Source organism: Acanthochromis polyacanthus, chromosome 8 (genome assembly GCF_021347895.1).
Source record: "Acanthochromis polyacanthus isolate Apoly-LR-REF ecotype Palm Island chromosome 8, KAUST_Apoly_ChrSc, whole genome shotgun sequence".
NCBI lineage: Eukaryota > Metazoa > Chordata > Actinopteri > Pomacentridae > Acanthochromis > Acanthochromis polyacanthus.
Genome location: NC_067120.1, coordinates 8791294 through 8898039, shown reverse-complemented (window position 1 = coordinate 8898039; position 106746 = coordinate 8791294). Strand labels below are relative to the sequence as shown.

The 106746-nt window shown below is 41.1% G+C and overlaps 3 protein-coding genes and 2 long non-coding RNA genes across 13 annotated transcripts; 4 read left to right on the top strand and 1 right to left on the bottom strand.

Moving 5' to 3' along the window:
• Nucleotides 1–1799: 1799 nt before the first annotated feature.
• On the top strand, nucleotides 1800–21520 carry sema3e (sema domain, immunoglobulin domain (Ig), short basic domain, secreted, (semaphorin) 3E). Of its 2 annotated transcripts, none has more exons than XM_022191970.2 (17): nucleotides 1800–3025; nucleotides 11147–11307; nucleotides 11599–11658; nucleotides 11976–12095; nucleotides 13948–14041; nucleotides 14308–14424; nucleotides 14860–15002; nucleotides 15092–15206; nucleotides 15812–15881; nucleotides 15956–16100; nucleotides 16441–16666; nucleotides 16883–16974; nucleotides 17398–17439; nucleotides 17670–17836; nucleotides 18169–18236; nucleotides 18533–18666; nucleotides 19444–21520. In XM_022191970.2, the coding sequence occupies exons 1-17, from the start codon at nucleotides 2893–2895 to the stop codon at nucleotides 19942–19944; spliced, it is 2388 nt and encodes a 795-aa protein (XP_022047662.2). In that variant the 5' UTR covers nucleotides 1800–2892; the 3' UTR covers nucleotides 19945–21520. The 2 variants fall into 2 exon arrangements, with proteins under 2 accessions (XP_022047662.2, XP_022047660.2); XM_022191968.2 differs by having other exon boundaries at nucleotides 1802–3025; nucleotides 18166–18236.
• Nucleotides 21521–32950: 11430 nt separating this feature from the next.
• LOC110949721 (mucin-5AC-like) lies at nucleotides 32951–61753 on the top strand. 2 transcript variants are annotated; one of them, XM_051952788.1, is made up of 13 exons: nucleotides 32951–33128; nucleotides 34621–35740; nucleotides 36248–37066; nucleotides 38774–39595; nucleotides 39713–40627; nucleotides 40839–41765; nucleotides 42003–43001; nucleotides 43318–44154; nucleotides 44406–45593; nucleotides 45894–46946; nucleotides 47424–48419; nucleotides 60370–61314; nucleotides 61630–61753. In XM_051952788.1, exons 2-13 carry the CDS (start codon nucleotides 34877–34879, stop codon nucleotides 61720–61722), a joined length of 10458 nt encoding a protein of 3485 aa, XP_051808748.1. In that variant the 5' UTR covers nucleotides 32951–33128; nucleotides 34621–34876; the 3' UTR covers nucleotides 61723–61753. The 2 variants fall into 2 exon arrangements, with proteins under 2 accessions (XP_051808748.1, XP_051808749.1); XM_051952789.1 differs by lacking the exon at nucleotides 32951–33128 and adding an exon at nucleotides 33135–33257.
• Nucleotides 61754–61793: 40 nt separating this feature from the next.
• Nucleotides 61794–94103, top strand: LOC110949756 (protein piccolo-like). Of its 7 annotated transcripts, none has more exons than XM_051952782.1 (25): nucleotides 61794–68508; nucleotides 68995–70562; nucleotides 70766–71031; nucleotides 71385–72213; nucleotides 72661–73711; nucleotides 75533–75601; nucleotides 75943–75969; nucleotides 77555–77643; nucleotides 77735–77810; nucleotides 77912–78037; nucleotides 79383–79491; nucleotides 79715–79782; nucleotides 79884–80122; nucleotides 81605–81652; nucleotides 81743–81873; nucleotides 82818–82844; nucleotides 83274–83367; nucleotides 84126–84197; nucleotides 84658–84952; nucleotides 85265–85459; nucleotides 87409–87550; nucleotides 87677–87735; nucleotides 88484–88621; nucleotides 88741–88886; nucleotides 90719–94103. In XM_051952782.1, the coding sequence occupies exons 1-25, from the start codon at nucleotides 61794–61796 to the stop codon at nucleotides 90860–90862; spliced, it is 12723 nt and encodes a 4240-aa protein (XP_051808742.1). In that variant the 3' UTR covers nucleotides 90863–94103. The 7 variants fall into 7 exon arrangements, with proteins under 7 accessions (XP_051808742.1, XP_051808743.1, XP_051808741.1 ...); XM_051952783.1 differs by having other exon boundaries at nucleotides 79881–80122; nucleotides 81608–81652; XM_051952781.1 differs by having other exon boundaries at nucleotides 79881–80122.
• A 2911-nt stretch (nucleotides 94104–97014) lies between these two features.
• On the top strand, nucleotides 97015–98022 carry LOC127535251 (uncharacterized). Its single transcript, XR_007944072.1, has 2 exons — nucleotides 97015–97412; nucleotides 97569–98022. It is a non-coding gene; the product is annotated as an uncharacterized LOC127535251 (long non-coding RNA).
• A 138-nt stretch (nucleotides 98023–98160) lies between these two features.
• On the bottom strand, nucleotides 98161–99536 carry LOC127535250 (uncharacterized). Its single transcript, XR_007944071.1, has 3 exons — nucleotides 99406–99536; nucleotides 98569–98677; nucleotides 98161–98409 (listed from the first exon to the last, which is right to left on the bottom strand). It is a non-coding gene; the product is annotated as an uncharacterized LOC127535250 (long non-coding RNA).
• Between the last annotated feature and the right edge of the window lie 7210 nt (nucleotides 99537–106746).

The window sequence follows — 106746 nt, the reverse complement described above, 5'->3', positions numbered from 1 at the left end:
ACACAAATCAAGAAAAGGGGAAGTAAGCGGAAACAGACCGAAGGAGGAGAGTTTAAAAAAGGAGCGGGGAGGAGAGCAATAGAGCTGTTATTGTTTCTGGTCTGAGGCATATTTCTGACTGATTACTGCTATTAGATGGGGTGAAGGAATTAGAGACCCATTTAGTCACTGTGGGGCCAATGTGGGCGAGGGAATGCGGTGCCCACTGGTCTGTGTGCATTAGCGTCTTTAAATGCTATTAATCTAGAGGTAGCGGCTTAAAACATCGGAAATGAAAATCTTCCGGAGGAGCTTTCATCAGGATGCTACAGCTAAAATATGCTCTTACATTAGTGGCTGCGTTTGGACTGATGAAACCGTGTGTCACAGTCAGTCTGATAGCGTCAGCTCCTGGGGAGTTGACGTTGAACAGTTGTCTCACTCTGAACAACAGATGAGAGTCTATAATTGCACCAGGCGATGGAATAACAGAGATAGTGTACGTTACGAGACCTCCACATACACACAATATCCTTCTGTTCTGGCAGGGAACAGGTGCAACGTGGGAGTTGAAGTCATCAGATCCCAGGGTGGTGCAGGGGCTAGAGGGTGGGGTGGGGTGGGGTGGGGGGTGCAGCTGCTACAGCCTAATGCAGTCACTTCCAAATCCATACCACTGTATGTGTCCTAAATTATCGGCTTGCTATTTGTTGATGGGAACACATTCATACCATGCATCACTCTTGCTGAATCATTCTTCTGCATAACTCCCCTTTTTTAATTTTCATTCTATTCATTCAGCAACATTTGTTTGCTTTGTGTTTGGTGCAGTTTTGTTTTTGCTGTTAATCAATGCGGAGATTTCAATTATGAATGAAGATTGCCACTGGGAAATGTTCTCATTAAATCCTTGCTTTGCAAATTAATACAGCATCCCACAATTTGAACCAGACTCAGATGTGAAGACAATAAAAGACAACTTTTTTTTTTCTTTTTTACTCTGCAGACTGATGGAATGTTTCTGCGTTCAGCACAGATCGGCATGACTTAATGTTGGTGTCAACACAGGCCATAAGAAAGAGACAGAGATAGAGAAAACCAGATGTATGAGCTTTATGGGAGGCAGAAGTCGCTCGGCTCCAGTAAATGGACGTCGGTGGGACTTTCTTGTGAGTCACGCTGTGCACATTCTTTTTTCTTGTGTGTTTAAATGTGTGTTTGCTAATCAGGATCAGAAAACTGTGGCCCTTGAGACAAGACAGAAGGCTACATGGACAAAAGAAGAACCTGCATACCAATGAGTTCAACATTAATATTTTACACAACACTGACAATACCTGAATACCTGTAGCTAGAAACACAAACACAAACACTGCAGGGAGCAGAAACAGATACTCACTCATTTCGAAAGAATACAGTAGCAGTCAAACAGAAAGAAAAACAGAAAAGAGAAGAGACACAGTCTGATAAATCAAAGTGTGCTTTTAGGACACACAGACAAACTAATAACTAGGTTTTAGAGAACTGACAAATGTGAGAGATGGGTAGGAGGATAAACAGAGAGAGGGATTAGAAGAGCAGGGAGAAGAAAACCTCAATGAAAGAAATCTTGTGCATGGAAATCCATGGTAACAGTGATAATGACTATCCACATGGAAACAAGCACAAAGAGGGACATAATTGAAAATGAAAGAAGTGCCAGTTAACCTTGGATGAGGTCCACATTAATGCAGCGGGAGCGGGAGTAAAAGGAGGTAGCAGAGGAGGAGAGCAAGGGGAGAGGAGAAGCTGGGGGTGGTCTGTGGAGTGACATGAGAGGCAGTATTTCTTTAGAGGAGGGGAAAGTCTTACAGCCTGCCTGGGAGACACAGCACACTTAATCCAGCTGCCTGGGAGGGAGAAAGAGATCTCAAGACAGTCTAGAAGAAGGAGCAGGCAATTTTCAGCCTTTTTAACTTATACACACTCCCTACATTACCAAACACACACACACACATACACAGGCTTCTACTCTCTCACACCACACCTTGGCAGGTGGCCTCTGCCCAGATCAGTAGCTGCGGTAGAAAACCATCCCGACTGACTGACAGAGGTTTGAGCTGAGGTTTGGATCCTCCCTGACTGTTGGAGCGTGAGCAGAGTTGGGAGCTTCACTTTCTTCCCCAGTGCAGAGGGAGCGCACGCCAGACACGAGGCTCACCACTCCTCCCCTCTTCCACTCTGCCTTCGCCTGGGCTCTCGTCCAGAGAATGACTGGCTTCAGTGGACCCAAGAGGAGGAACATAGACTGAAGATACAGTACAGCAGCTTCAGCTTCAGCTCTGCCTGCCTGCCTGCCTGAATGCCTTCCTGCCTGCTGGGACAGAGTCATGCTTTGAGGTTTTACAAATTAACACCTCCAACACCTTTGTGGGATTCATAGATCAGATTTATTATTTTTTTACTTTTTTACTTTTTTTGGCTCATCAGATCAAAAAGAGTAAATCTAAGCTGTGCATACAGACAGACGGACTGACATATGGACACAGAGCAGTGAGCACTGCGGCGTGAATGTAGCAACTGGACTTCTCTTCTCCCTGGTAACTAAGACCAAACAAGGATAATAGCCAAAGCCCTATCCTGTCCACTGAGGTAGTGGGTGGATGCAGCTTTCAGCAGACTGCTATAGGGGAAAGCAGAGACTGTATAGAGGCTGCAGGGATACATTTAGTTGAGCCACATTGTGGTGATCATTAGAAAATGGACTGTCACCTCCAAGGAGACTCTTGTTGGATTGTTATACCGAAGACTCTCTCCTGTTGAACGCTGTTTGCAAGACATTATCGAGCCTGTGGACTTTTCTTTTGCTTTTTTCACAGAAATTGTTGCACATGCTGAGTGGACTTAGATGGTTTCTTACTAGATGAATGTAAAATGTGTGCCTCAATGATGGTGGCTGAACGCGTAAGGACTGTGCATCTGTCACTGATGCTGCTGTATCTTGTTCTGCTGGGCATGCCTCACGCTGCTCACAGCATCTACCCACGGATACGGCTCTCCCACAAAGGTAAGAAATACCTAGCGTGTGTGTCTTCTGATTTACTTTGGCAGCAGATAGTTACGCTGCACAAATTCAAATGCTCTGTTATGCTCCATGAATATAAAGGGAAGCACACTGACCAGAATAAGTCAGTGCAGTACCAGCTGAAACTAGCTTTCTCTTCATTGCAGAATTAGAATGAAACAGGTGTAACAGGAGATATTTTTTCCACACTTTAACAGGCCTTTCTTCTCAAATAATGCCAGAAATCACTGCTAGATTATTGTTGGTACCAACACTATCAGCTAATTTAACAGTCAGAAGATGTTATTTTGATTAATTCATTTAACGTTTGTAGTTTACAACATATATCTCTGCAATAGATAAGTACACAATACATGCCCAAAGATGCACCAACACAGATAATGTACTCTAAGATAAAGTGAAGTCAGAGCAAAAGAAGCCGCAACTATCATTATCATGTGATGAGATGGTCATTGAAGATTTATGTTTTAGCCTGGGAGAAAAAGTCGATATGCAGTGTCGGGGCCTAGGGGAATAACTTCTGATCTGACTTTGTGAAGTACACGTTTTTTTTGTTGCTTTTTTTCACCCCCTGTTGATGCTCAAGGAGCCTCCGTGCAGTTTGTTTTGGTGCCACAGCCATGGTGGTTGAAAATTCACAATGTGGCTTTCTCTCATGCCATAGTGGCGGAGCGATGGACTAGTTTTTTTCTCTCTCTTTCTGTGGCATGGGAATATTTCTGAGAGAGAGAGAAAAAGTGTTTGTATGTGTGTGATTGTTTACGTGTGCGTGGGAGTATGTGTGTGATATGGATGTGCATGCGCTGGTATGTGGACTGATTGTTGTGTATCTCATGGACAATAATGAGGGTTTTATCTTTGCAGATAAAACTCTTGAGTAAACATCGATTTTTTTTTCTCCACAGTTTCTTTGATCTCTATAGCAACAGAAGGTGATGATTCCACATAAGCCTGTTAGTCATGGTTGAAAATAGGTGTGGAATTTGGATGGTCAATAACTCATAAATATGTGTGCGGGGTCTGTTATGCGTTATGTTGTCAAGTCTAGTTCATCAGTGGGAGGGTTTGCTGTTCTATAATATTGTATGCCTTATGTCTTCCTTTTTTGCATTGTGGATATTGTCACTAATAGCTAAATAAATGCAGTAAAATATAGTTCTTCAATGACAAATACTGAAAATGGCTAAAGAAATAAAAGATAAATTGGGAGGGAAAAGATTTGAAGAAAAGATTCGAACTTTCAGCTACAGTTGTACAAATTTTACATATCAAAAAAAGTGAGCAGGTCATGGCTGATATGCTTAGTCATAAATGCACACATAAAAGAATCAGCTTTGATCGTGACTTTCCAACTCATTACCTGCCTGAGGGGTGAGCAACTCCACTGATTGACATCCACCTCTCTCTCTCTATCTCTCTTTCTTCTCTGATACATGTTCTGGCTAGCTCAGAGCACTATGAAAAGGCTGGATTTGAATCCTATCATTATGGAATGAAAAACATCTAAGTCCTAATATATGCCTCATGGGCTCTGCCAGTGATTTTTGCACACACCCTTCGGTTCACACCAACTCATGCATATACATACGCACAGAGCCACATGCACAGGCGGAATAGTGTGAATTCTTCACATGCCAGTAATTTGGAAGAGGTTCCGTGAGATGGAGAAGGATGTGGTTTTTACTGTTCACCATTAGGGCTATGAAAATATTACTATGACATCTGGTATCAAAGCTGGAAGGAAAATCTAGATTCTCTTTAAATGAAAGATTATGAAAGAATGGTAATGTGAAGGAAAAGTAGCCAATATCATTACTGAAATATTTTTAACCCACTTCTGGTCAGATACAGAGTGTGGGATCAATAAAAAGCTCAATCAGATCAGCTTTCTTGTGGTTTCTGGGAGCAAATTCCTCTGGGTACATTATCATGTGTCTCAAGGATGACCTTACTGTTCTACTGTATGGATGTCTGTGCGCTTTGATGTTAGCCACACTTTGCACATGTTGTGAAAGTATTTTTAACTACTCCTTTTCATCTATTCCTCATGTTCGTGTCTAGACTTCTGCGACAGTGAAAATTTCTTCCAAATGTATTGAATTCACTTTCATCCCAGTCATCCTTTCATTTGCTTACACTCCTGGTTAACCCTGAGCAGTTGCCTAAATCACATGGAGTATTGAGTTACACGCACTGACTCTGTGCTCTCTTTAGAAAGAATTGACCCTAATCTTTGCTGCACAAGACCTTAAACACAGGCTGAAGACATTAATGCCTCTCAAATGCTTGGACTTTTAGTTAATTCAACTCTCTAAATCCTGGGATATTATGTATAAAAAGTTTATCTGCAGGGAGACACACTTACTATAGAATGGAAACAATAACATAGTTTTGTTTTATAACATTTTAACCTCTGGACATGGATCCATGTGATTTGGATTTGCACCATTCAAGACTCTTGGCAGCAGCTTATTTTGGATCTCCAGGCCTGTGGAGTGAAATGAGCTCTTCCTTTCGGACAACCATTAATTTTGTTGCTAATGAAGCTGTTGCACAGCAAGTCTGTGTCAGAATGTGGACAGGCGGCAGGTAGGTGGCCAGGCTTAGACTTATTTTGCTGGCTCTACAGTACCGTCATCATGCTTGGCTTAAGCTGCAGAGAGTGTGATACAGCAGTTTTCAGTGATGACCTAATTAGACCAAAGTCACTTCCAAAAACTCTTCCCTTCTCAAGTTTAACATGCTGGATAATTCAGTTAGTCGTGTGCAGTTTCGAGTTTGTTGTGAAGGGGAATTTATGATGGGCATAATGGATACTTGGCCAGAAGAGCTCTAGCAACACTCTAGAACATGATGCCGAAATCATCATGTTCTAAGAAAAAAAAGGGACAAAATAGCAACAAACAAAAACAAACGAAGCTCTGTCTGGATCTAAGAATTGAGGTACTGTTGTTTCTTTTTGCAGTAGAAGAAGGATACAAAATACTGTAAATTCACATTAGTAATCACATTATCTTTGTATTATTAAACATGTCTGAGTTCTGTAAAAGTGTGAAAGCAGCTATGGATAAATAAAAATAGGCATTTTTAAATATTCTTAAGTTGACCGGACATTCCCTCAGCAGATCTGCCAGGAACATTTTTCATCAAAAGTCGTAATCATTAAGCAATATAAATATTTTTCTTCACCAGGTCTGTGAAGGTGAACGAAGTGATCCGGTGAGGTAAAGCTGTTCTGGCAGCTTTCACATCATACTGTACATGTTCGCTTATATAAATAAACACATGCAGATTCTCTATTTTAGCCCAACATTCACCTCATGGAAAACTTAAACAAAATACAGTTAAGGCACTGGAGAGCTGAGTTTTGTCTAATATACTACATGTGTGTGTGAGTCATATTCTCTTCTAAATGAGAGTTTAGTTTTGTAAAAACATTCGCTGAGAAATGCTAATAGTTCTTTGGACATTTCTTGTCCTCACCACTTAGATATAACAGTGATATTTAAGCAGTAGGAGCTGAGAGACATGCATGTGTGAACATAGGGATTACTCAGGTAGCAATTACTGATGTATGAAACCCCCCTTTGAACTGTAATTTTAGACCTTCCTCGCCAGACAAGAAAAAGCTCTTTCTATGTATTTTACAACCTTTAAATGATGAGGCTGGAGGTGACTTTCTTCTGAGGTTAAGATGGGAAATACCAGTTTGACTTAAAGTTGTGTCTGCTTGAAAATGAAATGAAGCGGGGGAATTTTAATTCCTTAATTTTTTTCCTACTTCAATCTAAAGCAGTTAGTGAGGACTTCCATTAACTTTCTTCCATCTACAAGTGAAGAGACCTATAATTAACATTTACCACTTTGGATCATGGCCATAGGGTGGTAGTACTGTTAAATCAAACCAGTGGAAAGTGGAGGGTATAGTGGTGTTTACATAAATCACACCTTTCAGGTCAGCAAAAGAAAAAGACATCATTTTTCAACCTCCTCCTCTCCCTTCAACACTCACCTTTCTTGCATTCTCATTTGGCCTGTGTACATCCCAACGTCATTTTCTCGCCCATTGTGTTGTATGTGTGCTCTCCAGTTCATTAATGAGATGTCCAGAGGGGAAGGCAGCTGGTGAAACTCTAATATCCTTTCTGACCTTTTCCCGGATGAAGCGACCAGGGAGAGGCGATGAGTTAAATTTGTAATGTGAAAGGAGAGTGGACGAAGATTGTTTGAGTCTTTAGAGACTAAGCTGCAATGATATTAGGGGAGGAAGAAAGGGAGGATGAGGGATGACAAGAGTGTCAAGACAGAATTGCCAGGAGGTCATTGTTTTTGTATGCTGGCGTGTAAAAGAGAGCAAATGGAGGTGAGGGTCTTCCTTTATTTGACTTTGCTAACTTGTGGGGGAGAGAGAAGAAACACTGAGAAGATCTATTCAGGCAAGATCTTGTTTGAAGTTGATTTAATGTGTTCTGCTGCTAAAAATACGTGAGATATTTAATGTAAATGGATCATGATGGAAATCTGCTTTTAATTTATGAGGCTGCAGCTTTACGTTGAAGTACGGTAGGAGAGTCACGTAATTCATTTTGGCTCTGAAGCAGTATAGTTTGGAACAGATGGGGATATACTTTAATTAAATGTCACTCAAATACAACACACTCATAATTCAGGAAGCATATTAGAAGATGACATATGTACTGTATGTGAATACCTGCATTGTTTGAATAAGAACGGTCAGTTTTCAGATATTCCCTGGATTAAAAACATTGTTCAGGGCACCGTTACACTCCGTCATTAAAACACAGAAGCACACTTTCCTCTCTCATCTCATCCTCCTCGGACACTCCATGTGGCTTTCATTTTGCAGTGTGACATCACCCCCCCTCACACAAGGGGATGTATACCGATAATGGCATAACACCCCAGTTCTCCTGCTCCTGTCCCTACCCCCACAGTCTCGCTCAGGCCTCGAAGGCACACAGAAGAAAACAGAATCCCCGCTCATTTTCGTACCCTTTAACTCCAGCTCACCCCGATAATTCTCCTCATTTCTGTCCCTGGACAAGCTCCATTAGTCAGAAAGTATAAGCTTGTTTCACTGGAAATATGGGACTGCCTACCACAAGTTTAATTTCTGTCATAAAACGTGTGCTTAGCGCTGGCAGTAGATCAAATTATGTCAGCAAATTTCATTTGTGTTTTCATCTGTCTTGTGGAATGCTTTAATGCATTTACCTTGGTTTATTTGACTAAACTTGAAATGTCGCTAAAGGACCTATAAAACCAAAATAGGTATGCTGCTGCACACACAGAGACGCATATTGTGCTCCCCAGTGCGGCAAAACAGTGTTTCCATACATGGATAAAGACGAGATCACAAAGTTTATTTTGATTTCACATCACCAAATCTTCTCAGGCATCTCTCAGCGCTTCTCAGCAAGCCGATGAAAGTGTCTGTCTTGAGGAAGTCCTTTTCTCTGTGTTTTTCATTTGAAGTGGGATCACAGTAGGGGCCATGTGTCTCCCTGGCTCAGTTGGTGACAGAGAAACACCCTCCTCCTCCTCCTCCTTAGCTTTGGCCTAAGGAGCCCTCGCTGGCTGCAGATGGTGTGTGAGAGAGAGGGGTAAGGGGAAATGTGGAAATCCCCTCTTTCCGTTATCCAGCCTGAGCAGTGACTGGCGCGCATAATGACAGAGAAGAAACCTTTAAATCACTGGTATGAAGCTCAATCTCTCAGTGTGTCATTGTAATCAGGAGATTCACCAATTGTATTTTAGCAACTTTAATTACCTGTAATAATTATAATCAACCCATTTTGTTTTTTATAAGTGAGTATAGTTTGTAGTCACCTGGATTTGTGAGTGTCTTTCTTTCTTTCTTTCTTTCTTTCTTTCTTTCTTTCTTTCTTTCTTTCTTTCTTTCTTTCTTTCTTTCTTTCTTTCTTTCTTTCTTTCTTTCCCTAATTGACTTTACTCAAACTAGCATTGCATGGAAACATTCCACTTCCTAGCTGAATGACACAAAATTCTACATATGCAAACAAATTTGCCCAAAACATGATGTGCATTTGTGCATGTGTATGTGTGTGACAGAGTAAATCTCCCGCAGGTCTACGTTTTTATGTGCATGTGTCTAAAGGAATCACCTGCCACTCATCTTTATTGGCGAAGACAAGTGAAAACTTGATGGAAAAATGGGTTTGACTCATGCACCATTTGCTCCATCACTTTAAATAGCCATCTAAGTCTGTCATTTAAATAAGTGGTTGCAAATTTGACTTCACATGAAGAAGGGGCTGATTGTTTGAAAGCTAATGTTAGAGGACTGTCCTTGATCCAAGTCCGGCTCAACTCAGAGGGAACTAGGAAATAGAGACATCTCTGTGTGGGAGAAACAGAGGAATCGAAAGAGCTCCGAGTGTGTGTGTGTGTGTGTGTGTGTGTGTGTGTGTGTGTGTGTGTGTGTGTGTGTGTGTGTGTGTGTGTGTGTGTGTGTGTGTGTGTGTGTGTGTGTGTGTGGATTAGATAATTACAGGAAGCATGTCTGGGCTCTGACAGAACACCGCTGCCACATCCCCTCTGTCTCTGCCACCTAACCACCCAAGATCTAATGCTACTCAAACAAACAGTCGCTTGTCTCCAACATGGAAATCTTAATAGCAACAAAGTATACACAGTCACCCACTCCTCTGTGGATACCTAATCCCATTTTAAACAAATAAAATGTTCCACGAGGAGTGGACTGCTGTTGCTATGAGTGATCTACAAAAATAGGATAAATACTTTCTCCCTCTATCTTGGAGATCAAGTATCAGTAAAAATATTCAGATGCTCGTACAGATGCTAGAATAACAAATCATACGATCACCCCCTGCAACCCCAGCATGTTGAGGCACCTCAGCACTATGAAAGGTAGCTGAAAGTTTGGTTTCGCTGTATAGTCATGTGATGATTCTTGTCTTCATTCAAAAGAAGTTTGAGGAATAGTAAGTCCATAGATGTTCATAAAAGTATGACAAATGGAACCTGGTGCCGCATTAGTGCCATGGATTTTATCACAGACCCTGGCTTGTCAGTTTGAATCTACCCGAGGTCTCTGAAACACGGCTAACACACACCAGATCCCCCCTTTCTTCTTTTACAAGGGCCCCCTTTTCAACCTGATCTTGTGTTAATGAAAGGGTTTTTAGGCCAGTGCAACCCTGAGGAAGTGCACACCTCTGGAGGTTTGGGACTTAGTTCAAAATCCTTCACCTTCAACCTCTGAAGGAGCTTACAGAGAGCAGGTATGGAGGAGCAGCTTGTCAAGTTCAATCAGGTAGATACAACTGGGTGTGCATGTGCATGGGTGGTATGTGCATGCAAACTATCTACGCCTGCTTGATCTGTGGTTATTCTGATGAGCGTGTGTTTATATTTAATGACATGTCTGTCAGGGTGTCTTGCTTCCTTTACAAAGTGGGATTTCAAATCACCTAAAGCAAGACTGACAGGGAGTGGCGGCTTCTAAACTGATAAAGACACTGGTTCCGTTTCCTTTCTGATAAAAGTGCTTCCTCCCAGCAAAAGAGACCATATGAGAGAGACTGTGAAAATCCAAGCCCCTCCCATTAATTACAACATCTTTCCCACAACTCTCCCTGAGTGTTATTATTTTCATGGCTGAGTTGTGTTAAGGGTTAGAAGTCGTCTTTACAGAAGCTTACTGAGGCCTGTGAGGTTTGCTTTGAGCTCAGTGTGCACTCATTTACTTAATGTGGACTTTTAGCGATGAAAAGCACATTTGAATCATGGCATAGCAGGCTTAGGTGTCACGTGGAAGCGAGAGATGAGATGGAAAGCTAGTCCTGACGTTGCTGTCTGACATTCTCTTGGGGCAATTACGAATCAAAAACACATGTGCTGTGCCCTTGGCCACTGCAGCAGTTGGGACGGGTTACCAGAAGCCTCTTGAGAGAGAGCGCTTGGTCAAATTTGATTTTGCAGCACAGGCATACAAACAAGATAGGAATCCACATGTAAAATATATCTCTCTATCTCCAGGTTTCTCTTGTAACTCTAATCCTTTTGTCTCATTCTATCTGTGTGTTTTTGTATATTCAGAACTTTGGCAGCTCAACAGGACTTGGGTGTTCCAGGGACATGGAGCGTCTCTTCAACCTCAGACCATGCTGCTGGATGAGAGCCACGAGAGGCTTTATGTCGGTGCCAAGAATACTCTTTTCTCCCTCAGCCTGGACCGGGTTAACACACACCACAGAGAGGTAGGCCTGGTTTCACCTCCGTCTGCCTGTCATGAAGTGACACATGTGAACTCGTAGACTCACGGGGCTAAAGGTTAACCAAACTGGATGTCTGTGTGCCTGCTTTTGTAGGTCTGTGTTCAGGATACAATTATGCTGCATGAATTATTTAACGAGAAATTTAAAAGCTTCTACGACTGATTGTGATATAACTGGTACTATCAGACACTTAACAGAAAAAGACAATGGAGATAATGCTTATTTCACCAATTTTTTCGAATTATTTATTTGGGCAACTGTGCTTTCTTTCAGATCCAGTGGGCCAGTACAGAATCTCAAGTAGAGGAGTGTATGATGAAAGGGAGGGAAAAGGTGAGATATTGCTGAAAATATGGCTGCATACGAGTAAGCACAACTACCCAGCTGATAGCTGTGTATTAATCTGACATTATATACAGTGCAGTAATGGTAGATTCGGTCAGCAGTATGAATGGATTTACATACTTCACCAGGTGTGTTAACCTTTGTTTAACCCGGAGTATTGGTGTTATTGATGATGCACTAAGTCCCTGGCATTTTTCCATTACACCATTTTTCACTGTGTGACCGTAATCCTCCCCCACATCCCCCGACTCACCCACCCTACTTTACCTGCACCCTGCCTCAACCCCCTATATCTCTTCCAACAGCCGGAGTGTGCAAACTACATCAAGGTCTTGCAGCAGCACAACCAGACCCATTTGCTGGTTTGTGGAACAGGAGCTTTTAACCCGGTCTGTGCCCTGGTCGGAGTGGGACACACGGGGCAGGTGAGTCCCATGATAGGGTTTGATTAAAAGAACCAAACATTTCAAAAGGCTCATTTTGAGATCTTTCAAAGTCAAGCAGCACTGTGACCTTTTTGATCCTTTCATCTATTCTGGATACTTCTAATGATGCCACTGCTGATTTTTTGAGCTTGAACAAGAAGATTACAATTTGTTTTTCACTGCAGTGAAGAGGCAGTAAAACAGACAGTTATTCAAGTATTCTGCACTCCCTTCTCTTAAGATGGACAAAGATAGAACCTTCTTCACACTGTTTTGATAATATTTCAGCCAGGAGCTCCCAGAACTCTTAGTACTGCTTGGACTGCCGAGCTGTTAAACTTTGCACACGCTCCTCTCGGCAGATTTATCCACCTAGCAACAAGGACTGATGTGAGGTTGAGATAGAAAAGACACAGAGCAAGAGTTCTATTTTATTCTGAGGGAGAGAGAATGATTTGGCACAAGGTTACAATATATATTAGAGAAATTTGGCACCGCTACTGTCCAGGTAAACAGGAGAACAGGCCAGGTACAACTTTCTCCTTGAAGGAAGAGATTTGAGTTCAGGGAAGACAAACATCCCGTCTCATTAAGGGGTCAATTCAAATGTCTGTATGTCAGCCTGACCTTGAGTGGGATTTGGGTACACAGTAGAGCCTGGCAATGCATAATAGAGCGCCGGCATGTGTCAATGTGAGCATGTTTGGATACAGTATGACACATATCTCCCAGATGTCAAACAGTTAACAGTGAAATGATGGTGTGTGTGTGTATATGCGTGTCTGAGATGTATTTAGACAGAGAAAGGGAGAAAGGTTTCCATCCTGCATTCCAACACTGGTCCACCAGGTCGGCTGGGCCAGTCGCAGCTTTCAAACAGGAACCACACTCAGCCATCACTCACACCACTGGAATGCTCATAGTTGAGCTAAACTGGATCAGATATGGCTGATTTATGTCAGTACAGACAACCTCTCCGCGAAATTGCCTCACACAAATCTCATATGAGGTATATGAGATTACATTTAGCCTACAGTCCCCATTAAGCCTGAGCTGAATAATATTTACATTGCAATAAACTGTGATAAAATATATTATTGCTATTCATCACGAGCCAATGACTAATGAATCAAGTATTAATGAACAAGTGGCCCAGAAGTTTCAATAAAAACACTTCATATTTCAGAGAACTGCTCATAAACTACGATTGATTCAGTCTGTTTTAACTATTTTCCATTTAGTTTTGACAGATCGCTTTATGTGATGAATGAGTTTAACCCAGAAACCGACTTCTGTTACAGTCATACATAGGCCGGTAATCACAGCACAGCAGGGCTCTCTGGCTACCCATAAATCAATACAATACATGACATGCCCTCTGAGCTGCCTGAACTGCCAGTGACTGTCAAGACCACTGTGGTGGCGCAGAACATATGAGTTGTAGTTCTACTGGGAGTTCAAGCCTGTGAAGGTGAGTGTCTGTGGGTCTCTGTGAGCATGTGTGTTTCTACCACCTGCTGTGGAGGGCTGCCACATCAGAAGTCTGCATCGCAGTAGAAGTGGTGATCTCACTGTGATATAGGAGCAGAGCGAAGCTGGTTATACACCAGACAGCAGTCCTTCATTTGGTCATCCATCACTCCTCGTCTCATCTATCTTCCTTCTCCTTCTCATCCATCACTTTCTGATCTTTCCTCTCTCTCTAATTTATTTCTATTACTTTCTCCACACATCACCTCCTGGGGTTTGTCTGGATGTTGTTAACAGGTAGAGCTGCTCATTGTCTTTGTGGCATTTAAGTTCATGTGTATGTGAATGCAAATAACAGTGCTTGTATGTGTGTTGTCCTCAGGACAGGCTGTTTACTCTTGAAGAAGAGAGTGTTATGAACGGCAGGGGACGCTGCCCGTATGACCCCAACAGCCCCTGCACATCTACACTCTCCAGTAAGACATTGGTCACTCTAAAACTCCTCACCTCACCATCAGCTTGGGCTATAGCATAATTGTGAGACTTCTAAGTATGTTTTCATGTCACATGGATGACATACCGTACAGTAAAATTTCTTGGTTTGTCATTCTGTTGACCTCAAACATGCCAGTCAATACTGCCATCTTGTGGTCTTTTTCCCTGTCTGCCCAGTAAAAGGAATTGTTGCTTGGATGATTTATGTGTCGTTATTACACAGTTTGTGTGTTTACTTGTGCATTAGGAGGAGAGCTCTACATCGGCCTGTATACCGACTACTGGGAGAATGATGGTGCTTTGTGCCGACTTAACAACCAGACCTACACACGGACTGAAAGAAACGACAGGCAGCAGCTCAATGGTTGGTGTCCATTACAGGAAAACAATCACATCTCACTATAAACAGAAGGTTGTGTTTACAGATAGAGTACACCTGATATAGTACACCTGATAACAAATGTAAACATTTAAGATTGCCGCCAAAAATATGCCAAAATAATGTGACAGTTCAGAAATGAAATGCTACTTCAATGAAATGTAAAGATGTATTGTCTAAATGCTTTGTTTGCATGGTTTGCCATAACTTGGTTCATGACTGCTAATCAAGAAGGTAAATGATGTGGGTGTTAAGATGTAGCACTGGTCAAGATTTAGATAAATTAGGCCTTTGGTGGGACATCAGTATTACCTGTATTTAAGATATTCCTCCAATTAAAAACATGAAATGAGAATGTTTTCTTGTTTTTTGACTTCATGTGACACCCTCCACATTTTGTATGCAAAATCCTTCCTACAGAACCTAAATTTGTGGGCTCAGCAGTTATTCCTGACAACGACGACAGAGATGATGACAAAGTTTACTTCTTCTTCACTGAGCGAGAGATGGATGCTGAGGGGATAAACAAGGCTGTCTACGCCCGCGTTGGCCGAGTCTGTGCGGTGAGAATGCTAATACCGCAGTAACTTTTCTGGCCAAAGTGAAAGTACTGACCATGCAGTCACAATATATATCTGCCTTCATCTGTCAGAATGACCAGGGAGGACAGAGGATGCTGGTGAATAGATGGAGCTCCTTCCTCAAAACTCGTCTCATCTGCTCAGTGGCTGGACCAAATGGCATTGATACACACTTTGATGATCTTGGTAGGGCTACAACAGTATTTATTGAATGCCATCTTACATAACGATGATGATAATGAACTATTTTTAGTAATGCACACATCTTGATCTATGTCACTAGGTTTTCAAAAGTCACACTGATATTTGGATTTGGATGTTTGTTACTCTGCGTGTACAGTCTGCATTGGTAACAAATATTTAACAAACATTTAAATTGAATTTGAGCATCCACTTTATAAAGCAAGAAAGAAACTGTGATCTTTCCAAAATCCAGAAAGTTTTTTTTTACCACTTATCACTGTTCTGAAGAATTCTCAAAGGCTCTAAAAGTGTTCTGCATGCACAAACATTTATGTTTTCAGAAATGTTAGGCATAATCTGAACATTGTAACTACAAAGCCCCCTTTACCAAATGCGATTGCACTTAATCACAAACTTTCAACCAAAGCATATCTGTTAAGCTGCACTTAGGCACAGTGAAGCTTAGAGCTAAATGTCAGTGTGCTAACATCCTCAAAGTGACAAAGCAAACATGCTGATGTTGTCACGACTTTTCAGCAGAAACAAAAATGTCAAAATCATCTATGCTTTAAAAAAAATCTGACTAAATTCTGCATTTTGTGTTTCAGAGGATGTGTTTGTGCTCAACAGCAAGGATGAGAAAAACCCAGAAATATTTGGCCTTTTTAGCACAACAAGGTGAGCGGTGGATGATATCAGCATTTCATTACTGAGTTTTCTTTTCAAATCCCTAATGGAGTCTTGTTTTGCAGTGCGGTGTTTAAAGGCTATGCAGTGTGTGTCTATCACATGGATGACATCAGAGCAGCCTTTAACGGTCCGTTTGCCTACCGAGAGAGACCTGAGCATCACTGGACGCCTCACGAGGACAGAGTCCCCTACCCTCGACCTGGATCTGTGAGTCTGAAATTCTTCATAAATAATGTTTATGAGATTTCATTACCAGATTGCTCATCATTATATATTCACAGCCCTCTCCACTCCATCTAACTTGTTCCCACGACAGATGTCCTTTGAAAGCAGCAATGTTGAAAGAATATAGGGCAGCCATGGTGAATGTCATCACTGTTGTAACTACCTTAGCAAGTCGTACAGAGACAGTCTGAGGCTGACTAATAGATGTCAGGTTTTTTCTACCCTGCACACACAGTGCTGATGCAGTTAATAGTCTTCTTTTGTCTCCGTGTTATCTCCTCCTTTTACTCTCCTCATTATTATCATACTATCTCTGTTACAGTGTGCCAGTAAAGTGAACAGCGGTGGCTTCTCCAGCTCAAAGGAGTTCCCTGATGAGGTTCTGCGGTTTGTTCGTTCTCATCCTGTGATGTATCGCCCGGTCCTTCCACAGCATCACAGGCCTGTCCTGCTGCAGACCGAGCCGGGCAGAAGAAAGCTGACCCAGATTGCAGTAGATAGAGTCCAAGCCCAGGATGGACACTACCATGTTCTCTACATCGGCACTGGTATGCACACCAACTTGTGCTTAAACCAGAATGCAATGCTTCATTCTTTACAAAAATATGCATGTTACTATATTCATGTATCATACTGGTGAAACACTAAGACAACTTTTGTCCATCGACCTAAAACTGTGGTCGTGAAAGCAGAATAATTACATGCCATCACCAATAAAACTTTTCTGTGAGCAACAATATAATATTACTGTCTTCTTCTCTTAGATGACTCAGTGGTGTTGAAAGTTATCACCATCTACAACAAAGACACAGACACTATGGAGGAGGTGCTGCTGGAAGAGCTGCAAGTATTCAAGGTACTCTATTTTTAGCTACAGAATGTGAATGCAAAGATGGCTTTGAATTGAAGTGATTTCTGCATTTTACTGCATAAATATCATCGTGCAATACTGCTGCAGTCACACCACAAGATGGAATATTTCAAAAACACTTCATGCTGATTTGCGTCCTTATTTTCATCAAGGGGGCACAAGTGTGATTGTGCAGCCAGTCTGCTGAGAGATCTTCAGACTGATTTGAATATATCAGTTCTACTTGGATCAGTTAGACTTTCAAAAGCCTGCAAGCAGTAGCAGCTGCCGCTTTAATTCAGACCTGATTTGAGCTGGATAGAAGCATGGCAGTGGCAAAGAACTTAATGTTAGCTTTTTTTCTTTCAGCATATGACTGATGCCGGATTCTATTTTATTGCTGAAAAATAATGTATTTCCTATTTGCAGTTACCAGCACCAATAAGAGAGATCATAATATCCCCTAAAAGGGTAAGAGAAAAACTGTATTACACATTTTTTCCCTGCAATTCTGTTGTTTAGCCACAAGATGATAACATTGCGACACTTTGCATTACACTGACATATATCTCAGATGCACTGTAGCCTACTTGTGGTTAGGCAACTGAGTTGGATGGGGAAAAGACAGAATGGAGATGTAAAATGTGATTCCAATTAAACCGTCTTGATACCAGCGTTCTACATTTCTGGTGGTTCAACAGCAACAGCTCTATGTGGGGTCAGAAGTGGGCGTGGCTCAAGTCAAACTGCATCAGTGTGACCTCTATGGTTCCGAATGTGCAGATTGTTGTCTGGCTCGAGACCCCTACTGTGCCTGGGATGGTCTCACCTGCTCTAGATACTACCCTGCTGGAGTCTACACCAAGAGGTAACAGCCCACACACACACTTCAAAACAGGATCCATCCTTCTTGTTTCCTGTAGATGTTTGTTTGTGATATCAGCTGTTCACACCTTTAGTGGTAGATCTCCTTGCCTTGAAAGTCATGATGCTCTGAGACTGGTTTACCAAGCCATTATCACATGCACTGAGAGTCATGTCAGCCAGGTGTTACGTAATGCCTATCAGTATGCACCTGATCGCCCCTTTCCTTCCCACTTTCTGCCACTTTCACTTTCTTTTCCTCCTTCCTTCCTTTCAACCCTCTCCTGCACTTTCATTCCATGTATAAAAATGACTCCCTCTCTCCCCTTTTAGCAGGCGATTCAGGCGGCAGGATGTTCGCCATGGCAACGCCGTACAGCTGTGCAATGGGCTGCAAATTGATGGTTAGTGTATAAATGACTGTGGGATGTGTGTGTTTGCGTGTGTGTGTAAATGGAACCTTGTGTATATTTACTGCTATCTCAACATTTTGGTAGACAGTCAGGCATACAAAGAATCATGAAAAACACACGAACTCTTCATGTGTACATTGCAGTTAGAGGTTAGTGTTCCTGTACTGTAGCAGAAAAACAGACCATGATGCATCACTGCAGTTCATTGTCATCTTTCTTCCTTCGCTATTTTTTATGACGTGTGTGTGTGTGTGTGTGTGTGTGTGTGTGTGTGTGTGTGTGTACAGATGAACAATGGCAGCGAGCTGAAGAGAGGCTGGTGTACAGTGTGGAAAGCAACAGCACTTTACTGGAATGTGTCCCTCGATCACTTCAAGCCAAAGTCCTCTGGTTCATACAGAAAGGAGGGGAGAAACATGAGGTGGGTTTAATGTGCCTGTACATGTCATAAAATATAACAAACACAGATGTGAAAATATACATCCCGGGCAGTGAATTGTAGCAGAGTGGTGTGAAGTGTTGAAACTGTAAAGGTCAGTTTTCTTATTTTTACTACTATACTTACTCCTGCTGCGTTCTCCTCTTCCAATAACATATTTTTCCTGTCTAGACATACAGACAGTTTTAATTTGTCTTCAAGCTCAGATTTCTACTGCCACCTCAGGCGCAGTTATGTAATTTCATCTCAAGCAACAAGTTTTTACATTTACATAAACTGCAAGGTTTGCAGCTTCTACTGAGTGACTGGGGAGTTGTTTCTGGGAACAGACGTTATTGCTGGTTATTTAAATGCATTGTCTTTTTTCGCATTGAGCACTGAAAACACATTTCCATTCTGCCAAACTGTTCTGGGGTGGCAAAAGAAACCTCAGCACTATATATGTAAAAACCTGGATAACCTATTCAAATGTATCAGAACCAAATTCAGTGTTTTATATCTTATGCATGTGTATATTCAATCATGCAGTGTTTGCTGCAGTAAACAAAAACACAGAATGGTTATATACCTCACTGAACCTTGAATACAGAAGTTTTTGTATTGAGTGAGCCAAATAAAGTACTGCTCTGTCTTAATTTATCCTTGTAGTTGTGGGAGAAAAACAAATGCAGCTACAGTTCCACAGATGCCTGAATTTCTAGACTTAAATAATGACTGCACTACTGGCTTAAAAAAAATCCTTTTTTTCCCTTTATGTAGGTTCGAGGTGATGAGCGGGTTATCATGACCTCCCACGGGCTGCTGTTCCTACGTGTGAGAAGCTCAGATGCTGGTGTGTATGTGTGCCAAACCGTGGAACACGGATATGTGCACACATTGTTGCGAATCCGGCTGCACGTGCTCAAAGGGGAGAGGGTGGAGTCAGCGATGCATGCGGCTAATGACGGGGAGGGAGAAAAAGCCACAGCTCCGTGCCACTCCTCAATTGGCTCCCTGCCGGGCCCCAGCATCAGCCCCAGATCTCTGCTGCCATCCTTGGTCTCTGGCCCCCATTCCAGGCTGTGGTACAAGGAGTTCCTCCAGCTGATTGGCTACGGGGATGCTCAGAGGGTGGAAGAGTACTGCGAGAGAGTGTGGTGCTCTGATAAGAAACGCAAAAAGACCAAAAGGAAGTATGTTCCTTTGGGTGGTGAGAAGAGAGGAAAAGGGAGGGGAGAGGAGAACTCCCACAGAGCTCCGAGGCACACCTTGGACACCTGAGGGGAACAGAGACTGACTGTACATACTCCACGCACACACATACAGTCTAAAGGTCAGACTCACTCAGTGTTTGCACCATGTAAAAGGTTTTCACTTTGCTTTCGACAAGAGCAGTAATAGAAAAAAAACAACAGTAGCAGGCTGCCTCGCTATTGTAGCAACATTTACCACTCAGTACTTTAACTGTGCCATTTCCACTTGTTTTAAACCCGCATTTTACCTTTTTTTTTGGGTGTGGTGTAAACTTACTATTTGGTGCAGACACTGGGTAAACAATAAAAATGTCCGTGTCAACACAGAGCAGAGACCCTGGGGGCAGATGGAGGACAGATTAACCGATGTTGCCTCTGCTTTGAAGAGACAGACCATAACGTATATCAGCTCCTGTGGACTGACCCAGCCCAACCCAGCTGTCAATCAAAACGCACACCGAGACTGCTTCGCTAAAATCTCTGCTTCACCCCTTGTTCAATGGCAAAATATGACAAACTCTTCTTATGAGAGAAAATGACAATGTTAAAGCTAGTCGCCTTCTGATCTCTTATTGGTACTACAGTAACTTATTTTCTTGGTTTCTACTTTGAGTTGTCTAGTTGTTTCGATGTCCTAAACTGGAAAATATGCTGTTGTTGGTTCTGTACAGTAAAAAAATGCTTGGAGCACCATGATACTGCTAATTCAATTGGATGGCGAACGTGGCTGTGGGGTGTGTGGTTCCAGTGACCTCAGTGCAAGACTTTGCAACACCACTGTATGGATATTTGAGGCATGTTCTAATTATAATTATGCCCTCAATGGAAATAAATACTATTTAAGCATTTGTTAAACCTGTTACAGTAGATGAAAGTGATCCCATCGGTGGATATTATTGTTACTGTAAGTGTCTACATTTACACCTACAATTGTGATCAAATGTACCAACAGTATTGTGTGTATTGTATATTGTATTTATCTAAAATTCAAGGTGGTCTTTGTGTGCACATCTGGTAACTATAACTGTGTATTCAAAAAAGCGATCCTTCTCTGCTGGAGGCTCCCATTTCCCTCTTTCACTCCCTATTCCTTCGTCATCTTTCGGCCCCCTTTTTGTTTGTATGCAGTGATGTTGCAGATGGGATTCATAATTACCACCACAAACAGCAATGTAGAGCACCACGTTTCCCTTAGAAGGAAAAACGATAAATAAACGTTAGGGGGACCATCCAAGCATGTCATTACTGAAACAGATGAGTCAGTCTTATGAATATTCATTTAATCCTGAGATGACAGAAAACAATCTGATTTTTACAGTGAGATGCACTGTAGTGGTTGTGCTAATTACTCTGGAGAATCGTGTCTTTTTTTCATGCTGCGTGTTATTTATTTTTGAATTATGTCACTTGATCGATTCCAGCCCTTTGTCTACGTATGGTATTCATAATGTGGGGAAAAAAACAACAACCACTTGGTCCTCGTCATAGCCCTTTATTGTCACTCATCATTCTCCTTGAATGTTCTTCATCTAAGACTCAGAATGGAAATGTTGTGTCTGCTATACCCCTTATAAATACTTGCCATTAAAAAAAGATGGACCATCCTTCCTCAGTGTCACTTCTGTGGTTTAGCCATCAATAATGACAAAGTATACTCTGAACACGTGCAACAATACACACACACACACACACACACACACACACACACACACACACACACACACACACACACACACACACACTCACACACACATTTTCTGCTTCATAACTATGACTCTACTCTTTACTTTCAGTTACCCATATATGGCATTTGCATATATAAACATGTAGCAATGTAACATACACCATTTAGCTATTTATTAATATACAATATTTCTCAATGTTTAAAGGTTTTCTCATTAAAACATATTTGAGATTGTTACAACAGCAGTTTTCTATATTCTACTTTACATTATCTGTAAATTCACCTGCTTCCACTGCTTTACTGCCTGACAAACACACTAATAAACATTTAAATCTTTCACTTCAACATTTTAGTAGTTCATAATCTGCGTATAGATTATCACAGTCTCCTAAATAATAAATTGAGAGAAAGTGTTACTGGAAAAAACAAACATCTAAAACAACCAGTAACACATGTTTTTTTTTCTCACAGTATCCTGCTCACTGGGACACCATGCTCATTCAAATTCTGTCTAGGTCTACCTGAGTCAGAGGGGTGCTGAAGGCATTTGAGAATAGAATTCATGCTGCTGATTTATTCCACATGGCTACCATAGCAACAGTCTGTGAACCTGTTCAGCTCCCCTCCTCATCAAAGCTCCCCTCTTTTCTTTCTGTCAAGTTTGAACACCTTTACTCTGGTCCTAGGGCCCCTCTAGCCAGCCATCCCTGTGGTCACTCATACATCATTCCCTAATGTATGAGGCGGCTTCTCTAAGTTATGCTCAAAGGTGTCTCCTTTTTATCTGGGACTGAAACTGCTGTTTGCCACTTCTGCACTGCACTGAGCTTTTCTGAGATCATCTCAGCAACTCTGGGAACAGATGCAGAAGAAGAGTTTGAATCTGAAACTGCTCATATATACATATATATTTTTTCAGTCCTATACTTCAAGGTTCAAGAGTTTAATTTAATGAAATGTTCTAAATCTTCTCATAGAGTTGTGAGGGAATCAAAGGGTCAAAGGCCAAAGCAGTAAACAGATTGTTGTTGTGCCTTTGTGAAGATTACAGTGCTCATTCTTTTTCAGCAATTTGAAGCCTCTCCCATTTCCCTGGAGTCTTTTTTGTCTCCACACAGTGCTATTTCCATTAGGAGCCAGTGCACCAGAACACTTTATTACAAGTGAAAATGTCATAGAGGGGAGTCGAGGTTATGAGGCCTGCAAAATGAACAAACCGTAAATGGCCCAGTACAGCCAGTAACACAATATACATCTTGTCAGTGGGTGCAGCATACTGCATACTACATGTATGTACAAAAACCTGTTTTTACAACTTCTGATTATATTTGCTTTAATGGCATTGTCTGTGTAAATAAGAATGAAAAACCAATACTTCTGCACAGATCTTGCTCTCACTCTCACTCATATGCAAAGTTGAAATTCATCCCCCAGAGCAAATTATTTCACGTATTCATACCATACGCTGCATCATAAATTCATAAACCATATCTATGAGAAGAAACAGAGACCACAACAAGCTAGTTTATATTCTACATCCCGCTCTTCAGGTTTAATTTGCTGTAGCTGCTCCTTACAATACGCAGGTGTGCTTTTAAATTTTACATTAAATGCACCTTGTTGAATTTCCTCATTTTATCGTCATTTTTTTTTTAGTATTTGCCCATGTGTCTGGACAGATAAGCCTTCATTTTTTATCCTTAAATGTTCCCGACACATAAAGCTGTGACAAGAAGGTTAACCATCAAATACAAGCTCTCCACGTTGATAAGTGAAATGATAAGAAAAGGGGAAGTACTATCGGTTGAGGCATAGATACTAGCTTGTGCTGCATATCTGCAGAGAACAAAGGGGACAATTAGTAAAAAAAAACGGACATCATATACACAGAGACGTAAACAAAACACACAACGTGAATCTGAAATAATAAAGACATCAAAACACTGTACACACACAGCAGTGTGTCAATATGTACCGTGCGTTATCTCACTGGCACAGCTGTCACAGAGGTACAGTATTTTCCCTCCGCAGCCAGCACATCAAATAACCAGCGCTGGGAGAGGTTGGACTGACCCCTACGAAATTATAGGCAAACGTCTGTTTATTCATCGGTTGTTTGTGATCTTTGTTTTTGTCCTACATGTGGCAACACTGGAGCAAGATAATGAAAAAAAAACTCATTCCATTCATTCATTCAGCATGATTCACAGGGATGCACGTGAATGTGCTTCTCTATGATTCCTCGGAGGACGCTGTGTGCGTAAAAGATGCCTACCACCTGTCATCCGGTGATGTTTCCCACAGCTCCCATACCTCACAAGGCACAAGAGGCTTTTAGAGGACAGCAAGACGAGCGAGAAAGATGGGAGGTGTAGAGGTGTAGATCATTTGGGTTTTTCCTGCTACTTATAACCGAGGGAAAGCAGAGAAGACAGAAAAGGCGTGTGAGAGAGAAAGTGTGAAGCGAATGAAGCAGTGAAAAGAAAAAAGAGAGAGAGCAGAAGAACCAGGGAGGTGTGTGGGGCTTGGAGAATTTGTTTCTCCTGGGGCAAACAAACTTTGTATTGCTGCCTGATCTGGCAAACCCAATTGTAAGACTGCTAAGAGAAACACCGAGAAAAACATAGATCCATGTTAGCTGTTGATCACAAATATTCATTATCATATTTCCAAGTTTGCTCAGTGCTCAGTACATTATGTTCAGTCAATGTGACGCCCATGCCATGAGTGTGTGTACATGCTTGTGACGCAGTGAGTGCCGTGTCATTAATCTCTGTGTAATCACTACATTTGTGTCCCTGTGGGGGTTGCTCTCTCTTCTCTAATCCATCTCTTTATCCCTGCATCTTTCTCATTACATCACTCTGACCTTTGCACTCTTGTCAGCGCCAGCAGCTGGCCGAGGCTGTTAAACAACAAACAGCACACACAGTCAAGCAACACTTTCCATATCAGTTGTGCACGCTGAGGGAAATCAGAGCCTCGGAAAGACTAGAAATATACACGAAAGCACATACGATACTGCCGTTTCACTCGCGGACCACAAAGGCTTGACTATAAATACGGGGATATAAAAGATGAATGCATCGAGCTCTACTTTCAGACCTGCAGTGCGGGAGCAAGAATTCCTCTGTAGTGATTGATGGAAATCCCACATGAGTTTTGTGGTTAAAGAAGTGCATTAATTCAAGGTTGTGTATTTGGCAAAGTGACCATATACTGTAGTCAACCTGGATGTTTGCCTTTTCCACTGGAACAGTGTTGACTGAGTTGCCCTGTTCATCTAATTTATTGCTCTCTCTTTGTCCATCTTTATGCAGGAATAAACTGGACTCCACTTAATGTTTCCATTTGAACAAAGTGGAAACAATGCACACTGTATTGTTACTGTCTGTCCCCAACAAGGAAATTCCTCATGAACTGAGAATAGATACAGTAAGAATTCCATATAAACGTATTCATCTGCTTTGAACTGCAATCCTTTCTTCAAATGACAAATAGCTCAGTCACAGGGAATCAAATGTAACCAACTGTGATATTTCGATGAAGATAAAAGCAAATCTTCCCCCAACTGCACAGAAGAGATAAGAGACGAGGAAAACAAAGCAGAGGAACATGTTTTACCCCACCGAATCAGCCACGGGCTCCAGACGGAAAACTGACAGAGAGACACCGCTTAAGGCATTAAGGTACCAACCGATGTTACAACTGCAGACAGAATTACATTCACAGAAAAAATAAGGATTTATGTGAGGGATCTAATTAAAAGTCTTAAGCAGATTGTTCACCCTTTGTGACATTTTCAGAAGCATTCTTCAAAGCGACTTGTAGTACACTAATGCTTTCTAAGTGAATAAATTAGATTTGTCTCAAATGTAGTACATCGCTGATTAACTCTCAACTTTACGTTAACAGCTTCGAAATTTCAGATATTACTTTGAGAAAGGTGTGCATGGGTTCTACATAACACCCATCCAACTGTAGACACTGCATTCAACACAGCAAGCTAGTGAATAGTTGTGCTGCCAGTTAAGAAGAGACAAGCAGTGGAAATGTGTACATTACATCAACCCTGGCTTTATTAGATTCATATAGAATAGTGGACACCAACACTACCTCATGGACTGATTGGTTGAACTTCCAGCTTGAAGTTACCTAATCACATTTCTGAGCCGGGTATAAATTATTGTAGCTGCTATCATTAAATATGCATGAAATGTTTCAAAGTATACATGAATAATGCTCTAAAAACACGCAGGGGCGCGCCACGTGTTGTTGATCTACGCCTGAGAATTACCTTTGTTACTCAGAATTTACACTAACACTTGAATGGGAGCTGCGTAAACTTGAAAAATGATTCACAAAATGGACTGTTCAAACATTTTATGAGGCAGTTTCTCGGTGACTACATCAGGCACCAATAACGCAGCAATGTGTGTGCATTATAGCAGCAGGCAGCTGGGAGCCTGTGGTTGCTGGTGAATATTTGATGAGAGAATGGATCCTCTCCCTGGGCAGGTTGAGCACAGTGTGCATACTCAATCGCACACAGGAGCACATACAGACACACTCATGCAGATGTACGCACACACACACACACACACACACACACACACACACACACACACACACACACACACACACACACACACACACACAAGCACACACATACACAAACACACCAGGTGGTACAGTTTCTTTTTGCTCTTCAACAGTCTTACACCAAGCAGGTGCCAGTGAAGGTGATATTAGAGCACACTGCATAACTCCCTGATGAAAACCACACCAGAAAGTGATGCCTCTCATTCCTTATACTCACCATCTTATAAATCATTGGGAGGCACACTCATGCACACATGCAAGGTCATCTTCTCTCTTTTTCTCTTGGAGCATTCAAGTGGCAAGCGACGAATACAAAAGACTTGTAGAAATCGAGCAATTACAGGCGCACTTTTCCATTCATTCGCATTAAACATCCCCCTCTATTTGTGGCATTGCGCACTTAGAGATCTATTACAGTATTTTTTTGATGTTTTGTCACATTATCCCTTTTCACGGGTTTGTTTGATTCATTTTTGGATGTGGAACTGCAGTGCAGAGTTTTCAAATTATGATGCACTCATAGCTTAGCATCAAACACATCTTTAAAATGAGCAGCAAAAATCAGACCGCATGTTGGTTTTGGAACACCTTGTTTTTATACTGTGCTGAGACTCTAAATGTCACCACAGAATAAGCACAGAGTAGAGCGGAAATGTAAAAGTACGTCTGATTTGTAATTGTTTGTAGGTGCAATGCGCTCTCCTGTAAACCTTTCGTAAAAATGCTTTTGGATTTGGATTTTGGGTTTCTTTGAGAGAAAAATATGCGCTCAGGCTCCCTGCTTGCAAAGTAAACAGTGTCTCCCTCTGACACTGTACACTGGCAAGGACGGAGTCTTCATGTAGTCTAAAACCCCATCTTCTTTTACACCTCTTCAATTATATACTGCCTGCTGTCTGGACCGCGATCACGGAACTGCTACAAACATTCTGATGTCTGCGTATCAACAACATTGTGTATTGGTTTGTTGATTGGTAGGGAGAATACATTTTGCATGATTCAGGTTTGTTATCACAGAAGTTTGTCTACTTTGCTGTTATGAGGGAGCATCACTGAACACAACGCATATGTACACCCTTTCCGTCACCTTCTAATATTAGAGATTGCTAATGACAACAAAATGTGTGTGATACAAGAAACACAGCAACAATTTTTTTATTTAAGGAATTTGCTAGTTCCAATAAAGGCTTAGACTAGCGTCAAAGCAGATGCAGCACTGTCTAATTAGTTTAGCAGAGGAAGTATAATTAAGCCTGCTTTTTGCCTTTCGTCCTGCTAATTTCACCCACCTTCATGATCTTTATCAATTTACTGCACTTATTTCCAATCAGAATAGCTGTATTTCTTTTATCCTGCATATCCTAATTTTCATTCTCCCCTGTCCTTTTCCTCCTTTGCCAGTCTGACTCTGATCAGCAGTGATTTCCTGCTCACTGATTTGTACGATTTGAGGGCATGAACTGTGCTCTCCTCAGAATTCTCCCATGACATGGCAGAGGAGGGAGGGGCTGGCGGGGAAAAGCGAGATAAGAATAGGAGGAGCTGCGATAAGGCAGTGCTGATGTCTTGTCGACGCTGTTTCTTTAAGAGTATTTTTAGTATGGGAGATAGCAATGGTCACTCATCGGGGGAAAAAAAGGACTGGGTGGCTTCAGAGGCTTGTGCAGTGTTCTGCCATGACGCTGGGTGAGGAGGGGGGAAGCACGAACCATTCTGTGGTAGCTCTACCTGCTTATCATGTGCATTAACGCAGTCGAGTTAGTTGTCAGATTGTTGTTTATAATGTGTGACACGTCGAGCCAATGAAAAGCCAGGTGTGCAGGAGGGGAAGAAAGAACATGATAAATGATCTGCAACATCATTTTTCTTGTCCACTCTTGGAGCAAATCACTCAGACAATATACAGTAAGGTAATACATTCTGGTAATTAAGGTGGTACAAACTCTAATGAGTCACGGTTGATCACATTACACAAATTACACCTCATCTTGGACGCCACACCTGAAAGCCAATTTATCAGCTGTTAATTTTTCTGTGAGTCATATTTGTGCATTCCACCGGTGTTTTGGCTCCATCCAGAGAGTAGCATTGCGAGTCCATATTTTCCCCTCCTCGGGGCAGATATGTAAATTTAATGACGCTGGCAAAGTGTGTGTGCTCAGGTTACTGTATAGATTACATGGTGACCCTGCAGAATCCTCAGGCACACAGACCTAGAGACCTAGAGAGGACAGCAACACACCTCCATGCAGGTTACTGCTTCGCACCAATCCGGCTCTGCTCCAGAAGAAACCATGCCGGGGAAAAACTGCTTCGCCTTCCTCAAGGGTCAACGTCGGAGGTGTGTGCTTTTGGCAAACTTTCACAAAAAAATAGTTGGAAAATGACAATTGTAAGTCAGGGATTGGCTTTTTTTTGTTTCTGTGGAAGTTGCAGTCTCATGCATGAGAATTACAGCTGAGGGGGTTAGAAATTGCTCGGCAGCACTGTGCTCCAGTGTGCCAGCTTAATTAAAATGAGAGTGAGATAAGTATTGCTTCTCGGCTCAGTTTGTTTGAGTTTGTTTGTGTATGACCGAGCTGCATAGAGAAACAGGGAGAGCAAGAGGGAGTCAGATGGAGGTGTGACTGTCGGGATCGGAATCAACTGTGGGGAGAAGAATACAAATGCTGCACAAATGTGATGTCTTTCTAATGTTGTATGCCTGAGTGAGCAGAAAAGCAGTATTACAGGAATGAGAACTGCAGAGATGTGTGGTTGACTGTCTAACAGGAAACACCCTTATGTCTATGCTAGAGCTAAAAAAAAATCAGGGATAAAACACATATAGTGTATTATTATATAGGAATAGTTGATCGTGTTGAGTTGGGTTTATCCTAGGACAGTAAGGCGGTTGATGGTTTGTGCTGCTGCCAGTTAGCAAACAGATTGTGGGTTCAAACCAGTGCGAGTTTCCTCCAACTGCCAAGAGACTTTTAAGATTGACTGCACTGTAGACTCGACTATGACTCAAGCATGTAGGTGTGAATGTATTTATGTGCCCTGTGATAGACTGCTGACCTGTGTACCTTGCAACTCTCCCTATGGGCTTCAATCAGGATACGTTTCTCCCAGTAGAGATCAGCTTACAGTTTAAGCTGCACAGTGTGAACTTTAATTTGCGTTTCATTTAAATGTAAGCCAGACGCACATAAGTCTTTATAGACAAGAATTAAGACCCACAGTTCAGCAGGTAGCATTCTTTGTTATTCAACATTAATATTCATGAAATGCTAGCCCTATTTTTTTTCTGGATATTGAGACTTGGTGCAGGACTATATATGTTTCTTGGAAAAATCATGTGACTTGAAGGGAGAAGTGTGAAAAAAATATAAATTCATTTAGGCTTTTTTGCCTCTATTAGGACAGAGGTGTGTGAAATCTCTGTCACTTCTTCAGGTTTGTGCTTGAATGGAATGAAATTTTATGTATATTTTTAAAAAGGGCTTTGAAAGGAGTTCTCAGTCCCTTATGCGAATTTACTCTTCACACATGTGGTGAAGCCAGACAAAGGAACCCGCAGGCAAAACATGTTTTAATATGCACACTTTTCAAACTGCTCCCCACGAGCAGCTTGAAATCTTTTCACTCCTCAATACGCACGAGAGCACAAAACTCATTTTGAGGTTCGCTTGTATACAAATGAGTTAAAGTATGTGATGCTTCAACTGTGTGAGCGTAGAATTTAAGGCTGGTATGCCTGTAGCAGGGAATACGTGGGAGAGGAAGAAAAAAAAGGATGGTGACAGAGGAGGTTGTGGTTTTTCTATATAAACTGACAAGCAGGGACAGATCAAAAGAAAAAAAGAAAAAAACATGATGGTACCACATCTGGTGATTGCCGGCTGTCTTAAAATCTTACATAATAGTATTGACTGACAAACACAACTCCCATGTGGTTCAGGATGTAAACAGAAAAACATTGATGGTAAATAGCAAGCCAAACAATCACAGTCACACGTTCTTCTCAGGATGGACAGTCCTCTTCGCGATCACCCACGACAACTTAGTGAAGTCGTGACACGTGAGGGCATTAGTCTATATTGTCGCAGGTTCTGTTCTCATGCTACACAAAAACAGGAAGAGGATAATCACTTATTATGCAAACCGAAAAGATTTCTAAGTAGCAGATTGTGAGGACGAAGTAGATATAAGCAGTCTGAGATTACTTAATGGATTTCCGGCCCATGTGAGAGTCCACAGCGAAGTTACAGCCTATACGCGCAGATGGAGATTGTGCTGAGGAAGATTTGCTGTGTGTGTATGTGTATGTGTGTGTGCATGTGTGTGTGTGTGTGTGTGTGTCTGCTTCGAAGCCAAATCTGGCACTTTCTGAAGAGAGATAGCGAGTCTGCTGCTCACACATCACGCATGACGTAACTCTTCCACACGCCCACACAACACTTGCTCTCTGTCCAACCCACACATCTCACTCACGCTCACCACATACTGAATAGGAACTGATCTACTGTATGCTGTGTGTAAAATTGCATGTGAGCGTGAGGACGTGACTGATGAAAAAGGATAGACAAAATCCTTCCCTGAATTTTCTTTTTAATGGGAGAATGGACTATTCATTTTGTGGTGCATTCTCCTCGACTGTATTCTGTAGAGCAGTTCACCAGGAAGAAAAAAACAATATTTTAATACCTCAAAGGTGTAATTTTCTGCATTTATAGGGTGAGATATTTTGAATGCAATCTTAAATTCTCTCAAGATGCCTTTCAAGGATCATGGTATACATCTGGCTTGAAGTGGAAGAAAAAAGGAAAAAAAAAACAGCACGTTTTATCACTGTGACAGCAGCACAGGATAAGATTACCCACAGTGTCTTTTCACATCACATCTGCTCTGTAAAATAAACTCTTGTGGGAGAAATGCCAAAATAAGGTCTGTGCAAGAAGAAGAAAGAGGTTACAGAGATTGGAGACCTGCTTTGTGCCTGTGGGTGCTCACAAAACTGAAACGGAACTGGCAACCTTTAATTCAGGTCCAGAGAAAAATACTGAGATGTGTTTTAAGGAAAGGCATGTGGTGCAAAATGCATTTTTGTTAAGCTAAATGCAATGCTTCTACAGATCAAAACATTTTTTTAAGCTAAATAAAACGTATTATCTGTGGAAAGTGTATAGCTTAGATGTTTGCTTTTCAAATACACCGATTGAAGTTCCAAACTAGAAGCTGTGTGGGGGTTATATATTGTGAAGCATGTCTGGAAGCAAGTTTATATGGATGGTGCTAAATTCAGAGAAAATGAGGAATACGAAAAGTCATCTTTGGTCATTTTGGGATTAGAAATTAGGTCAATATATAATTGAGTAACTTTTGAAGTCCATAGAATATATCTTGCATACATTTTTGTTAAAAGTAAAAAAAATAATGTTTTTTTATGTTCATTATGATCAGGTCTTCACAAATTCCATAATTATTTATTATGGAAAGAATCACTTATTAATAAAAAATGACCAGATATCACTAAAATGTCAACTAAATAACCATGTGAATTCAGTAACAACTACCTTCTAATTAGCTGAACCAAAATAAAAAAGCATGTTCTTTTTATTAAGTTGAGATAACCATGACAGATATTTCCTTTTTGGCAATATGTTAAATTTTATATGGAAAATAACAAATTGTATCTGCGTCCGAGAAGTAACTTTCAACTAAGTTACCCACTTGTAAAATGAACAGAAACAGATTTCTGCAATTTGCCATGACCACATCCCACCCGTCTTTAGGAAACTGAGTGGGTTCTTGACATTACAAAACCACCCCTCAAGGAAGTGTGTTAATTCCAGATCACATGACCTGCTCCACATGATGTCATTTCCTCCTGAAGAAAAGACTGGAAAGACTCCAAGGCTTTCTGAGTTATTTAATATAAAGTAGTGTGGGAGTCTAGTGTGGATTTATGGCATGTCAACAGGGCTACTACAGTTTCTTTATAAATAAATTTCAATTTCAATTTCACTCAATTGCATATATAATATTTAGAAGAATCCTTCCTTAAAAATACCATGTGGTGTTTGGTTTTAGGCGGTCATGTTGATTTTAGGCCTGAAAACAACAAAAATGTCAACTATGATACCTGTCAACTATGTCACAAAAAGTCCCACTCTTATATAGTTGTGTCATTCTGTGCGCTGGGACTCAGACAGGGCTGGATCATGTTAGACAAAAAACAAGAATTGTATTTTTCATTGAATCAGATGGACAAATGTCTGGTAAAGAGAATGGAGACACGTGGCCAGCTCACTTCCTCAGTGATGTCCTGGCATGCCACTGAGCACACACGTGGATACATGCATCTGGCCTCAATTGGGGGAGTAAACTACATGAAAAGACGAGATTCAAAAGTCTAACACCAATCTACACATGCATTAATGTACATCCATTTTTATATTATAAATCAGGAGAAGCACGTGTACAATATATTTGTCAGTAAAATAGTGTGAAATGAGATTCAGAGTGGCTTGGAAGCGTCTGAGGCCACTCAGAGCTATGATCATATTATCCCCTCTCCGCTCCTCATGATCACCACGGTGACATTTAAATATGTCAGCGGCCACCGAGAAGATGTGCGGCGGCATCACGCGTGAGGGTAAATCTTCAGGTCCTCGGCGCCGATCACACGTGACTCCGGGGGAAATAAATCGCCTGTCCCCTTTAATTTCAATTTCCGTGCGTGATATATATTGTGATCACCTGTCAGAGGCTGCGCCTGCGCACTGGAGCGGGAGGCGGAGTGGATGCTGATCGCTCTCTATCTGCTGCCCTGTGCCCTCCATCCCTCGGCGATCAGACAGACAGACACGGACTTAGGGGAGGGGGGAAATCCGCGCAGGTTTTTGGGGGAGGATGGGGACACAACCCGGCTGCTGACGAAGGTACAGTCTCTCTCACTGTCACCGGAATAAGGCGCCTCGGTGTTTGACATTGTGACCGTGGAGGGTGAAGGATGCTCGGCTGCGGGATGGGAGGAGATGAGCTGGGGGACACGGAGCGGATAACAGATGGTATTTCGGGAAATTACAACGATGACAGGGCTTTTGCTGGGTTGCTTCACCATTTTGGGCTGGCTTAGAATATTTTTTAATCTCGAATATTATACAAGTTTATTCCAAAAAATCTGCACAGGCGCCTGGTCAAGGGCACAGAAATAGGTGATAATGTGCTTTTTGGAATGTTTCTCTTTTCCTACACTCACCCTTAGAGCTGTGATCACCTTTACGCAGAGCAGCGTGTTGTTCGGTTTCGATTGGTCGTGCGTTCTGCATGCTTTTTCCATTTGGCTACGATAAAAACGCTGTGTGGCTCCACCGCCTTATGGGTGAAGCATCGCTGCTCGTGGGCAGAGCATAGTAAACGTTAAATCCGGCTTGTAAACGCCTATTAACAGACACACTTGCTCATCACAGACCTGTACTGCCCTTGACGGTGCTTTAGTACAAAGAAAAGAAGAAAGTATTCACTTCCCATGCATTATTTGACGGGCCCCTACCCGGATGTGCCTGCAGTTTCTCCAGAGAGAGCGCTAGATTTTCCTCTGTTTACTCGCCTTGCTGCTGTAAAAACACGTCCTGCATGAGATTTGTCACCGCGCCACAATCGGTGCCATTTGGCTCAAGACGGGAGAATTCTCTCACTGTTGTGGAAAAACGACCATCGGAAGGTGTGAGTCCACCTTTGAGTGATCGGTTGAATGGCTTTTCTAGCAGCTGTCCGCCTCCTGTGTTGCACATTGGTGTGATTCTCAGGCTGTTTCTCGATGAAAGGGATCTCTGAGATTTGTGGGCTGTGATCAGCAGAGCGGCTCTGACCCTGTCCGTGGTCCTGAAAGCAACAGTGGCTGCGGAGTAAATCAAAGTGAGGCTGAATCCTTAATGGATCTCTGTGTAGAGGCGACGACTGCGAAGCAAATGATGATGGTTTCATCCTGGATTAAAGTGAATTTTATTTATCAAGCACTAGTGTGTCACACCGGCAATTTCTTCACATGTACAGTGTATTCAAATGTAAATTCCTCTGCTGAAAAGAGGTGTTATTTACAGATTCAGATGCACGGCTCTACATGAGACCGCACTGATGGACTCCTAAGTTGAGTTAAAGGAGATAACTTGATTACAATATGCATAGCGGGGATCAAAAAACACACCCTGGAGAGTGAATAATGGATGGGTGATATATTTCCCCCGCATCCCTTTTTCCTATATCCATCACGCTTAAGTGTGCTATATTTATTTTGTTTATCAAGCAGGCTTAGACAGTATTGTATGTGTATGTGGTTCAGAAATTCTCACGCTCGCTTTCATTATCCCTCCCTCGTGTCTCACACTTTCTCTTTCTCACTCTCTCTCTCTCTGTTTGTCATGTATTTAGGAAGTCTGATGTAGATGCTGAGCCAGAGGAGAGCCCAGGGAGCAGCAGCAGCAGCAGCAGCAGTGGGGCTGTAGATGCCCTCTCCACAGGCCCGGCCCCAGCCCCCTCTCAGGCCTCTGCAGGGGAGCCAGGACAAAGAGGAGACAGCTCCTGCTCTGACTCCGACAGTCCTGTAGATTCCAGCTCCTGCGAGGAGGAGGGCGAGGAGGAAGAGGAGGAGGAGGAGGAGGAGGAGGAAGAGGAAGAAGACCCAGCAATGTTCTCCTCAAAATTCCTCAGTGGGGCCAACCCCCTCAATGCTGTGTCCTCTGCTGTGAATAAGTTTGGTTTATTTGGAGATGAGGGCGAGGGGAATAAAAAGCCACCACCCCAGCAGGGGGTGAAACCAGCTAGAGAACAGCAGCCAGGAGTAAGCCCTGGCAAAGACCCTCAGCAAAATCAGGGCCCCCCAAAACCAGGCCAGGGCACCCCTATGCAAAAGAGCCAGACTGTTCCTAAGCAAGGATCACCGCAGCTGCAGGGGAATGGACAGACTGGACCTTCAAACAAACCCGCTGGGCAACAAGCTGCTTCGAATCCGGGGACACAGCCTGCAGCCCAGCTTAAAGGAGAGCCCCCAAAAAACCAACCTAAGGGCCCACAGCAGCAAGGTTCACCTAAGCCGGAAGCAAAACAACAGGTTCCATCTAAGAGTGGAGCACAACCAGAATCTCCGAAGGCATCATCACAGCAACAGGTTCCACCTAAGACAAAGATGCAACAACAAGGCCCTGCTAAGACTGGTGCACAGCAGCAGCAACCGGCAAAAACTGAGGTGCAAAGGTCTACAAAGGTTGGGACTGAAATGGGGCAGCAACAGCAGGGGTCACCAAAACCTGGACAGCAGAAAGGCGGCAGGACTACACCCCAGCAGCAAGGCACGAAGGGCCCTGGCACCCCTGGGTCTTCATCACCGGCAACAAACAGATCTCAGCCTAAAGCAGGAGCTAAGTCTCTCTGTCCAGTGTGCAACACAACAGAACTTAATGTGCATACCAAGGATCCACCAAACTATAAAAACTGTACACAGTGTAAAACTGAAGTCTGCAGCTTGTGTGGATTCAGCCCGCCAGACTCTGATGTAAGTAGCCTCAGTTTTTGCTTTTGCATAGTTTCTTTCGCATTTCCACATGATTTTCCTATGATCAACCAAGTGTGTATTTAATTCATGTTTGCAACATGTATAGTAAAGAATATACTGTTAGTTATTTGAATTCCTGCTCAGTGCAGACAGATTATTTCAGTCTTACCTTGTGAGAATTACTTCAACATGAGGCATTCTTGCATTTCGGATTCAAATTGACTGCACCACACAGTGCAATCGTTGCATAAATGTTTGAAAACTTTCTCAGGTTGTCGTTAATATCATATTAGCAATGATTTAAATGACATCAGTATGGCTAAAATAGTGTGGTTGCCATTAACAATTATTAAATTTTACAAGTTCTAAAAATGATTCGTGGTGCACCTTATCTAATTTTAGAAACTACATATAGATCATTTTCTTGCATATTTGTGCATTATGTGCACACTTTGCCTATGTGCATCTATCTTTGTCACAGTGCATGTGTCTGTATTTTCTACATAGGGACGGGAGTGGCTTTGTCTTACCTGCCAAATAAAGAGAGCTCAAGGAACTTCGGAACCACCGGGACCTCCCATGAAAAAGCCCACATCAAATCAGACACCGTCTCCCGCTGCACCTGTCAAAAAAGAAACGTCAGCGCCAGGTTCACCTCAGAGATTGCAATCTACATCAACAAAAGTGCCAGCCAAGGGTGAAGCTGCTAAAGGACCTGAAAGTCAAAAACAAGCCAGCCCAGCAACTGTTCAGAAAATGACACCTGAGACCCAGAAAGCATTAGGGTCTCCAAAACCTTCTGGTCAACCTGGACGCAAGCAAAGCAGTGCCACCCCAGCTCCCCAGCAGGAGTCGGGAGGTTTATTTGGCTTCGGTGGTGCTAAAACTGAAGCTGCAAAGCCCGAAGAGTCAGTGACTGGGAAGATGTTTGGTTTTGGTTCCTCTATTTTCAGCTCTGCATCGACTTTGATAGCTTCAGCTGTTCAGGATGAGCCTAAAACCACACCTCCGGTTTCTCCTAAAATGCAGCCTGCAAAAGACACCAAACCAACTTCTGCTCCAAAGTCAGAGCAAGATAAGAAACAGCAGCAACCTCAGCAGGCAAAGGCTCAACCAGCAGGGCAGGGGAAAGTGGAAAAATCAGAGACTCCAAAGGCAGCAGCAGCCCCCCAGGGCATTCCTAAAGCAGACAAGTCCACTTGTCCAATCTGCAAGATGGTGCTCAACGTGGGCTCAAAGGATCCTCCCAACTACAACAGCTGCACTGACTGCAAAAGCACTGTCTGTAATCAATGTGGATTTAACCCCATGCCAAACGTTAAAGAGGTAAGACGTGGAATTTATTGAATGAACTCAAGAATGAATGAATGAGGATTTAAAGAAAAGGGAGTAGAAACATTTGGGGAATTTAATTCTCTAAAAGTTAAACGCATCACTATATAATTTAATAGTCTTGGGCTTAAATTGCTTTTCTTTTTTGGATGACTTTTGTAGAAACTGTTCTGAGTTGTTACATTACTGCCTCGTGTCTCAAAAGTGTTTAATACTTAAAGACAGAACTGTAGCATGCTCTTGGTACTTTTAAATGACGTTCTTAAAGAACCAGCCCCTGCTAGGAAAACTCCTGTGAAAGCTGTTCAATTCCTTTTTGATGTTCAGAGGTTGCTTAAGTAATCTCTTTATTTGGAAAGCTGTCCTCAAATGGTAGAATTTGTATACATGAATGAATGGATGACATGGCAGCAATCATTTTCAGATTATAGAGTTGAAGTCCAATTTATAAGAGGCATGTTTAATTATTATCGTTGCCATCAAACTGTATTAAATACGATAGAAAGTAAATTAGGACAGACATATAGAAAGTGAATCCAGATCTAAGTTGTCTTTGTATTTCTGTGAAGTTCTGTCATAATGTCCAAACCTCTGACAGCAAGTCACAACAAAAAGTAAATGTGTCAGACCCCACAGGCTTGGGCTTACACTCATACAAAGCAGTTTGAAACACCTGTGGTGTCTCTCCTTTTCCCTTTATTCATACAGCTCTTCAGAGTAAAAAAAACAAAAAAAAAACACTATTACTTTTTTGCAATAACATCGCCTCTACTGCCATCCCACATACAGAATTTGTAGAGAATTGCTCCATGATGCTTTAAAAACTGTTGATTAACTCATATGTTGACATTGTATTAGACACTGTTGCTGGACATTAGTCAAAGACTCACAAGCTTTAAAAGCTCGATGCAGCATCACAGACATACACACCTTGTGGGTATTGTCTTGTAGGGAATACCAAATACATGGCAAATGAACCTGGCTACCTGATGCACAAAAGACTTGACACGTGACTCTGTAATTCAATACACAGTTAGTATCTACTTTGCCAAGAAGAGTTCAAGGCTACTTAGTCACGTGATACTACTTAAACTAATGCTTAAAACAGTGGACAAAAAAACTGAATGAAAAGAACTTTATGTGAATTTTGGAAGCACATGGAAATGGGAGTGTTTTAACATATATAGTCTAAACAGCTGAAATACTGTCATTATTGTCACTCGGCTTTCCATTTTTGACTTAAACAAGTAGAGAGTGTTTGCTTTTTCATAAGCATACTTTTGCACTGTTAGGAAAATATTAGTTGGTTAAAAAAAAACTTGAATGTGTTTAGTTAAATACCAAAATCTTCGGTATTTTTTTCTAAATAGATGTGGTAAATACAAGCTATCAACAATAGTTTTGCTGGTTGATGTGTTTCTCACATCATGCAGCTGACGAAAATTACATGTGCATTATCAGTTGCAATTGTTGAAGCAACCTAGTCCCGTCTTTATCTAAAACGTTGCAGCCCCCTACAGAGTTTGCCCACAGCATCCCATCATTCATAATGTGTGCGTGGGTGTTTTTATGTTCAGAATGTGACACCTAATTTCCTAGCTTCTCTAATTTGCATTTTCTTTTTTTTCTTTTTGTTGTCATTTTCTAAAATTCAAAGTAGTACTTGTTTAATTTATTTTTGTGTTTTGTTTTTTTTTACAGGGAAATGAGTGGCTTTGCTTAAACTGCCAGGTGAAACGAGCTGCTGCAGGAATTGAACCTCAGAGAGACCCATCTTCAGTTAATTCATTTAAGAAGACGCCTCCAGCACAGCCTGCACCCCAAAAGACTTCTTCACCAGGGTCTCCTCAGAAAAAGGGATCAACACCAGCAGCACAACCAGCCAAGGCTGAAGCACCGGACAGTCATAAACAGGGCAGCCCAGCTCCAGGTCAGACAAAACCTCAGGAGAGCCAGAAGACAGGTCCTCAACAGCCAGTCCATAAAAGTCAAACTGCACAGAAGCAGGGAAATGCCACTGCACCACCACAGCGGGAGTCGGGAGGCTTCTTTGGTTTTGGTGGAGGTAAAACTCAGCCCGAAGCTGCAAAGCCTGCAGAGTCAGTGACTGGGAAAATGTTTGGATTTGGATCCTCCATCTTCAGCTCTGCATCCACTTTGATGACTTCAGCTGTTCAAGATGAGTCAAAAATTACACCACCTGTTTCTCCCAAGATGTCTCCAGCAAAAGACCCCAAATCTCAAACTCTCAAGAAACAAGAACAGGAGAAGAAACCGGAGCAACCGCAGCAAGCAAAGGGTTCACCATCAGTACAACCAAAAGCAGACAAACCTCAATCAGAACCTCTAAAGAAAGCATCAGCTTCGCCAGTTGTTTCCAAGGCAGGCCAGTCTACCTGTCCTCTCTGTAAACTGGAACTCAACGTGGGCTCTAAAGATCCTCCCAACTACAACACCTGTACTGAGTGCAAAAACACTGTCTGTAACCAATGTGGATTTAACCCCATGCCAAATGTTAAGGAGGTAAGACAACAGAGAATTATAGATCACAGAATAAATGATCTGAACAGTGATTGTGACATTAAGTCTTATTCATTTTTTTTACTAAATTTTACTTGTTTTCCTTTTGCTCTCTTATAGGTGAAGGAGTGGCTATGTCTCAACTGTCAGATGCAGAGAGCACTAGGAGCATCTGAACCTCCAGGAACTCCCATGATGAAACTACAGGCTTCACCAAATAAAGTCAGTGCACCTACCAGTGCACCAAAGAAGGACACTCCCCCATTGGACACCCCTCCAAAGAAAGACATTCCAGCGCCTGCTGAGTCTAAAGTAAAGGAGGGCTCTCCATCAGGCTCTCCTGTCAGGAAACCACAAAAACAAGCAGAACAGTCAGCAAAGACTGAAGCTGTGAAGGGACCTGAAAGTCAGAAACAGGTCAGCCCAACACCTGGTCAGAAAACTCCACAGCAAGGCCAGAAGATGGGTCCTCAGAAACCACCAGACCAGGCCAAACCAAATCAAACTGGAGTTAAAAAGAGTAGCATTACATCGACTACACAAGAGGAATCTGGGGGGTTCTTTGGATTTGGTGGTCCCAAACCTCAACCTGATGCTGCCAAACCTGCTGAATCTATAGGTGGAAAAATGTTTGGCTTTGGTTCCTCAATCTTCAGTTCTGCATCCACTTTAATAAACTCAGCTGTCCAAGATGAATCCAAAACGACACCACCAGTTTCTCCCAAGATGCCTGCTGCAAAGGCAAGCAAATCACCTCCTGTTCAGAAACCTGAGCAGGAAAAGAAACCAGAACAAGTTCAACAGCCCAAGACCTCTCCATTGCCACAAGCCAAAGTAGAAAAAGGCCCATCAGAGCCCAAAAAGGATGCAGCAGCTTCACCAGTTGTTCCTAAGGCAGGGCAATCTACCTGTCCGCTCTGTAAGGTCCAGCTCAACTTTGGCTCCAAGGAACCTCCAAACTACAATAAATGTACTGAATGCCAGAACACTGTCTGCAACCAATGTGGATTCAATCCAATGCCAAATGTGTCAGAGGTAATAATAGCAAAAATGACATAATTTTCCAGTTTACTTTGAAAATACAGTAAAATAGTAATTTATAAAGGGTAAAAGTAACATTTGAAACTCCATATTTGGACAGGAATACACTGTGAACTGCATATTTTTATCCTGCATGCTACTGCAATTATTTCATCCAGGTATTGAAAATGTTCTTATTTTAATTTATCATATTGTCTTTTTTCAGGTTAAAGAATGGTTATGCCTGAACTGTCAAATGCAGAGAGCGCTTAGTGCATCTGAACTCACGGGACCTCCTATGAAACCGAACACTGGAGCTAACAAAATCGCTCCTTCTGCTGTACAGCAGAAAATCACAGCTCCAAACCAAGTGGAAAAGAAGGGGAGTTCCACACCAGGTTCTCCTCAGAAGACACCGCCTGCAGCAGCAGCAGCAGCAGCAACACCTGCAACTAAGGTTGCACCTGCTGCTAAAGGTCCAGACACTGAAACAAAAACTAGTCCAGCTCCTGGTAGGAAAACTCCTGTGGATATCCTGGGGGCACCAGGTTCTCAGAAACTTTCTGACCAGACAAGTGAAAATGCACTGAAACCGACGAAGGCTGACACAGACAAACAGCCAGAGTCAGGAATGAAATCTGTATTGACAGGTCCTAAAGCAGGCCCTGATGCTTCAAAAACAACAGAATCAGTCAGTGGAAAGGTGTTTGGCTTTGGGTCCTCCATTTTCAGCTCAGCATCCAACCTGATATCATCTGCTGTCCAGGATGAATCACGGATGACACCTCCGGGCTCCCGTAAGATGTCTGCACCAGCGCAGGTCTCTCCCAAAATGTCTGCTGTGCCCAAGATTTCTCCAAAAAGCACACCAACGGTTTCTCCAAAAATGTCGCCCAAAAGACTTGCTCAGAAGCCAGAGCAGGAGAAGAAACTAGATGAGTCAAAACAGGTCAAAGAGGACAAAGCTCCAGCACCGTCACCAAAAGCAGCAACAGTCTCACAAACGGCTCCTGCTGCAGGTCAGACTACCTGTCCGCTGTGTAAAGTTGAGCTTAACATCGGCTCCAAGCAACCTCCCAACTACAACACCTGCACTGAGTGTAAGGCTGTTGTCTGTAACCAGTGCGGATTTAACCCCATGCCCATAGGAGAGGTAAGTACAAAAATTCGACAAATGTATGATAGAATAAATTGCTTTTCTTCTGCGCTCCATTTAGTTCCACATACTGAAAAAGTTATGACTCTTTATTGAGCAGTAATCTGTGATCTTTTTTTCTATAACCCAATTGCCTTGTAGTGGAGTTTTGAGGATCCTTTCATAAGCTCTTCTGAATTAGTGCAATTTCACATTTTAATGCAACCCATAACCACGTGTCTACTGTGGTTTCAGGTGAAAGAATGGCTATGTCTTGACTGTCAGATGAAAAGAGCAGTTGGAGCTGCTGAGTCCCTTGGACCTCCCACACTGAAGCCCCAAACCTCACCCAATAAAGTTCCTTCACCTGCTGGAGTCCAGTTACAGGATTCTCCCAAACCAACTTCTCCTCAAAAGAAACCCAGTCCAGACCTTGCAGTACAAAAGAAAGAGACTTCAGAACCAGTTTCTCCACAGAGAAAACAATCAACAGCTTCAGCGGGGTCAGGCAAATCTGAACCTGCTCCTGCACCACTGAAGCAGGCCAGCCCAGCGTCTGATCGTAAAATGTCACAAGAAAAACAGATAACAGCTCCAGAGAAACTGCCAGATCAAGCAAGCCAAGCTGGGCGTAAGCAGAGTAATGCCAGTACAGGATCACAACAAGAGACAGGAGGGTTCTTTGGCTTTGGTGGTCCTAAACCTCAACCTGACGCTGCAAAGCCGGCAGACTCGGTGACTGGAAAAATGTTTGGCTTTGGCTCTTCCATTTTCAGCTCTGCATCCACTTTGATAACCTCAGCTGTTCAGGACCAGCCGAAGACCACGCCGCCAGTTTCTCCCAAGATGTCTCCTGCAAAGGACCCCAAATCTCCTGCTGTCAAGAAACCAGAAGAAGACAAGAAACCAGAGCAACCTCAGCAAGCAAAGGGTCCAACATCAGTACAGCCAAAAGCAGGTGAGATCAAGTCTCCTGCTCTCCAGAAGTCGGAGCAGCAGAAGAAAGCAGAGCCAACCCAGCCAACCAAGACACCTCCACCGGTACAAGCCAAAGTGGACAAAGCCCCATCAGAACCTCCAAAGCCTTCAGCAGTTTCGCAAGAAGCTGTCAAACCAGACCAGTCTACCTGTCCACTCTGCAAGGTCAAGCTCAACATAGGTTCCAAGGATCTACCAAACTACAACACATGCACTGAATGCAAGAACACTGTCTGCAACCAGTGTGGATTTAACCCGATGCCAAATGAAACGGGGGTAAGTTCAGAGGAAATATAAATAAATAAATAAATAAATTACTGCATTCTCAATGTACTATTGATAGATTGTATAGATTTACATCACACTTGCTTTTTTGAAAATGTCTCTTGTTGGCTTTTTATTGAATTCAAAATATGTGTCTTTGTTGTTTTCTAGGAATATTAAATAATGAAACACTATATACACTATATGTTTATATGTATAAAAGCTTTGGGAATAAAAATGAAAAAGAGCGTAGTAATTAGTTGAATAAATTAAAAATGACATTATTCACAGATCATCTAACAGTTTATAATTTCTCTTTCTCTTTTAGGCGAAGGAGTGGTTGTGTCTCACTTGCCAGATGCAGCGGGCTCTTGGAGCAGCACAGCCACCAGAAGTCACTTCTGTCAATGCTCAGACACCTGCAAAACCCCAAAAGAAAGACATTAGCAGCCCAGCTGAACCTGAAAAGAAACAATCATCAACACCGCAGTCACCTCAGAGGAAACTCTCTGTAACAGCGCAGCCTGCTAAATCTGATGCTACTGACAAGCCGGAGGTTCAGAAAAAGGCCAGCCCAGTTCCTTCTCAGAAAATACCACAAGAGCCCCAGAAAACAACAGGTCCTAGCAAATCACCAGAGCAGCCAAGACAAGCTGAACGTAAGCATAGCAGTGCCACAGCAACGACACAGAAAGAGTCAGGAGGCTTCTTTGGTTTTGGCGGTGGTAAAGCTCAGCCCGAAGCTGAAAAGCCGGCAGAGTCCGTGACTGGAAAAATGTTTGGCTTTGGTTCTTCCATTTTCAGTTCTGCATCAACTTTGATTACCTCCACTGTTCAGGACCAGCCTAAAACCACTCCACCAGTTTCTCCTAAGTTGTCCCCTGCAAAAGAGATTAAATCCCCTGCTGCTCAGGAGAAGAAGAAGCCAGAACAACCCCAGCAGACCAAGGCATCTCCACAGGTGCAGGCCAAGGTAGAAAAAGCTCCATCAGAGCCTCCAAAGGCTGCAGGAGTCACTCTGAAACCAGGCCAGTCCAGCTGTACGCTCTGTAAGGCTGAGCTCAACATGGGGTCCAAGGATCCGCCTAACTACAATATGTGCACTGAATGCAAGAACACCGTCTGTAACCAGTGTGGATTTAATACGATGCCAAATGAGTCAGAGGTAAATAAGAATTACTCAAGATGTAAACATTAATGAAATGTATTTCACTGTTTTTAATATTTGCACTTCTCTGCTGTTTAACTTAAAACATACAAAGTGTATTGTGTCAGTTTAAAAGTGGATAGTGTAGTGTACTTTGAATGGAAACACACACATACTGGTGTTTGTTGTGCTGTGGTATGCCTTCATGTTATTTAGTTTTCAATGTTTTATAAGCACACTAACTCAATGCAATATCGTTTTCCTTTCAGACGAAGGAGTGGTTGTGTCTGACTTGTCAGATGCAAAGGGCCCTCAAAGCAGCAGAATCAGTACAGCCTCCACTGATGAAACCTCAAGCATCACCCAACAAAGTGCCTGCACCTGCCCAAAAAGATGCCACTGCACAAAAAGCCGAAGTTAAAGACAAAACTCAGAAGGACAGTCCAGCACCAGGCGCACCACAAAAGAAAACAGACACAACACAACCATTAACCACCACCACACCACCGGCAAAAGGCCCTCCAGCTCCTGCTTCAGCCACAACAAAAGAGGAGAAACCCAGTGAGCCTCCTGCCAAGGAGGTTCCAACCAGCACTGCACCTCCAAGCAAAGAGACTGGGACTAAAGTTTCAGATCCAAGTGCACCACTGCCTGCTCAAGCTCTTCCTGTCATCACTGATATTGAAACTTCAATTGAAAAGAAAAAGGATCTCACTCAACCAAATGTTTCTCAAACTAAAGCAGTACCACAAAAGACCGAGGACAAAGCTGAAACAGTTCAGAAAACAGCTGTTAAATCATCTGATGAAGTACAGCCCCAACAAGCCAAAGAGCCACAGCTAGTTGAAACATCACTTGCCAAAACTGGTCCACCAGCAACACAGCCAGAAAAACAAGAATCAGGAAGTTTCTTTAGCTTTGGTAGTCCTAAATCTCAGCGTTCCGCTTCAATAACAACTGAAGCGGTGACTGGGAAGATGATGGGATTTGGTTCATCAATCTTCAGCTCAGCCTCAAATTTGATAACATCTGCAGTTCAGGATGAGTCTCGCACACCACCAAGGTCTCGCAAAATGTCTGCCCCACCAGTCTCTGACAGAAAGTCAGAACTGCAGATTTCTCCAAAGCCCAGCCCCCCTGCTTCTCCAAAGGTAACTACAGCAAAGGAGGTCAAGCCACAAACTGCTCAGAAACCAGAAGTGGAAAAAATCCCGGACCAAACTCAGGAGGCTAAGGCTGCTCCATCAGGACTGACTAAAGTGGACAAAGCTCCAGTAGAGCCTGCAGAAACAGAAGGTTCCCAAGCTGCTCCAAAAGTGGGTCAATCTACTTGTCCACTCTGTAAGGTGGAACTTAACATGGACTTCAAAAATCCTCCAAACTACAACACTTGCACTGAGTGCAAAACCACTGTCTGCAGCAAGTGTGGATTTAGTCCCATGCCAAATGTAACAGAGGTAATTAAATGACAAATAAATACATAAATGTTCCGTGTTTAGTTTTTAGGCCAAAATACAATGTTGTAAATTAATTAGATTTTTACTAACAGGTTTATTTTGTAAGCATTTTATTTGTAATGATAGAAAATTAGTTTATTTGTATTTTTTCTTCTTGTAGCCTTTTAATTAATTGGAAGACTGGTAATTTCCTCCAGTTATTCAAAGTACTTAATTAGATCAGCTGATTGAAATACGGTTATGAGAGGTTATAATTAATGACTCTTGACCCACTCACTTGTTCTTGTTTCTGATTTTCAGGCAAAGGAATGGCTGTGTCTCAACTGCCAGATGCAGAGAGCACTTGGAGCTTCTGAACCTCCAGGCCTCCCCATGATAAAACCACAGCCTTCGCCAAGCAAAGAGGTTCCTGTCACCACAGAGAAGAAAGAAACCCCAGTGTCTGCTACTCAGGAAGACATTCCTAAACCAAGTGCACCCAAAACTGCGCTTGCTGAAATTGCCACAGCCAAAGAAACTGACGCCACGAAAGTTACTGCACCAACAAATAAAGTTACTCCAGCAGCTGCTCCATTGCCTGATAAAACAGTTCCATCCACTATCACAAAGACTGATGTTTCTCCGGCTCCACAGAAACCTTCTGCAGAGAAGCCCAAACAGCCTGGAGCACCCCAGCAACAGACTCCAAAAGTTCAGACTACTTCCAAGCCTGCCGCTCCACCACAACCAGACACTGGAAAACCACCCACACAGCAGCCTCCAAAAGCTGGGACATCTCCTGCTAAAACTGCACCACCACCAGCTCAGCCTGCAAAACAGGAGTCAGGAGGCTTCTTTGGTTTCGGTGCTCCTAAAACACCACCTACTGCAGCAAAGTCTGCAGAGTCAGTGACAGGAAAGGTGTTTGGCTTTGGGTCATCGTTCTTAAGCTCTGCATCCACATTAATAACTTCAGCTGTCCAGGATGAATCGAAAACACCACCAACTCCTCGTAAGATGTCCACAGCCAGCGTCTCTCCTAAAACTACACCTCCAGCCTCTCCTAAAACAGTACCTCCAAAGGACACCAAGTCGCCTGCCGTCCAGAAAACTGAAGAGAAGAAACCAGAGAAACCACAGCAGGCTAAGACTCCTTCGACAGTACAAGCCAAAGTGGACAAAGCTCCATCAGAGCTGCCCAAGGCACCAGCCGACACCCAAGGTGCTTCAAAGGCAGATCAGTCCACCTGTCCGCTGTGTAAAGTCGAACTCAACCTGGGTTCCAAGGATCTACCCAACTATAACACCTGCACGGAATGCAAAACTACTGTCTGCAACCAGTGTGGCTTTAATCCAATGCCAAATGTGTCAGAGGTAAATTATTGGGCCCACAGATGTTACTTTTGCTTTAAGTTGACTGCTTTTAATTGAATTTCTGCATTTATTTAGTTATAAGTTTAAATGAGCATTTTACAGATTGAATATTGTTGATCATTTTGAAAAAAAATGTGTTATTATAATTATCAAATGCATTTAACCTGCTTCTAAAGCAAACTTTTGTCTCTTTACACAATGATAAGTCTTTCTCATCAATTATAAAATTTTCTGTCTTTTTTTTTTTTTTTTTTTTTACGATAGCCTGGATTATTATAGATACAAAATCATAATCTGTGAATATAGCATGTGATACTAAGATGCTTGAAGTGGCTGCATAACCTCTGAATTCTGCAATATTATTGTTGAAATCATTCTGAAATTGTCCTGCAAAGTAATTTCTTCTTCATTTGTTTGTTAAAACACTGCAATGTTTTATTCAGGAATGATTTATGCATTCCATTGCTCTTGTTTCAGGTAAAGGAATGGCTTTGTCTGAACTGCCAAATGCAGAGAGCCCTAGGAGCATCTGAACCCACTGGGCCTGCTGTAGTGAAACCACAGCCCTCGCCAAGCAAGGTTTCTGCGCCTCAGAAGGAGACGCCGGTATTAGTCCAGAAGGAAAAGCCTACAGAACATACAGAAGTGCAAAAAGAGGCCACTCAAACAACACTACCCAAGAAAGAAGCCCCCAAAGCTGAGGCTCCAGTGCCAACTGTGGTCCAAAAGACAGACAAACCACAGCAAGGCATTGTGCAAAAGACACAAGAGATTTTAGGGACTCAACAAAGACAAGCCCAGGACAAGGCTGGCCAGCAGATACCGGTAGGAAAACCTCCACAAACTACAAAACCAGAAGTAAAACCAGAAGCTGGCAAGATTGCACAACAGCCCCCTAAATCTGCGACCCCTCCTGCAAAATCTGCACCACCACCAGCTCAGCCTACCAAACAGGAGTCAGGAGGCTTCTTTGGCTTTGGTGCTCCTAAAACACCACCTACTGCTGTAAAGTCTGCAGAGTCAGTGACAGGAAAGATGTTTGGCTTTGGATCATCTTTCTTAAGCTCTGCATCCACTTTGATAACCTCCGCTGTCCAGGATGAATCTAAAACTACTCCCCCAACTCCCCGTAAGATGTCCACGACAACCACACCTAAAACTACGCCTCCAGTTTCTCCCAAGATGGCCCCTGCAAAGGATACCAAACCACCTGCCACACAGAAATCAGAGCCACCTCAGCCGGCCAAGCCTATTCCAGCAGCGCAGGTCAAAGCAGAGAAAGCTCCACCTGAGCCTCCAAAACCCACGGAGGTCACCAAGGTTGCCCCTAAAGCAAGTCTGTCCACCTGTCCACTGTGTAAGGTCGAACTTAATGTGGGCTCCAAGGATCCTCCCAATTACAACACCTGTACTGAATGCAAGAACACCGTCTGCAATCTTTGTGGATTTAACCCCATGCCTCATACAGGAGCGGTAAGTGCAATAAATGACATTTTTCTGAAAGTTTAGTCCTGAAATTTCTCTGTTGTGATTTTCTGCTGAAAGTCTGCCATTTTGTAAATTAAGCTGGCTTGTGTTCAACTGACAAGAGCAATTATTATGACTGCTGTTATTTGTCCACCAGTTATCAGTATTCAGTTCAGGCAGCCAAACATGAGTAGAGGCTCTTCACAACGACAGGGTAGCGGGACACTTCATTGTTATGCACGTGTTTCAGCATCATCCAGAATTAAGTTTTGGGAGATTGACATTGTATTACATCTAAAGCAAAAGTAGCAAAACACATAAAACAGACACTGTCATCAGATACACAACACAGATAGCATATTAAACAAATCATCTCAATAATACAAATAGAGATATAATGGACTGAAGATATAAATATTATGGAATTAAGTACAGTGACCTGGTAATGCGCCTAGAAAAAAAACCCTCCTTTTTAAGGACTTTGGGTCTTCTCAGATGCTTCTCACTGTTTTTGTTTAGCACTAATGTCATCTTCATTTTGAGAAATGTGAACATGTTCAGTGACAGTACTGCTGGCATCTGTCAAAAGTAATATTGTATGTTCTGTAATATAAGAGCTCTCTCTGTTTGCCCTTGCCATGTGGGCCTCTGAATGACAGTAGTATTCAAGATCGGGAATTTTTATGTTAGTTCTTATGCACTCAAAAGCACTAACTTACATGGTTAAATAAAAGTTAAATAAATAGCTAAATATAATTTCATTTTTTAGTAAGTTACTACACTTGTTTTTACACTTGTTGTTTGTTGGTATTTTTTGTGCAGTCGAGCGCACCGTGTTTTGGGTTTGAGTGTGGAAACTGCACAATCAATTTTTTATGCTTTTTTGTCTTTTTACTCTGTGGAATATTTTTATGCTGTGTAAAGGGAGAAAAACTAGCAGGCTGACTGTCACAAAGCCCTTTATTCCTACTGAAAATAGAACACACAGGAGGCTGAATTCTGCTCAGTTGTTTGATTTTCTTGAAAAGGAATGTGAATTACAAGTGCGGTGGAATACTAGATGAAGGTGCCACACCAGATAAAATACAAGGACAGCCTCATTAAGTTGGTTTTCAGACTTTGAACAGTTGTCTGCATGCATTTCATTTAATCTATGTTAATCTTCGAATTAATGACATGCTTTGAGAGATCTCAAATGTAAAACCATATCAAAACACAGGCTGTGTGGCGACTGACTGTTGTGGCTATCTCTCCACTGGCGAGGGCAGAGTTATGACATAACGCCCATGAGAACAGTGCATCAGCAGACCAGCAGCAGTGGAAACGTATTAAAGTGATTGAGGGTTGTGCAACAGCATTAGTGAGATGGGATCTGCTGCCATGGGAGACCAGGGACTGGGGAATCTCCATCCCCGTGAGAGATTTGAGATGGCAAAGCCCTATGATATGCCAATAAGTAGAGGTGAAACGGATTAAGTCCAACACAACACGGTGCAGAACATTAGAACAACAGACATTTCCTTTCCGGCCATCTGCCGTCTCAGATCAGCGGCTGAATGCAATTCAACAATTTCCCCTTCATTTTATGGGGGTGGCAATAACACATATGTGTACCTGCACTGTAATCTACACACACATGCAGGCTATGGTTGAATAGCCTACAGTATATTAGGTGCAATAATGCTTCCTTCTCCACATCACTCTGTGTGTTTTTTTTTTGTTTGCTTGTTTGTTTGTTGTCTTTTTGCAATCTCCTGTGGGTTTTGCTCAACAGGTAATTCCTTACAGTAAAAAAAAAAAGTCTTGTCAACACCTAAATATGTAACAGATACATTTGAAGGAAATAATGTGATTTAGTTTCTGGCTGTATTTTTAGCTAACAGTTGTTTGTATTGGAACAATGCTCTTGTAGACTGCCAGTAAGCAACAAACTAATCTCTGCAGAGACTGTGAGCATTATTTTTCTCCTTTCTTTATTTCTGCCTTTAGTTTAATGTCCCAGAAATAGATTACCAAACGCTCAGTGCACATGGCACATTAATAAGGAAAAAAATGACACTGACAGAGATGTGCCACTTATGTAATTGACACTTCTTGCATTTTTGTTGACACCAGAGATGGGAAAGAGCTTAAGGGTAGAAGAGGTCGGATGGGGGAAGGGATAAGCATAAATGGTTACCACTGTGGGTACAACATAGATTCATTGCTCTTAATTGGTGAGGAAAACAGGAATAGCCTGGCCTCAGCTCAGCTGGATTGGATGTGCCGTCATACTCACTGATGTCCTATGACCTGCTTTATCCAAGGAGGCTGAGGCTTTTTCAGGAGGATGACAGAAATGCCTCCTTTTAAAATATGAAAAGGACTTGTAAGGTTTATAAGAAAAGGAAGTGGCTTTGGGCAAAGTGAGTGCTAGCTGCAAGTATATCCATTTTTCCCTTTGCCTGTTCTGCTTCAGCTGATGCCATCAAAAGCCTGGGAGTGACTGTTGTCTGATAAGTAGGGCACACGTGTGTCATGCTTTGCCAGCTAAAGCTTTGTGTGTGACAGACAAGACAGTATGAATGATAATTCCTCAGCAATTTTTATGTTAGCAGGTGGCTATATCCTGGGATAAAAATATCTTTTTGTTTGCTTTTCTGGTACAAAGCCCTCACATTATCATTATTATTATTTATCTTGTCTGTACTATTTCAGATCACAACATAAAAATGGCAAGTCTAAGCTTTAATTTGAGTAGATTTACATCAATATAGTATGAGCTGTATGGGAGATGCAGCCCTTCAGTGCATAGTTCCCAAATTCTAAAGGTTTAAGGTGGCTACTTAACATTTCAGGATATTTCTCAGGCAACTGTGCATACACAGTGAAAGGTGCTATTTAGGTTGAGGTAGAGTTGTCTGTCAATATTTGGTGTAAAGGTGTGACAGTAGAAGTAAAGGAGAAAATAATGAGAGTGAAAAAGAGAAGCATCAAATGAAGTTAATTCTACAAAATCAGCCACTGACCAAAGTCTAAAAGCACAGGTGCTCATAGGAGAACTACAAAATGGTAACTGACCTGGAAAACCAGAAATTATTTGTGTGGTAAAAAAAAAAAAATAAAAAATCATGATTGCACAGCAGGTCAAGAGTGCGCTCCTGGATTGGGGCAAAAATGGTGTTTTTGCTAACAATCAAGAGACTTCAGGAGAAGAACCACAGGGTAGTCTCCACTAAAACTTTGAGTTGTGGAACAGATTTTATAAACTGATGAAACAGAAAAAACTTACTGAAACAATGTTGAGAGAGAAAGTACAGACCAAATGCACACTGCCTCATCCGTCAAACATTGTGGTGTTTCTGTTATGGCTTGGGCATGTATGGCTACCATTTAAACTGATGATCTCACTGCTAATGGAAGCAACATGATTAATGTGGTGGTTCACATGAGCATTCAGATTCAGCCAAACACATTATAACCCAATGGGCAACATCCAATCATTCAGTAGGATGAAGCTCTCAAAGAGCTTTTCAGGGTGCAGACGTGGAATATCTTTCACCGGTCTCAGTCACCTGATCTCAGTCTTACTGAGTAGACAGTCTACTTGCTGAGCACCAAATAAAAGACATAGAAACTGCACAACAAGCATGAGTTTAATGTGGCTGCACTGACGGCCTAGGAAAGCAGCACTAGGCATGAAACAAAGTAAGCATGACGTCTATGAGTCAAAGTCTTCAGGCAATCGTTGAGTGCAAAGGATGTTTTATGTGAAAGTAAATATGACATTTGTCTTTCTTTTTTTTAATTTGATGAATGTCAGTCCAGTTACTTTAACCCCCCCCTCCCCAAAAAAACCTTTATTTTTAAAGGTCTGAAAAATAATTGTATATAAATCAGAAACTTTCTTTGGCGACATTTAAACGACTAGATCAGATGTCTGCAGTTTCAGTACAATATGACCCCAAATTGAGTTAAATGTCTTCTCATGTCTTACATATATTCATGTTATAGAAACTGAGCACAGAATTATTGCAAATCTTTACATGAAGAATCTCCTGGAACTGCAGTGTCTATAGCACGTCTGGCCTTTTGGACCTGTGTTGTTTGCAATGTTATATATTAAAAAGATTTAATTTTAAAAAACAAAAAGACATGAATATCCCCTGGTAAAATTACAAATAATAAGATTCTGAGAAATAAAATAGGGGATGCATTACCTCTGATATACAGGCCCAACAGAGAGTCTGTATAGATTCTCTATCATTGTATGTGTTGCAGTAGAGGGCAACTGGACTTCATTTTAATTCGTAAAGAAGATGCCTCCTTTGTTGTAACTGACTGATGGGACGTTCTAGGTATTTATTATAACCCTAAACTGTCGTAACTCAAGACTCAACAAAGACTCAAGCCTTTCATGACTCAGGATGGGAAGTTTTGAGTGTTTTCTATGGAAAACAATGGATATATTTCAAACAAATGACACATATTTAGCTGTTGCTGTGTGGCTTTAAGAACTCCAGATTCTATGAGTGACATTTCTGGAGCTGCAAAGTGAACAACCTCGGCCTCAATGGCCACTTTGTCACCTGACAAACATAATCAAAACATCAAAGAGGCTGAACTTGCTTTACAAATTCTTAGCTGCAGCTCTACTTAACTTTATGCAACAGAAATGAGGCACACTAATAAACTAAGTTGACTGATAAGCAAATTGTATTGTGGATGGGAACATTTGTTTTGTATATGAGGGAAAAGATAAAAGAAATTGGCAGATCAGTTTTACAAATCAGTTGTTCATTTCATTTGTATGTCCGTATCAGTGTAATTGTGTTTACTAATAAAAAACACCGCTAATCTGACGTCAGTTACTTCTAGGTGCCAACATGTCTAAGACATTTTTCAGTTCAGACATGATGCTTCTCTTGTAAATTCAAGAAACGTGGAATAAAAAAATCTATGTACAAGATTTTTTCAGCTGTAGACCAGACAACCTTTGGTCCCATAATAAGAAGGAGACACCCCCTGGTGCACCTAGTGATAGTGTTAAAAATAGTCACACTGAGGAGAGACTGAGCACAGCCTACCTGCTGCATCTCTGCTCTTTTATGCCAGTTTCTGTGAGAGCACATTGAGGCTAACCATGCTGGAACTGAGTAGACTTCTCCTTGATGCTGCTTTGAGACATTCTTAAATCAGTGCTACATCAGGGTCAACATTAAAATCTGTCTTCATATTTGTTCTTTGCCAGTGCTCTTGCATATTTTAATGCAGAATATTGTATTCCTTTATTTCCTTTTGACCGAATGGAGTGTGTTTGATGTTTCACATCACGTTTCTATGGGTGTCAACTTCAAACTGAAATGATTTCTCTGGAAAGGAGTTGCTATTTTAAAACACGTTGTGATTTTCTGTCAGATAAAAAGGGAGAGGACCTCCCTCAAGAGGTTTGATTCTGTTATTGAACCGCCTAGTCTCTCGCTTTCTTTCTCACAAATAAGTGTATTTGTGAGAAAGTGTATTTAAGTGTATTTGCCTTCTATTTATTGCCACGCCCTCACCCTAGCTGCTCTATGCCAGTCTTCAACCTACTGCATCCTGCAGTCAAGGAGAAGTTTGCTGATGCACCACTTGTTAGACTGGAAAAAGCATGGGGTGTATTTCCTTGTCTTTAGAATGAAGCACTCGGCTTATTACAGATTAGTAGGTCAACATTTTCTATTATCAGAGGGCTTGATTCATGAGGAGTCCTGCTCTGTGGGGGATGCTGAAAGCCAAGTATATTAGCAGGCAACTGCTTGTGCCAAAGGCATCTGCCAGAAAATCGATATGAACCTTACCAGCTCAGTAGCAACAGCAGGAGAGCACTGAAGAGAGGCTGAGAAAAAGTAATGTAGTCCACAGTCCAAGGGCGATCCAGCAATCTTAAAATGTAAATTTCAGCACTACTTGGCTACCTGGTGACAGCTGTCTCATAAGAAGATATGGGATTGTATTTGCATTACGGGAATGATTCATTTGTGTGGAAATGTAAGAGTGGCAGCTCTTTTCTGTTTGGCGCAGTTTGATAGGAGTTTGGACATGAAGGTGTTTATGTTGGATTTGCAATGTCTTTGATGATCCACACTCGTCATATCCAGCACTGATAGTTATCCGAGCCAGGGAGGTTATGTTTTCCCAAATGTTTGTCTTTTAGCAGGATTACACAAAAATTACAGAGCCAACTTTCATGAAACTTGGTGGAGAGTTGGAGCGTGAGCAAAGCAAGAAGGCATTTAATTTGAGTGCGGATCTGGTTTGGCTTGTGGAAATGCATATCAAAGAAGAGTGGACTGTTGGCTTCAGTAGAGCTCTCTGAGTGTCCTTGTAGTATCAATATTTATTCCCCTTGTCAGTGATAAAGCAAGAAATGTGCCAAATGTATATTTAGGATTTGAATACCAGTAAGCACATTTCAGTAATAAAAAAATAGTAGGTAAAAACGTAAAGTTTGAAGGTAAACTCTGGCTGATGTGGGTTCTCTTCTCAAGGAGTTGCATAAAGGCAGAGTATTTCTTCGCTTTGTAAATGTGAACTTGGCAGTTCTTTATAAAGCTGAGAATCGAGCTTAAAGCAGCACACCTGAGTGTCAAACTTTTCTGACGCTGTCATTGTGAAGGTCTGGTAATCCAGCTCACAGCAGGGTAATCGTGTGGAGCAGCCTCTCCCACAGCTCTCTGCTAGGAGCTCCTGCTCTTTACTCATAAAACAGATTTAATTAGACAAAAGGATGATGGCGACTTTCCAAACCCCGTGGCTCTGATACATGGCTCTGAGACTGCATGGCTGTGAGGCAGTGACTGGCACTAGAGGGGGAGGTGATGGGATTAGGTCTTTTTTTGTTGACTGAGAGTTTTTTTTTCTTTATTTGGTGTGTTTTTCACTTTGTTTTTAATGGCTGTCTGATTTAGAATTAGCATGTTAAGCGAGTTGTCAGATGCAAAGTTGACGCAGTGATGGTGTATACATGTTTAGTTCTGCTGATTTGTTTTGGCTTGTAATAACAGATGCAAACGTGCAACTCACAGTTTTTCTGTCCATCTGTTCTTCACTTTAGTTGACAAAGGTCAGTGATCATGCTAAGACTTGGACCTGTGCAGCACGATCACCTGGAGAGTTTCAGTGCCATATTTAGATTGAAAATTACAGTTGACCATCATACAGCTTCTTAGCAGCTTGTGTAATGTTAATATGTATTAATTCAAGTGTGCAATTACCGTCAGAGCATGAAAATAAATGTAGTTTAAGCATACAGTGCAACTTACTAAACAGAGGCTGACAATTATTTTATTGCGCGTTAACACAGTTTTTAAAAGAAAAAATTTATTATTGTGAAAGGCTGTTGCTTACTGGCTCTAAATACACATACGGAAATCTATGGGTCACAGGAGGGCTGGATGTTGATCAGTACTTGGGATGGGCTTCATCATGTCTCACCCAAACTAACAGTGGAGGGAGGTTTTGGCAGACTTGTTGGATGCCGGGTGTGGTTAGATAAACTAAAGCAAGATAAGCTAAGAAATGCTGCAGCCAAGTAGTTAGCTATAGACTGTATTGTGGAAGATGTGGGTCTGAGAAACGTTCTTAGGATTGCAATGAATGGCGGCACATATGAGCCTCAACCTGCATCACTAGCGGGCGACCCATCCACCGGGGCTATAGTCCCTGACACATAGACTGTTTATGCTGCTCCTTGATGAAAGAAAATGCTTCTACTGGTACCTGTTCACAAAAAATAAGAATGCAGATGTATAAATGTTAACTTGCTGTCCCTGGGAAGGTTCCTGTTTTAATGTTATGAGCGTTGCTGTGGACTCTGAGGGTAACTTGTGTTTCTATAACAAACCAGATACAATGTTAATGCCCTTGCAGTGGCAAATAGCTTTGATTTACATAAATGTTTAGGTTGAGTTGAACCAGAAATATTTTAACTGCTACTGTGTAAAAGGAAGACAGCTGTTAAAAAGCACTTTGTTTAAAGTGTTTGTAAACCAGATGTTACTGCATTTTTGTTCAATTTGCAGTCCTTTCGAAAATAAAAGTGTGGAATACACTACTTTTAAATTCATTATTTAATTGTATGTATAGCAATGCAATTAATTACAGTAAAAAAAATTAATCATTGCCCAGCACTAGCTAAATGTGTACATATCTAGCTACTATAGCTTTATTTATTTACATATCAGTCTCTGAAGGAGTTGTGAAATGGATCTGATTTTAAATCACACTGCACACTCAAAATTGAATTAGTTAACTGTCATTTTGTGTTTTTGTCTACTGTCTCGGATTATAGGTGTGATACCTCAAAATATTAATATACAAAGAGCAAATAGACTTTTAAATATCCTGTCCTTGAAAATGGAAATCCTATACAAGTATAATTTAATTCATTTTCATACCTATAAAGATAGCATCAGTGTGTATGAGCTGCCTCCGATAAGACCAATGTGCTGGGTCTAAAAGACTATCAGACAAGCAGGGAAAGCCGGAGTTTGTGATTGCTAATTTATCATCTGAATGGCCTTAGTGGTTACATGATTTCGCTGATTAACATTCGTAGGCAACAGGAGCATGTTCCTTGTTAGCTGTGATTACATCCTGCCTGTGTGCCAGAGAAGAAGATGGGGAAGCAGAAATAATATGACGTGTAGCAGTTGTATTGTTGACAAATGTTTATAGAGAAATACTGGAGATAAAAATGTTTTCATTACCCTCAGTAAGAAGGAATGTTTAATGTGTATCCGTATAAGTTAGTGTTTGTATAACTTCAGAGGTAACCGTTACTGAGGCTGATCTTGCATCAGCTCACATGAAATTGAGGTTTAAATCATTTCCTGGTTTACAAAATTATCAGCATCATGCACTGTGCTGATGAGGGATTGTTTGCTGCTGTTGCGAACAAATAGGATTATCAGACTCCTGCCTAAACCACAACTGACTGAACAAAAGCATCTCAGCATCAATATCAGTTTCCCCCTAAGTCAGGCAATGTTTTCAATTTAGTTATGCTTTATTCATCATAGACTGTATATATTGTCTCATTACTTGTAATTGTATTTGCCATTAATATTTCTCAGTCATTGAAATCATTTTCTTTACAGCAGTGCAGCTAATCATGCTTTCCTTGCAGTGTTACTGCTGCCCAGTATTTCTGTGTAGAATATGCGCAGCTATACTTTCAGTCCTGCTCTATTTGCAGTAAATTTATGCTATCATTCTTTTACTACCAAATGTTAAATCTCTGTGAAGAAATTAGGCTGTTGGGAATTTGAAGCAATAGTTACTTTCAGGATGAAATATTGAATTTTAAATTCAAGATGATTTTTTTTTTCTGTTTTGACCAGACGTTTTTTAAATGTTGCCTTTTGCTGTCTCTTTCTATTTAGGAGTATGATGTGAACTAGTCTTAGCAGTGTGATATTATCCGATTGTTTATGAGAAAAAAGATAAAAGGTCCAGCACAGCTGGAATGTAAGAGCAGGCCTAAGCCTGGCTACGACAGAAGGCAGATTACATCACTTACAAAAACTAAACTCTGTGAACCATGTTATTCGTTTTTGTTTCTGTGTCCTGCAAAAATGGTAATATAGAAGACAAAATATGTGTATTCACACACCCAGATACTTCTCCTGTTTCTGAAGTGTTTCAATATTGGAGTTCACATGTGACCATTGCGTTTCCATAATTATGAGCAACCAAATATGTCTTCTTGATTCTGATACATTATCTCATGGATAAAGCAATTAACACTTCCCTGTGTTTCACAGGATATGTGTGTGCTCTAATCTCCCCCTCTGTCCTGTATCAGAGCAGCTCTCCCTGGTTCTGCAGAGGCAGGCGCATTGCTGTGATTTGGTCTGCTAGGTTGCTCGTACAGACACACTGCTTTATCTATTGACAGCCTATGCCTTCCTCTTCTCTCCTTAACTGTCCATTAATGGAGCTTAGATGTGATAAGAAATGTCTTCAGTGGATTAAATTTTAAAGTAATAGCATTCCTCGTAAAATGTGATTAGCACTTTTGCAAGGTAAGAATTTTTATTCCGGTTTTGGAAATGATGCCAGGTCTAATGTAATAGCAGTGAGCATGTTAATAATAGGGACCACATGCTGTATTGAAAACCGTATTTATGACAAATATTTATGTGTGAAAGGTTCGGATGTTCAGCACATCCTGTGCGCTAAAGATTGAATTTATATTACTTTGACTGCTGTGGTATTACTCAGCATAAGAAACTGTGTCGTTTTCTTCGAGGTTGTGGTCTGTAACAAATCAGTGGTGTCTTTAGTAGAAAATGTGACAACTGTTGTTGCTGTTATCCATCGCAAGACATGGCAGCATCTCGTTTCCTTACTGGCAAATATGACATTATGCAGTTAGTGCTTTTTTTCTTCTTTAAGTAATATTTTATTTTTTTATTTTTATTTTTTTAAAAGTAGTCCAAGGACATTGTTTTAATGTATATGGATTAAAGAATATTTAAAACACAAGCCTGAGTAAACAGAGAGCAACACAAAGATACACACATCATGGCTATCAGGACACGACAGTTTAGACAGTAATGTGCACCAAATATTGACTGAGTTCTCAATAGACTGAGATGATTCACCCTGATTGATTTCAGAGCAGAACCATACAAATTACCTGAGAAACATAATCATTGTGAATGACCGTGCTGATTATCAGCATGTCATAGTGAGTTTGAAATAGCTGAATTATTCATTGTAGGTAAAATCTGCATTAGAGGACTGAAAGGAAGTTAGGGGACACCAAAAACTACAGTTGACACAGGCTGTCCTCAGAATCATTTAGTTAATGCAACAGTGCTTCAAAGCATAGGATACCAGGGCTTCTTCTGAACTGAGTGTCATGTCAACAGATATATTAAACCTATTATAATCATTTACTTTTTAAAAAGGGGATTAGGGTAGTCAGTTGTGTCTAGCATGGCTGAGCATTGACTTCATACTGTATCATGTCAAAAAAATACTCCTGTGGTTAAAAAGTGGAAAAAATATTAAAATATTTAATAACAATTTATTAAGTTTGCTGCCTCTGAATTAAGCTCTGTGGTGCATTTACCCTATTACTGACTGACCAACACTTGCACATGTGCTTTCTTTTAATAGGTTTTAATAGGTGTAAATTCACTGAGAGCTGACATCAAAGATATTACGGTTCATGGCAAATACATTGTGCTGTTGGGTTCACCTGCATAGTCTTAGTTGTTTTTTTAATTTTGGAAGAATTTCAGATAGGAACAAAAAATCTGTAGGAAGAGCTAATCTCGTTGTCTAAACACACAGAAACAGTATAGTTAGGTCAGCAGTACCAAAAAACTACTGTGTGAGGAGGTTTTATGGTGAAAATAACATCAACAAATAGCATTGCACTCAATTTACTGATAGTGAAAAGCATCAGTCTTCAAAAACCACAGCTGCCCTTGTAATGCATATAAATAAGACTGTATGTTAGTAGTTAGCTGATAGCCAAGGCGCTGATAAAGAACGCCACTGATGTGTGCATGAATAAAGCTGCTGAAGCATTCATGCATTCCGTGTTCTCTCCCACACAATGCAATGCTACAGTTACCTTACTGAACAAATGAATTACAGAAGAATGGGACATAATTAGCTGTGTTACATTTGTTGGCTTTGTGGAAAAATTAATTTCTGGATCAGTTAGGTTCAATGAAGTTTGCTGAATCCAGGTATCCCACCATAAACCTTACTTATTCTCCAAAAATACTGATTTAGCGTACTTCTTCAATCAACACTGGTGCCTTTAATTATATGTATGTGATACATCATTGATTAAAAAACAAACAAACAAAAACAAAACAACAACAACCAATATAACTAATTGAGCCTCTAAAGTGTTTTTGTTAATCTTTGCAAACTGTTTCTCATAATGCTGTATTTGTTTGTTTGATTACAGAAGGAATGGCTGTGTTTGAACTGTCAGACCCAAAGGGCTTTGTCAGGACAGCTGGGAGACTCAGGAAAAATGCCTCAACCTTCACCTGTACCTGCCAAGGCAGAGACCCAGGCCACAGCTGCAGCCAAAAAGGCAGAACCCAAAACTGCCCTCACAAAGGCAGAGGAGAAACCTGGAGCCACAAAACCACAGCCTGTACCTACCCCTATCGAGGCAGTACCAACAGTTCCAACCACAAAAGCAAAGGCAGAACCTACATCTGTCAAGATGGAAGCTGTGGCTACAGCAGCTTCTGTGCAAATTGAACTTGAGACGACAAAGACACCCAAAATAGCAAAGATTTCACCAGTTATAGCAGAAAAGCAGCCTTTAGTTGCATCAACAGCAGAACCCTATATGCCTCCCATGGCACCTGTACAACAACCAGAGGCAACACCAAAGGTTGAAGTGCCAAACACAGATATTCCTAAGACTGTAACCGTGGAAAGCGAAAAAGAGACAATGAAAATGGATATCGGTGTGGCAGAACCTCCCAAAGCTCAAGAGTCTAAACCTGATCTTCCAGAAGTCAAAGTTGAAGCAAGTGTGTTTACGACTTCTGCTACTCCGATGACCACGGCTACAGCTGTACCTACAGAAACTATTCAGGCAGAAGCTGCATCTGTAGTTGTTTCGGAAACTGAAACAAAAGCTCAGGTGTCTGTTTCAGAGAGGAGTATTAAGGAGGTACAGCTTGATGATGATATCAAACTAACAAAGCCAGCAAAATCTTTGCAACAAATTGAGGTGCATCCAACAACGCAAGAACAGCAGCTCACATTAGAAGTACAACCTGTCAAAGAAGCTGAAAGCAAAGAAATTGCTGATAAGCTGGATGAAAGGATCACTGACATCACCTCAGCTCCAGAGTCACAACCAGTACTAACGAAGAGCATAATGATAGAAGTAAGAATGGATCTTCTTTATTGCAACAACTTTTGTAAAGACAAATGATCAATATAACATAATACCATTGAATACCATTCACTGCCGAAAGGGAATTTTTAAGTGCAAGTGATGTGGGAAGATGTATCTTGCAGCTACGCTCATTGACTCTCACCCACTCTCATTCAATCATTGAAATTTCAGTTACACTGATTAACTCCAGTGGGCCATACATTCTTTGACGGATGCATCTTCCCACTCCATTAGACCAGAAGTCTAGTTCTTTAATTGAAGGAATATATTTACTGATAATTTCTTTGTTTCTTCCATTTTTAGGATCAAGATGAAAACAAGGAAAAGTTAGAGAAAAAAGAAAGGTGTCTCTACCTACTGGACAAGTTCAATTGGAAAACAAAGTTGTCCCTGTAACAACTATTAAGCCTGCATCCAAAGAGGAGCATGAAGAAGATCAACCCCAGATTTTCCCTGTAGTACAGAAAATGAGTGACGAGCAGGCAGTTAGTGATGCAAGCAAAAATGACATAAATACAGATTTATCCATTCCAGTAAAGGAGGAGGTTAAAGCTGAGAGAAGGCGCTTAAGTTTCCAAGCGATGGATGATAGCAGTGAAAGTGAGCTCACACCCTCACCATCCCCTAAAGTCCAGAGGAGGAGGCTAAAGGTGAGCCCTGTTTCATCCAGCAGTGAGGACATCAAAACTGAAAGCGCAGACTCCTCTGTTGAAGATGAAGAGTTCATTCGCAAACAGATAATGGGTATGGGTGATGAAGAAGAAATGTCTGTATCTGAGGAGGAGAAAGAAAAGATTTCAGCAAATATACAGGCTGTCAAGGAAGTTGAGCTTGACAATACTTCAGTGACAGCCAAATCACTGCCTAGAAAAGGTAGCACAGATAATGAAGACAGTCCAGCCAGGAAAAAATCTCTTCCAAAAGCTGACACTGAAACTGCTGAAAATGTTCCTGAAACAATGCCCAGGACTACGTTCAAGAAAGCTACTCCAGCCATGCGACAGAGACAAAGCACTGATGAAGAGGTAGAGAGCATCACAGAATCCCTGTCAAAGGGTTCATCTAGTGTTCAGGCATCTAGCTTTACTCCAGGATCTTCACCGACATCAGCCTCGTCTCTGGAGGAGGACAGTGATAGCAGCCCCATTCACAAGAAAGTCAGTGGGGACAAACACCACCGCAAAGGTAAACACAGGCAGCCAACTCAACCTCTCCCCACCATTGAGGACTCCTCTGAAGAAGAGCAGATGAGAGCCCATGGTCAACCACTGTCTCCACCAGGAGATGCTTCCTCCACAGAGGATCTGAGACAGGTTACCGTAATAGATGAAAGCCACAGGACATCTGGCTCTGAGTACTCTGCTAGTATAGAATCAGAACCAGAGGTCAAGCGAGCTGTGCAGAGGGGACGTAAACCCTCACCAACAGTCATACCATACAATCCTGATCCATTTGAAGAGAAACAAACTGTGACAAAGTCATTGAAGAGTGCTGAAGAAGCATATGAGGAAATAATTCAAAAGACAAAAGCTATTCCAGGAGAAAGCCCTCCTGATATTGAGCCACTTTATGGGGGAATGGCCATAGAGGATTATCTTTATGAATCCTTAGTTGAGGAGCCTGAGATCAAGATGAGCGAATCCCAAGAGGAAGAACCCAAATTAGATACTGGCTCTGAATCTCTCAAAAAGCTCAGGTCTCCAGAGGAGGTTTATGAGGAGATGATGCAGAAAAAGAGAGAACTGATGATGATAGAGCATGAATTTCAACAGGCCCAGACTGCCATGGAATCTTCCTCATCAGGAGCTTCAGTCACTGGGTCAATTGCTGAGACCTGTGTGGTGACCATACCAACAGACGAGACATATTTCACTGGACAAACTGATATACCTCCTGCAGACACTGACACTTTGAGTGAAGTGCCAATGAAGAAAAAGAAACGGCCAGCACCTCCACGTCCTTCTGAACCCCCAAAGCGCCCGGAGGTTACTGTTCATCCCAGTACTCCAAGTGGATCTATAGGTTTTGTTAGGCCTATGGTTCCCCTAGATCCTGCACTTAGAAAGGCATTGTTCCCCATACCAGACCTCAAGATTACCCAGTGTTCATCTGGGGAGGAAGAGGATGACAGTCTTGCAGATGAGTATGGCATTGGTATTTCCTCTGACATTACCCCCAGTGATGACTCTGACACTAAAGATGATCTGTCTATAAGTCCACCATTGTCTGAATCTACTGAGATGGAGCCTATCAGTGTGATCTGTGAAATCCCAGAGCCCAAACCAATTCCAACTCCAATATCTGCCCCAGAACTAACTACTACACCTTCCCCTGTATCACCAATGTCACCGCCAACTTCGCCAGCCACTCCAGATTCCAGTTTGGCTTCTAATGCTACGTCTTCATCATCATTCCAGGCTCAAACACCTATTTCATCAGATTCAACTCCACTGTCTACACCAACACCACCAACTTCATTTAAAGGCCAGTCACCTCCAGAGATCCCATTGCCTGCCACAATTGCAGCAGTACCATCTGCAGCATCTTCCACTTCAACCACAGTTATAGTTACAATACCAGATGTAGTTTCTCATCCATCTAAAGGTCAAACAACTGTGGTAGTTCAAGATAATATTTCTACAGCTGAAGCCCCAAGCCCAGCCTTAGTGGAGATGTCTACTGCTGTACCTGTTGTGGTCCAAATGCCAGACTTAGTTTCATCTCCATCTCAAGTTCCTATTAAGTTTCCAGCTGTGCAGGTTGCAGCACCAAGTCCAGCACTTGTCGTCTCAACTCCACCTATAGCTCAAGTTACAGCTCCAGCTGTTTCGGCATCTGCTTTAACTTCAACTAATGTTATTCCTACTTCTGTTACTTTGGCCTCTTGCCCCGAGCCAGTCATAGTTCAGATGCTTGACCTGGTTTCAACTACAGCTTCAATTGCCGAACAAACTCCTGTACCAGTTTCAGCAGTCATGACCACCCCAGCTCAAGCCCAAGCCAAAGTAGTACACTCAGTCCCTGTGCAGTCAGCTCTTCCATCAGTGAGTCCGGTAGTCGTCCCAGTTCCTGCTCAAACTGCCCAGGTAATACCGCCAGCTCCAGCATCAACTACTATAGTCAAAAAGAAGGTCCCTCCTCCCCCTCCCCCTCGATCTACTTCAGTATCACTACCTGACAGTAACACAGAGCAGCCTTCTGCAAAGAATGTTCAGCAAGTCACCCCGACAACATTAGCTATGAGAACCACAGTGGCTAGCCAACCAATGCAGTCGGTTGTTGTGGATATACAGCCAAGAATGGACATCGTACCACCAAATAGTGTATCTGTACCTCAGGTAGTTACCTCAAATAGACAGGGGCATGTAGTAATCATAGTGCCCAGTGTGGACAGAATGTGTTTGCCTGGACAAAACACACAAGACATAACTGGCACCGCACCAACAGCTTTTACTGCTTCTTCTCCACATAGTAATCAAGAAGCCACACGCCCTGCTTCAGATATACCCAGCACAGATATATCTTCACTATCGACTAAGATGACTGCAGTGCAAGTAGCTTCAGCTCCACCGCTTCCACCTAAACCTGTAGCCGGAACAAAAGCTGTACACACAGTGGAAGTAAATGGAGATTCAACTCCACCATCACCCAAACCAACAGCTTATCCAAAACCATCAGCTGCCACTGCAGTGACAATTGGTACATCAACTGTAGCACCAGTCTCTGTTACAACAACTGGCCCTAGTCAAACCACAAAGCCTCCTCCACCCATACCACCTAAACCTATATCAATTCCAGCTGGACTGGTTTTTAGCCACAAGCCAGGAGAGAGTGTCAAGCCACCCCCTCCTCCTGTGGCCCCCAAAGCAGCAACACTGCCCCGGACGAAAGAACCTCCTAGTGCTCTGTCACTTAGCCTGACACGTCCTGTGGAGTCAAAGTTGGGTACAACATCTCCTAAATCACCTTTGTCTCCGAGACATGCCAAATGTTTACAGACCTATGTAGTGATAACTCTTCCATCCGAGCCTGGCTCACCAACAGAGGCCATAACAGTCCAGGCACCTGTAAGACGAGGGTCCATCCCATCTACAAAAGTGTCTGGGGTACGGACCACGCCGTCAGAGCAGAAAACACCCACTGAGGCATTCTCAGCACAGGCTGCAGTTAGGAGAGCCTCTGTCCCCACTGTAAGACATCCACCTCCAATGCCCGTAACTCCAGTGGGGGTAGCAGAGAAAACGACAACATCTGAAGTTGTGGTGGCTAAAGTACAAGCCAAGAGAGAAGCTGTGCCCTCTGTAGTGCAAGTACCAGTCTCTGTCACTGACGATATTGCCTTTGTAGTGTCAACAGATCAGGACACCTCCATTCAGGCACAGACAGTACCTCCTCCAATTAAGAAACCATATGCACAAATACAGCAATCAATGACTCAGCCATTACCACCACTTAAAACAATGACTGAGGACATCACAGCGCCCACAGAGCCAAAGGTTCTTATTCAGCCAGTTGCAGTCCAAGCCATGGCAAGAGAACAGTCTACACCATTTGTTCCTCAACATCAAAGCATATCCACAGCAGTCATAACACATCCACCAGAGGGTTTACCCGAAGCAGTGGTTCCTCAGCTCCCCCAGATAACTGCACCTGTGCAGCCAGAGCCTCTGACTGAAGTTGTTGCTGTACCAGTGCAGCCTGGAGTACTTTTAGATGCACTGGTCAACCAAGATAGATCAGCTGCAGTCCAATCAACTGTTCTTTATCCAGAAGATGCAACACAAATAGAAATGCTACTGGATGAACAGGATATACCTACTGATGTCATTGTCACAGAGGCTGTTCTGAAAAGACAGTTAGTACCAGAAGTGAGTCAGCAAATTGCTATTGAACAGCCACTAACAATATATGAATCAGTGACACACTCTCAAGAGCAAGAATTTTTACCTAGCTTTTACAAAACTGAAACAATTTCTGAACTCTCATCAGTACCACAAATGATTCAGCTGTATGAAGTTCCACCTATAGTGACAGAGCAGCTATCTACACAACAACCTGCTCTTGGAACTGAAGTAGTGACCCTCCCTTCAACGTTTGAACTACCCACAGAGATTATTACAACTGACACTGTTGTTAGAATACCAGAAGTAGCAACAGTATCGCCACTACCTCATACATTACCGATAGCAGCTGATGTTGCTCCAATTCCTCAAGTTGCGGAGTTAATGCCACTAACTACAGATGCTAAGATAATAATTCCTCCAACTGCTCAAGTAACACCTGGACCTCTAGTTATGGAAGTTCAACAAATGGCAACACACCCAGATATACCTTCTGTACCTTGTTTTACTCCACAGGTTTATGAAGCAATTAATCCTTATGTGATGCCACATTCAGTGCCTCCTCTGGAGGTCATAGCTTTGCAGTCTGGACATGAGACACCCACAGAGATTATAACAAAGGATGTGGATGTAAGAAGACCTTCAGTACCAACATCAGCGATACAACCACAGACAGTGACTGGGATGCCAGTTATTACTGCTGAGGAAACTACTCATAGGAGGAGGACATCGATTTCATCCATAGTACAGCCACCATACACTACAACTGAGATATTTTCTTACCCTGCAGAGTATGACATACCCAAACAAGTCGTTACAACTGAGGCTTTTGCTGCCACCAGGAGAGAATCCATAACCATGCAGCAATCATTACCATTAGCACAGGGAGCAAACGTACCGGCCGAAAAAGTTGTTCCTATTGATGGGTATCCTGCTCAGGACCCCTACAGGAGAGAGTCAATTCCCTCAGCAGAATATCATCCGCAGGTATTGACTTACTCATCAGAATATGACCACCCACTGGAGATAATAACAACTGAGGCGTACACCAGGAGAACCTCAATGCCCACTGTGCAGGACATTCCACAGGGTATATCTGTGGCTCCGGTCACCATCACTAAAATTCAGCAAGAATCTATTGAGAGCCAAGAGATTAGGGGACCAGAAAAAGTGGTCTCCAGTATGAGTCACATGTATTCTTCTTCCATTTCCACCTCAGGCCAGCCTCCTGAAAGCCTGCCAAGCCTTGTCACTCAGGTAGTCACTACTGAGGTCCAGAGGACCACTGTCTCTGTTGTTCACGAACGACTCCCACAGGTTCCTCCACCAAGTGTAGCAATCACTATACAGCCAGACATTGCTAAAGTCCAACCTGTGCCCAAACAGAATGGTAAAATAATCTATCCTGGTGATGTTATTGACTTGCGCACTATGAAGGCTGGCATAAAGATGACTGAGCAAGGCATGGACCTCACTCCACCTGAGTCATGTCGACAGTCTTTTTCAAGTGATTCCAGTGGACGTCAAATTACAGCAGTACAGCCTGAGATAGTAAATCTTAGTGCAGAGATCACCCCTGCCACCACACTGTCTGTTGTCACTGACAGCATCACAATAGTCACATGCACAGCTACCATTGCATCATACAACAACACTCCAGCAGAGAAACCACTTGATTTGCAGGGTCCTGTTATGTCATTGCCTCTACCTCTCACCACATACAAACCATTCGAACCACTAGCACAGATTGTATACAGACCTGTGAACTCCCAGCCCAAGGTTAGTGCTGTAGCATCTACAGCTCAAGACATACCCATTAATCTTTCTTTGGAAGCTCTTGTCTCTTCTGGAGGAAAACAGCCAATGACTACAGCCCCCACAGTCATCAGCAACGGTGGTCCTGTCCTCTCTCTTGAGGCCACAGGAGCGATGGATCTATCAAACTACAGACCAGTGAGAGCTATGGTAGCTTTGTCTGGTACAAGTCCAGGAGTTGTAACCACTGTTGTAGAAGATGATGGGACTCCAGTGGACCTTACAGCTGGTAGAAGGAGTGTGTGCTGTGATGTCATTTACAAGCTACCATTTACAGGAAGCTGCAGGACTCAACCTCCAGTTACAACCCAGCCCGACAACCGTTTTGGATATAGAGATGACCACTATCAGTATGAGAATGCTGGAATGTATGGTATCAAAGGAATGAATGGTATAAAAGCATCAATGTCTGAGACCAACCTCACAGAGGCCGGACTGTTCCCCTATGATCCCAAGAATGACTATGACTACCTCAGTGGATCTTCAGATGGCGCTATAGACCTCACTGCTGCTAAAATTTCTGCTGGTGAGTATGGGGATTCCTGTCTGTGTTTTCATTTTTCATTGATAACCATGCTCTGCATTTATGAGCTTGCATTGGAAAGATGTAATAAATGTTATATTTTATTTACTAACTCTTGGACATACTTTGCTACAAGTTAATAATAACTGAAGACATATGTGGCTGCTTTTCCTTTATGTTTATTCTTACATTTGTAAATGTTTAATTTGCTTTGCTGTTTAATGTGCATGTTTTCTTTAAGTATTAATACCACTTGTTTTTTTTCCCCCTTTTTTTCTTTATACAGATGCATGTGTGTGCCTACGTGTGCTCCCGCAATATTTTGGTTTTGCGTCTTGCTAGCCAAAATGACTGCAGATATGCATGTGCAACAGAAGTCTTTTAAATCCAAATTGCATGATCTTCAATTCATATACTGTGCAGTTTGTGTGTTTATAAAATTAAAATCTATTTGATAAAGTAAAATTTTAATCTTTTAACTTATCGCAGGTAAAGCACTAGACTACACTAGCAAAGCTGCTGGACTCTACCCTGCGATGACTACTGCTCCATTCTCCCAGGTCCCTGCAGCTGGATTTGGTGTAAATAGTGTTCTAAGAACCTCAGATGGAATAGTTTACTCCTCTGTTGCTGCCCCAGTTCCATCAACATATGCAATTACAACTCAACCAGGCTCTATCTTCAGCACTACCTTAACACCTACATCAATAGTCCAGAACCAGTCACTGCCACATCCATATGGCTTCATTCCTACTACAGATCCAGGACAAATAATTCCTTTTGACACTGACCTACCTAAGGAGCTTCTACCCACTGCTTTGGCTGACATTATAACTGGCTATCCTGACATGTACTCAGACACAACCCTGGAAGCAATTGCTGCCTCTCTGGATGCCTTAGCTTCTTCTCCAATATTCCCTGGCTTGGACAACACCAAAATGGCCCAGTATCAGATGGAGAGGGAGTTCCTAGAGCTAGAGAAGCTTAAACAGCTATGTCTTGCAGAGGAGCTGGAGTGGGAAAGGCAGGAAATACAGCGTTACCGAGAACAAGAGCAGCTTATGGTGCAAAGAGAGCTCGAGGAACTTCAGGCTCTGAAACAGCAGCTTCTCCTACAACAGGAAGAGGAGCATCATGCCCACATGGTGGCCCAGCAAGAGACCTATGCTCAGCAGAAAGAGCAGTTGCAGCAAATCCAACAACTCCAACTGCAACTGCAGCGGCAGTTAGATGAGCATTATGGCACCACTGGTACCACAGGCAACCTACTAGATGCTAAGTATGCAGGAGTAGGTGACAGTGGCCAGTACTGGCCTGTCAAAGATGAATCTACAGTTCCGTCTGTTGGGACACATACAGAGGAAGATCAAAACCAGCTTAATCTAGTAAACAAGTTTCAAGCTGATCAAGACATAGGGAAAAAAATAATTGATAGTGGAGTGCAGACAGATGATGAAGACTCAGCAGAGAAGCAGCATGTGGGCAGGAGAAAGAAGAATAAGAGAAATATTGATAGCTCAGCTCAAACTGATGATGAGGACCAAGATGAATGGGATGCTCCCACAAAAGCTCGACGACGCTCTCGAAAGCATAGCAGTGATGGAAAACATGGCTCCAAAGTCTCTAGTATTGCTATCCAGACAGTGGCAGAGATATCTGTCCAAACAGACCACTCTGGAACTATCAAACGACCCAATGTCCAGATGGACACAAAGGTAGAGATCATTAAGCATATATCAGCTCCAGAGAACTCTCAGAGAGGTGGTAGTCTGAGCTGTCAGACAGACTCAGACAGAAGGCACACACCCATTGAATTGGGCTACAGCACACACCTAACAGCAGACGTCCCATCGAAGTCTAAAGTTTTCTACTCCCAAGTCTCCCCCCTGTCTCCAGAAAAGTCACTTGGAGGGCAGAGAATGCTGACTGCTGACCCAACCAGATTTTCCTCTGGCCCTCGGATATTGAAGGCTGGTCAGAAGTCTTTGTCTGATCCAAAATCCCTTAGTCCTTCCACAGACGACAGGATGGGTGGATACTATGCAGACAGCTATTCTGTAAGTCACTGCAGATATAAACTGAAAAAAGCAAGCTTTCTCGTAAACATTGACAATGATATTGTGCTAATTGTTTCAGAATTACAAAAATGCTTAGAATTCAAACATATTGAAGCACTGAGCAAATTATAATGCAATTTTATTCAGAAGTTTTAATCATCATTCAGTGACTGATAGACATATGACTTATTTTTATGCTCTAGGGTCGAGGGTCTACCTCCAGTACAGGTAAGAAGGTAAAGCGGACGCTACCAGACCCCCCTCCTGAGGATGACTCTTTGACGGGACGGTCAGGCTACAGCACCAACTCTGCTCGCCGCCGCCTTGCCCGCAGTACAACAATGGCACGGGCAAAGATTCTGCAAGACATTGACAAGGAGCTTGACCTGGTGGAGAGAGAATCTTCTAAACTTCGCAAAAAACAGGCTGAGCTAGATGAAGAGGAAAAGGAGATTGACGCCAAGCTACGGTTAGATGCTACAAAGTTCATAGCAACACATTTTAGAATACAGATTTACCCTTTTGTTCATGACATTATTTCATTAACAAATAATAGCAACTAATTCATTTGTAATAGTTTGATTAAAACCAGTGCATTTGCATTTTCCATCTCATGCAATCATTATTCCTAATTTTTCTGCATGATTCCCTTCTCACCTTAATAGCTTATGGGCTAAAAGGCTGCCTTGACAACACTCAATGAGACCTCTTCACACTCACACATTGTAACAGGTACAAATGTGTGAGAAACCGGAACATTATGTTAGAAGAACTGTTAGTGCTCAAATTGTAAAACAGAATGAATTTCTTCTACTACTCTAGGTATCTGGAGATGGGTATCAACCGCCGTAAGGAGGCCTTGCTGAAGGAGAGAGAAAAGAGAGAGAGAGCTTATCTCCAGGGGGTGGCGGAGGAAAGAGACTACATGTCAGACAGTGAGGTTAGCAACATCAGAGAAGCCAGGGGAGATGGCCTTGAGAGACCACGGACGGCTCCCCAGTCGGAATTTGACCAATTCATCCCTCCACAGACAGAAGCTGATTCACAGTACAACACATTAACTAGTCCCTACTCTCACTATGCTCAGTATGTTCCCCAGACCCAAACCACCAGCCACTACACCCAACAGAACCTGTATCAGCAGCAATCCCTTTATCATCAACAGGTGTCTCCTTACCCAACCCTATCCCTCTCCCATGCCCAGAGTCAGCCTAGCAGCTACCAACATGCTTTGCTTTTGCAGCAGGGAAAGCAGCGACAAACAACCCTGTCAGATTTAGAGCCTAAAATCACCACCAACTATGAGGTGATACGCAACCAGCCTCTGCTCATTGTGCCAACCTCAACAGAAAGTGGGTATGGGGTGGCACACCTTGGGGGCAAGTATGGCAACTTGGACTTGAGGCTAGGACTAGAGGAGAGGAGCATGGCCTCTAGTCCCATGTCTAGTATTTCTGCTGATTCTTTTTATGCTGATATTGACCACCATAATGCCAGGAACTATGTGCTGATAGAAGACATAGGCGAGCTGACCAAGACTTCAACAGGGCTGAGCAACACTGGCTTGGGTTCTGGATTCAACCTGCCTGATAAGGAGTTGTCCAAGGCAGACAGACTACTCAGGGCAGCAGAAGTCAGACGCACAGCAGAGGTAAGATTTTGCTTTCCAATTAAATTAAATTAAATTAAATTTTATTAGTATACTGGCAATTACTATTCAGACTGTCTCAAAACGGTCTACACAACTCACAAGGCCTGAATCCCCAGAACAAGCCTGAAGGTGACGGTGGCAAGAAAAAAAACATATATCAGTGTTTATGAAATTCCATCTGCCTCTAATGTGTTTCATCCTTTCAACACAGCACATATTGAAGAAACAAATCTGGAGGAGACAGACAGATCACTAGCTTAGTGATAGAATACCATTCTTATGCAGATTCTATTCACTGAAAAAGAGTTACAGATAAATATAGAATGCTTCAGTCTGTTTATGTCATTTATTACTTATTCATGATGTATATGTGGCACACATGAAATACATTTGTTAATTTGTGAGTGTAATTCAGTAAATACCCAGCAATTTGTTTTTCTCTTTTAGGTGGCAGAATTTCTAGGCTCATCCCGACTTCAGGGATATGGTAAAGGAGAAGATGACACAATGGAGGAACCCTATGAGCTGAAGCTACTAAAGCAGCAGATCAAGCAGGAGTTCAGGCGAGGAACTGAGGGACTGGAACACCTAACTGGTCTGGGCCTGCCCCAGTACCTTCCCAGTGATGGCAGTTTTCGCCACTTCCCTAAAGGAGAGAAATATAGCATTGGCAGGCTCACTCTAGAAAAACAGGCTGCAAAGCAACTCCCAGCAGCTATGCTTTACCAGAAACAGATGAAGAACAAGAAAGCTCTAATAGACCCCAAAGCCATCACCAAATTTTCCCCTATTCAGGAGAGCAGGGACCTTGAACCTGAATTTGGCAGCTACATGGGATCTGGTGCCTCCTCTGTGTCCAGTCTGGCTGCTAGGGCTAGGTTGCTTCAGGATGAGATTACATTTGGGCTGAGAAAGAACTTGTCTGAGCAACAAAAATATCTAGGCTCCTCTCTAGGGGCCAACCTATCTGGTTCTCTTAATCTTGGGCAGTCCCTTGGACTGGGATCCACTATCAGAGCAACTGTCCAGGATGATGGCACCTACCCAAGTGGCACTCGTTCCCGCCCCTCGTCTCGCCCCTCATCTCGCCCTTCTTCTGTTTATGGCTTGGATCTATCTATCAAGAGAGATCTATCCAGTTCCTCACTTAGACTAAAGACAGAGGGAGAGGTCCTGGATGCAGCATTTGCCCCTGGAGTAGCCAGAGCAAAGCCTACCAGTTTACCTATCAGCCAAAGCCGCGGCCGTATCCCCATTGTGGCTCAGAACTCTGAGGAGGAAAGCCCTCTGAGCCCAGTGGGGCAGCCTATGGGTATGGCTAGAGCTTCAGCTGGTCCTCTCCCTCCCATTTCTGCTGACTCCAGGGACCAGTTTGGGTCTAGCCATTCCCTGCCAGAGGTACAGCAACATATGAGGGAAGAATCTCGCACACGTGGCTATGATCGAGACATCGCATTCATCATGGATGACTTGCAAGGCGCCATGTCTGACAGCGAAGGTAAATGGAGCCTAAGACTGCTGCAACAATTCGACTGTGTGGACCTGCTTGTCATGCATGCTAATGCTGATTGGTCTTACTGACTTTGTGCATTAACTGGTTCTTTCTCAATTATCAGTGTGCTCCCAATAATTATTGTTGATTGTTACTATATTCTCTCTGTCATGGTAAATGTCATATTAGATGTTTGCATGATTTTTCCTTTCTTTTTAATACTTTACTCACCGATACATAATACTCCTGGCCTGAGTTTATGTATGTCACAAATCAGTTCCATGTTTGTTCTGTGATTTCATAAGCATGCTTTTTTATTCTCTAATGACTTTTCTTCTTCATGTTTAAAGATCATTTTGAGTCTTGAACTGTGTGGTAACAGGTTTCCTATGCATGTTGTCTACATTGCATTGCCTTATTTTTTGTAAGAGCCCAATATTTATTGAAAATCTGAGCAATATATATTTTACAGTAATATTGGGCAGACTCAGTGAATGCATGGTAGATAAAACTCAGTTATTGAGATTCCAACATAAATCTTCAAAAGTGAGATAACACTATCATATAAAATGAAATATAAAAGTAAGTTTTGTGTTATGAAATGTGTTATTAAAGTCCTAAAGTATGATTTGTATAGTGGTATGCTGAAACAGACCAGGGTAATAATTAGTTGTCGTCTCTATTGTCCCTATTGTTATGCACCTCATAAACATACATCATGAAAACCTATATATGACTTATACATATATAGAAACTGCATGCATGGTCTATGGCATTTAGACTGTTACAGACAATGGTGTCCTAGCTGCAGGACAAGGACCTTTACATGAAGGTATCACAAGTTGGGACACCCCCTCCACAGACACACACAGACATGCACACACACACACTGGTATCACTGTGAGAAGTAGGTCATTACCTTGGGAAAAAATATGTTCAGCTGTTTTGGAGAGCAGAATTAAGTTTAAAGTTATACTGCTGAATCATTTTAATATACCCTATATAGGTGTTCTGCAGGTGCAACCAAGGTTTTCAAATAGTGTAGCTACTTTTCTTTAACTTCTGACAAGCCATTGACACAACAGTGTAAGAGTAATCCATTTACCAGGCTGGTTTGTACAGATCAACAGACCATACTGTAAAGCAGAGATTTTCTCTAAAGAACTACCATGCAATTAAATGCACTTTTAAAAATAACATTTAGTATCATATTACTGTGTTTCATTTATGTTGTGTTAACTGTACGTCTTTGTTTCCATAACTTTTAATTTTCTATTTGTATCTAATTTTGCATTCCTTGCATGTTATGTAAAACATATGTTTTCCATTTCCATCCTAATAAAATGAATGTCTTCTGCTTGTTGGTTGTTGTTGTGGATGTCTCATTGCTCTGTGAGATGTCCTTGTCCCCTAGTGATTGACAGCAAATATTGACATGTACTATCATCACCATAAGTGTGGGATTAGTAGTGTTGCATTAGCTGAGACAAATCTGTTTCTTTATCAATATGGAAACTATATCTGGTAATATTCAATCACATAGGTATGCTGTGTGTTCAGTAGAAACAAGTATCATTCCAAAAGATAGGTTGTTAAAGGAAAGTGGCTGTTGCAAAGACTTGCCTGATTAGGAGTAAGTTTTAGAGAATTTAGTGTCATCTACACTGATTGTCAGACAAATACCATAATGCAAGATTAGCACAAATGTTTAACAACTTCAGCTTTCCTTCTGGGCCGATTATGAAGGATCAGTATAATAAAATTCTTGTTGAGAAGGTAATATTTGTCCTGACCCCACGTAAAAGTGTCCATTTGCCTTGATTACAGCACTAAGTGAGTCCATGCTGGTTTTGAACAGAGATGATGCCAGAATCTTTCATGAAAGTATCAGACACGGTAGAGTATCTTACAGTACTAGTTAAACTTCCTGTACAGTTAATTCTTCTCATGGTACAGTGGCTCAGTCTTACAGTACTTGATATGGCTTATTTCCCCTAGAATGCATTTGATGTTTTTCATAATGCTTCTGCTTAAATTTGTAAAATGTCTGTCAGGCTTTAAATGTCAGACTTGCAGTAATTTCAAGCATGCATCTTACATTGACTACTGCTTTCAGTGCATGTGCTGAAGTATATTCACAATAGAAATCTAGTCTTAGCACAGTTCCTGTAGTTTGTTAGAATCATGAACATATGTTGAACGCATTTCTGAAAGAAACATATAACTTTGTACCCCAGCTGGAGGCCCAAACTGGAATATAGAAGGTGAGACAGCATTCCAATTGCCATGTAGTTACATAGAGACTGTACGCCTCCATGCCGCACATCATGGTTCTGAATGGTCCACTTCTGTGGTTCAGTTCGTAAACATACCAGACTCATTCTGGAATGACCCACATCTCAGCAGTATACAATACATGTCATTTAGCAGCTCTCTAGTAGTCGACATGTCAATTCCATTCTGGAATGAACCCCATCTCAATGGCACTAGATACCTTTTTATGTGTCATATAGTGACTTCCGTTATACATCATTCAGAAATGTTTGCACTGTGCTTCAGTAAGCATATATCAGACCCATTTCCAGTATTCATGTTCATGCACTAAAGAATCATGTGTATATCGTGCATAAGTGTTACCACACACACATGTTGAGATTGCTATTCACTGCACAAATACGAAGACATTTGATTCAATTCTTGTTCAACCCTGAAAATCCGTGTTGCCACTGTTTACGGATTCAACACCGTAAAACTCTTATACTGATACTAATTCTAGCTAAGAACATGTATGTCCATTTTATTCATCATTACTGTTTTACATTCCACATAGAATTAGATCAGTGGTCATACAAAGTAATTTGGTAGACTTGTACAGATTCTAGTCTTGTTGACAATCTATTGCTTTATTGCTTGACCACCAAAGTGATCCCATTTTTAATATAGCACATTTCTCACTTAGCTGAATTGTTTGATTTTTATCTCCTTATAATATTAAAAGGTTTTTGAGCCTTATGTCACAAAATGTGGCACAAGACATCCAATATCTTTCAGATGTTGCATATGCATAAAAGGTATTAGATGTCTATATGATGAACCTTTGGTGGATTTACAGCACACTGCACTCATAAGACCTCAGGGTGACATTATTATAGCACACTTCACACTTGTATGGTCTTGCATCCTATACCATAAGCTAGAGTGGGAGGTAAGGACTTAGACAATGTATAATTACCTATCCCTCTTCACCAATTCAGTAATTTTTATCTAAAGATCTTAAACTACCAACTGTGTGGAAATGATTTTCCCTATACACATAGAGTTATGGGACAACTCCAACCCACAATTATTCAACATAATGTAGAATTTCTTTAAACTTTTTTGACAACAGTGTTTTATATTCTAGAGCTATGAAAATATGAAGAAGAAAAAAGCGTTTGTATTCAGATGGGGAGCACTGCATGATATCAAAAGCATGCCGGACTTTAAATGCTTTAAATGCTGCAAACTTGAAAGTTACTCATCTTTCATTGACTGTTTGCAGCGATCATTTGACCTCACAGACGTTCTGGATAGGATAGGATGGAACAGAGTTAATATGTCTTTGCTTTCCCCTATCCAGTGCGGACAGATCAGAGATCTTCCTGCATTTTAGCAAATGGGAGTGGATGTGTGACACAAACTTTGTGATGCACACTAGAAATGATTTTTAAAACTCGATTGCTAGATAGATCTCTGTCCATGATCATATTTAAAGCAGAGATTTGTCAAGCTATCAGGAATTCTGTCGTTAAGTGTGTATTTGTGTGTGCATGGCTTTCTGATGACCTTTTAATACACCTCCTTGTCTAGCCTACCACTTGAGGAGAGAGGACACAGATTGGTTTGATAAGCCAAGAGAAGGCCATCCTCAAAGTGGAAGCATGTCAGACAGGAGACAGGTACGGCTCAAGCGTCTAACATTTAGTTTCACCCCATGTTTACTGCAATGAAACCTACTTTCTTCATGCTAAGCTCTTAAATTTCTCTCAGATGAAACTGGTCCCTTATGCCTTCCCTCACACTCGCATCAAGCTTAAGAGAGACTTGAAGGACACCAGTGTGTCAGGTATGAACACAACACACCGACATCTAATACGAGGATTAGGCACTAAAGATTTTTCATCTTTCTTTTTCTAATTAGGATTTGCATGTTTGTTTTCACCTCAGGGAATGGACTTGGGATCCGTGTGGTAGGTGGAAAGGAGATTCCAGGGAGCCGTGGAGAGATTGGAGCTTACATTGCCAAGGTTATCCCTGGTGGTGCGGCTGAGCAAACAGGCAAAGTTGTGGAGGGTAAGAGGAGAATGAAGAAGAAAAAAAGCTCTGAGAGATTAATGGTGTAAACATAAACCTTTAAACTAAACTGTTAATTTAAGGGCAGCGTGTGCCTTCAGTAAATCTTCCTGCGTGAACCACTGAATTTCAGATGGAGATGTGAGAGGCTGCTGAAGCCTTCTGTGCGCTGATCTGTCATGTCTCATTCTCTGACACGTCACATATAAAGACAGAAAACTCACCCTCCTCAACAGTGGGCTGTGTTAGTCATTTGACTATATTTAGCATTGTAGACACACAAATACATACAAGCAAGCATAGACAGCTGCACACAATGATTAGCTTCATGATCCTTCAAAAACCACTTCTTAATTTGTACTTTAAGCTACTAGAATTGTCAAATGATAGATGTTTATTGTTTAGACAGAGTAGAATTCCCTTAGTATATTTTAATGACAAAATTGGTTCTAGTTTCTCTCTTTAGTGGCAGTTCCACCATGGGGACTGGATAATACATTTGTTTTATGTCTGATGCAGTTTGTTCTTTTGTGTTGAAAAACTAAGACAGAAAATGTTCAACTGTGTTCTCTTTTATTATAACTGTTGTGGTAATAAGGAATGAAACAGTGGTCAGGCTGACTGCTTTACCTTCTAGTGCGTACTGAATTGTAAATATGCAAATGTGATGTTTACGTCTCAGTGGAAGAGAACAGCAGTGGAACGTGCCTTCAGATGCAGCGTGAAATAAAGTAGGGGAGGATATGTATTGTATATAGACAGCAGATGGAATAATCTAAATAAGCACTGGCTCATGCAGAAGGATATGAACTGATTAATTCACGCCTTTATTGTTACAGCAGCTGGGGAGTTGCTTCTTAAGCAGACGTCTAATATGAAGGCCAGGTTTCAGCTGTGTGAGTGAGGCCTTATATAGTTCTGGATTTGGATTGGAAGTTTCAGTTTGCTGTACACTCATCTTTGTATATTTCAGCACTAATATACACATCTTATTTCACTTTTCTTATTTGGTTGCAGTGCATTTAGCTCGAACATTTCATTTCAAATGAAATTAATCTGTGTGAGCCAAAACAAATGCGACCATCTGCGAAACTCTTGTTTCATGCTGCTGTGCTGTGTAATTCAACAATAGCATAATGTCAAAGTCTACATACAAACCAAACTGAGAATAAACTATTAGACTGTTCTGTAATACAACTGAAATTACTTCTTTATTACTTTTGCTGTGTGAGTATGAAAACTGCTCTAGAGATGAGGTAAAATGCATTTGCTGACAGGATCAAACATATTAGTGATAACACCCCTCTGTCTCTGAGTCTGTAAGCTTCCCTTTATCATACCACAGGAATGCAGGTGTTGGAGTGGAACGGGGTCCCTCTAATGGGAAAGACTTACGAAGAAGTGCAGTGCATCATGGGCCAGCCATGTGCAGAGGCGGAGCTCTGTGTGAGACTGTGAGTAACATCTGTCATCATTTATCCCTCTATCCCACTGAAACTCCTACATATTTAGTCGCAATATGGTAACTCTGCACCCAAGAACACCTTATCTCCTCCCTTCTTTCCCTTCTATTCATTCCACATTCCCCTCATCTGTCGAATATCACTCTGTGACTAATTACTGCTAAGATACACTGGTTGTTGTTCCATTATGAATTTCCTATATGGATCCAAACAGCGACCTTAATATGCTGTCTGACCCTGAGCACCCACAAGCCCTGGAGCACCATGTCCAGCTTAAGGCTGGTATGTACAAGGTTTTGTTGATATGTCTGCATGTATGCATGTGTCTGTGTACCTACTTCCCATAGTCCAATGTGCATTACTCTACACATTTGTCTCAGTAGGTGGGCAGCGTTCTCCTGGGGTGGATCCTAAGCAGTTGGCTGCAGAACTGCAGAAGGTGTCCCAGCAGCAGGCTCCTGGTCTGGTAGGGGCAGGTGTTGGACCTGGAGGTTTAGGCGTCCTCTCTGCTTTGGAGCGTTCTGCCCTCCTTCACTCGGGCACCGGATCAGCAGCTTCCAGTGGGGTGCCAAGCCCTGGTCAGCCTGCATCCCCTGCCATAAACAAGAAACAGCGACACAAGGTGTGACTTACTAGCATGCTTTCTGCTGGCTCATGTCAGACACAGTCTTCACTGTCAAGTAATAATTTCTCTCTTTCCCCTCATTGAGGTACTGCCTTGTTGCTGTTGTTTGTAGACCCTATGAGTCACCCCAAATCATTCGATAGGCTGACCCTTGTTCCTATTCTGCTTATCTCAAACTGGGGCTGTAAGTATTTAGGCTCTCTCTGTACTTGATATGGCCCTGAGAAAGGCAGATGCTGTGAAGATACATGCTGTACTAAGACATGACCTGGTTATGATTAGATATTGTCTAGTTGACCTTCTTGAGCAGACAAGTTGTCTCTACAATGGACTGTAATCTGACTGTGGCTTTCCTCCCAACTCCCTACATACCCAAGGTCGAAGAGAACTCTCAGAATTGATGGTGGCAGCGCTCATATGAACGTATGGCTTTGTTGTATCACTTCTCCTGACATCAAACCTAACTCTCAACCGAAGTCATCTGAGTCTCCAGAGTGTCTCTGTGTCAGCCTCCTCAGTCTTCTCTCAACATCGCAGAATTTCCATAACATTCACAACTAAAGAGAAGAGCCTATATGACTGTAAGAAGAAATAGAAAGAGAGTACATCTAGTTCATATGTCAGAAATTCAATTCATTTCAGCTGAGCTTTACATATATATAGCAAGACTTCACAACATATGTCACCTCAGGGCACTTCACATAGGAAGGTCAAGCCCTTTACAATATCATATTATTGAAAGAAACTCAACAAATGCAACAATTTCTGAAGTAAACCCAGGAAGTATAGTCTTAATGAATAATGCTATGAATTCATTATATGCTGCAGGCTGAGGAGCCCTGTGTGATCCATCATGCACCTTAGCTGCTGTGATTTGATTAGTGTTACATCATACCACAGAAGCAAGGGTTGCATGTGAAGATCAAATGGTGTGACTGTTCATGAGAGAATGAATTGCCAATTATAGCAGAACAAGGAAGCTGTCTGATGCAGTTCATGACCTGCAAACGGCCATCCTTTGCGAATGAAAAGGGCAAAGTATGCATAAGGGCTTCATTATAACCAAAAATATGCATGTCTGGCAGAAAATGTGAAATAGTGTAAATAAACTGCATTTGAACTTCGGAAATTGCCTAAACTGAAATAGACATTTATTTTTTTTAATGCCTAAGTACCTCAAGTAACTGATTAACCTTCTCGAACTTCACTGGAGGACTTTTCAAGTAAATTACACCACTCAGATAATCAACTCTCTCCTGCGGCTCATAGATCCGGTGAGAAATCTTGGCATCTTCTCAGCAAGGACAACCCATTCATCCGTATGCTGGCAATATATACTGCAACCCATTAAAGCTGAAGCGTGTTATAAACTTCTGAAGAGTGTTGTGAACTTTTTTTGTGCATGAGCCAGGTCAGGTTTGTCAGCATTGTCTGTGGTTGCTTGACTAATCACTGTGCTTTTATTTTTCTCCTTTTCAGCAGGCAGAGATGATGAGAGTGCCTCATCCCATCACAGGAGAAATTCAGGTAGAGAAACATACTGTAAATAAAAAAAAAGAACCCTGATCTGTAGTTTGGTTTCTCTCACAGACCCTCCCCTGCACTGTCTGCCCACAGCTCCAGATCAACTATGACAGAAACCTAGGAAATCTGATCGTCCATGTCCTGCAGGCTAGAAACCTGGCCCCGAGGGACAACGACGGCTACTCTGACCCTTTTGTCAAGGTCTACCTTTTACCTGGGCGAGGGTGAGCTCTGAATGTGTTCGAGTGCTCCCTAATGTCTGGTCTATGTCTGTCTTTCTGCTTTTGTGTCTGTCTTGTTTCTCTCCCCCTATTTTTTCGGACTTTGTATTGACTGTGTTGTACGGCACTGACTAACTACTTTAGTCTGTACGAGAGAATAACACAGGACATGATGATATGAGGCAGTCATTTTCATACATTCTGTAATTTGATTCAATTTGAGTCAGATGAATGAAAAAATGGGTGTTTTTAGACTTTACACAAAGCTGCGAGAGGAGATCTTTTATCAAGCTGCTACATTATAATGTGCCAAATTATGTGGTTATAGACCGTTTACATGAGACCCAACTCTCTTTCTTACATTTTTGACTGAAGTGAGTATTTTGGGATTGTCTGCGATGCTTCAGACATCCTCCTCTTATCTCTGTCTGTTCCACTCTCTTCCCAAGAGCCTGTGAATAGCAAGAGAAAGATCGATATAGCCTTTATCTGCTCTGTAACAATATCTGTTCTTAGATAATGACTCCATCAGGCCTGTTTATAAGGTTATACACCCTTTCTACCTACATGCTGTTTAGGTTAGAAATAAAAGCTCCTTGTGAGCACTTTGGCTCTTCGGCTGCTTCATTTGAAGAGCATTTCCAAATGCATTTGTCCAACATTAGTAGGAGAGTGCACAGCCATGCTATCTCAACAACAGTTCAAAACAGTGTATTATTCAATCACTTATGAGCCAGTAATCATCGAGTGTTTTTTTGATCTTGCGTCACATCTATTGTTTAGGCACAAAAACAGTAATACACCCTGCAGTGAATTTTGATTGCCTCAGCTCTCTATCCTTTATTGCCTTTTCTTTGAGCTCTCTGGGCTTCTCTGACTGTTTTTTGTGTTTTTGCTTTTCTTGTTTGTGATATCTGCCCTCCTCTTCCTCTTCTGGACTCCCTCAGCCAAGTCATGGTTGTCCAGAATGCAAGGTAGTGTGGTGCTGATCTTCGCTTTTAGTTGGTGTTACGTTTTTCTTCTGTAAAATGATGTCTCCAGAGTGGTTCTCCATCCTTTCGTTTGTAGCCTTTGTTGTTCGTTGGTTGTTCTGCTCTATTTCACGGTGCTTTACGAACACTTCTGTCATTGCATTTTCTCTCCATGGCTCTCACTTTTGTAGCTCTCCTCAGCTTCTATCTCTGAAGTAACTTTTAATTGTGTAAAAGCAAAAAAAACAAAAAAACATTTTGGTTTGTTTCTGGTGTTTCCGCAACAAGAGACTGACCATTTTACAAGCATCTATTCAGTCCATTTCCTGAGTATATCACAGTTTGCTGAATGTTTGCCATGGGATCAAGCAGTAAAGAGATTTTTAAATGTATTACTAACAACCTATTATTGTGAATGTCATGAATTGTCAGCGCTGATAACAAGAGAAGGACCAAGTATGCCCAGAAGACCATGAACCCAGAATGGAACCAGACTGTCATCTACAAGAACATTCATTTAGAGCAGGTACTGTTCAGACACATACGCACATAAACAACTCTCCACACAGCTTTACTTGGACAGTTACTTTATGTGCTGTGAGCCACTTTGGGCGATGCGAATGTCTTATACTGTTATACGACACTACTAGGACTCTATCCTCCTGCCTTGTCCTGAGGCTTGTTTTCAGTATTCCCGTGCAACCTCTTGTCAGCTCTACCAAGACTCAAGTTAACAACCAACATTTTTGCTCTTGCACAGTCTCTGCAAAAACAGCCTAACTGTGTGTTATTTTTACAAACAGAGTAATAGGTAATCCTGTGCTCGTCTGTCACTGTGCAAGTGTTACTGGCTAAATGGGTGCATGTGTTTATTCTTGGGCATCTGTGTTTGCTGGAAGGATATGCTGCTTGTGATAGAGGCACAAATAACAGTCTTAAAAATAGTGTCATGTATATATGTTTTGCATGTCCTCCCACATGTTACTACGTGTTTCTATACACATACAGTTGCACATATTTATGCATTTCCTGGAACCCATCAAATGTAGCTCATCATTTCCTCGCTGATTAAATGACCTTCCCAATTAGCTTGCATTAATCTACTGAGTACACATTTAGCGTGTCTGAGCTGGTGTCTTTCACTCATCCTCTGCCCACACACATGCAAACACACACACACAAACGCACACATTTCCCTCCTTCACACACAGGCACTCATATGAATGCAGAAAGCCTCTCCATAATCTGTGACCCTCTCTCCTCTTCATCCCTCTTTCCACTTAGTTAAAGAAAAAGACGCTGGAGGTGACAGTGTGGGACTATGACAGATCCTCCTCCAACGACTTTCTTGGAGAAGTGAGTGCCTTTTGGAATCTGAATCCCATATCTGAAAATGTCAAATGCATTTCGCATTTACCTCACACAAAAGGTTTTTGCCGCTTTATTTTTATTTTCATTTCAGATGGACCGACTTTTCTTGAAGCAACCTAATATTACCCTTATCTTTACCCTCTCACAAAGTGAAGTCAAGCTTGGGTTTATGCCTGCAAATCTGTATAGTCAGCAGTCCTATTTGCCTTGTACTAAATGCAGTATGCATTTAATACCCATGCATACAGTTGTTCTCTAAATACACTGTCTGCACACTTCAAAATGTGAAGCTTCTCATCTCCCTTCATATAAACTTCTTTCCTTGTTTCGTTCTAACGTTGAGTTTTGTTGTTTTTTTTCTGTTAGATTTGGTTTTAGTGTCTTGTAGCATTTTTGTTCTTTTTCTCATTGCCTCCCTTTGTGTGCATATTTATTGTGTTGTCAGGTGCTGATTGACTTGTCGAACACTGCCCAGCTTGACAACACTCCTCGCTGGCTGCCTCTGAAGGAGCAGAGTGAAAGCATTGAACACAGCAGAGCCCATCACGCAGCTCAAGGCCCTCCGGGGTCTGGATCAGGTCTGGGACATGGTCCAGGGCAGGGCCACATGCCAGGGTCTGGACAGGGGCATGGAATGGGACAGGGTCAAGCACCAGGGCAAGGAGATTTAAGTCATGATTCACCTAAAAATTCTGTAATCAAGAGCAGAAGCCATGGAATCTTCCCTGATCCAGCCAAAGGTACAATAAGCACTTCACATACATCTTTATAGCAGATCTTTAATTTCCGTAGCCCTAATATGACAGTTTATTCTATATGACTAGCTATTTGTACCATGACACTGATATTATTATCCCCGGCAGGTTTCTATAATCATATCTTGACTGTAAGTGTGAGCTGTAATTACATTCTATGTGCTTATCAACTGCTGCATGGCACAATCAGGACTGCTATGAAGCAGAGAATATTAAACACACGTTAACAGAGTGTGGATTATTTTTCATCTGCAGCTCTCTTCAGCAGTTATAACCCTTCATTTCATCATCCTCCAGACATGCAAATGATGCCTTTGGAAAAGTCACACAGCAGCCCGGGCAGCTCCAAGTCTTCCTCGGATGGGCAGCTGCGCTCCCATGGCCCCTCCCGAAGCCAAAGCAAGAGCAGCGTCACTCAGGCCCACCTAGAGGATGCTGGGATAGCCATTGCTGCTGCCGAGGCTGCCGTGCAACAATCCCGCCTGCAACCAAGTAAATCCTTCCCCTACCCATAATACACTTCCTGTGACATGCTTCCTTCTTTTTTCCTTTGCATGCAAGTTTTGTAGACATTGTTTGATGAGAACCTGAACTGCTGTGCATTCACCTCCTTAACATTTTACCTTCGCCTTCTGCTCGCCTCATCTTACTTTTGTCTGAGCACAAAGTGATCAATAATCTTACACTAATTCCAGATTCCTCCAAGTAGTCTTACGAATATAATCACGAACCAAAATGCAAGGCATATAAAAAATAGAAATAATTGAGCTGCACTGAACTTAACTTTCTATATTCTTATCTTAGTAATTCTGCAAATATTTATAAACCTGGCGCATTCTGTGCAGTAAATATTAAAATAGAGCTTTTGATATTTTCCATCAGTTTGATATTTGTTGCCTTTGGCAATGGAAGTTGATATATTGCAGTGAGCTTTTCCACAGAAGAAAACTTTTACAAAACTTATTAGTAAATGTTTGACATCAGATCCAAAACTGGAGACCCAGACCATTCTGTTTCTACATGGAGTGTGCATGAGCCAATCCCAAGCATATGGTTTCTACAGAACCCTAGTGTGGAGACCTCCATCCCCAGAATAGAAACCAGGTTGGGATGGCAATCCCTCATATGTCTTATGTCTTATGACATTAACAAGATTTAACCATGTCCATTAGTGCTTATGTGTAATCCTGAGTGTGATATCCTTGAAATGAGGAATAATGCTGTAGTTCCTTTCTGAAACAAGTTAGCAATTTAAGCATGCAGTTGCAGATTTCCCGGCTACTGTTTCCTTGCCATTGAGTACTTTGTGGTACTGCAGTATCGCTGTACATGTGCATGTGTGTGTTATATGAATGAACCCCAACGAAAGGCACAAAAGGCACACATAGATATTGCACACATTCCTCCCACCCTTCCTGGTCCTTTCCTATTCCTGCCGTCTAAAAAAAGGGGACACAAATGTGAACTGACCCAGTCAAACCAGGAAACACAGAAACACCAAGAGGTTTCAAAAGTCACCAAGAGACTCACTCGGCACTCACCGGCCAATGAGAGTAAAGCGGTCAGCTAACCATGAGAGGAGCAGAAGTGTCAAGGGAAGGTGAGACAACATAGGAGAAATGTACCTTATAAACATACGACTAAATATTATCAGTCCTAACTTTTAGATCATAAGCCATAAAACTACAAACTAACAAAAAATTAAACAAAATTAAGTTTACCAAATAACCAAATATGTAAATAATGAAGTTAAAAATTGATCAAGATATTTCTTATTTGATGTTTTTTTAATGTATGCAAGTCTGTGAATGTTTGAGAGTGTGCGTTAATAATTAATAATTTATTTTGATGTTATTTTTGTTATTGGTATAATTATGTTTTCATGGCTAGAAACAGAATTCCCAGCTATCGCATCTGAGTAACAGATTGTGTTTCAAACATTTAAATGGCACAGATTGTGCGTCAGACATAATCTTCCTTTTTCTCTTCTCACTCTTTCATACTGTATGAGCTCAATTCAACATCCACCAGACGAAGCTAAGAATAATTAATTAAGTCCATGAACGAGCATCCACATTATCCTACCCAAGTTCATTTTCGTTCAAGAATTAAACTGGGTGACCTTCATTTATTTCTTGTGAAAGGGATTTGCTTTGTCTGAACTGAGGTTACACTCTGCACGGCTCAATGCAAGGACACACAGTTGTGTACGCAGATATGCTGTTATGGGATGGTCAGTCACTGCTATGTGCGACAGACAGTATGTGATAGCTGGGAGGTGGTTCAGCACATCTCTTGGACATGCATGCATGTGTGGTCAAAGCTGTGTCAGTGAAGATGCTGTGTGTTTGCATTATGCAGATATTTTTCGGTAAAGAAAAACAGGTAGATAGTTAAGATGGATGTTTCTGCAGCATCATACTCAGTCTTGCCACCCACAGGACCAGGACACCGGCTAGGTGACGTCTCAGGGCCAGTAGTGCTGTCTGCTCCGAGTCTTGTCGGAGACGCCTATGGAGGTCTGGATGGGGAAGAAGGGGCGGACACTGGAGTGGACAGTGCCATTTTTCAAGTGCCACGAATGTAAGACCATTAATTTTTATCACAGTGTGCATCCAAAAATGATTACGGCTGCCAGTAATGCATGAAATTCCACTGTTGTTAAAATATCTGATGCAGAGCTCATAAATTTCTGTTTTTTCCTCACAGTGGAAAGACTATTCCCAACGGCACTGACAAAACTCAACTAGGGACTGCAGAAAATGAAGGCAAGCCCATTTTTTTTAACGTTTTCTTTCTTAGTCATATGTCTCCCCCTGCTGGGTATTTTGTATAATTACACTTTTTTAAACAAATCACTAATTTAACATCCTCTATTCTCACGATGCCCTTATTGAACTCTAAACCCAAATGCTCAGTAAAGTACTTAGTGTCAATACACAATAATCACCCACAATACTAACTTAATGCATGGCTTGGGGTGGTAGAAGAGAGAAGTGGATGTCACACTATCCTACCTGCCGTCATAACTATATCTACATTCCACGTAGCTCAGGTGTCATGATGCCTCCCTTCCATCTCTAGTTTCAATTTGTAACAAAGAAGCCAAGGTCATTTTAGGCTGCAGCCAGGCAGCTGAACAGAAGCGGGTCAGGAGGTCATTTCCATGGTGCCTGACAACTTTTAACACATTTAGAACAGCTTGTCCCTGTAAACTCTTGAACTTAATTATCTCTAGAGACAACTAACAATTGATATGACTACGTGCAAAACTGTGGAGATGTTCCCTGACCTGGTTTTGTTTTGCTGTGAGCACAGGTGTAGTGATGCATAATGGCTGAATAATTTAAAAACACTTCAGTGACACTGGCAGTACATGCTTTTCTGTGAAGTTATAAGAATATACCCGCAGCTTCTAAGTACAGGGTTTGGTGAGGGCTATCCAAGTAAGTAAGTAAATATGTAATTCTCAAACTTTTTCTGAAATCACTCTTTCTTCTTTTGTTCTCATTTTAGGTGGCAAAACACAAGTAATGGGGGAGATCAAGGTTGCTCTCAAGAAGGAGGTAAAGACAGAAGGGGACCAACTGGTTTTAGAGATCCTTCAATGCAGGAACATCACTTATAAGTTCAAAAGCCCGGACCATCTACCAGGTCTGGAAGTAATGTGCATCAGTGCATGTCTGCTGCATGCATGTTTTTTTTTTCAATTAACCTTAAATAGTTTCCTGTTTCACATTTTTACTTGCATCATTTATCAATTTTGCCTCCAGACCTGTATGTGAAGTTGTACGTGGTGAATGTGGCCACTCAGAAGAGGATCATCAAGAAGAAAACGAGAGTTTGTCGACATGACAGGGAGCCGTCTTTTAATGAGACCTTCAGATTCCCACTCAACCCAACTGGACACTCTATACAGGTACTGTACAAAGGAACCCAAATGAGATGCAGAGTCTACCCATCAAACATGATGTTTCACACAATATCCCTCTTATACTATGTATTAAAAGATGATTATTACTCTGCCAAGAAGGTGGAGCCTCAGCAGAGTTATGTGAAGATCGGTGTTGGCTTGTCTGTCTGTTTGTTCGTTTGTTAGCAACATTACTCAAAACCAGACTAACGGATTTGGATGAAATTTTCAGGGAAGGTCACAAATGACACAAGGATCACCTGATTAGATTTTGTCAGTTATGCAGCTTATAGTTTGGATCCATGGACTTGTTCAAGATTTCTGTATCATTGCGAGACAGCAGCACAGCGTCATTGTAACTATGACAACAAGTGAACACAACGTCACTTGATAGCAATCCTACTAAAAATCGAAAGTTGCAGACTTATCGGGACTTATCCGTCCAAAATGATACAAGGAACATTTGATGAAATTGTGGGAGTGTTTCTGAGTCCCATCAATTTCCACCAGCAACTACATGTTTAGGTCACGCGATTTGGTATCCATTACATACACATACACAAAACACGCCTGCGCTCAGCGCAAGGTCATTTTGTTTGTGGGTTCATCTATATTAAATGGCCACATTCTATAGTGCTGTATTTTGTGCCACGATTTTTTTCAAGATTTCAGCCATTGGAAATGATGCAACGACTGAGCAGCCTTGGCAGAATACTGCGCTCTCTGACTGCTTTTCTTGTTACAGTTTGGGATATATTTACATAGAGAATGTATTTTACTCCCATAATTTGCTGTGACTTGTGATGAATCCAATTATGCAATTTAGATTTTAGACCAAAACAGTAGCCTAGCTGCGCTAGACCCAGGTCTGAAGACGCAAGGGTCTAGGAACTCTCGACAGGGAGGGAGGCAGGCTAAAAGGTTGTCTTTCAAATCACTCTGCAGCAATTGGGTAGGTATACAACCAATCAGCGCAACGAATAGGCTGACTGAGTTGCTAGAGCGCCGGAAATCAGAGGATGGGTCAGTTCGGCATATCCCGTCGGCATAAGTCCAAATACGTCTTTCTTCTCAATGAAACACTTCAGTGCCGTCCTTTGTTTATCTTTCAAGTTGAATTTTAGCTTTAAGGGCTGTGGCCAAAGCCGAGTCGAAAGATAACTGTTTATTGTGCGCAGCCATCTTCTTGTCTATCCTTGTTTCTATGGTTGTTTCCGGTTGTTTCTGTCAGAATCGTCGCGCCTCTGTCGTCACTTCGTTATGCCCGCCTTCTGACTCTACACTTCATAGTGATTCGTCGGCCAGTTTTAGGAGCATCCAACCTCGAGGCTTACCGAGGGTAACTAGACCGACCCTGGCAGAGAATTAAATTCGTTGCCGTGGGTTGTCTAGCGCGGCTAGGCTACCAAAACAGTCCTATGTCTATAAAATAAGTCTTTTACAGTTAATTGAAACTGAAGGCATGTACAGTGCCACCAAGACCTGACAGTTTCATAAGTTGATCTGTGGCCACGTTTATGTAGTAGCTGCAATATTTAACTATGTTCTGATGATATCATAATATTAACATCTAAAAGTAGCACTTAGTATCTATTGAAGAACAATTCCAAATAAATCATTCTCATGTTCACTGATTCATTTTTTGCTAATGCTAAAGGAAAAATCAGTTGGTCTAAGTCAAATTCAATAAATGTATTCATAGCCGTATTTGTAACAGCTTTAAGCACTGGTTCTTGCCTTAACTGTACTTGATAGATGAATTAAGCCGGCAAAAAACAGACAATAAGAATCAAATAACAACTAAATGCCAAATCTGTTTTTCTCTCTTCTACTTCCAGCTTTTCTTGGTGTCTAATGGAGGGAAGTTCATGAAGAAGACCTTGATAGGAGAAGCCTACATCTGGCTGGACAAGGTGGACATGAGGAAGAGAGTGGTCAGCTGGCACAAGCTGTTCGTCAGCTCCACTCAGACCAACCCCTGAGCACCACACCAAAACGATGCAAATGCAATAGATCAGCAAAAGATGAACGTAGAGTGTGTTGTTCAAGGATGCATAAGAGAAAACGAAGGAGAGGAAATTAGAAAAAAGATTCATTTAATTTAATTCCTCAGTTTATAAATCATTAGAGGAGGGGAATCGTGGGCTAACAACATTTGCAATTTTATCAGTCCAACACTGCCGGCACACATGCCCACCTCCTCCCATGACGAGTCTCTGCTGACTTTGGACTTTGCTTGTAGGATGCGAATGTGCAAACACCAAGGCAGGCACTGACAGATTCTCAACTGCAATATGGCTTTGAGGGCAGTGACATCTTTTCTAACCACGGTTCCAGTTCCGCAACCCACAGGAGACATTGCTGTTTTGATGCTGCGCGACTGAGCTAACATATCTATCAGAGCGGAAGACAGGAAAAAAAAAAAAAAAAAACTCCCAGAATCATTAGTGGAATTGTGTTTCTTCACGAGGGTCAATGTTGTGATATGATGATTGTGATGTGTGTGGACATCAGTGGTCTTGAAATGTGAAATGATGGAGGAATGCATAATATTTTTTTGTATGCTAGTCTTTCGGTTTCATGTTAAAAAAAAGACGAAAAATAAACAGCAAAGCCTATTTAGAACTGAATCAGACAGTTGACCTTTGCAATGAGATGATTAAATGTACAGCACTTCTGACTGTAGATAACCCACATGCAGAATACAGAACATATCAGAGAATCGCATTGTACAGTGTGATGTTTATATAATATACAAAGATATCAGATGCAGAATATATCTAAATACAATATACAATATAAGAGTTGTTCTCTTGTCACTAGATTCTATATGAGAAGACAGAAAGCAGTCTTTGATAGATTGAGGCTGAGGGTGGCGCACTGACAATCCAGTAATCTTGGGTGTAGGCAGTCTTAATAACTATTATGTGAATGTGGACCTATGTGAGCTCAAGCATGTTCAGAATCATGTTGGAAAGCTCCATCGGTCTTCTGATCATACTGATGCACCGCTATAACAAACAGGGCTGTGATCAAATCAAATAAAATTCAAGGTCAATGTCAACATCCAGTGACAGATTACTATTTCACTAGCATGACATTGTGAGGCAGGTTCGAATTACAATAAAATGAATGGCATCTTGGGCTCCGAAGCTCAAAGCACATGCTGTGTTGAATGTTTCAAGCCAACTGCAGAGGATGACGAGAGTCTATCACATCTGTGTCATGTGTGCAGCATTTTTGCTTTAAGGCTGTTGTAGTGGCTCCGAGTTTGTTAATATTTCCTTATGTGTAGCCCTTCATGTTATCACACCGTTGATATGGACATGTAATTCTCACAAGTCGTGTCAAAACCATATGTAGATCCACAACTGTCATTACCTCAGTATGACAGCTCTACTGTCTGTGTGTTAGTAAAGCCCTCCGATCTGAGTTTTACCCAAAAATAGTTTCAAACTGAAGAAAAAAATATTCTTTCCAGTCAAATGTCAAGGTTCCTCTGTGTGTCTGGCTGTGCTGTAAAACACTCTACTGTTGTGTGTCAGTGACTCCCGTTACAACACAGTGAGCCAGCCTCTTTCACTGCCTGTGACCAAAACACACACTCAGGCCCGCCGGGGTTCAGTCATGTTGATGGTCAGAAGAACACATGAGGCTGAGTCTCAACAATAGTGTGAGCAGGTGACCCATGTGTTCATCTGTTTTCATCTTGTAATGTTTTTTCTGCCATATCTCCAGAATGAAAAAAAAGCATAACCCTCTGAAATATTGTCAGTGTATTTAGGCATATGACAGGGCTGATGCAACTTCTTAACATTGGAAGCAACAAACACACTTAGAGCAAGATGTCAATCGTCACCTATAATAAACCTTTAGCAAAGGAAAAGAAACAAAAAAAGAGAATAATAAGGAAGGAATCATGGTTGTTTTATCGATGTTGATAATTATTTTGCTGTGCCAACCTAGATTTATTTTTTAAATTCTTCTTCTTCTTTTTTTTTTTTATTCCAAACGCATTGGTTCTTTTAAAGCAATTCTATGCAACATATGTGTTTGAATAAATTTATGTTTTTGGAATTTAACCTTTTATCTGTGATCATATGATCGTAAACTATGTCTTATAGAAAATAACTTTGATTTGTACACCACTGAAAGAAAATAATAAATATATTGATTTTTTACTGATTTTAATATATATTGATGTTAACATCTGTTAACAGCTACATGGAGCTTGTGCACTTTATTATTAGATTGTTTATTTTGTTGTCTCATTTTAACCATCACGACATGCAAGATCATGTGTTTTGTGTTTCTGCACTGAAATGAACTGAGTCATGGTGTATGTGGCGGCTGAAAAAATTGTGATGTGCATTTTGTATCTATGTGGCAAAAAGAAAAACATGCAGACACGTTGGGGTTCCCAAACACAATGCACAATCTGGGGGGGTAAATCACCCTTAACTACATCATGCTCATAGTGTACTTAACAGTTTGTGTACACGGTACAGTAAATAAGACATATTATCTCAATGCTCAGTCATGACTGTTTAACCCCTCGTGTTTCATTAGACTTCCTCCGAGCTTAAATCTGTTCGTTTAGATCAGCTGTTGCCTGTAATCGTGAATCCATTCATTTGTTGTTGTTCTGAGGGGTGTGAATGTGACTCAAGTTGTTTGACATGTGTACATAAAGTGTTTATTTTCTACAAAGACTGAATGTTTATATTGTCCGAAGTTTGAGCATGTGAGTGTTGAAAAAAAAATCACTTATAACTGTACAGCAATGCGTGTCTATAGTTGTATAAGGGGAGTTGACTGTGTAATCAAAACATGTGCTGTCAACCAATGACTATCTGTGCAACTACGTCCCGTAAACTGCAGAAACAACACAAAGGGAAAAAAAATCTATTCAACTTCAATAGTTGTCTGAAACTTTATGTTTTGGATGTTGCATGTTTTGTTGATGGTTTGTCAGTATATTTTGCCTAAAGATTATGTTTAAAAAGAGAGAGAATATGTATAGATTTATCTGTATGCTGAGTGTAAAGAAATATGCTTGTAAAATTGTCTTGTTTTTCACTCAGTGTAAAAACAAAGCATATAATGTTATGGTTTTGTGGTTGTACACAGGATGTGTTGAGATATGCAAATTGTGCTGTAAAAAACCAGCGTTTCCCCTGAGTCTAAAGAATAAATATTAAGAAGAGCTATATTGAAAATTCAGAGTTCAGCTTGGTTATGTTTTATGTATGAAACTGAATTTTGAACAATGAATTCTGGTATTTTTTTTCCATTCTCGTACAAGGATCAAACTACTTTTTAGTGCTAATAGGCCCTGTTCAGTTATTTATAATAAGAAAATATGACTCTGTAACATTTGATTCCTCTTTCTCTTCAGGTAGTTTAACCATCATTTATTAATTGTTCCTCCTGAAGGGCGAGTGCATTTCTTTCCGACCCTACACTCTCTATGGACGCCGCATTCCTGCTCTGCAAACAGCATGCACACTATAGCACATTAAGTATGCACAAGTTGAATTTATTGGCAACAACTACAAAAATTCACTGTGGAATTTGAATGCAGAGAGGGATTAACAGAAGTGCATACAAAAGTCCTAGACCTGCCCCTGTGCTGAATATTAAAATAGTTTTAACATTGTATTTCTAACTTATTCTCTAAAGTGTAGTACACAAAGTTTTCATGTCTTTTTGTTGTTGTTTTGAAACTGTGCACATTATTCATAAATAATGACTTTTACCTAAATTATCTTGCTTATCACCATCTCTACAGCTTTGACTAAAACAGCAAAACATTCAATGTATTGCATACGTATTGCATAGTTTGCAGACAGTGCAATTAATATGGTTTAACTTAAACCCAGAACTAGTATGGGCTGCATCGGTGGTTAGCACTGTCATCTTACAGCAAGTTTGCGTCCCTGCCTGGGCCTAGGATCTATCTGCATGGAGTCTGCATGCATGGGTTTTATCTGGCTACTCTATCTTCCTCCCACAGTTCAAAAATATGCAGAGGGTAACTCTAAATTGTCTGTAGGTGTGAATGTAAATGTGCTTGTTTGTCTCTATGTGTAGCCCTGTGATAGACTGTTGACCTTTCCTGTCTTCCTCTTGAGTCAGCTGGAAAGGCTCCAGCCCCGGCGTGACCCTAATGGGGATTAAGCAGTGTATAGATAATGGATGGATGGAAACTAGTATTGCACAGACTAGTACCTTTATTTGGTTGCAGTTTCAACACATGACCACCTGGAGGCAGAGTTGACTCAAGCCAACATCTGGGCTGTTTGGCAGTTGTAGTGAAAAATTGCCTGGTTCTAAGAAAAACACTGAGAATAATAATACATTTTAGGTTTTTTTTTTAGGAAATATATTAAATCTCTGACATTATTTTTAAATGGAGATTGTGCATAGAGCATCAAAGACTTCTTTTTTTTTAATTAGCAAAGTGTCAGGCAGAGGAATTTGTGTAACACAGCATCACCCGATATCTAGTTACTGCAGGTAGTGATACTGCAGGTAGTGATAAGATATGAATTTGCAAAAGATAGGATTTCTGCAATCACTGCATTATTTTTCAAATTAGAATTCACAAATAAATGGTCAGATTTTTGCAGGATTTGCTGCTGCATTTTCTGGTTTGTTTTTATTTTGCATTTTCTATGTTATATGCAATGGGAGAAATAATGAATAATTTTGTGTTTTCTACTACTACTACTACTACCACTACTGCTACTCCTAATAATAATAATAATAATAATAATAATATTTCAGACAGGCAGCTCACAGGCCCCTTTTCTGTCCAGTCATTCAGGACCTTAGTCCCTCCCACCCTTACAAATGAGACAGCCTTCATCCATCCATCCATCTATTCTCTATACACCACTTTATCCTCACTAGGGTCGCGGGGGTGCTGGAGCCTATCCCAGCTGACTCGGGCGAAGGCAGGGGACACCCTGGACAGGTCGCCAGTCTGTTGCAGGGCTACATATATAGACGAACAATCACACTCACACCTACGGGCAATTTAGAGTGATCAGTTAACCTCAGCATATTTTTGGACTATGGGAGGAAGCCGGAGTACCCGGAGAAAACCCACGCGTGCACAGGGAGAACATGCAAACTCCATGTAGAAAGATCCCAGGCCCACCCCGGGATTTGAACTGGGGATCTTCTTGCTGCAAGGCGAAAGTGCTAACCACTATTGCACTGTGCAGCCTAGACAGCCTTCATTCATTCTGCCCACTTCTTCCTCATAGATATGAAGAGTAGATACGGCAGCGCGCTGTAGCAGCCGGCTAATCGACGTGCCTACGTGGCGGCCATCTTGGAGGGGGCAAAGTTCCCATTCAAAGCAATGCATGTACATTTAAAATAAATCATAATTTACTCATTTCTCAAACAATTTTGTGTGGTCTACTTTATTGTCAACATCAAAACATGCTATTGATAGAGAATATTTGATCTGAGAAAAAAAAAACACAGAAAAAGGCTTCCTACAAATATAGCCTGCAATTTTAGTTATCTTATTATTTAGGTCCAGAGGCCAGGGAATCTTTTCAGTTCAGCCATTACATATATAAATGTAAATACTTAGATATGTAGAAAATGTTTTGAGATCAAAAGATTTAATTGCAAATGTAATGTTATCTCTTATTAATATTAATTAATTATATATATATATATATATGTATATATATATATATATATATATATATATATGGCATGCCGTTTAGGAAATTATATATATAATGAAAGTCGATATATATATAATGAAACTTGATATATATATAATGAAAGTTGATATATATATAATGAAAGTCGATATATATATAATGAAACTTGATATATATATATAATGAAAGTCGATATATATATAATGAAACTTGATATATATATAATGAAAGTCGATATATATATAATGAAACTTGATATATATATAATGAAAGTTGATATATATATAATGAAAGTCGATATATATATAATGAAACTTGATATATATATATAATGAAAGTCGATATATATATAATGAAACTTGATATATATATAATGAAACTTGATATATATATAATGAAAGTCGATATATATATAATGAAACTTGATATATATATATAATGAAACTTGATATATATATAATGAAAGTCGATATATATATAATGAAACTTGATATATATATATAATGAAACTTGATATATATATAATGAAAGTCGATATATATATAATGAAACTTGATATATATATAATGAAACTTGATATATATATAATGAAAGTTGATATATATATAATGAAAGTTGAGATATATATATAATGAAAGTCGGAATATAGAATGTTCAGATTTTCATTCCATCTATTCAAAGTTTCATTCCATATATTCAGACTTTTTCCTACTGAGCCCTGGAAGGACATGGCAAACAAAAACAGGAACCTTATTGGACATTTGCTCTTCAGATGAGCTCTTCTGTGATTATCTGTCTTCATGGTTGTCACAGGGAACGGCGACTACGTTTGAGAAAACAGGTAATTTTTAGAGATGTTTTGATTCTGAACACTGAACGTGTTAGCATTAGCTTAGCTACTTAGCTTCGACTACATTTGCATCCCTACATAGCTTAAAGGTTAAACACATGCACCATATGTTGATGATAATGATAATATCTATGTTTATCTTTATAGCTGGTCTTAAGGCTAATTACGAGGCAGAGGTCAGCTGCTGCCTGGACACATCCATGATCACGCCACTGGTGGGACACAATTGTACTGGATTTCAGCTGAAGGCTGCTGTTCTGTCCAAACTGAGACATTTTTATTGTGACATACCCTCCACTGTTGTTAGCTTTTGATTCAATAAATTTTTTTGAGATGAGGAAATCACTATTGCATGTTTCTAGTTAAATACCCTATTTTTATGATATATCACTAAAGCATGCACTTTTTATATTTTCCATCAATTTCACCCAAAAGTTGAATAACTATTTGTGAGCAGTGTATGTAGACACATAATAGAAGCACATTTCAATAATATGTCTGCTGCAGTAGTGCAGTTTATCTACCTAGATTGGTGTAACAGTAAAAAAAAACATATGCTACTGATGTTTCTGACTAAAATCTGCTTGAAAAGCACAACTGCTTATCTGTCAAAATGTGTGTAACAAAAGTGTGCACTGAACACTGAATAAAGTCTCTGTAGATTATAGACAAAATTTGCATCTCTCATCACAAATTTCTGTTTATTCACCCAAAGTGCATGAGTAAAATACAAAACAGGTGAAGTACTAAAAAAGATTTATTTTCTAGAAAAGCCAATAGTCAACAATGCAGTTTAATTCTGGGACAGTTGCTCCAGCACCGACGCCATGCGTCCCATCAGTGCAACCAAGGTTTTCATTCATCTTCTGGATGTTCTGGAGAATGGCAGAGGTCACGTCTTGGTGTCTTCCGATCTGTTCCAAGAACCGTTCCTCTGACCTCTCCAGATACTGCAGAGGATCCAAAGCAGCTTCCTGGTTCCCTTTTCCTGCATAAAAGCACCAAAAAGTACTAGTTGTCAGTAATTATTTTCTATTTTCATAAACACAGTTAACTTAAAGTAAATGTTCTATTTTGTGATTTTAGGATGGGTCAAAAGATAACATACTGATCATGTTGATGTCTGCATAGTCTAAACAGATCTTACTTGATTTGGTCTGTAGAGAGGAGGACGGCGTGGAGGAGCTGCAGGACGGAACCAGTAAGCTGCAGACTAGTGCTCCTGGTAACTGGACCTCATCATCCAAGGCCGACAACTAAATAAAATGAACAAGACATGCTGTTGATAGCATCTGTAATACAAATGATTTTATCCATTAACTGATTTATTGCTTTGTCCATACAATGTTAGAAAGTGTTACAAATAATACCTGTAATAATTTCCAACAGTGATAAATGCCTCGTTTTATTTTACAACAAAAAACACCAAAAGCATCTGTGTATAAGAAATCAGTGCATTGGATTTCCACATCTGCAAAGCTAGAAAATCACACATCAGAATTTTACCTTGAAATTATGAAAATAGCTGCAGATTACCAGTACTCTTTACTTCATTGTGTTAACTTGATCATTTGAATCAGTTTTTTAGACTTGTATTACTGATACGAAACATAATCAACACATAAATTAAAATGTGTTCGCAAAGAGTTCACTGGTTCTTCAAGGAAAATTTCAATGATAACCATATAGTTCAGTAATATGATTAATGGGTCATTGTGTAACAGCGTGGGAGGTTCTGAATACAGGTCTTGGACTGAAATATTGCTGCTGCTTTCCTCCGGTTTTATAAGGAGTTGTTTCATAGCTTGTTAGCTTACCAGCGGCTAACTGGCTGGCAAACAATAGTTCAACGCCAACCTCTAATCAGTGATCCGGTGTCCGGACCGCGTTAGCTGGCGGAACGTTCATAATACTGATGTGGGACTGTTGTAGCTAGCGTATTCATAGTAGGATAACAGCAGGATGTTGGAGAAATAAAACTTACCATTATCAGGATCGCTGGTCTGCATGGCAGACTCTTAGCGCATCGCACTGCTTGAATGTCTGTGTATTTCAGGCCGATTTCAAAATAAAACTCAATAAAATTCTCGTCCGGGTGAGTGTCCTTCATTGTCGCTTCGCCATACGGACATGTCCCTTCCGGGGCTCGGTAGGAAAAAAAGATTTGATATATATATAATGAAAGTTGATATATATATATATATATATAATGAAAGTCGATATATATATATAATGAAACTTGATATATATATAATGAAAGTTGATATATATATAATGAAACTTGATATATATATAATGAAAGTCGATATATATATAATGAAAGTCGATATATATATAATGAAACTTGATATATATATAATGAAACTTGATATATATATATAATGAAAGTCGATATATATATAATGAAAGTTGATATATATATAATGAAAGTCGATATATATATAATGAAACTTGATATATATATAATGAAAGTTGATATATATATAATGAAAGTCGATATATATATATATATATATATATATATATATATATATATATATATATATATATATATATCAAGTTTCATTATATATATATCAAGTTTCATTATATATATATCAAGTTTCATTATATATATATCGACTTTCATTATATATATATATCAAGTTTCATTATATATATATCAAGTTTCATTATATATATATCGACTTTCATTATATATATATCAAGTTTCATTATATATATATCAAGTTTCGTTATATATATATCGACTTTCATTATATATATATCAAGTTTCATTATATATATATCAAGTTTCATTATATATATAATTTCCTAAACGGCATGCCATATATATATATATATATATATATATATATACAGGATAGAGTTTATTTGCATTTACAATAAACAACATAATTACAATAAAAAACAGAATTATTATCAATGTTAATTATTATATCTTTATCTCTCTCTAGGCTGTTATATAGTTGCAGCAAACCCCTCTCTCCTCAGAGCTGCTTCCCACTTCTTCCTCAACCCATAGTCTTTGGGAAACCTACATGGAGCAAAAAAAAAAAAAAAAAAGTAGACAGAGAAGTAAATAAGTATGTACACAACAACATATTTTTAAAAAGAAATCATGCTAATAAATTAAGTACAAAGAACTGAATTAGCCAATATACTGGAGACCAGAGTTATTTAATTTAGTATAACATTGTTTAGTAACATTTCAATTATTTAAGAGCAGTCCTAAAGAACTGCCTGTAATCCCAATCATAAAATGGGTTTGGAGGAATAACATAGATGCTAATCTGATATATCTGAGTTAGGCTTTATAACTACTATTGGTAGTATTGCTGGTATTAATAGTAATGCCACTACTATCTGTCTGCCTGGTAAAGTGTCTTTCAGTGTCCTAAAAAGCAATATATAAATTTGATTTATTATTATTATTATTATTATCATCATTATTATTATTACTGGTAGTAGTGGTAATACACCAACTACTGCTGCTGGTACTGTCACTGCTACTACAACTTGTAATACTAGTACACATGCTGATACAACTTCTACGACTCTAACAGCTACTTATACTACTACTACTGCTTGTATTTTTATTATTACTACTACTGCTTGCACAACTATACTACAGCTACGAATAATCGTCTGGTATTTGGTTGTCAGGCTGTTAGCCCGTGTTAGTGTTTTGCTAGCGGCTAACTAGTTAGCTCTCATAGACTCTCAACAAGATTTAACAATGAAAAAAGAGTCAAAAACTATTCTTACCTGTGGAACGTTCTTCCAACTGTCCTTGTCTCCGTCGTTCCATGTAGCGTGCAATTAAATGCAGCGCAATGAGCCGGCATTGTTCTTGTTTTAGTTTTCGCCCGTACACATCAATGGAAAATACTGAAATTTTGCCCCCACTAGCTGTCTCCGTAGGCACGGCACGCCGCTCTGAGAGGCGTGTCGTATCTACTCTTCATATCTATGTTCTTCCTCGCCACATTCCCTCAACACCAACTCCTACAGATCTGCAAATCATTGCTGCAATCGTCACTTCAGAGACCTCTCATGCAGGTTACTAATTCAGCATTTGGTGATTTCTTTTTACCTTCTGCCGTGACCAGGATCTTTAACACTTTAATCCTGCTCCAGGTGCGAGGCCTCACATCCATCCATCCATCCATCCATCCATCCCTCCCCAGGTGTCCAACAGATCTTACCAACAGTTGGTCATCTTTAAACATTATGTTTTCTTGAAGCAAGCGCGGGAAATTCGAAATTTCCTCAACTCCTGCTACCTGCCGTCCAGCTTTCGGGTCCGAGCCCTCAAGACTCCGCCCACTAATTTGACATCACAGCCGATCACGGGCTCGTGCAGACTCCAAGGTATGTTCTTTCTCGTCTTTCTTAGTTATTCCATATAATGTAGCGTATTTGTCGCATGTCAACAGGTTTACTACAATATCTTTATGAATACACTTTCAAGTTTACTCAATTGTATATATGATATTTAGAAGACTCTTTCTGTTAAAATGCCATGTGGTGTTTGGTTATAGGCAGCCATGTTGATTTTAGACCTAAAAACAGCAATAATGTCAACTATGATACCTGTCAACTATGTTACAAAAAGTCTGGCAATTATATGTTGACCCATATAACTGGTTTATCAGCTCCTCATGACAAAGACGACCAAATCATCACCAGTCCCATTCCTCTGTGCCAGTTTTCTCTCTACTACAGAGATCACATCTTTAGACTAAATATATTGTCAAGTAGAGGTGCTTAATTCAGGAAAGCAGACATCTCAGGTTCTTTCAAAATTGTGCATCTGCATCTCTCTCAGTGGCATTGGTTTGGAGTTCAGTGGAAAGAGAAGCTGTCAGACAGACTTTTTCAAACTTCTTGTGACGTTTTTCTGGATTTTGCTGAATATCAGCCATTTGTCTTTGATTTATTAAATGACTTAAGTCAAAGATTAAGCAATACTCCTAGCATTAGGCCTTTTGCATTTTCAGGAATGAGTATGTGAATCTGAGAAAAGAAAAACAAGACAAGCCGGTAAATTGGATTACTAACAGCTCACAAAAATCGCTAATAGGGTATTTAGGGAATCCTTGGTTTTGTCAGGTTTTCATGTGTATTTTTGTAGGGTAATTTGCCAGGTTAGTCTTATTATTGTTGCAGTGTTGTAAGGTTTAGCCTTAATATTTAAAGTAGTTTGGTAAATCTTCAAAATTGATTATAAATTAATAAATTTATAGTTAATTAGTTTTTCTCCACAGTTTGTCATGCTTTCATGCCTCAGCTTTGTTATGCATCACACCCAGGTATAGTAGCATTTTGTATAAATTTGCTCAATTTAAATCATTACTACATTAATTAAATAGATAAATTATATAAATTCCCATCACAAACAACACTATAGCGTCTTAACTACAATGCTTACACTTAGGCTCAGTTAGGTTAGGTTAATTTGAAACTGGGAAGCACTTGGCATGATGACTGTCATAAATTTGCAGAACTATCAGTGACTTGACTTGATATCAAATGTCAGAATCTGTGCCTCAGGACAAGTTAGATGGAATCAGAGAAGTTTTGTAAAATGCTATTTCATCTCTATCTACGATAAAGAATGACTTCTGTCTCGTTAGGAAACTGAGACTTTACAACTTGAATCACTTCTCTGCTCTTTCGTGTCCAGTCTCTTTACGACTGTGGATAAGTTGCTTAACATTATATTGTTAGATGAAGGCTCATGATCAGAATTACACTTTGGTTTATATCTTTCTTTTGCAATGACAGGCTGAAATCATCGGTTGCCATGGAGTTCTTTTTTGACGCTGGTCCCTCATTTGGTTCAGGGGACGCCCTTAATAACTAGAAAAGCACTCAGAGTGCAGACCTCTGCCAAGGATAGAGAGGAAAACAGGAAACCCATGCAGTAAAGGATCATGAGCTGGAATTGAACCTGTGTCTCTAACACAGTTCTGTTTATGAATCACCCTCTTAACCAGTTGAGCTATCTGGACGCCTTGCTCCAATTTGTTGGACGACACACTAACCTATGATGTTTTTTTGTCATATTTTGGACCACATACTTAAACATACAAAAAAATTCAAAGTGATCCAGAATCCAGGATCCTTTCCGGATTGCCACCAAAATTAAATCAGCTCTTCCTCTTACCATAACCTACATCCCCTCAGAATTTCATGTGAATCTGCCCAGGCGTTTTTGAGTTATCTTGCTAACAGACAGACAGACGGACAGACAGACAGACAGACAGGCGGACACACAAATGCCAGGTGTCACATAACCTCCTTGGTGGAGGTAATGAACGTTTCACAGATATATGTCCAGAGAAACTCATCCCTGCCTGCTTGCCCTGTTTGCTACACTGTTAGACTCATATCACCCATTTCTGCCAGAAGATAATTAATAGAGCAAACAAATCACGCTGTCTTTTGACAACAAATTATTATGTCAAACCGCCGGTGCCTCAGTATTTCTCCCTACAGCCTGCCTTTCCCACTTAATAAGTCTTGGCTAGTCACACATGCACACACAGATGTTTAGACACTTCAGTTTCTGGCTTGCTTGGAATCCCTCCATCTGCCGCCTCTTTAGTGGATTAAAGAAAAGCAAGGATAAACATGTTCCTCTCACACTTTGTTTTTCACAAGTTAGTTCTCAACTTAAATTTCGGGTGTCTTCATCCATATGCCGTTATTCTGTTAGAGCATTTTTTTCTTGCGGTTTCTTATGGAGGTTTCTTAGATGTGTGAAGCTCATCTCACACATGGAGAGATTTATTCCCTTGCATGACCTCGCTATATCTGATGTCTCCTCAGCTAAGCATGCTTACATTAACTTTGAGCTTTCAAAGCTATGATAAAGGTGCGCAGACAGTCATAGCCAGAACTGCCATGAACTCTGTTTATCAATGAGTCTCAGACAGCCATGTTTAAAGCTTGGTTCACTTACATTTTCTCCCATAAACCACACAATCAAATCTTTCTGCAACTACAGTTCAGCTGCTTCTATAGTTCCAACCACGGGGGCCGAGAGTCTTCTGGAGGACATGAACGATTCATCTACCCCTATGCCAGCAACATATTGTTAGCTCAAAAGTCATGCATTGAATATTTATATAGAATATTTTGTTTGTATGAAGACATTGTAGTCATTAATAGGGTCTCATCATGTGTTTCTCTGATTCATTCAGCACAAAGCCAGTTCCCTATGTTCAGATGAGAAAGTCATCCTTTCTTTCATGAATTCAAAGGTAATGCATCACTCATGACCCCACACACAGTTTCACACCTCACATAGTACATTTACTTTGTCTCAAGTCACTTTAATAGTGTCTTTTGGAATGTTTATCTGTTCGCATTCAGCATGTTGCATCCGGATGAGCAGCTCAGGCTCGATTCCATAGATTCACAGGAAATGAGACGCACTTAACCCCACCTCACATAGTGTACTGTCTTTGTATCCGTTCACCATAAGCATGTCTAGTCAGATGATCATCCGCTTGCATTCAGCATGACACTTTTGTCCTGTATTAAGATTAGAAGATCAGGCTTGCATGAATTCAAAGGAAATGGGATATGCTTGTCGTGACATGGGGAAATTCCATTATTTTCTATTTCACTAGCAGGTGACTCAGCTGGTCTGTTATCTTTGGGAACACAGGTTTGTGATCTCAGGGGCTGCTTGTGTAATGCTCCAGACCTACATGCTATTCACAACCCCACAACTTCCCCCTTAGCATCATGAAATAAATGCTAAAATATGACAAAGTATCCTGTGTAAAATAGAAAACCTATAAAGATATATTAAATGTATACTTTAAATGGGTATGTTCATGAATATGGATATACTTACTAAAGAACTGATCTTAATGTTAAACCTGCACACTGCTACACACCTAAAGAAAAACAGAAGAGTAAACGGCCTGTGTTCCAATTCGCAGTAATAGTCCCGCTGGTTTTTAACCCTTCATTCATTAACTGTGATGGTTGTGATTTTATTACATCACCACCAGATGGCAGTATCCTCTGTCAGATCACCCCAGCACTCACTTAACTGACCGCCTGATCTTTAACCATTCATTCTTTTAAATGTTATTGCATTAATATTATCACTGCGAGTTACTCTTTCTCCTGAAGTCAGGATCAGTGTATTAGAATGGAATTCATAAAAGGCATACTGTACTATGGCAGTGTTGATGTCGTTTGTGAATTTCTATTTCCTGTAGACTAGAAATCAAGCATCTTATTTGTTGTTTATCAGGTAAATTACATTCTCTAATATTTGATCATTTGAGCCATGTAGCCATACTCTATGGACTTCACTATACTTGTATCCAACAGAGCTACATTTTGTTGGGATCAGTCTGGCAGATGTCACATTTAATTCTGGTCTGTTACCACAAAGAAATAATCATTTCTCAGACTATGTGTGAAAAAGTGTAGCAGTGCAGGTGACAGTCTGACATGCTGTCCTATACAGGTTGCAGTGAAAGATGCTCCAAATTAATTAAAAGAAAAGTAGTGGAAGAGGATGTCTGCAGGAGAGGCATCCTCTTCTCCATCCTATCCACACTCCTCTTTGCTATTATGTGCCTCCACTCCATGCCCCCTTCTCTAGTTCTCACCATTCACTTCTTTTTTTCCTCCCTCCATCCCATCAGCAGAAGCATCTTTTTTTCGTCCGCGAGGCGAACTGAGTGCGAGAAAGGTGTGGTGTGAGAGAGAGAGAGAGAACGTGATGGAGGTGATGTGACAGGGAGTGAGGAGGGGGTGAGGAGAGGGGGAGACACTAATGGTGGTGGTGGGGTGGGGTGGGATGGGGGAGCAACAGTGCGGTGCAACGAGAGCAGTGGATAGGTGGGGAGGGAGAGACAAAGAGAGAAATGGGGAAAGGGAGGAGGAGGGTGAGAGGACAAGAGAGATGGTGTGCGGTTGCCAAGCAACGATTGATAACCAAATCCCCAAGCATCCTGCTTGTGCTGCCCTGCCCTCCCTCCAGGCCTGAATTACACACACACACATTGGCCGCATTGGGTTTATGTTTCCACTTTTTATTTGATTATTCGTGATGTGCAAATGTGATTTTGTACACTACGGTTGTGCAAGAAGGCGCTTGTCCACATGCTACAATTTTGTGTTTTGCTGCGAATCACATAGCCACAAATTCCCCCCATTATAAAACCGATATGATGTACGGCACTGACAGTTATTGGGTTTTTACTGTACTTTGCTCATAAGATGTTCCACTGTATGTGTGAAATCAATACATCTGTCACTCTAGCAGTCATTCTTGTGCGGGACAGTA

What these genes read in the sequence shown, in the direction of transcription:
- sema3e (XM_022191968.2), top strand. Translation starts at nt 2,893, where the DNA reads ATGTGTGCCTCAATGATGGTGGCTGAACGCGTAAGGACTGTGCATCTG. An exon ending in TACACACTTTGATGATCTTG is followed by an intron (nt 15,207 to 15,811) that starts GTAGGGCTACAA and finishes TTTGTGTTTCAG; the next exon opens with AGGATGTGTTTGTGCTCAAC. An exon ending in CCTACCCTCGACCTGGATCT is followed by an intron (nt 16,101 to 16,440) that starts GTGAGTCTGAAA and finishes TCTCTGTTACAG; the next exon opens with TGTGCCAGTAAAGTGAACAG.
- LOC110949721 (XM_051952788.1), top strand. Translation starts at nt 34,877, where the DNA reads ATGTTCTCCTCAAAATTCCTCAGTGGGGCCAACCCCCTCAATGCTGTG. An exon ending in CGATGCCAAATGAGTCAGAG is followed by an intron (nt 44,155 to 44,405) that starts GTAAATAAGAAT and finishes TTTTCCTTTCAG; the next exon opens with ACGAAGGAGTGGTTGTGTCT. An exon ending in CGAAGAGCATAATGATAGAA is followed by an intron (nt 61,315 to 61,629) that starts GTAAGAATGGAT and finishes TTCCATTTTTAG; the next exon opens with GATCAAGATGAAAACAAGGA.
- LOC110949756 (XM_051952781.1), top strand. Translation starts at nt 61,794, where the DNA reads ATGAGTGACGAGCAGGCAGTTAGTGATGCAAGCAAAAATGACATAAAT. An exon ending in AAGTCAGACGCACAGCAGAG is followed by an intron (nt 72,214 to 72,660) that starts GTAAGATTTTGC and finishes TTTCTCTTTTAG; the next exon opens with GTGGCAGAATTTCTAGGCTC. An exon ending in CCATGTCCAGCTTAAGGCTG is followed by an intron (nt 79,783 to 79,880) that starts GTATGTACAAGG and finishes CATTTGTCTCAG; the next exon opens with TAGGTGGGCAGCGTTCTCCT.